Source organism: Sus scrofa, chromosome 12 (genome assembly GCF_054392235.1).
Source record: "Sus scrofa isolate SSC_HxYL_T2T_F1_AM1 chromosome 12, Sscrofa_HxYL_maternal_Yorkshire_Landrace_v2.0, whole genome shotgun sequence".
Classification (NCBI taxonomy): Eukaryota; Metazoa; Chordata; class Mammalia; order Artiodactyla; family Suidae; genus Sus; species Sus scrofa.
The window spans coordinates 23855289-23961788 of record NC_139394.1 but is presented as its reverse complement, the minus strand read 5'-3'; the positions used below and the strand labels follow the sequence as shown (position 1 = coordinate 23961788).

The following is a 106500-nucleotide window of genomic DNA, read 5'->3' as shown; positions in this document are numbered from 1 at the left end:
CCTAGCCTAGGAACCTCCATATGCCTCGGGTGCGGCCCTAAAAAGCCAAAAAAAAAAGAAGTGGAGACTTAAATTTTCATCATTTCAAGTTCAGAATCATTCAGATTAATGCGAAAATTTGTTAGGAGTTCCTGTCGTGGCTCAGTGGTTAACGAATCTGACTAGGAACCATGAGGGTTTGATCCCTGGCCTTGCTCAGTGAGTTAAGGATCTGGCGTTGCTGTGAGCTGTGGCGTAGGCCAGCGGCTACAGCTCTGATTAGACCCCCTAGCCTGGGAACCTCCATATGCCTCAGGTGCGGCCCCGGAAAAGACAAAAAAAAAAGTGAAAATGTGTTGGATTTGCTTAGAATGATAGATATTATTCCCCTCTGGCTTGGCTCATAAAGCCTGTAGAAGAAAAGGCATTCTTTTGGAAACAGCCCAAGGTAAAACCTCCCACCCTCCGATTTGACCCCTAGCCTGGAAACTTCCATATGCCACAGGTGTGGCCCTGAAAAGACAAAAATAAAGAACTCAGGAGTTCCCATTGTGGCTCAGCAGGTTAAGGACCCTGGCCTTGCTAGTCTAGTGAGTTAAGGATCCCAAAGCTGTGGTGTAGGTCACAGATGCAGCTCTAATCCAGTGTTGCCATGGCTGTGGTGTACCCCTCAACTGCAGCTCCAATGTGACACCTAACGTAGGAAATCTGGGTACAGCCATAAAAAAAAAAAAAAAAGTAGAGCTCAGCTCAGTCACTCTTCTTCACATCCTGGGCTTCTCATCTCATCCCTGCCTTATCCCCTTTCTACTTCTGAAAGACTTGGCTTTGTTTCTGGGCCTTGATTCTACAAATCATGAGTGATGATGGGACAGGTGGGAGAATAGGAGAGGCTATCCTGGGAGAGAAAAATACGTGTGAGAAGGTAACAGTTGAGCTTGGGGCGGGGAGTTTGGAAGATCTGGAAGGGAGCAAGAGAGTCTGGCAGCATCTATCTTATGTGAGAGCTTGACAGAGTTAAAGATTTCAAGAAGTTTCACTACATTGGGTGTCATCTCCTGGTGTCTGTTCCCTGCAGCTGCCACCTGCTCCAATGCCCTGATGTTGTGAAGAAACCAGCCATAGAGGAGTTCCTGTCGTGGCTCAGTGGAAACGAACCTGACTAGTCTCCATGAGGATCCAGGTTCGGATCCCTGGCCTCACTCAGTGGGATAAGGATCCCATGTTGCTGGCTGTAGTGGAGGCTGGTGGCTGCAGCTCTGATTTGTCCCCTACCCTGGGAACTTCCATATGCCCTAAAAAGACAAAAAAAAAAAAAAAAAAAAAAAGAAAGAAAGAAAGAAAGAAAAGAAAGAAACCAACAAGAGGGTCCTTCTGGATATGGAGCTGTTTCTTTGAATTGAAACACTGTATGTAGAAGTGACTGGGGCACAGCTTTAGACCTGTGAAGCTGTTTTGTTTTGTTTTCTCTTTTGGCTGCCTTGCGGCATATGGACTTCCCAGGCCAGGGATCCGATCCAAGCCTCAGTTGAAACCTACACCACAGCTGTGGCAACACTGGATCCTTAACCCACTGTGCTGGGCTGGGATCGAACCCACATCCCTGTGCTCTGGAGACACTACAGATTCTGTTGCACCACAGCAGGAACTCCCTGGTGAAACTCTTGCTGCATGTGGAACATGGGCTCTCTGTCTTCACCTTCAGCTTGTCCTCCACCCCATAAGCTCGTGGTGGGCCAGCACACCAAGAGATGCCCCCACGAATATTTGCTGCAAACTACGCAGTAGATCCAAGACAGCCAGAAGTGGACATAGCTGTGGAGGAAGGTCCTCTGGGCTGGAATCACCTTTGGGCCTGAATGGGGGGAACAGGGGACCAGAATGGGAATTCACCAGGGAAGCAAGGCTGGCTAGGGGAGTACCCAGAATCCCTTGTACAGCCTGTAGAAAAGGGACCCACCCAGGGCGGGGTCCTGCGTTTCTCAGCCAGAGCCGGGCTTTGGGGAGCCTGAATCATTTTTCAAATCTCACATTCACCCCAAGAGTAAGACACCTTCCTAGACTCTCAAAGGGTGGGGTAGGAGAGAGTGGGTGGTAAGGATGGCAGACCAAACTCAGATGCATCTGCTGGGTGCTTCTGCTCCTCCCCACGCCTACATCCACTCGATAACCCAAGGGAAGACTGAACTCCAGCGCAATCTATGCTTTCTCTGTCTCCTCTTGAGAAGGGGGAGAGGTGGTGTTTTTTTTTGGGTTTTTTTTGGTTTTTTTTGGTTTTTTTTGTTTTTTTTTTGTCTTTTTGCCATTTCTTGGGCCGCTCCCGTGGCATATGGAGGTTCCCAGGCTAGGGGTCCAATCGGAGCTGTAGCCGCTGGCCTATGCCAGAGCCACAGCAACGCAGGATCCAAGCCGAGTCTGCGACCTACATACACCACAGCTCACGGCCACACCAGATCCTTAACCCACTGAGCAAGGGCAGGGACCGAACCCGCAACCTCATAGTTCCTAGTCGGATTCGTTAACCACTGCGCCAGGACGGGAACTCCATTTTTTTTTTTTTTTTTTTTTTTTTTTACCTCTCTGTGAGTAGATGAGATAATGCATATAAAATGCCTGGGAGCTGCTTAACACTCAATATCTGTTAACAGCCACGGGCATTAATTATTATCGTTATTAGTGGCATTTGAGGAGGCTGAGAGCCTTTTGCCTTCCCAAAGGCAGAAGGAAGAACTTCAGGGGTTCCATCGAGGGGCTGGAGGCCCAGTGAGGGTTGGGCTGTAGGGAGCGGGGCGGGGAGGTTGCCGGAGGGTAGGGCTCGGGCGGGTGGAGGGAGCAGGTGGAGCTGGGTTAGTTGTTGGGCTCGTCCTGCCACCTAGTGGCTGCTCTGGGCGAGGCCACCCGGTTGTCCCTTCAGATCTGGGTGGTGGTGGGGCGAGGCTGGGCTAAAATATTCCTGAACATTTATCCCCGGCCCTCTTCTGCTGCCCGCTCTTGTAATGAATGCCCTGTCCCCTTGGGGACCCTGGCCCGTGACACATCCTCCGCATGGCCCTGGCCTGTAAGACAAGCCCCCTTTCTCCAGGTGGAGGAGGAGGAAGCCTTTGTTCTCTTGGCTCCCAGGCAGAGTGGGGGGAGCTGAGGCAGACACCCTGGGTGGGGGCACCCTCACACCCCACCCCCACCTCCACTGCCTTGCTGGCGCCTAATGGGACCCTCGCCCCAGGGGGATGCCAGGACCTCCTGGCACTGGGAGCCCAGACCTGTCTCAGTGTCTGCCTAGGGTTTTCATTTAATTCTATAAATATGTACTACTTGGTGCAGGCCCTGCCTGGCCGAGTTCTCCTGAGCTCTCCCATCCCAACCTTCTCTGGGGGATTTTGCCTTTTGTCTCCAGGATGCGTGCAAGGAAGCAGACACAGAGACCCGCAGCCCCAGGCCGGCTGGTGAAGGGCCCACTGGGGGCCCCGGAGTCAACGTGGCTGGCATCTGAGTCTCTCATCATCTCCCGCCCCCCATGAGGCGGTGCCCTCCCTCTGCGGAGGCTCCTGCAATGATGTCCTAGTTGCATCATGTCTGCCTCCTGCTTCAAAGGCAGTTGTGACTCTTTGGGGACGGGGCTGACCCTGGGTGAGGGGCTTCAGGAGGGCGGCCGGGAGCCACAGGAAGGAGTCCCCTCTTGGGCTGGGAATCCTGGGTCTGGCACCCACAGGCCCCTTGCTTCTGCCCTGCTGCCCTGCCCTCCCCACCCCCAGCGCCCACTTCTCTCTCTCAGGGCCTTGCAGCCTCAGCTGCACCAGGCCTGGATTGCATCATTCTTGGCTTTGTTCGCAGAGCAGCAGGTGGAGGAGTGGGGCCTGCTGCCCACCGCCCCCCTTCCCTCTCATCTCCTTCTACACCCTCCTGGGTAACCCTCCTCCTTACCCGGGGAGTTGTCCGCCTTACCCGGTGGCTCTCAGCTCTCCTCCCACCTTCTCCTGCTCCCCAGGGAGCCCGGAAGGCGACAGAAGCAAAGAGAAGGAGGCTGGGGAGGCAGGGATTGGCACCAGGCTGGAAACCGCCCTTCATTCTGTTCTGCACCCAGCTAAAGGCAGGTGCTGCCCTCAAAAGCAGCACCTGGTTGTCACCAGCAAAGTCAGAAACGGTCACCTGCTGAACTAAAGGTAATAATAATCAGCGTAAGAGGAAATCATTCAGCTTCTTTATGGAAGGTATTTAACTTGTATTGATGATTTCGGTATGTGCCCATTAGAGGACCAAGCGCTTAACACTCGCATCTCATTTAATCTTTCATCAGCCCCTGGAGGGGGTGCTGTTATGCCTCCTGGTTTCCCCTGATGAGGAAGCTGGAGCTCAGAGAGGTGAGAATACCTGCCCACAGAGCTACTAAATTTCGGCAGACCTGCGGCTTGGAGCTTAGCCTGTCCTCCTCCAGTGTAACTCAAAGCTTTTCAGTGAGATGGAAAATCTGATGCCGGCTCGACTTGGACATTTTTTACCGTCTGAAAAGAGATTTTTGCCCAAGACACTCATCAAGAGATAAGACTGTCCTCCCCCCCCTCCCTTTTTTTTCCCCAGCAATGGAAGCCTGTGGAAGTTCCGAGGCCTGGGATTGAACCCAAGCCACAGTAGTGTGACAGCACTAGACCCTTTAACTGCTAAGCCACCAGGGAACTCCAAGGCTGTCTTCTTTTAATCTTATGAAGGAGATAAAAGAAGACATACATCCAATGACCTGAGCTGGGCCCTGTCCCTGCCCCACTGCTGCCCCTTGGAGGTAAAGCTGTGGCTGAAGGTTCTGACCCATGTCCAGTGTAGAAACAGAAATCAGAGTAGGAGCTTATCAGAGATCCGGGCTGCCAGGGAAGAGGGAGGACTGGGGTGGTTGCACATGTGGACCCTGCAGGCTGGGGTAAAGATGCTGGGCAGTACCACCCCTTCTGTTCACTGGGATTCTCTGCTTATGAAGCTTCCTGTAGTGCTCAGGGTGCATTGATAAAATAGTTTTGGGGTCTAGCAATCTAGCCACCATGACTTTGGCTAGTAGGAGTCTACTCCTCAGGGCCAGATCAGCATCTTTGGGGACAGACAATTCTCGACCCTGCAAAGCCCCAGGCCAGACCTTAGCCCTGGGCAAGCAGCAGCTGATTCAGAGACCAGAATGGGTGGCCACTGTCACTGGGCCACCTCCTCTTCCTCGTTTTCACTTCCAGTGGCTGCTTCAGCCCGGAAAGAAAACCAGAGGGAAAGCAACTGGGAAGAATGGAGCCTGCCTTCCGTAGCCCTGGGCCCAGCTCCACCAGGGCTTGGGAGAGACCGGGTCAGGGGGACCGTGCTTGCTGGCTAGCATTCTTCTCTGTCTCCTGTCTCTTTAGCCCAGGACAGATTCCATCTGAAGGGACAAAGGGCCTCATTGACCCCATAGCCTTGTGACCCCACCCAAGTCTGTCGCTCCCCTCCCTGGGCAGCCAGCAGGGCACCCAGTTGGGTAGCAGACCGGGGCCACGAGGCCGCTGAGAGGCCATGGCAGGGAAGCCAAGAGAGGCCGCAGCCAGCTGGGCGGGGAAGACTGGGAGTGTGTGGGCAGCGCCCAACAGATCCCTGAGGGGAGGGGTGGCCGAGACTGCTGGCTGCAGTCCCAGGAGCAGAGCAGCACATACTCTGCAGGGCCAAAGCACGGGAGGGCTGGGGGGTCCAACCTCAGCCCCAAACTGGGCTGCCTGGGAGCTTGGGGCCCTCCCGGCCTGCATTCCTGCCTTCCTCCCCCTAGCATGCTCCCCACCCCCAGCCTATAAAGCCCCCTTTGTCTGGACCTGCTGAGGATCTTAACTCTCCCCATCTCAGCTTCCAGCCCCCTGCCCCCTCACCCTCGGGTCCCCTTGGTGGTGGCTAGGGCGCCATAAGGAGGGTCCCCTTCATGCCGCCTGGGCACAGGCCCAGGGGGTTTGTGCAGCCAGCCTGATGCCCCCACCCCACTGCCCGCCTCAGGGCAGGTTAATTCCCAGCCTTGTCCACTCCGGGTCTACACACTCCCGCCCTGGGCAGCATGCCTGCCTCTCACGTGCCTGCTCATGTGGTAGCCCCCTTGGTTTGGCCCTGCCCTGAAAGGCGCAGGACGGGGGTGGGGGTGGGGTGGTGGGATGAGGGGTGTGGGGGGGCCTGGTGGGTGGTCAGGAGCCACTCCTGATGGGGGAGGGAATATCAGTGGGGGAGGCAGTCTTTTCGCCCCCTTCCTGGCCTTCACCAGAGTTGGTGGCTCCACTGCCCACAGGTCGGGTTCCCAGCTGGTATTGGAGCTTCAGATGACCCTTCTCTGTCACTGGACAAACAGTTCAGCTCCTCCTCCTACTTGGCACATGCCCCGGGCATGGCACACGGTGGGCGACAGGAATCTCCATTCCTGCTCTCCACACCCACCCAAGGGCGTCGGGGAGACATTCGAAGAGAGGCTGGATGAAGAGAGGCTGGATCCCGGCGGCGGGGAGTGGCCCCTCCCTCCCCAGCTCCTGTCCTCATCGGGTCACAGGGCTCAGACTCCTGATCACGGGGTGGGGTCTCCCTGGGGTCCAGGCTCTGTGGGTATCTCTGGCGGGCTCTCAGGTGATCACAGCCGTCTGAGTCATGGGGTCAGCTCTGTCACCAAGCTGCTGCGTGACCTTGGGCGGGCCTCCTCTATGGTCCCCATAAAAAAAGGGCTGGGGCCCCTTCTGACTCTGATCACCTCAGAAGCGAGGAGAGGGGCTGCCCCGAGAGTGGATCTTCTCTGGACTAGCAGTGCCCCCAGGACAGGTGGAAGAGGGGGTGCTGGCAGGATGTGCCCCCTGGGATGTGTGAGGAGTGTGTGTGCATTGTATGTGTGTGATTGAGAGAGAGAGAGAGAGAGAGAGGGAGAGTGTGTGTGTGTGTGTGTATGTGTGTGTGTGAGCGCGCGCGGAGTCTCTACCCGCGGGTGGGGGAGGGAGGGAGGGGCGGGGCGGGGGCGGGGCCTGCGGGGCGGGGCGGGGCGGGGCGGGGCGGGGCGGGGGTCTGGGCGGCAGACACCAGGCGCTCCTCGAGCGCACGGGGGCGGCTGGGTGCTGCACCGACCCGGCGCATGGAGGAGCCGCCGCCCCCTGCGCCCCACCGGGCTGGTGCGGCGAGGACGGCATAGCAGTCGGCAGCATGGAGCAGGTCAGCGGGCGCCGGGCGCGGGTGCGTGTCTGCGAGGAGAGGGCGGGGGCGTGAGGACTGGATTGAGGGTGGGGGCGCCAAGAGGGAGGGGGACCGGCCATCGCGGGAGGGGTTGGGGCTCTGGAGCTCCGGGCGGGGCCGGCGCTCTGGAGAGGGAATAGGGCTGGTGTGACACAGAGCTGGTACGCGCGCGCACTCACACAGACATACACACACGCACACACACACACCCGAGTACTCCCCCACCAATGACACTTAGGGAGGTGCTTATCTAGGGCTCGCACGCTGTCTGTCTCCCCACCCCCACTCCCAAAGGAAAGCATTTAGAAGCCCCCCCCCTCCCCACTCAGTAAGGTCCTGGCCCCTTCCAGGATCCTAGCGGGCGCTGCATAATGAAGGAGTGGCAGAAGGTGGGGGTGGCTCTCTGAGGCCATACAACCCGGGACCCTCCAGACCCCCCCTGGTGGGACCTCAAGCTACAACTCCCCCCTCCCCCCACACATCAAGGGGCTTCTCCCAGCCAGGCTTCCCCTCCACTCCCAGTTACAGCAGCTGCAGCAGCTGCTGCCACCATTTCGTGGCAGTGAAAATATGGGGTGGGCTGGGCAGCTTCTCCACGTGCCCCCCAAATACAGACCTGCAGCTCCAGCCAGGCGCCCAGGGGCTGTCTTTCTTTCACACAGCCTCCATGCAGGCACGGGTGGGGGGGTGTCAGGGTGATGGCCCCCTCATGTTAGAGCTCCTCACTCCCTCCACAGAGCTTAGCAAATCCTGGACAAGGTGGGGTCTGTCCCGTTGGGGGGAGGGACTCTATCCCGACTTGTAGCCACTAAGAGGGCCAGTGTCCTGATGTGGGCTGGTGTGAGGGGGCTGCCTTGCTCCCTTCCTAATCCGGATTTGGTGAGAGGTCTTGGGGTGGGTGCACTGAGCTTGTCCACATTCCCAGGTTCTGCCTAAAGCAGTGGCCTGGGGCCCTGGGATCTGAGACCCCTGCCCTTTGCGGCGGAGGGCTTCTTGGGTTGCCTGTGACTGTGGTGAGGAGGGGTGTGGGGAGGGGTAGAGGGTGAGGAGTCAGGGGCTTGGGTGATCCTAATTTTGGGGGGTTGGAGAGGGGCTCTGAGGAGGCGTGAGGGTTCTGGGCATCTTCCTAGGCTGGACCTGATGTGTGGGGAGGGCTGTGGGCTGGTCTAGTCTCCAGACCTGCTGGGCATCTTGGCTGTTAATTTAAATGGCCAGTGGCAGCTCCCTGGAGCATCAAGCCTGGCAGGGGGAAAGGGATTCCATTTGTCATTCTTTGCTGTTGTCATTACAGACTCTATCCTCAACTTCACTCTGAGCACAAAAAAGTGGGGGTTGGGGGGGACAAGACTAAATGCCACTGAATGGCTCACGTTAAAATAGTTAAATATGGAGTTCCCGTCGTGGCGCAGTGGTTAACGAATCCGACTAGGAACCATGAGGTTGCGGGTTCGATCCCTGCCCTTGCTCAGTGGGTCAAGGATCCGGCGTTGCCGTGAGCTGTGGTGGTAGGTTGCAGACTCGGCTCGGATCCCGCGTTGCTGTGGCTCTGGTGTAGGCTGGCAGCTACAGCTCCGATTCGACCCCTAGCCTGGGAACCTCCATATGCCGCGGGAGCAGCCCAAGAAATGACAAAAAAAAAAAAAAAAATTACCATAAAAATAGTTAAATGTACGTTATGTGAATTTCATCTCCGTTAAAAAAAAAAAAAAAAAGAAAGAGGGGCAGAGCTGGGGACATCACTACTTTCTGCCTAGACGATTCTAAATGCATCTCACTGGGCCTGCAGCTCGGCCTGGGTTGCTCCTCCATCAGCCTCTTGTACTTCTTCTGGGGCTCCGGGGCTTTCCCCTTTCCCAGGGGCAGAGCCTGGCTCCCCTGTGCCCTGGCATCATCGTGGAAGGGAGGACAGAGCTTGGAGGAGAGTCAGGACATGGGCCTCCTGCCCCAGCCCCATCAGAGGATGCTGGGAGCCCTTGCACATCCGTCCTTTCTGGGCTGCTGTGAAATCCCTGCCAGCTGTGCTGAGCGGTGCCTTTCCAGGTCCTTTCCCTGTGTCCTAAGCTACCTCTGCCGAGAAGCCCAGCAGCCAGCCTGTCCCCTGGGCGTGCGCGCGACACTCCCACCCCTGCCACCCCACCAGGGGACTCTGATGATCAGCACAACCTCGGAGGGGCCCGCGCTGATGCCACCAGCCCCGAGGTTGTGTGGTTGTGTCAGGTGTCACCAGCTTTCTGGATGTGCCGGAAGCATGGTGTGTATGAGGTGCTTCTGAAACCAGAGCTGCTCTCCCCACGCCAGGGGAAGCTCCTATTTTAAGTTTCCCATGTGCCGAGCCCTCTTGTGAAGCAAAGAATCCTTTTATAGTGCAGGGACCGCCCTGATGGGTCTGTTTGGTATGCCTGGATTTTGGCATGTAGGGTTTCCTTAAAGGGGAGCACGCCTGGAATCTCTTGCAGGGGCTGGAATGGCCGGGTGGGGTGGGTGCCAGGGCCGAGGGGCTTGCTCCCCTGTGGTCAGTGCCCTGCCCCTCTTTTCTCTCCAGTGAAGTCCCCTCCCCGCGTCCCCCCCTCCCAGGCTTGGCTCAAGGCCAGACAGAGGAGAGGGGAACAGCTGCCGGGGATTTCCAGAGCTTCCAGGGGGAGGTGGGCGCCACCCCTCTGCTCCTCCTTCTGCCCCTCCCCTCCAACCCTCTCCTCCCTCCTTCTCTTCCCTGCTTCTGTGTTCCCTTCCAATCTCCTCCGGTCCTTTTAACTCCTCTCCTCACCCCCACCCTCCTGAAGGGCAGGGTGACAGGGAGGAGAGGGGAGCAGCCCCTTCTCCGTGCATGGGTGCATGTGCATGTGTGCGCGCGTGCGGGGTAGGGGCGTGGGGGGGGGGTGCAGGCAGGGCAGGTGGAGCTGGGAAGGCTCTGAGTGCTTGTGGCAGAAGCAGGGCTGCAGGCCATTCGCTGACAGAATTTCAAAGCCCTCACGCAGAACCATGGAATTTAGCATCCTGGAGCTCCGAGGGACTACCTGGCTTAGCTCCTCCCAGATCACAGACAGAGTAAAAGCTCATTTACATAGAGAGGCTTATGGTATGGTCATGGAGAGTCAATGAAAGAATGTTTGTAAAGGAGTTCCTGTGGTGGCGCAGTGGTTAACGAATCCGACTAGGAACCATGAGGTTGCGGGTTCGATCCCTGCCCTTGCTCAGTGGGTTAAGGATCCGGCGTTGCCGTGAGCTGTGGTGTAGGTCGCAGACTCGGCCCGGATCCTGAGTTGCTGATGGCATAGGCTGGCACCTACAGCTTCGATTGGGTCATATGCCATGGGAGCGGCCCTAGAAAAGCCAAAAAGCCAAAAAAAAAAAAAAAGAATGTTTGTATAGACCATGGCACGTATTAGGTGCTCAACACATTTTGATTCCTTGCAATCTCCATCTTGCTGTTTTCAAGCCCCTGCTAGGTGATGTCACCGTCCTTGTTAAGTCATCTGTTAACCTTGCACACACGCTCCCACATGCATAGTCCCAGCCACCGGGTCGGCAGTTGCCTGGTGTCACACAGTGGAGAGCCTGCGGGGCTGACACCCCAGCCCACGTCGTCCTCTTCCTCTTCCCAACCTGTGGCACAGGTTTCCCAGCATGATTCCCCTGAAGGACTGCTGAGAACGCCAGGGCCCAGGCATCTCTCATCACCCCCCTGTCCTGACCCTGGGGTTTCGCTGGGTGTGGCTGCCTTGCCCTGCTGCCAGCCCAGAGAAGCTGCGGCCTCTCCGTCCACCCCCACGTCAGCTGTCCAGAGGGTGCCAGGCTGGGGCCCCAGCTGTTGTGCAGGTTGCCAGTGCCTCTGGCTCTAGCCTGGCCAGGGGGCTGTAGCCTCCCCCTCCACCTCCCTGTCGAGGGGTGTTCAGGTGGCATTCCTCTCATCCAGGATTCCTCAGGAACCTGGCAGCAGGGATGAGGGTGGAGATGGGCAGTCTGGAGTGGACAGTTGCCCCAGCCTGCATCATTCAAGAAGCTGACAAGGGGAGCTCCTTTCGTGGCTCAGCGGTTAAGGAACCCAAACTAGGATCCATGAAGATGTGGGTTCGATCCCTGGCCTCGCTCAGTGGGTTAAGGATCTGGAGTTGCCGTGAGCTGTGGTGTAGATTGCAGACACGACTCAGATATGATGTCACTGAGGCTGTGACGTAGGCTGGCAGCTGTAGCTCCAGTTCGACCCCTGTCCTGGGAACCTCCATATGCCGCAAGTGCGGCCCTAAAAAAAAAGCAAAAAAAGAAGAAGAAGGTGACAAGGTGCGAGGTCCCCTCTATGGGATGCTTGGGGCTCTGTCAGAGCTGGGCCCCACCCCCTCCCCAGCTCTCCGCCTTCAGGTCCTGCCTGTGGGGGGCCTTCAAGGTCTAAGCCAAACATTACCTCACAAGGCCCCTGCCTCCTCCCCTCCTTATCCTGCTTTGCTCAACGCCCTGCTTGTAGCCCCCCCACAGCACCATCCCAGCCATCCTCTGCTGTGCTTGTCGCTTGTCCCTATATGCGCTCTTTGCTGACAAGGACCCGATCTGGTTCATTCTCCACTACCCCACACCACCGCAGCTTGCATGTAGTTAGCACTCAGTAAATGGCTTTTGACCTGACTGAACTGGACTCCCACCTGCCTTGGAGATGAAAATTTGTGGGTGTGGGTTGCTTTGAGGGGACAAGCCGAGGACCTGGAGGCTGAAAGCCAGAGTCAGGAGAACAGATCAGGTCTGTCCTCAGCCCTTCCCTCCAAGGGGTGCCCTCCTAATCTTCTCCACCAGGGGGTGCTCTTTCCCCTTCTGCAGAAGGGCCAGAAGCTGTGGCCAGATTAAGGCCACCCGCTCTACAAGCCGCCTTCCATCCATTGCTTTGACTCCATTATCAAATGCAGTAGGAGGCTGGCGGCAGACAGGGAGAAGGCCTACTGTTTTCATCTAACAGAGGGTGAGACCGAGGTTCAGAGAATGTACTTTTCCTCAAAGACATTTAGCCACCACGTGGGCAGGATGGGAACTTGAACCCAGATCTTTGGACTTTTGGTTCAGGGTTCTTTGATGACACCATACGACCCCTTGCCAGCTGCTGGGCCAGGCTCAATCTTGACTCTGAACTGCTCTGGTCTGGAGACTCCCTGACCTCCCCACGCTCCCCTCCCAGCCTCACCTGGCTCTGGGGAAGGTGGGTTCTTCCTCAGGCACCGACTCTGGGTTCGTTTTCCTCTACCCCATTCTTCCTCCCCTCGGGCCCTCTCTCCCCTGGCTCCTGCTCCTCCACCCAAAAGTCTGCTCCAGTGTCCCCCACCCAAATGGAACCATGCCTCACCGACTCACCTGTGCTGCCCGGCCATCTCTTCCTGCTCATTCTGTCAGTGGCCCAATTCCGTTTCACCACCCTAGGTGCTCTTCCTCACCGCACAGTCTGGCCCCCGCCCCAGCCATCCCCTGCTCTACGCAGTGCCACTTCCTCCCGCTCTGTCCTCTCAGTCGTCCTGGCTGCCTCGTCCCCCCCACACACCCCGAAAGATGGGTGCTCCTCGGGTCCTTCTCACATCTGGTCTCCTCGCTGCGCTGTCCCTGGAGAATCTGAACGACACTCCAGATCCGCCGATGACTTCCAACGCCAGGTCTCTAGTTCTAGACTATTTTTTCTTTTCTTCTTTTTAGGGCCACACCCGAGGCATATGGAAGTTCCCGGGCTAGGAGTCGAATCCGAGCCGTAGCTGCCGGCCTACACCACAGCCATAGCAACTTGGGATTTGAACTGCGTCTGTGACCTACACCACAGCTCATGGCCACACTGGATCCTTAACCCACTGAGTGAGGCCAGGGATCGAACCCTCATCCTCATGGGTACTAGTCAAATTCTTAACCCTTGGAGCCACAATGGGAACTCCTAGCTCAGGACTCTTTTCGGGGAGATGCACCCAGGGTTTAATTTGCCAATCACAACTCCATTGGCCACACAGCCTGCTGGTTAGGTATGTGGACTCTGGAGCCCAACTGCCTGGGCTCATATCCTGCATGGCCTTGGGTAAGATACTCAAGCTCTCTGGGCCTCATTTTCCTCTGTGGAGGCACCAGTTCAATTCCTAGCCCAGCACAGTGGGTTAAGAATCCAGCATTGTTGGAGTTCCCATAGTGGCTCAGCAGTAATGAACCCAAGTAGGATCCAAGAGGATGCAGGTTCGATCCCTGGACTTACTTAGTGAGTTAAGGATCCGGCATTGCCATGAGCTTTGGTGTAGGTTGTCGATGAGGCTTGGCTCTGGTGTTGCTGTGGCTGTGGCACAGGCTGGAAGCTACAGCTCAGATTGGACCCCTAGCCTGGAGACCTCCATAGGTGCAGCCTAAAAAAGCAAAAAAAAAAATTAAAAATTAAAAAAAAAGAATCCAGCATTGCTGTAGCCGTGGCACAGTTCCACTCAAATTCAGCCCCTGGCACAGGAACTTCCATATGCTGTGGGTGAGGCTGAAAAAGAAAAATAAATACATAAAATGAGGAGTTCCCATCGTGGCGCAGTGGTTAACGAATCCGACTAGGAACCATGAGGTTGCGGGTTCGATCCCTGCCCTTGCTCAGTGGGTTAACGATCCGGCGTTGCCGTGAGCTGTGGTGTAGGTTGCAGACGCGGCTCGGATCCCGAGTTGCTGTAGCTCTGGCGTAGGCTGGTGGCTACAGCTCCGATTCGACCCCTAGCCTGGGAATCTCCATATGCCGAGGGAGCGGCCCAAGAAATAGCAACAACAACAACAAAAAGACAAAAGACAAAAAAAAAAAAATAAATAAAATAAAATAAAATGAGAATATTATAACATCTATTTCATAGCTCCTTTGTAAGGCCAAAGTGGAATAACATATACAAAGAATTACTTAACCCAGTATCTGGCATGTCATGCAAATACTCCAGAAACGTTGAAGTTGTTCTAAAATCTTCCATCTCCTTCCTCCAACCCCCGGTTGGTCCCTAAGATCTGGGAGCCTCTAATAATTGGTACCCCTGACCCCTGTGTGACCCCCTCCCCCACTCCTGGCTGCCCTCTCCCCACCCCTTTCTTGTCTCCATTGTGCCACGGTGGCCCTGGCACATCTCCGCTTAAATCCCTGCGCTGGGCCAGGCTAGACTCTCCACGGTGACTTTCCCACCCGCATTTCCTTCCTCATCCCTCCACGCTTCCTGCCACGTACCTTCCGCTGGGCTCCAGCCACAGGGCTAGAGTCTGCTCTCTCCTGCCTCCCCACCTTTGTCCATGATAGTCTTCCTCCCTGGAGTGCCCTCCCCCCGCCCCGCATTGCCTACCCCACTTCACCCCATCCAGGAAGCCCTTGAAAGTTCATAGCCACCTGCTCCTGGAAGCCTTCATCTGTTTCTCCAGTCTTCTGTGGCTCCTTTTCTGGAATCTCAAGCTAGAATCAGGATTGGTAAGACCAGGACCCCCGAAGGCAAGGAGCTAAGCCTATATCTTCATACCCCCAAGGGGCAACTCCACTTTCCCACCACAGTAAGCATTTGTGAATGAAGGAAGGTGATTGGGCTGGGAGAGAACTTTCTTTTTATTTTGTTTCTGGTTTTTAGAATGAGAAAGTTATTGTTAGCACATGGACAAAATTCCTCCTGATAAAAAAAAGGATAACTGGGAGTTCCCACTGTGGTGCAGCGGAAACGAATCCGACTAGGAAGTATGAGGTTGTGGGTTCGATCCCTGGCCTTGCTCAGTGGGTCGAGGATCTGGCGTTGCCGTGAGCTGTGGTGTCGGTCACAGACGTGGCTCAGATCTGGCGTTGCTGTGGCTGTGGTGTAGGCTGGCAGCTGTTGCTCTGATTAGACCCTTAGCCTGGGAACCTCCATATGCCATGGGTGCAGCCCTAAAAAGCAAAAAAAAAAAGGGGGGGGTAGCAATAACTTACTTCGCACTGAGGGTGGGAGAAGTTTAGAAAGAGGGGGCGTATTAAGAGGTTGTTCAGGAGTTCCCATTGTGGCTCAGCGGTTAGTGAACCAGTCTAGCATCCATGAGGACTAGGTTTGACCCCTGGCCTCACTCAGTGGGTTAAGGATCTGGCGTTGCCGTGGGCTGTGGTGTAGGTCAAAGACTCAGCTTAGATCCCGTGTGGCTGTGGCTGTGGTGTAGGCCGGCAGCTTCAGCTCCGTTTGGGCCCCTAGCCTGGGAACCTCCGTATGCCAGTCTACAAAGACAAAAAGACACAAAAGGGGGGGCCTTCATTGAGGGACCCCCTCCATCCCACGTTGGGCTTTACTGCCTCTAAAGCCCAGAGAAAGAGGGCGTCAGGAATCGTGTGAATTTGGGGGTGGATGGTGGCATGCAGGGAGTGAGACCCAGCTGTCAGAGGGGATGGGAAGCCAGGACAGAAAGAAAGGATGAAAGAGGTGCTGGAGAAGATGGAGTGGGGAGGGCCGGCACAGGATGGAAGTGCAGGTCAAGGTGCAGGAAGAGGTGGGAAGGGCAGCGGGGTGGGGGGAAGAGCGCACTTTCTGGGAAGTGGGAGAGGGTGGGGGAGGTGGGTGCAGTGCATTGTGAGGGAGGAATTGCCTGCCGGCCAGTGTGAGCTCATTTCCTCTCACCGCCTCCTGCAGTGTCTGAGGGCATCAGGCGCTGGAAAAAGTGAGCCAGGGGCACCCCAGAGGCCACCACCCGCCTCCCCTCCTCCCCAGCCTTGGTCCAGTCTGGATCTCCGATGCCATCACTCCCCCTCCCCTACACAGACCACCCATTTGTCCTGAAAGGAAAGGACCCCAAAGCCAGGGTGGCCAGGGTGGCAGCAAGCCTTGGACGGTTGGAGCTGCAGGGCAGAAAGAGTCCGAGCAACGCAGCTGAAGGTTAAGCAAGAAAATACAGACAGTATGACGGATTACAATTAGACGGCAGGAAGGACTTCTCAGAAGTGGGATGTAATTCTGGCTGCACCTGACCTTGATGAGGAGAGGTGGGGAAGGAAGAGGAGTCATTAACTGCCCCTTCATCATTACAAAAGCATCTCTTTCCATTGACCCCCCCCCCCAGGAATGTAAAATAAATTTAATAGGGAGTTCCCTCTGTGGCTCAGCAGGTGAGGAATGTGTCTAGTGTCCCTGAGGATGTGGATTCGCTCTGTGGCATAGGCTGACAGCTGCAGCTCTGATCTCCCCATAGCCTGGGAACGTCCATATGCCACAGGTGCAGCCGTAAAAATAAAATAAACGTATGATTTAAAAACAAGTCAATATCTTCTTCAGGCTTACAGGACTAGGGATGGCCTAGCTGGTGTCTGGGCCACAGCAGCCCCCTACAGGGCCTAAGTCCCTGATTGTCATGGGGTGAGGGGGTCCAGGGCTTGGGGCTGATTTGTTCTCAGCAGTCAGGGGGGTGGTAAAGCACATAGATTTTATGAGGCTCATTGCCCCAGAGGAGGGGGGCCATTCCAATAGGCAGAGGTGGCCTTCTCACTTTCACTGCCTGCCTTCCCCTAATCCTATTCCTATTGATCTGTGGCTTCTGCCTTCCCTTCTTCACAATCTGGGTGAAAGAATGCAGGAGACCTTTAAAATGACAAGAAGGCATGGAAAGAGGCAAGCATAGGCTTTCCCCCTATAGAAAATAGGAGGTAGTAAGGATGTCAGTTAGAGAGCAAAAGAACTTGGCAGCAGAAACTAAAGACTGAGGGACAGTCCCTTCCCAGACCATCAGGGGATGGGCTGCAGGGCTCTTGCTTGGGGGCAGGGAACTGAGAATCTGACTCAGGACCCCGGTGGGTCTTCGGGTCCAGCTCAGAGCGAAGCCGAGAAGGGAAGCTGGAGGGTCTCTGCTCAGAATGTCATCCATTGCAGAGGGGGTCTGTGGACTGTCTAGAGGCCTGAGCCACACTGGGGGTCCGAAGGGCTGGATCACCTGCTTCTCTAGTACAGCCCCCATTTCCCTGCCTGCATGGGATCCTGGGCTGAGACTGCCTCGGAGGGGCGTCCTAGGTTGAGGGGCATGGAGCCCCTGAAGGTCCCCCCCCCCGCCCCGCCCCATTCCCTCCCCGGTGGGTATAACCATCACTGTCCTTGTCTCAACCCCCGTGAGTCTCTGGATGGAAGGCTCCCTAAGTCTTTTCTCTTTCCCATTCTTCCAACGTCCCTTCTCTTCATCTTCGTCTCTGATTTCCTCTGCCATTCTCTACCCTGTCTCTGTCTTGTCTGCCTCTCTCATGCTTTCTGTGTCTCTCTGTTCATTTCTGACTGGCTGTGTTTCTCTCCGCCTCCCTTTCCCTTCCTTCCTCCCTCTCTTGGTGCTAGTTCTGGGTTCTGTGCCCTTGTCCTCTTTCCTTGGCCGCTCGGATAACCGTCCACCTAGGCCAGACCCCTGGAGGCCGGCCCAAACTGTCACCCCGAGACCACCTCTCTTCCGTTGGCCGTGTTGCGCCTTCCAGCTCCCCTGCCAGCGTGGGTCCCAGCTTCAGCCCTTTGTACCAGTCGGCTACCCCGGCGAGAGGCAGAGGGTGCGCCCCGTCGGGAACTCAGGGGGCGGGGCGAAGAGACGCCCCACCCCCTCTGCGCTCGGCCCCGCCCCTCCCGGGTCCCGGCCGGCGCCCCTAGCAGTGCCCTGGCCGCAGAGACGCCGCTGCCGCCCGATGAATGGAGTCGCCTTCTGCCTGGTCGGGATCCCGCCCCGCCCGGAGCCCCGGCCCCCTCAGGTGAGGGCACTGAGCCAGGGGAGGGGGCGGATCCAGGCGCTGCCGGGGAGCTGACAGCAGGGCTGGGGTCGCGGCGCCCCCGTTCGGAGGGCACAGCCTGGGGTGCTCAACGCGGACACCGCGGGCACGGCTGCCGGCAACATCTTCTGGTGGCCGGGGAGAGGGCCGGAGCCGGAGCTGCCCTGGGCAGGGGGCGCGGGAAGGAGGAAGGTAGGCAGGGGGCCGAGATGGCGCACGGGACTGCCAGGGCTGGGGGCACCGACCGGAGCGGCGGTGCCAGGCCCCGGGTGGCCAGGCAGCGGGGGCGGGAGGCCCGCGCCTTTTGTCCGGGTTTTTCAGGCGGGGCGCCTGCCGCCGTTTCCTCTGCCCGAGTTTTCGTTTTCCGTTGGCGAGGCCCCGGCACAGCTGGAGGGAGAGGGAGTGGGGGAGGGGGTTCCCGGAGCGGGATGTCCTTGGCCACTGTGGCCGGACACCCCCTCCCTGCGTCACCCTCTCCCCAGGCCTGGCCCGACCCTCACAACGAGCTGCCCGGAGCGGGCCCGCCGCCCCCTAGGTCCTGGGGAAGAGAAGCAGGCCTGGGACCCCCGGGTCCTGCCGGCGCGGCTGCCCTCTCCTCTGCCCCCTCGGACTGGCTGTGGGTGGGTCTGGGCGCGGGGTGCCAGGGGTATTACTCAGCGCTGGGCTGCTTTGCTTGGGTTCTTTCATCTGCCAGCTGCTGAGGCTGGGAGGGGCCAGCAAGGGCCCCCGGGCCCCACTGGGGCCAGCCCTCTACCTCCGAGCCTGCTGGAGCACCCCAACAGTGATTTCCCCTTTCCAAGTGGAAGGGTTGAACACCGACAGCCCAGTGGTTTTCTGAGCTTAGGAGAGAAGGTCCCTGGGGTCCAGGTTGGGATCAAGCCTGGACTGAGGCCTCTTCCTCTTTTGACAGGGCGGGGGGATTTAGGGACATCCCTCCACAACCCTCCCCTCGGAGTTGGAGGTGGGGTCTGGGGCTTTGCAAACTCAGACTGGTGTGTTTCTCAGGAGCTGGAAGTATGCAGCGTTCTCCCTCCGACTCTCCCTCCACCTTTCAGCCAAAGTCTTTCCTAATTACAAACTTGAATTTCAGGATGGACAGGGGATGGAAGTGGAGGTCATTATCCTTGAATCCCTTGGGTCCCCCCACCACACACACACACACACACACACACACACACACCAACACACACACACACCAACACATACTTCATCTCCTCGGATCTCCACCTCCAGCCCCACCCTGTGGCCCCACTGTGGGTGGAGGGCCTTTGATTCCTTGGGGTTCTCCTTCTCTGCCAGGACAACAGCCCCATTCCCCAAAGTGGCCGCTTTCCCTGAGATGTTCTCATTGGCATGCGATCTGAATCTCCATTACATAACCAGTCATTTTGCCTCCAAACACAGCCCGCAGGCCCCCAGCCTCTTCTTCCACTTGCTCACAAGGTGGTTGGGTCCACCCAAGGTTGCTGGGAGCTCCAAGTTCCCACATGGGAGGCCCCACCCTCCCCTTGGGAATGATGAAAGTGGTAAATCCTTCCATGCTGGATTTGAGGGTCTCAAAATCCCTGGGTGGGTAGTCGTGTCTGAGACCACACAGTGATAGTGCCCGGTCTAGAACCCACGTCTTCTGATGGGAGACATAGCACAAGATGAAGCTCGGGGGGGGGGAGCATTATTAGGAAAGTGGCTTTGGAACACCGTGGGGCAGGCATTTGAGGATCCCAGCTCAAACAGAGAGGGACTGGACCCTGGGAATAGGTTTTATGTTTGGGCAGCTTGGATGGGAACCTCTGTACCCCCACATCAGGCCAACCCTGAGCTCATGGCAAGGGGAGCAGGAGGCCCAGGGGTGCAGCATTTTTGGCACCGAGTGGGTGATGAGGGAGGGTGCTGGGTACAGAAGAGGGCCGCACAGGTGTGGGCAGAGGCATTTATTGCTTCATCCTTTGTCACAGGGGTACTTTGAAGGACTTCATGATATATCAGGTTAAAAGAGAGTCTACAGAGGAGAATGAGGGATTGCAGTTAGCCATTTGGGAGAACTTTTTGGAAGAGGCTTATAAGCTGCAACTAGCCTGGAGCATCTGGCAGGGAAGTTTTCTCCAGTATAGTGAGTTAGGAGATTGCTGTGATGTTGGATTCCAGTGTAGAAATCTGGAGATCCTTCAAATGGACTTTGAGTGCCAACTTAAAAAGAAATGTTTTGGGGAGTTCCCGTCGTGGCACAGCAGAAACGAATCTGACTAGGAACCATGAGGTTGCAGGTTCCATCCCTGGCCTCACTCAGTGGGTTAAGGATCCAGTGTTGCCATGAGCTGTGGTGTAGGTTGCAGATGCGGCTTAGATCTGGTGTTGCTGTGGCTGTGGTGTAGGCCGGCAGCTACAGCTCTGATTAGACCCCTAGCCTAGGAACTCCCATATGCCTCCGGTGTGGCCCTACAAAGCCCTCCCCCCAAAAAAATTGTTTTGGAGTTCCCATTGTGGCTCAGTGGGTTAAGGACCCAATGTTGTCTCTGAGGATGTGGGTTTGATCCCTGGCTTTGCCCAGTGGGTTAAGGATCTGGCATTGTCATAAGCTGTGGCATAGGTCGCAGATATGGCTCAGATTGTGGTGTAGGCCCCGGCTGTGGCTCCGATTTGACCCCTGGCCCAGGAACTTCCATGTGGTATGGGTGCAGCCATAAAAAGGAAAAAGAAGAAGAAGAAGAAAAAAAAAATAGTCTAGCTGATAGCTAAGACATAGCAATTACTCTGGGCAAGGATTTACTTAAGTTACCTCATTAATTAATTTATTTTTTTCAAGCGTATATTTTATTTATTTATTTATTTGGCTGCACCCACAGCATGTGGAAGTTCCCCAAGCCAGGGATCCAGCCTGCACCATAGCAGTGACCCAAGCCACAGCAATAGCAATGCCGGATCCTTAACTGCACCAGGAACTCCTTAAGTTACGTCATGTAATCCTCACAAAACCACCATGATGTAGGTGCTGCTATTGTCCCCATTTCACAGTTGAGGACACTGAGGCACAGAGAGCCAATAGCCTGGCCAAAATCACATTAGTAACAAGTGGCAGAGGAGTTCCATTGTGGCTCAGTGGTACCGAACCCAACTAGTATCCATGAGGATGCAGGTTCAATCCCTGGCTTCACTCAGTGGGTTAAAGGATCCGGTGTTGCCATGAGCTGTGGTGTAGGTCACAGACTCATCTCAGATCTGGTGTTGCTGTGGCTGTGGTGTAGGCCAGCAGCTGCAGCTTCAATTTGACCCCTAGCCTGGGACCCTCCATATGCCATGGGTGCGGCCCTTAAAAAAAAAAAAAAAAGTGGCAGAGCCAGGGTAGGAACCCAGCAGTCTGGCTCAAGTCTGTAGTCTCGCCCCATTACCCTGCTTCTCATGACCTGCCTTGTCTGCTGTCACTCCCACCTTGAATCCGGGGATCCATCTTGGACACCGGCCAAGATCAAGGTCAACCTTCTGCTGGATGGGAGCTTGGTTGCTTGTCTTTCCGCTCGGACAGGGATGGGGACAAGAAGCCTCAGGGTGGTGAAGCCCCAGGTGTCCATCTGTCTTTGGTGGGTGGGGAATCAACTTGTTTACTCCTCCAGCCTGCCCATCCCACCCAGTGCCAGCCCATCCCACCCAGTGCCAACCCACCGCACTTGGGCCATGGCTTGGTTCATGGGTGTTTTCCTTCCAAAGGGGCATCAGGCCTGCTCTGTTGGCTGCAGGGGTTCAAAGGTGAGATATTGGCTTGGTCAGGGATTTGGACAAAGCCTGGTTTTAATTATCCTGCTCTCTCTCCCTCCCCAGAGAGAGTCATGAATAGGGCCTGTGGGAGCTGGCTCTGCCTTCCCCCTAGCACCCTCCACCCCCTTCAAACAAGCCGCCTTTAGATCCAGGCCCCTTGTTTCATGTGAAATTATGCCAGCTCGTCAGCAGGGCAGTGCCAGTCAGCACCAGGCAGGCATCTTCTTGTCACTGCTTCAACGGGACAGCAGGCGGGGATGGCCTCGGGACTGGACTCTGGGGCGAGGTGAAAGCTCTGTGGTGGTGGAGCGTATTCATCACCTGCCAGAGTGAGTCAGGACCAGAGCAGTCAGCTTGTCCAAGAGCGGGGAAACTGAGGCCAGAGAGTGCCCAAGGTCAGAGAGCCCGGGAGTGGTGGACATGAAGCAGGGGGCGTGGTGGTTCTGACCCCCCTGGGTTCCCAGGCCATGCCTTTCCCCACACAGTTCTGTCCTGGGTGTCCCCGCTCCAGGGCAGGGTTCTGAGGCTAGGCCGGGGGAGGGGAAGGGGGGGAGCAGGGATGAGTGGACAATGTGTCCTGTTCATCTCTGTGTCCCAGTGGCCAGCACAGTGCCTGGCACAGAGTGGCCCTCTCTAAATGTTAGCGAAGTGCAGGCCAGGGAGCAGCCCCTCCCCTGGCCTCCCAGGGTGCCCTGCGCCCAGCTCTGCCCTGGCTTTGTGATGCCTGGTCTACACGCCAGGCTCCCCTGCTGGATTGGACTCATTTGATGGCAAGAAAAGTAAGCATTGCAACTACTTCCATAGAGCCTGCCACTGGGTACATTATCACCATACCATCTGACAGATGAAACTGGCACAAAGAATTATGTGGCTTCCTAAGGTCACACAACTAGTAGGTGGCAGAGCTAAGGAACTGACTGTGCTTATTCCAAGCAGCCGCAGAGGTATTGTGTTTATCTTGGTATCCACAGAGCCTGGTATGCAGTCAGTACTCAGAATGTTTGTTGACTGACTGACTGACTGACTGACTGACTGACAGTGTATGGGAAAAAACCACAGAATTCTGTAATCTAATCCCTTGGAAGTAGCTGGGGTCTTGGGAAGGTAACCTAGAGCTGCATCATTGTGTTATCTGTGCCAGGAGTGACTGAGTCAGACCTAGAGAGGAGGAGTTCCCTGGTGGCTCAGCAGGTTGGTGGTTGTCACTGCTGTGGTGCAAGTTGCTGTGTGACTTGGGTTCTATCCCTGGCCCCAGAACTTTTACGTTAAAGACAAAGAAACAGGAGTTCCCATCATGGCTCTCAGTGGTTAACGAAGTGACTAGTATCCATGAGGACACGGGTTTGATCCCTGGCTTTGCTCAGTGGGTTAAGGATCTGGCGTTGCCATGAGCTGTGGTATGGGTCGCAGATGCTGCTCAAGTCCTGCGTTGCTGTGGCTGTGATGTAGGCCAGCAGCTGTAGCTCCGATTGGACCCCTAGCCTGGGAACTTCCATATGCCACAGGTGCAGCCCTAAAAAGACAAAAGACAAAAAAAAAAAAAAAAAAAGACAAAGAAACAAACAAAAACTCACCCAAAATCTAGAGAGGCAAGGAAAGCTCGCCTACACCCTGTATCATCATCCTCCAAGGCTTAACAGGGCTGGTAGGGCCCCCAGCTTGTTGGCTTCTCTCTTGCTCTCCCTCCCTCTCTCTCCCAGTTCCAAGGGGGCAGTGCGACACCTTGAGCAGGTGGGAAAAGACTACAGGTTGGACTGAAGCTGTCTGTTCCTTTTGCATCTCTCTGGCCCTGAGATGTTCAGCCCCGTACCTCCCCTTGGTGGAAGGTTCTGTGCCTTTCAAGTTAGAGGGTGGACGGAGTATCCGGTTTGGGACAGGGCCTCTTATAGGTACCTGTTCTCCACCTCTCCCAGGAAGGGGTGTTGGGTGTCCAGGCACCTCTAGTCCTAAACCTGAGGCCCAAGGTCACCTCCTGAAACCTCCTCCCACCTGTGTGTCCCTAGGCAGGTGATCCCTTCCCCTCTTACTCCCTCTGCTCCCCATTGGCTAGTTTGAAGGAGCATCAATCTGTCCCTGTCCCCAGCCGCACTTCATGTGCTGACAAAGGCTGGTGGGAGCCAACTAGGAAAAAAAGAAGACTCCACGTGAGGGGTGTGGTCTGCCCTCTAATATAAGCAGGAACCCGTGGGAGATGAGAGGACAGGGCCTGGCACGGCCCCTGGTGCTTGGGGAGGAACCATGGGGTGTCTGGGCTCTGCCTTCAGCCTGAGGAGGTTCAAGTTTCAGCTTTATCCCTTATTCACTCCGTGATCTTGGCCAAGTTGCTTAGTTGTTTTTGGCCTCAGTTTTAGCCCTGAAATAATCCCTCAAAATTGTTGAGAGGATTAAATGAGGTAATACAGATAAAGAGGCTGACATTTGATAATCTCAACTATTAGCAGCAACTATTATTAAACAGACAGTACTCAATGGATGGAGGTGAGAACAACACATTTTGGGCTCAATAAAGAGAATCCTTGGAGTTCTCTTGTGGCAAGAGTGGGTTGAGGATCCAGGGTTGTCACTGTAGTGGCCTGGATCACTCCTGTGGCACGGGTTCCATCCCTGACCCAGGAACTTCCACATGCCCCAGGCACGGCCCCCAAAACCCAAAAAATTAAATGAAAGAATCCTTTATGTTTGGAGTAATCTGAAGAGGAAATGAGCCGTCGCTAGAAGTAATGAGGCCCCTGTCAGTGGAGGGGAGCAAGCAAAGGCTGGACTAGAGGGAATTCAGGCATTGATTGAAGGGTTGACACAGAAAACCTTAAGGACCTTGCTTTGGAATCAGCACCGTATGGTAGGAAATTAGAGGAGCAGATGAGACCTGGTTCCCACTGTTGGGAATTAGGAAGAGGAGTGAGAGTGGCTGTATGGTTTGGGCTATGAGGATCCTCTGGGGAGAGGGAGTCCTGAGAGGCTGCCTGGAGGAGGCCTGGAAGGATGAGTATGGGTCTGATGGGTGGGAGAAGTGGAGAGGCCATTGCAGGCCCGGGAAGGGCTTGGTGGGAGTTCCCATCGTGGCACAATGGTTAACGAATCTGACTAGAGGTTGAGGGTTCGATCCCTGGCCTTGCTCAGTGGGTTAAGGATCTGATGATGCCGTGAGCTGTGGTGTAGGTTGCAGATGCGGCTTGGATCCCGAGTTGCTGTGGTTCTGCTGTAGGCTGTTGGCTACAGCTCCAATTCGACCCTTAGCCTGGGAACCTCCATATGGCGCCAGAGTGGCCCTAAAAAAGGCAAAAAGACAAAAAAAAAAAAAAAAAAAAAAAAAAGAAAGAAAAGACAAAAAAAAAGGAAGGGCTTGGTGGCTGAGGGGCAGTGAGGTGCCTGGACTGCTGGCTCTGAAGTCAGCCCAAGGCTGCATCCACATCCTGGCTGCCCCAAAGGGTGGGGAGTATGGTGGGGGTGGGGAACTGGTAGCTCCCTGACCCCCCGCCTCCACCCCCAGACCCTCCTGGATGAGGGGCCAGGGCTACTCCCTGTGGCAAAGAGCCAGGGCCTGTAAGGAACGGAACTGGGGAAAGAAAGACTGCTTATGCCCCGTACATTTGGGGGCGTCCGGGGGTCGGGGGAACAGTGGGGCCTTTGTCCCCAGCCACCGGGAATCTGGCCGAGCCGCCAGCCCTGGGTCTGGCTGGGCCCTCGGCAGGCAAGTCCTCTTTGAAGTGACCCTTTCAAAGCACAGTCTGAATCCCTGGGAGGAGAGAACTTGGGGCGGGGTGTGGGGATGACTGAGCCCCGAAAGCCAAGGGTGGAAAGAGACCTAGGGCCGGCCCCTTCGGGCCAGGCGAGCTGGCAGGAGGTGTGTGGGCGGGAGGAATGCAGCCAGGCTCAGAGGACATGGGGGAGCTGTGTGGGAGGACCACCACTCGGGGGGGGGGGGGGGGGTTGCCCAGCAGGGGTGACTGTAGGCCTGGTTTCCAACCATGCCTAGCTTGGATTCTGTCTGGGCTCCTAAATCTGCGGCTTCTTCCTTTTTAGTTTCCTCAAAGAGGAGTTTCCCGTTGTGGCTCAGTGGTAACGAACCTGACTAGTATCCAAGAGGATGAGGGTTCGATCCTTGGCCTTGCTCAGTAGGTTAAGGATCCGGCGTGGCTGTGAGCTGTGGTATAGTCAGACTTGGCTGGGATCTGCTGTGGCTGTGGCTGTGGTGTAGGCCGGCGGCTACAGTTTCAATTTTACCCCTAGCCTGGGAACCTCCCATATACTGTGGGTGTGGCCCTAAAAAAAAAAAAAAAGAAAGAAAGAAAGAAAAAAAATTAATTTCCTTAGAGTGTGAGAGCTCCTTAGAGAACCTCAGTGTAGATACAGGACTTCAAGCCCTCGTAGGAGGGAGGAGTTGAGAACCAGGCTCTCCGGAGAGCCCCCGAAAGGCTGGAAGGAAAGGCTGCAGTGCAGAACCCTACCTTCCACCACGGAGCTCCCCTCACTCTCAGTGCTGAGGAAACTGTTCTCCACAAAAGCAAGGCATCGGGGAGAGAGGCCCCTGGGAGAGGGAACATCTCTTTCATTTTAGGTGGATGGATATGAGAGGCCACCCTCTCTCCTGCTCCAAGGGAAACTGAGGCCCAGAGAAAGGCAAGACAGAGAGGCTAGAAGCAGAGGCAAAAAGGATAGGTACAGAGTTCCCATTGGGGTGCAGTGAAAACGAATCTGATTAGGAACCATGAGGTTGTGGGTTCTATCCCTGGCCTTGCTCAGTGGGTTAAGGATCTGGCATTGCCGTGAGCTGTGGTATAGGTCGCAGACACAGCTCGGATCTGGCGTTGCTGTGGCTGTGGCTGTGGTGTAGGCTGGCAGCTGTAGCTCCAATGAGACCCCTAGCCTGGGAACCTCCATGTGCTGTGGGAGTGGCCCTAAAAAGACAAAAGACAAAAAAAAAAAAAAAAAAAAAAAAAGACAGGCCAGGCACAAGCGGGAGGAAGGAAGAACAAATGAACTTATTGACTTAGAAAACAAACTTTGTGGAGGTGGAGGGCAGACCAAAGCAGACAGGTGGAGGGCGCGAGGGACGGACTGGGGGCTTGGGGTTGAGTAAGTGCACTGAAGTATGTGGAATGACTGGGCAGCAGGGACGAGTCTAGCACAAGGAACTCTACCCAGTGTTCTGTGATAATCTATATGGGAAAAGAATCTAAAAAAGAATGGATGTGTGTGTGTGTATAACTGATCACTTTGTTGTGGAGTAGAAATTGTCACAACATTAGAAATCAACTGTACGTCAATAAAACCTTTAAAAACGGGAGTTCCCATTGTGACTTGGTGGGTTAAGAACCTGGCTAGTATCCATGAGGATTCGGGTTCGAACCCTGGCCTCGCGAGGTGGGTTAAGGATCTGGCGTTGCTGTGGCTGTGATGTAGGCCAGCAGCTGCAGCTCCAATTCGACCCCTAGCACGGGAACTTCCATGTGCCACGGGTGCGGCCCTAAAAGGCAAACTAAAGGATAAAAAAGTGGGAGGAAGAGGAAGGATGGATGCCAGGTGAGAAGGGGGTTCAGGTTGCCGAGTTCTGACCCAAAGGTAGTAGAGACATGCCCATGGTCTCTTCAGCTCTGACCTGCTGTGACTCCATGATGGGGGGAAAGCAAGGGGCAGGTTTCTTTTGGATTTTTTGGGCTGAGCTTTGAATCCCTGTCTCCTCCGGCCTCATGGCATTCTCTCTACTTGGGAAGATTCTTCTAAATCTCCCTATCCTCTTCTAAGGGTGGGGCCCCTAGTTGCTCCGCAAGAGAAGGGGAGGAGGGAGCTGAGTGTCCCAGGTTGTGATGGGGGACTGTGGGCGGTTCTAGTACTTTCCCTATCATGCACCGGCATCTGCCAAGCTTAGCCTTCATTAGCTCTAATGAAGCCTTGGCACCGTGCCCCCCTCCGCCCGGCAGCACCTGGTGCGGGTGAAGGCTGCGGGGGCAGCCGAGGCTGGACCTAGAACCCAGGAGGGGGTGGGGTGTCTCTAAGAGGGGAGAGTGGGAGTCAGGAAATGGGGGTCACACAGCAAGGCTGGGACTGCTGATGGGATGAGAAACAGGGCCCCCTCCTTTCCCACTGGGACCTTGTCCTTCTCTGGTGGCTCCCAGATGCTTAGATCCCCACAGGGTGAGGGAGAGCATTATCTGAGACTGGGTGTGGCCCAGGGTGCTGAGGACATTCCCAGGCCTGGCTTGCAGGAGAGTGTCCCTTTCCGTAATTTCAGCCTGGGGCAGGAGAAGGCTCCAACTCCAGAAACTCGCGGCTCCATGCCTGGGAAAATCAGGCAGCGGCTAGATCTTCATGCAAACTGGATTTTGTTCATTTGGTGCCCGTCTCCTGTGTGCCCTCTCTCTTCCAGTTGCTCTCTGTGGGTCTTGGGACCTGGATGAATACGACATAGCCCTGTTCTCAAGGGGGTTCCTTGTCTGCTTTTCTCCCCGCCCAAAACCTCCATTCAGATTTTATAGGGGGCTCTGATGGGGGGCCCATCGCAGCTCAGTGGTAATGAACCCGACTAGTATCCATGAGGACGAGGGTTCAATCCCTGACCCTGCTCAGTGGGTTAAGGATCCCGAGATGCTGTGGCTGTGGTGTAGGCCAGCATCAGTAGTTCCAATTCAACTCTTAGCCTGGGAACTTCCATATGCCACAGGTGTGGCCTTAAAAAAAAAAAAAGATTTTATGGGGGGTTCTGAGATGTGCAGCTAGCCTATCCGCCAGTCCAGAACACCCCTTGCCACCTCTCCACAAATATTACATAAAAACAATCCTGATCTAACTGAGGAGGCAGACTCACAACAGATACAAATGAATATCTTCACTGTGGCATCATGTGAGTGTGAACGTTGTCATAAAAGTGGTCACAGGGTTTAAAGATGGAAATGGTGTCACTGGGTAGAATTGCTGTACAACTTGGTTCAAAACCAGTTTGTGGAATGATTAATCTCCTTTCTCTCAATTCCTGTTTCTAAACCTATTGCTAAGTTGAGGATTCTTTAGAAGAAGTTCAAACTTCTTTTGATGGATTTTCAAGGACCATCATGAAGTGGTTGTGTATTTACTGATACAAGAACCAAGACCCTGAGAGGGTGAATTACTCCACCAAAGGTCACGCAGCATCCGAGTTTAAGTCTGATGTGGGCAACATGATTTTGTCCTGCTTCTCCATGGTTCTGCTTGCACGGGGATTCTCCCTGTGCCTGCTTGGAGTTTGGGTTTGCTCATGAGTGGTATGGAAGACCCCAGGTTCCCCAAGGAACTTGACTTGCTCCCATAGATGGTGTGGAGCCACCAAAGGGGGTCAGGAAGTGGCGGCAGTAGACCAGGTGAGGGATGATGAGGGTTGACCGTGGAATTGGAGATGGACAGGACAGGATCGGAGTGGGAAGTATCACCCTCTTCCCCTTCCCAGGAACCTGCCATATCCCATCTCTTTGCTTTGTCTGATATATCCTCTCCTGCCTTCTGTTTCACAAACTCCTATTTATCTGTCAATGCCCAGTTCAAATATCTTTCTCTATAAATCTACCACCTAGCTTCCCCACCACCATCCTAAACTGCCAATTCCTCAAATATATGGGAATTTCATCTTCTGGGCACTAGACTAGACTTTAAGTCCCATGAGGGTAGGAACTTTGTCTTTTTTTTTTTTTTTTTTTCTATTTTAGGGCTGCACCCACAGCACATGGAGGTTCCCAGGCTAGGTGTTGATTCGGGGCTGTGACCTACACCACAGCTCACAGCAGCTCGTGATCCTTAACCCACTGAGCGAGGCCAGGGATCAAACCCTCATCCTCATGGATCCTAGTCAGGTTTGTTAACCACTGAGCCATGAAGGGAACTCCAGGAACTTTGTCTTGTTCACTGCTCTATCTCCAGCTTCTAGACTAGGCCAAGCTGAACGGCTGTTGTTGACTGATTAACTGAAACTTCCCACAGCACTTTGCACTGCATTGTGAGAACTGCATAATAATAACAGTAGGAGTATTGGTTTCGACTAACATTTATGGAACATTTCAGTGCCAGGCTCTGCTGTGCTGAGCACTTTATACACACTCTCTCTTTAATCTGCACAACAGTCTCATGGAGAATAGATTGTCTCTTTTATAAAAGCAGAAACAGAAGCTCAGAGAGGTTAGGAACTAGCCCAAGGATACACAGCTAGGAAATGGGATCAAGTTGGGATTCAAAACCAAGTTCTTCAGAATCCTGTTTAGGAGTGTTTAAACACTATGCTTTGCAGCCTTTTAAATTTGTCTCATCTTTGCCTCCTCATAAAATCAGGAACTGTTTTATTAATTTAAAAAGATCTTTTTTTTGGAGTTCCTGTCATGGCACAGCAGAAACAAATCCGACTAGGAACCGTGAGGTTTCGGGTTCGATCTCTGGCCTCATTCAATGGGTTAAGGATCCGGTGACGTATGTTGCAGATGCAGCTTGGATCTGGTGTTGCTGTGGCTGTGGTGTAGGCCAGCAGCTATAGCTCTGATTTGACCCCTAGCCTGGGAGCCTTCATATGCTGTGGGTGCAGCCCTAAAAAGACAAAAAACAAAAATAAAATTTAAAGTTTTTTGTTTTTTTTTAAGATCTTTTGTGGACTACTGAACTAAGATTTGTTGAACAATTCCCATGTGCCAGGCACTCTCACAGAGTCCTCTCAAGGACCCCATTTACAGCTGAGGAAACTGAGGCTTGGAGAGGGAAGGGCTGGACTGGGATCACACAGCTGGCGCCTGGTCTTAGGTCTCTTTGACTGCTCACCCTCCCTGACACCTACTCAATAGTTCCAGAAAGAAAGAAAGAGGAGCCGGGCTCTGAGGTTGACGGACTTGTTTGGGGGCACACGAGGGGCTGGAATGGGCCACTGAATGGGTCTCCTGCCCCCAGCCCAGTGTGTTTCCTCACTTCCTGAGGAGGAAAGGAGTCCAGAGGCAGGGATGGGTCTGTTGTAATTTCCTAAATGTCCAGCTGCCTGTGAGACAGATGAGCTCCAGAGGAGAGGCTGACCTGGCGCTGGGGTGGGCAGGGATGGCGTCCCAGCAAAAGAGCCCTACCGGGGCCTTGACAGAAGAGGGTGAGAGGCCTTCAAAGGATGGATACACACATTAGTGTGACCTCAGCCACTGGGTGACCCGAAGGTTTGGGAACCTCTGCTGCCCGCCGCGAGGAAGCGGGCGTGGGCAGGGGCCCGGCAGGGTGCTAACGCCCATTCGGCACACCTTCCCAGAAGGGCAGAAACCCGCCAATCAGATAGGCCAGCTGCTGTCTATTTGCATGTCATCTGCATGGCCACACCTCTTCACTCCTGCCACTCAGCCTCCACGCCCAAGTGTGCCTCCTTGGCCCGCCGCCCCATTTCAGGACCCTGTGCAGGGCTGGCGGGCCTGAGAGCGCTGGGGCGGGGGCTGCGGGGCGTGAAGGGCCGACCCTGGGGCTGGCGTAGTTCGCATACTTGGCGTTACTCAAGTCTGGCTGGCCCGAGGCTGCCGCCTTTCCGCGCTCCTCCCTCCCACCACTCCTCTTTCCTCCTCTTCTCCCTCCTCCCTTTGTCTCCACCTCCACCTTCTATCTCGGCCCATTTTCCTGAAAACTAGGGGTGGCAGGAGGAAACTGAGGCCTGGAGAGGGGGCGTGTCTTTCAGCCGGGCCTCCAGGGAAAAACTGGTAGTAACGAGGCATGTAATGAGGTGGCTGAGGGCCTGGGCTCTGCCGGCAGAAAGACCTGGGCTTGAATCAGGGCCGCTGCTAGTGGTGGCACCCTGGCAACGTCCTTAGCTTGCAGTTCGGGAAGTTTTTCAGAAACAGTCAAGCCGAGACCTGGAGGATAAGGAATCAGTTAAGGGAAGATGGAGGAAGGAGAGAGACAGATGTTATAATCCAGGGAGAGGGAACTGTGGATATGATGGGCCAGCCCTGAGTGGACAAGGGCTTGACCAACTGGGGGAAGGGATAGAAGACCCTGCAGAGGAGATGCAGCAGCTCCCCTTTTCTCCCTACCTCTTACTCTCTTATTCTGGTAACCTCACTTTCTGAATCTGGTTCCCATTGAGGAAGAGTGGGGGGAGGATACCAAAAAATGGACAAGGATCTGAAGCTGCTTCTGCCCCAGGTAGATGCTTCATCCCCATCTCCTGGGGATGGGGTTCTGCCAACCATTTGCTTCTCTGAGGAGAGGCCCCTTCATTCCCCTACATTCAGAAGCAGCATGCCGAGCACCTACTTTGTGCCAGGAGCCCTGCCAGGAGCTGGGGATTTGACTACCAGACATGGTCTCAGCCCTTCCAGATCTCACCACTCCAAGGGGGAGATGTTGGTCAAAATAAGCTCATAAATATATAGACACCATCTCAAGAGAGCTGTGAGAGGGTGCACAGAGACCTGACCTGGTCTGGGGACCAGAGGAGGTGTCTCTGGCAAGTGACTTTTTTGCTGAGAACAGCAGGGTGGGTAGGAGTTAATCAGGGTGTGGGTTGGTGAGGCAGGGAGGGAGCTGGGGAAGAGAGAAACAGCATGTGCAAAGGGCCTGAGGCTGGAAGGGTGCCTGGTCCTCAAAGGAACTGGAAGGAGGCCAGGGTAACCAGAGCATAAAGGAAGGAGCGGGGTGGTGGGCGTGGAACACAGAGGCATGTCCCTCAGGGCCTGGTGGTCATATTAAAACAATTAGTCTGGACCATGAGGGGCCAGAGAAGTGATGGGAGCTTGGAGCAGAGTGTCCACTATGGTGGACATGGTGAAGCGGGTGGACTCAGGGGACGTTTGGGAAGCAGAGCCTACTCTCTGATGGGTGGGATGAAGGGCTGGGGCCATTAACACCCCCCCCCATTAATTGGTTCTCGGAATGCTTTCCCAGCAACTTTTTCAGGCTGCTATCCCTAGCTTCATTTTATAGCTGAAGAAATGAGAAAGCCTGTGTGACCTTGAGGTCACACAGCCAGAAAGACGCGAGGGCCAATACCACTGGCAAGTGTCACCCTTTCTCCAGATCAGCCTTCTCTATGCTGGGCCGGGGGTCTCTCTCTCACCAGCCTCCTATCCCCCCACCTCCCCACCCCCACAGGTGCCCAATGAGTTTGCTCAGAACTCCTTCCCTAGCACCAGACTGGGTGGGGGGCCCAGAAAGCCAAGGTGGTGTGTGCGTGTGGGTCACACTTGTCCCAAGAGGCTGCTCTGCTGCTAAATGAGGTAATGCATGAGAAGCATACCTGGAACATAGTAAGGATGCAACAATTATTAATTTCTGCTGTGGCTGCTACTGTGTCCCCAAATGCAGAGCCAGGCACATGGTGAGGGGGAGGTTCTGGGCAGAAGGCGATGCCGTCTGTCTTCTTGTGACCACACAGCCCAGCCCAGAATCCATTCCAGCTCCCTCATAGGCAGAAGCCCAGGGGAGGTTGTTTGTCCCTGAGGAGCCACCATCCCCTCCATCCTTCCAGCTGCCTCTGGGGCATCATAGGCTGGATTAGGGAGAAGTTCAACTCTTAGGCTGGGTGATGGACTGAACTGGTCAGGTTGAGCAGGGCCTGGGGTGAGGGGGTGGTGGTTTCAGGGGTGGAGCTGAGAACCTCTCCCTGCAAGGGAGCCCCATATGCCCTTGAGGGAACTTTCCCGAATCTGTTGAGACCTGCCCGGGGAGGGGATGTGGTCTTGGCTTGACTAGGACTGAGTGTGCCCCTGAAAGAAACCAGTGAGCGCACCTGTCAGCTCTGCCCAGGTGGTCAGACAATACGAAAAACTTCCAGAGAGGGGTGTGGGGGCCCGGAGGAAGAGCCACGCCGAATTCTCCCCCAGTCTCCTCTGATGTGAGCTGTTCAGATATGATGATTTTGGGGAAGAGTCACTGCAGGCACAGTGACTGCCCCTAACACAACCTTGTCTGAAAAAGGGCTCTGGCCTCTGTCTCCAGCACTTCTTGACCAACCAACAAAGAGAGATCCTTCTTAAGATCCCACAGTCGTTCTGTCCTTCTGCAGAAGACCCTCTTCCTCTGTGGGCAATAGGGCCTGGAGAATGCAGTGGGGGAGGCAGAGTGGAGGAGATGAGGGCACCCTGCCATCTCTGGGCTGTGAGGGAGGTAAGTGACAGACCTGGGCCAGCAGGGGGCTCTGCCGCACGCTGGACCTGCCTGCGTCTCTGGCAAGACAGTGCCTCCTTCAGCGTGTTGGCATGCTTTTCTTGGTGTGTGCATGAGAGAGCGTGCAAGAGCAAGGACTGGCCTCCGTGTGCACACCCTTGTGTGTGTGTATATGTTACAGGTGGTATGTAAGCATATGTGGGCTTGGAAAAGACATGCGTGCCATGGGCTATTGGGCCTCGGCAGGGGGGTCAGGAACCCCACCCTTAGCCTGGCTTTTGCTAGGAAAACTTCCAGGGTCCCGACACCTTGGCATGCAGCATCTCAAGAGATTGTGTGCCCATCAGTCCAGCCTCCGAGAGATGGTAGATCCTCAATGCCAAGGACCTACTGCGTGTGAGGTTCAGAATCCCCTGGCAGTTTGAGAGCTCCCCCTGTGTGGGGACTACTAGGGCCCCAAAGATGAGCCAGGGGCTCAGAGAAGTCACAATGGAGAGGGGTTCGATGAACAAGGTCCTCCAAGCAGGAGGTCCCCAGCTGTCCTGGGCAACCTCTGTGGGCAGCGCCTGCTCCTGGGCCCCATTGGAAGACCCATTCATATGTTCCATCTTCCTTCAATAATATTTGTTTTCTCACTTGATTTCGGACTTTGCCGTTCTTTCTTATGTGTGTGTGTGGTAAAATATGCATAACTTAAAATTTAACATTTTTAGGGGGTCCTCTTGTGGTACAGCGGGTTAAGGATCCAGCGTTGTCACTGAAGTGGCTGAGGTCGATGCTGTGGTACAGGTTTGATCTGTGGCCTGGGAATTGCACATGCCGTGGACACAGCCAAAAAAAAAAAAAAAAAGTCTATCATTTTTAAATGTACATTTCAACCGTTTCATCTTTTTTTTTTTTTTTTTCTTGCTTTTTAGGGCCACACTCAAGGCACATGGAGGTTCCCAGGCTAGGGGTCAAATTGGAGCTGTAGCCACTGGCCTACACCACAGCCACAGCAATGCCAGATCCAAGCCCGGTCTGTGACCTACACCACAGCCCACAGCAACGTCGGATCCTTACTCACTGAGTGAGGCAACCCCAGATCCTTAACCCACCGATCAAGGCCAGGGATTGAACCCACATCCTCATGGATCCTAGTCGGGTTCGTTAACCACTGAACCATGACAGGAACTCCTGTTTCATCTTTCCAAACTGAAACTCTATACCCACTAACCAATAACTCACATTCCCTTTCCCCTAGCCCTTGGCAGCTACCATTCTATTTCCTGACTCTACGAATCTAGGTGTCTCCTATAAGTAGAATCATACAATATTTGTCCTTTTGTGTGTGGCTTATTTCACTCAGCATCGTGTCTTCAAGATTCATCCATGTTGTAACATGTGTCAGAATTTCCTGGTTTCTTAAGACAATAAAGTTCCATTGTACGTATATACCATGGTTTGTTAATCCATTTTTCTGTCAGTGGCCATTTGGGTTGTTTCCATAGTTTGACTCTCATGAATAATGCTGCTGTGAACCTCACTATATGAATAGCTGTTTGAGTCCCTGCTCTCACTTCTTTTAGGTACGTGGCCAGAGGTGGAATTTGCTGGATCCTACTGTAATTCTACATTTAATTTTTTGAGCAGCCACCACATCGTTTTCACCATTTTGCATCCCTACCAGCAAGGCACAAGGGTTCCAATTTCTCCATAATCTTGCCACCAGCAAATCTTTATTTATTTATTTATTTATTTTGCTTTTGGGGGCTGCTCTTGCAGCATATGGAGGTTCCCAGGCTAGGGGTCCAATTGGAGCTACAGCTGCCGGCCACAGCACGAGATCCGAGCAGTGTCTGCGACCTACACCACAGCTCCCAGCAACTCGGGATCCTTAACCCACTGATCGAGGCCGGAACCCACAACCTCATGGTTCCTAATCGGATTTGTTTTCCCTGCACCACAACGGGAACTCCATCAGCAAATAATTTTTGAGAGTCCTACTGGCACGACAAAGACATGTCTGAAAATTCAGTTGCCCTTGCTCTTAGGAAGCTCTCTGTCTAATGGAGGAGGCTCAGGCCAGGCCTTTGAGCAGTCTCCAGTCTGAGGGGAAAGACACAGGCCATGACCTCTGAAAGATCTTGGACTAATAGGGGGCACAACAGCCACCATCCTGCTCTCAGGGAGCCCTTTTTTTTTTTTTTTTTTTAAAGGGCCGCACCCGTGGCATATGGAGGTTCCCAGGCTAAGGATCAAATTGGAGCTATAGCTGCCGGCCTACACCACAGCCGCAGCAACGCTCCAGGAGCCCAATCTGATGGAGGAGGCATAGCTTCTTCCTTTTGGGGAGCCTCCAGACAGGCTCAGAGACCAGAATGGATACGTGGAGGGCCTGCACTGAGACAGTTGAGGGGCTGCTGAGTGGAGTAAATCAGGGGGTTAGAGAGGGCTTGTGGTGGGCCCTGTCCCACGCCGGCCACGGTTGCCTGGGCGATGGCCCCACTGTTTACTTTGTGGCTGGCTCCAGACTTACCCTTTTCTGCAAGTGCTCATTTCCCACCATGAGGAAAGAGACTCATCTGAATTCCCCCTCCCTTGGGCGTCCCTGAGGAGGGACCTGGCTCTCCTGCTGGGAGGAGGCCTTGCCAGCCTGGCACCTTTGTCACCATGTCCCTCGTCTGCCCCAGGCTCCATCCTGGGGGGAGGTGTCTCATGTCACCTACCCCTTCCCCCCTCCCAAAGCGCTTACAGACAAGGCTCTGGGCCTGTCAAAGTCCTGCTAGGTGAGGGGGGCTCCTGGTGAGTCCTTCCTGCTTGGGGGACCAGCAGTGGGAGGTGGTGGTGATGCCCATGAGAGCAGGTTCATGGCTTTGTGCCGACCTCCTTGACTGCGTGTGTCTTTGTGTCCTGGTGGCTGAGTTTGTCTGCAGGCTGAATGAGCATGTGTTTGGGTGTGCGAGAGTGTGAATAACCCAAAGACAATGAAACCATCTTGCATTGACCTGGAGGGCATGCTGCTAAGTGAAATAAGGCAGAGAGAGAAAGACAAATACCGTATGTATGATCTCACTTATATGTGGAATCTGAAAAAAAAACACCCAAACCCCAAGTTCACAGAGAACAGATTGGTGGCTGTCAGAAGTTGGGGGTGGGTGAAACGAGTGAAAGGAGTCGGAAGATGTGAACTTTCTATTTTTTAATTTTTTTAAAATTTTTATTATAGTTGATTTAGAATGTTCTGTCAATTTCTGCTGTACAGTAAAGTGGCCCAGTTATACATACATACATACATATATATACACACACATTCTTTTTTTTTTTTTTTTTTGTCTTTCTTTTTTAGGGCCGCACCCATGGCGTATGGAGGTTCCCAGGCCAGGAGTCGAATCGGAGCTGCAGCTGCCGGCCTACACCACAGCCACAGCAGTGCAGGATACGAGCCACATCTGCGACCTACACCACAGCTCATGGCAACGCTGGATCCCCAATCTACTGGGCGAGGCCAGGGATCAAACCCGCAACCTCATGGTTCCTAGTCAGATTCGTTAACCACTGCGCTGGGACGGGAACTCCTGTTTTATTCTTTTTTATGGCTGAGTAGTATTCCATTGTGCATATGTACCACATCTTCTTAATCCATTCATCTGTCGATGGACATTTAGGTTGTTTCCATGTCCTGGCTATTGTGAGTAGTGCTGCAATGAATATAGGAGTGCATGTATCTTTTTCTTGTCTGGATGTATGCCCAGGGGTGGGATTGCTGGATCATATGGTAGTTCTATATTTAGTTTTCTGAGGTACCACCATACTGTTTTCCATAGTGGTTGTACCAATTTACGTTCCCACCAACAGTGTAGCAGGGGTCCAAAAGGTGCAAGCTTTAAATTATAAAATAAATAAGTCCTGCGGATGTCGTGTACAGCTCAGCAACTATAGTTAATCACAGAGTATTGCATATTTAAAAGTTGCTAAGAGGGTAGACCTTGGAGTTCCCGCTGTGGCGCAGTGGGATTGGCAGTGTCTCTGGAGTGCTGGGATGCAGGTTCTATCCCTGGCCCAGCCCAGTGGGTGAAGGATCCAGCAGTGGCATAGGTTGCAGCTACAGCTTGGATCTGATCCCTGGTCTGGGAACTCTATATGCCATGGGACGACCAAAAAACAAAACAAAAACAAAAACAAAAACAGCAAAAGAGGGTAGATCTTAAAAGTCCTCACCACAAGAAAAAAACTCCATAACTAAGCATGGTGACAGATGTTTAGCTGGACTCATTGTGGTGATCATTTTCCAAACATGTGTGAACATCCAATCATTGTGCTGTGCACCTGAAACTATTATAATAGTATATGTCAATTATGCCTCAATACAGGTTTTTTTCAAAGAAAAAGAAAAACAGGAGTTCCCATCGTGGTGCAGCAGAAACGAATCCTACTAGGAGCCATGAGGATGCGGGTTCGATCCCTGGCCTCACTCAGTGGGTTGAGGATCCGGCGCTGCCGTGAGCCGTGGTGTGGGTCACAGACGTGGCTTGGATCCCGCGTTGCTCTGGCTCTGGTGCAGGCCAGAGGCTGTAGCTCCGATTCGACCCCTAGCCTGGGAACCTCCATGTGCCGTGGGGGTGCAGCCCTAAAAAAAAAAAGAAAAAGAAAAACAAAGACTTTCATTCATTGAAGTCTTACGAAGCGTTCAGGACTTTACTTAATTCTTCCAACATCCTATGAGGAGGAACTTAGGGTAGTTCCCATTTTACTGGTGAGGAACCGAGAAGGTTAAATAACTCACCCAAATTCTCACAGCCAAACAGTGGTAGAGATAAGGACTCAGACCCAGAGGTCCTGAATTCCAGAGGATTCCAGGGCCCATGCGCTAACTCCTGTGCAACACTGTCACTGAAAAACCAGGGGATTCTGGAGATCCCACTCTGGCTCAGCAGAACCCACTAGTATCCATGAGGTTGTGGGTTGGATCCCTGGCCTCGCTCAGTGGGTTAAGGATTCAGCGGTGCCGTAAGCTGTCATGTAGCTTGCAGATGTGGCGCGGATCCCACATTGCTGTGGCTATGGCATACGCTGATGCGTCCCTTAGCTTGGCCCTATAAAGCAACCCCCCCAAAAAACCCCAAAAACAAAAAACTAGGGGATTCTGTGCAGCTTAGGATCATGTGGCTCTGTCTTTGAAATGACCATGGGTGTTCTGGAATCCCGAGGGCTTCCTCCTTCCTTTTTCTCTCCCCCTCCCCTCCCCCAGCCTTCCTTGGCTATGGCCCAGTTTCCAGGCAGAAGGGGGGGTGTCACAACACCCCAACGCAGCAGCAAGACTGGCCCTGGATGGGGAGAGCACGGGGTCTGGAGAGACCCTCTGAACCACCCCTTGCACACAGGCCGGACCGAGTATGGGGTCCCCAGGCTGCCAGTGATGTGGGCTTGTCTACACACTGAGGGTGTTGGGGAGACGGGCTTGCCTGGCCGGCTCGTCAGCCTGGCCTGTTGGGGCACGTCGGGACTGCACACAAGTGGTGCTGGGAAGCAGGCCTCCCAGTGGGGCAGAAGGGTGGAGGAGGGCCGAGGGGGTGGCTGCCCTTGAGCAAGGAGACTGGGGCAGGGGTCAGCGGCGCAGGCGTGGGCGGGGCGGGCATGCCTTGGGTATCGCATTGCCGGCATGCCTGGGATGGACGGGCTGGCAGAGGATTTGCTCCGTCTGTGTGTGAGGCCGAGGGGCGGTTATGGGTCCCAGTTTGGTGGTGTGTGATGGGTGTGTGGAACCATTCGGAGCTTTAGATTCTCTTGGGGCGGGGCAGGGGGGACACATTGTTTGTCCTGTTGGTTGGAGCCTACAATCTGGGAGGAGACACTCAGCAAACTGGAGGAAGGAAAAGTAGGCGAATTGACCCCGAAGCCCCTCTCACTCACTTCCTGAACCACACGCCTTTCGGTGGTATCAGTTTCCCTCCTTCTCACATCACCCAACCCTTGGGCCCCAAGAGGTGCTCCTGTTCCCCAGATCCCCGTGGTCAGGCGGGCCCCTCACGCTTCGGCTCCTCCAGCCCATCCCACTCTCTGGTTTAAAGGCTAACCTGGGAGGCCCCTAACCCCACCTGCAAACTGTCCCCGAATAGAGAGAAGAGGCCTCAAACCCCTGACACAGGGACCGCTTTGGTATGTGTAAGGGGGGGGGTCTCCCTTGGTCGGGGGCGGGGGGTAAGGCAGCTGGCTTGGGCCTGAATCTGGAACCTGGAGACCCCTAAAGATTTCAGGAGCTAGGACAACACTAGTAGAACTACCCTGAGGGTCAGGTCTTATCCTCTAAGGTGTCCAGCCCCTGGCCAGGCACCTGGCCCACAGCAGGCACCCAAGATGTGGCTGTTGAATAGATAAATGCGATGATAATGGAAAGAGATCTGAGTTAAGGGTTAGAAACCTGGGATGGTCCCAGTTTAGTCCCAAGTGAGCCTCGAACCAGTCACATGTCTTTGAGCCTCAGTTTCTGCATCTGAAAAATGGGTGTAAAAGCAATCTCAAACATCTGATTTTTTTTTTTTTTTTTTTTTGTCTTTTCGCCAATTCTTGGGCCGCTCTCGCAGCATATGTAGGTTCCCAGGCTAGGGGTCGAATCGGAGCTTTAGCCACTGGCCTGTGCCAGAGCCACAGCAACTCGGGATCCGAGCCGCTTCTGCAACCTACACCCACTGGCCTGTGCCAGAGCCACAGCAACTCGGGATCCGAGCCGCTTCTGCAACCTACACCGCAGCTCACAGCAACGCCGGATCATTAACCACTAAGCAAGAGCAGGGATCGAACCCTCAACCTCATGGTTTCTAGTTGGATTCGTTAACCACTGCGCCACGACGGGAACTCCTCAAATATCTGATTCTTAGGGTAAGTCCAATGAGACCAAGTGAAAGTGCTTTGACGCAGTAAAGAATGATGATCTCATTTGGAGAGAGAAAGACTGGATGCCCTCCCTTTGGGGGTGTAGCCCCCAAGCCCTCCCCAGGGACCTTCGGGGAAGATCTGATTGAATGGATTTTGCAAGCTGGTCAAAGTAGAGGATGATGGGAGGGACGACTTAGCCGGGGTAATTCCTGACTTGGGGGGAGGAAGCTGGGGGGAGGGTGTAGGGAGGAGGACTCACACCAGGCAGGAAGCCTTGGAATAGAATCTCAGCTACGCCTGGTATTTCCCAGCCCTTGGCCCCCTCCCCCACCGCACTCTGGGGCCCACCCCACATTCCTTTCCCAAAGGAAATGGGGGAGGGGGCTGAGAGGCTCCCTAGGCCTGGAAGAGCATTTGTTCCAACCAGGCCCTACTGGGTGTACTCAGCTCCTGACCTCTCTGTAGAGGAGGCTGGGGTGGATGGGGCTGGGGTGGGGAAGGTGGGGGTTTGTGTTGGAGGAGGCTGTTTCCTAATTGGGGGGGCCTAGTTGCTCCTGCCAGGTTAAGAGGGCAGGAGATGGGCATCATATATGGCTTATCGTTTCCCAGGTCTCTGCAGCCCTGGACACAGAAACCCCCATGCTGCTTTCCCACCTCGCCTCTCCCTGCAGCCCTCAGAACCCTCAGCAGTCTCCTGGGAGGGAGGTGGGTTCCTGATCCAGACACACAGCAGCACCTGTTGGCCATGCGAGCCTCCATGGGGCGTGAGAGGAGAGAGTGGGTCCATTTCCTCAGAACCTGGGATTGAACTCGCGGCAAGAGGAAAGGAAGTTAGGCAGCTGGCCCCTTGCTGGGAAAGCAGGTCAGACTCTGAGTCAGGACATCCCTGTGGTCACTGCTCTCCATTTGGGGCGGCCGAGTCTGACACGGCTGAGGACATCTTGGTGATGCTTCCAGCTGGTCTGAGGACCCGGTCTTGGGAGAGCAGGACAAGGGCAGAGGTGGTCCTGGATCCAGGGTCCTTGGGTTTTCCAGTGATGGGAGGGCAGGTGCTGATGGAGAGGCCAGGAGTCCTGGTCCCCGTGACTGTGGTCCTTTCTCCCTGCTCTGCCCAGAGCCCTCCTGACTCAGCGCTGGTGGCAGCCTCGCTCTTCCCTTCCCGTCCCGGCTTCCGCCAGGGTGGGGGTGGGGGTCCAGCTTCTGCGCAGGGGGCCCAGCGAGCAGCAAACAGGAAACGGGAGAACAAAACCGCTCCCTGGCCCCCCACACGCCTCACCCTCACCCTTCCTCCTCCCTCCCTCGCTCCTGCCCACTCCCATGGTCCTCTGTTCCTCCTTCTACGCCTTGGTTTTCCCTCTCTCCGTGCCCCTCGGCCTCTCTCCTCTACCTCCCACGGATCCTCCGTCCTGGCCTGTCCTTGCTGGGGACAGCAGGTGACAGGATCAGGGAGGGAAGGGGGACCTGACTCTTCTACCTGGTTGTCCCTTCTGGCGGCCACCCCCTCAAGGGCCCAAGCCTTTGACTCGTCCTCCCCTGACCCTTGGATTTGGGAGTGGAGTTGGCCTGGATCTGCCCCTCCTGCCCCTGGCCTCGCTGCCCTGGATGCTGGCTAGAATTCTGGTATAAGATCCAAAGTTGGAATGAGGGGCTCTGGCCTTGGAGTCCCGTTGCGGCCATAACAAGCGGGGTGCTTCTGCCATTCCCTTCTCTGAAAACAGGGTCAGGGCAGTGGCCCCGGGCCCCGGGAGTGGCTGTGGAGGGAAGCACACCACTTGGGAACCACCACCGTCAAGTGGGAGAGAAATGGCGATGGTGCTGACACACCTATGAGCCCCACCCGGGAAGGGGCCTGGGAAGAGGGAGAGCCAGGAAGGGGAGGGCAGGGTCTGCCATCATGGACTGGGGCTTCCTGTCTGACTCACATGCTGGGGCGAGGTGGGCGCCAGCTTGGAGCCCATTGTGGACTTGGTGGTGGCCCTTCTGGGTAGAGCCAGTGGTCCGGGGGTGCTGGGGGAGGGGGTTGGTTACATGTTCCCACGAGGGGTGTGGGAAGGGTATAGCATGACTCTAGTGTGGGTATTATGAGAGACTGCTGCCCTCTGTGCAGGACAGTGTGTGTGTGTGTGTGTGTGAGAGGGAGAGACCAGAGGGGATATGGCGGCAACGCAAGGAGCAGGAGCACTAGGCAGTGTGTGTGTTTTCTATCTGCCCCCATGCCATTTGTGGGTGTCTCTGTGTCCTGTGTGTGAAATGTATGGCTGGGTATGTGGGGGGCCTGCTGTGCTTTCAGGGGCACCTGCTTGCACATGTGTCTCTGTGAGGTGTGGGGGCTCTTGTATTCATGGGAGGGAGTCCAAAGTGTGTGTGCATCCAGAAGGGTGGCCACGTGCAAATGTGTATGTGCGGGGAAGAGTGTTTCTGTGGGGTATGTGGACAGAGGAAGAGGGAGTGAGAGTGTGTGGTGGTGGGGGGCGTGGGGTGTATGGATGTGTGTGTGCTGCCGGTCTGTAAGAGTAGGGAGGGTGTGCATTTACACGGGTGCCCTGGAACGTGTATTTTCTCTGGGGCGCAGGAAGCTGGATGAGCTTTGGCCTGGAAAGAGTGCACCGTGCGCGGGCGGGTGCAGTGAGTTTTGTGTGAGTTCGGGGGGTGGGGGGGCCCTGCCCGCCTGTACGGGGTGTGCAGTTGTGACTGCGGGGGCGCTGTGCAGGGCCTCTGGTGTGTGGGTGTGTGAGTATGTGGGATGGGGCGGCCGCGCACAGGGGCCGCCCCGGAGGGGGAGGCGTCTGCCCTGTGCGACTCGCCGGCGTGTCCGGGCTCGGGCGCCTTCGGCCGGGAGGCGCGGGAGGCGCGGAGTCGCTGCAGCCGTCCTGCCGCCGTCCGCGCGGGCCGTCCGTCCCCTCGGGGCCCCCGGGCCCCGGGCCCGCGGCTCCGGGGGGCGGGCGGGGACCCTCGGGGTCCGCCCGCCGCCCCGGGGGCCGAGGACGCCGCCCGCCGGGCGCCGAGGAGCGGCCGCTGGCCCCCGCGCGGCGCGCCCGGCTCCGGAAGCCCGGCCCTCGGCGCGCTGGGGCCGGGGCGGCGGCCGGGCCCCGGGGCCCCCGCCGGCCGCGGCGCTGGTGGGCAGCGCCGTGTGGCGCGTGGAGCGCGCGGGGGCCGGGGGCTGGCGCTGGGAGCGCGCCGTCGGCGTGGACTGCAGCGCCCCGGAGCCGCGCTGCCTCTGGCTGCCCTGCCTCGGCCACAGCGACCGCCGAGCGCCCGGGCCGCGCCCGGCCAGGGTGAGCCCCGCGGGGCCAGAGGGGTCGGGGGCAGGGTCAGGGGCAGGGCCCTGGGTAGGCCTCGCCGGAATGGGTGGGACCCGGTTACCTACTCCCTGTGATCCTTGAGGTGTGTGCGTCCGGTGTTCCGGGACCGATGCCCCGGAGTAGGGAATGAGTGAGGAGCGGAAGAGATGCAGGTGAGGGCGTCAGGGTTCTGGCTGAGAGCTTTTCCACGGGTGCTGGATGGCACACACACCTCCTCCCCCCCCCCCCCGCCCTGGTCTGGGTGGTGGCCTCCAGTGGGCTTGAGCCTCTTGGCTTACAGGCGATGGAAAGATGGAAGGGACCAGGGTTGTTTGAAGAGATGCAGGGCATGGAATCCTGGAGAGTTTGGGCCGGCACTGGATCTGGGTCAGAGGCAGACAGGGGTACCACTAATGGAGCAGGCGGGGCGTCACTCTGCCCTCCCTGTAGGGGACCTGGGCACAGGGACCCACAAGGGTTTTCAAGAGGGTCAGGGAGGCTGAGGAGGCAGCCTGGGCCCCAGCAGGTAGTGAGTGATCTCAGGATGAGGACTGACAGGGCTGGAGAGGGGGTGGGGATAGAGTTTCTGATGTCCGGGATGGACCAGGCTGGTAGGGTGTGAGTCACAGTGGGCACCATGCCCAGCATGAATGCCATGCTCCCTGCAGTGACCTCTTTATGCTCCTGGGGAGGGGAGGAGCAGGACTCCTGGGTTCTAGTTCCTGGTGTTGCCAACCCACCATGTGTCCAGCTCCATCTCCTTTGTGGCTCTGGGGGCATCTGTCCTTTTCCCACCATCACTTAGTATTTTTGGATGTCTCTTTCTTTCTTTCTTTTCTTTTTTTTTTTTTTTTTTTGTCTTTTTCTAGGGCCGCACCCATGGCACATGGAGATTCCCGGGCTAGGGGTCTATTGGGAGTTGTAGCTACGCCAGAGCCAGAGCAATGAGGGATCCGAGCCACATTTGCGACCTACACCACAGCTCATGGCAACGCCGGATTCTTAACCCACTGAGCGAGGCCAGGGATCGAACCTGCAACCTCATGGTTCCTAGTTGGATTTGTTAACCACTGAGCCACGACAGGAACTCCTGGATGTCTCTTTCTTTCCTCATATGAGGGTGGGAGCGTTTGGAAATAGACCTGGGCCAGAGAGCATTAATCAGTGACACCCCTGTGTCCCCCAAGCCTCTCTCTCCCGCCTTGTCTCTGTGCTGACCTCACACCCAGGGGATGTGTGTGAACTGTACCCCTTCCCCATCTCCTCGCCTTCCATTCCATTGCTGGCTCCTTCTCTGTTTCTGCATCTATTACCTCCCTCCCCGTCAAGATGAGACTGAGAACCAGTGTGGTCCAGGATCTGAGGGGAGCAGAGGAGAAGAAATCCATGCATATATAATAGCGTGAAGGATTGAGGCTAAACCCAGGGAAGAACTTCCCACAGGGGCGCTGCCAAATCTGGCCACTGGTGGGGGCTGCGGTGTCTCCTGTTCAGGCAGGGGTGTGGTCGCTGTGGCAGGGGGATTACCACACTGACATTCTCAGGAGCCTAGTTGGCAGGGATGGGGGGAGGGAGGCTGGAAGGAAGGAAAAGAGGAAAGGGAGAGGCAGAGATAAGGGAGGGGGCGCCGGTGGTGCCTGGGTGAGGAGGGGACCTGTGAGGGAAAGGCATGCCCACTGCCCTGGATTGCAGGCCCCCCTTCCCTCAGGAGTGGCACCCCCAGGCAGCTGGCAGTTCCAGGCAGGATGTGTGCTGGGGGAGGGGTGGGGGGCGTGCGGGGACCTGTCCCAGCCACTTCTCGTCACTGGGGCAGCTGGTGGCTTAAACCTTAATCCAGGACACCAGCAAAACAATAGGCCCTGCAAACAGCCTCAGCCTAGAGCCCGGGTGGAGGGCATGCAGGGGAGGCAGCCCACGCCGGGGAGAAGCAGGGCTTCTGGTAGGAGGGGGCAGTGGAGGGTCCCCGGAGGCCCTCTTCTCTCCCTGATCAGTTCCTTGCCAGGTCAGCAGAGATAGGAAATCCAGGGGATTTCAGACCTCAGCAGAATTCCCAGAGAATTTTCTCCTCTGGACTCCTCAGACCCCCATGAGGCCATGGGGCCTGGCGGGAGCACCCAGACTGTAGCCACAAGCGGAGGGAGCTGAGGGGCCATCGCTGGACCTCTGGTTAAGGCCTCCTGGACTGAGGGGTCGTCCAACTTTTGTTGGGACCCCTGTGAGGACAGAGAGCTCACAACCTCGCCTGAGAAGCTTTCCAGATGCATGTGGTTAGAATGGTCTCTGGGGCCAGAGTCTCACCCGGCCTCCCTGGATCTTCTACCTGGCTGTGTCCTCTCAGAATGTATGAAGCAAGCCTATTGCCTCTGTCACATTTTTCTTTAAGCTTCTGAGATTTAAGGCTATCTTCTCCCCAAACCTCCCAGCCCATGCAGCCCAGCCTTCCAGGCCACGCACAAATCCCTAGCTTAGGGCTGGGCACAGGATCCGCTCCTGCCAGATGTGTGAACAGGAGGGTGGGCGGATGCTTGCAGGACCATCTTCTGTCTTCAGATCAGTACATTTAAGGGGCAGCTTTGTGCTGGGGAAGCAGGGGGAACTTTCAGGTGAAATGGGAGCTCCTCACCCCAGAACAGCTGGGCTACTTCCCTCTGCACCCAGCCGCATCTTTCTCCCTGCAGCGGAAGGCTCCAGCCTGGTGCCAAGGAGGCCTGAGGGGGTAAGGCTGTTTCGGGGTGGGGGTGGATTCTTGCCCTCTGAGGGGTTTGGATGAGGGATATTCCATAGGTTAGGCTGCCTGAGATTGGGGTGGAGCCCCCGAAAGAGCCCTTCTGGCTTTTCACTAGGCAGCCTGCCTTTGGCGCCCATCTCCTCCAATCTCCCCAGGCACCCATCTCTCTGACACCCTCCTGTCACCCACTTTCCCTCTCTGTGTCCGAGCAGGGCATCTGAAGGGAATCCCCTCAGGCACTATCCTCCTCTTCTCCCTCTCGCCCAGAAACAGACCTGTGTGCTCTGGAACCCTTGTCTTCCGACACCCTCGGCCCTGTCGTCTTGGGGAATCTCAAGTATTCCGGGCGGGTGGGTCGGCCAGAGGGCAGCGGAGTGTCCCCTGCCTCCCCTCGGTTCCCCCCTCAGTTCCAGTGAACCAGCCAGGCCCCTGGGCTGTGTCCTGAGCCACAGTCCCTTCGGTTGTCTGATGTCCGGTCCACTCCCTTGTGGTTCTTCGTCCCCCATCTGTTCCCACTGCTGCCTCCAAAGGATGCATGTGTGTGTTAGCCCGATAGGTGTGTGCTTGGTGCGCATGTCTGTGTGTCTGTGCACCTTTGCATGTAAGTGTGCTTGTCCATGTGTTTGTGGTGGGTTCTGTCTGCGTGGGTGTGTATAGAGGTGCCGGTGTCTGCCTACGTGTGTGTGTTTCAGGTTGTGCAGCAGACAGGGATGAGTGTAGATGGCAGCAGACCGTGTCCATGAGCACTGGCTGAATTGAGCTCAACAAGCACCTGGTTCACTGCACAGTTATTTCCCTGGACACAAAAATGTCAGGAGGAGGAGATTCCGTTGTGGCTCAGTGGTTAACGAATCCGACTAGGAACCATGAGGTTGCGGGTTCAATCCCTGGCCTCGCTCAGTGGGTTAAGGATCCGGCGTTGCCATGAGCTGTGGTGTAGGTCACAGATGCAGCTCGGATCCCATGTTGTTGTGGCTCTGGTGTAGACCGGTGGCTACAGCTCCGATGAGACCCCTAGCCTGGGAACTCCATATGCCGCAGGAGCGGCCCTAGAAAAGGTAAAAAGACAAACAAAACACAAAGATGTCAGGAGGGGATTGAGGAAAGAAAGAAGGCTGATGACGAGGGAGTTCCCATTATGGCGCAGCAGAAACGAATCAATCCGACTAGTATCCGTGAGGATGCTGGTTTGATCCCTGGCCTCACTCAGTGGGTTGGGGATCCAGCGTTGCTGTGCAGAGGCGGCTCGGATCCGTGTTGCTGTGGCTCTGGCGAAGGCCGGCAGCTGCAGCTCCAATTCAGCCGCTAGCCTGGGAACCTCCAGAAAAAAAAAAAGAAGGCTGATGAGGGTGGGAGAGATAGGAGGGGAGAAGGGGGGGTCAGGGGCACAGGAGGGTCTGTGGGTTCCAGGAGTCCCTCTCGGGTTCCTCTGGGCTGGTATGCACACTGGCCTCTCACCCTTGCTCCCTGTGCTCCCGCAGCTGCCACTGGGCCCCAGAGATGGCTGCTCTCCTGGGCGCCCCCTCCCCTGGCAGGGCCCGAGGACGCTGCTGCTGCACAAAAGCCTCCAGGACGGTTTTGGCTTCACGCTGCGCCATTTCATCGTGTACCCGCCTGAGTCCGCCGTGCACTGCAGCCTGAAGGTACCGCCCTGTGCCTCTGCCCGCCTGGCCTGAGGGAGCTTGGGGGGGGGTCCCTCTGTATTGTGCCCTCCATAGTGCCGCTGTGGCCTGGGGAAGAGGGTCACAGAGAGGCAGGGGCAGCCCTTATGGGTAAGCCCCCTGCCTGTTCTGGGCTCAGCCTTCTCAGGAAAAGGATGGCTCAGGACAAGGAGCTAGAGGTGGGGGAGCCAGGATGCTCACCCACAGCCTGGACTCTCAGCCTCTGGAAGGTGAACAACCTCTCAGAGAGGTGGAGTTCTGGGGCCCCCTTGTCCACTGGCCACTTCTGAGCTGGGTGGATTGCACCCCCTGCCAAAGCCTGAGCTCTTGGGGTGGGGTCTGTCCCTCGCACACCTGGCCTCAGCCGCGTGCCCGGGGTGGCGGGGGGGAGGGGGGCCCTTGGGCTGGGCTGAAGAGCTGGGCTCCAGTCCGGGTACAACCCCTAACTCGCTGTGGATCTTGGGTGGTGTAACCCTCTCCGGGCTCCGCTTCTTCTGCTGTCCCCTGAGGGCATTTATCTCTTTGAGCCCTGAGAATCCTTCCAGCCCTAATGTTCACATCAAGTTCTTGAGTCCAGGAACTAAGGCTGCTCAGGCTAAGCCAAGGGGTGGCCTGGGTGGCAGGGGGGGGGGGGGAATGGGCCCCTGACAGTGAAGCAGGCATGTGTGCAGGAAGGCAGGAGGGGGGCCCAGGCAGGAACCAGGGCTCCCCAGGAGGGCCAGCTTCCCCCCTCTCCCAGCAGGAGGGGAGAGAGTTGTCTTGGAGTCCATGAACCTGTCTCTCCCCTCCCCCAGGGCTGGGACCAGCCTGCACAGCTGTTGAGGGACTCTCCCTCGGGGAGCTTAGTCCCAGCTGCCTGAAGACCAAGGCATTGGATTTCTCTGCCTGTGTCTGTGTGCCTGCACGTGTCTCTTTGTATGCACACGTGCGTGCATGGTATGCTAGTCATGTGCATGCAGGCGTGTACCTCTTGACATGTGCATCGAGGTGTCTGTATAGGATATGCTGCACGTGTCTGTGTCACTGTGCAGCTCTCACCCCTGTGTGCCCGAGTCTGGGGGCCCCTGCATAAACTCTTCCCATTGGCTGCTTAAGGGTCTAAGTGGAGGTTGACAGTGTGGGGGAGGGGCGCGGCCGCACCTCCATGCCCAAGCCCCCCAACCCCCGACCCCAGTTCCCTGGAACCTCTGGTCCTTCCTTCCCACCTTCCTTCAGGGGATCCTGCTGAGGGTGACTCTGCAGCAGCAGCCTGAGAGGTCTGGCTGGGGAGGGGACCTGTTTCAGAGAGACCTCCGTCACACGGGGCGCTGGAAGACCCCAGGGCAGGGCAAGCCAGGGACGGGCTCCATCCCTTTCCGGAACATGCCCAGGGCTGGGAGCCTGCAGGGACCTCACCCGTCTAAATGCATCCATCTGCCTCTGCCACCCGCTCACTGTGCTGTCAGCTCACATCAGCGGGCACGCTCCCTGCACAGGAGGGCAGGGGCAGAGGGACTGCTCTCCAGCAGAGCCCAGCGGCCTTCCTGTCCTGGCTGGGCCGCCCAAGCCTCCTGGGTTCTGGCCCTGGCTCCTCTCCTGTCTCTGAGTGGTCCTGGAAAAGTCACGGCCTGTCATCTGTAAAACGGCTAGATCATCCATGGAAAAGATTAGTCTGAATGACCCCAAAGGTCCGAGGCAGCTCTCAACCACCACATCCTGCTGGCCCGTCCTGTCTGACTTCTCTTGTCCTTGCTCCTCTCTCCTCCCCACGTCTAGTGCCCTTCCCCCCACTCAGCAGGATGATCCCAGAGGCCTCCCCATTGGGTCTCCTCGATTCTATTAGCCCTGCACCTAGATGCCAGAAGTATTTTCACATCTACTCTCTCCCACTCGAGAAGCTTTGCTGGCTCCCTCTCTCTCTCCTTTCAACCTGAGAACTTTAGTCTGACTCCCATCACTTGCTAGTGTGGAGTGTCTTTCACCTTCAGCTCAGCTGATCGAGTCCTATTTCTGCCACGGAGTGCCTGCACATGCCAGTCGCCTCACCCAGAATGCCGTCTCCCAGCCGTCCTCACACTTGCCCTAAAACCCTCTCCCCCAGGGGTTCCTGTTGTGGCTCAGTGGAAACAAACCCAACTAGTATCCAGGAGGATGCGGGTTTGATCCCTGGCCTCCCTCAGTGGGTTAAAAGATCTAGCATTGCCGTGAGCTGTGGTGTAGGTCGCAGACGAGGCTCAGATCTGGCATTGCTGTGGCTGTGGCGTAGGCCAGCAGCTGTAGCTCTGATTCGACCCCTAGCCTGGGAACGTCCATATGCTGCAGGTACAGCCCTAAAAAAAAGCAAAAAAAAAATCTTCCCGCAGAGGGACACTAATCAGGCCTTCCCTCCCATTCTCTAAGAGCTGATAGCCGTTGTTTACACTTGTCACGCCTGCTTATCAGTGTCTGCCTGGGTCCTGTCTGCCTGTTAGTGTTTGGTCCCTCCTCTGTCTGGCTTTGAGCTCCCCAAGGGATGGGTGATGGGTCCCCCCCTTGGATGGGGGGCTTTCGGATGGCGGAGACGCTGATGCAATAGGAGCAGCAGGTGTAAGAGAGGGCTTCTGCTACTGGGGGAGATTGCCTGGGACGTGACCTCCCTGAGGACAGCCCTCTGCCCCCTCTGGCTGCTGGGCTCGTTGAAGGATGATAAGAGGGGAGGCTGCTGGGCAGGGAGCATTGAGGGGCCCGCCCAGGTGGAGCCGGGCCTCCCCCTGTGCTGCTGAGGGCCCACACCCGCCTCTGTCCCCCCCACAGGAGGAAGAAAATGGAGGCCGAGGAGGAGGTAAGGAGTGGCCGGGGGCCGGGGACTGGTCCTCCAGCCTGTGTCTCTCCCTGTCCCCCAAGGCAGCCTGGATTCTGCTGCGCCCCCACCCTTGACTGCCATTCCTGCCTTTGCTCATTGGACATCTGCTCTCGCTCTTTCTCCTCCCTTTTCTCACATGTATCTCCCTTCGGGCCTGTCCATTCTGTGCTGGGGGTGGCGTTCTGGGGAGCAGATGGGTCTCTGAGCCCCGGTCCCCGCCCTGGAGTTCCTCCCAGCCTTGACTGAGGCAGAGGCAGGGCCCACAGGGCCCTGGGAGCTGGAAGTAGAGTGCTGCTATCAGGGGTTTTCCTTGGGGACAGAGACACTGGGGTTCTCAGGGCATAGGGAGGAGCCCTGAGGTCTTTCTCTTTTCAGATATGAGCCTTAGTCCCCTGGCTGTCACCCTGGCCCTCCAAATGGCCCCTTACCGGCACCCAGGCTCCCTGGGGTATTCAAAGGCAGAACCCCTTAAACAGGCAGACTTCCTTCTCTGCCACCGGGGCTTCTGCTGAACAACCACGGGGACACTGTCCTCCTGAGTCCCGGTGGCAGAGGCCTGCGGTGGGGAAGGAGCCCGCTGACCTAGAGCAGGCCCGTTTCTCTGATGGGACAGTTAGTGGCAGAGGATATTGCTGAGGCATAACGTGATGTCCTCTGGGGATGAGTCCCTGTCCCGGGATCCTCAGGCCTCTGCTTGAAGCCCCCGACCCTGGGGAGCGGGGTGGGGTGGGAGATGCGGGTGTTGGCTGTGAGTTTCAGCACCTCGCCCGGCTCTCCCTGGTCTGGGTGTGGACATTCTCTGTGCATGCAGGTGGCTCTCCCTGCTGTGTATCTCTTATGACACCCTTCCTTTGTCTTATGATGGGCGTGTGTGTGTGTGTGTGTGTGTGTGTGTGTGTGTGCGCGCGCGCGCGCGCCCGCGTGCGCATGCACGTGTCTGTCTGTCCCACTGGACATTGAGTGTGGGAAGGGCAAGGGCCACGTCTGTCCACCCTTTGTCATCTACTTTCTTTTTCTGAGTAAGATTTGTATTTTTTCTATTACAGTTGATTTACAATGTTCTTTCAATTTCTGCTGTACAGCAGAGTGACCCAGTCATATATACATATGCATACATTCTTTTTCTCACATTATTTCCATCACGTTATCATCTACTTTCTAGCACAGTGTTGGGATGAAAGAGCCATTTAAGGAGTGACTCTGTGTGTCTCTAGAGGCGTTCATTCTCCCAGCAGTGTGTCCTGTGGTCTGATCCTGTGCATCCGTGTCCCTGTGGATGTGTGGGTCTGTGTTTGTGTCCATGTGAGTATGGTCATTCTCTGAGTGTGTGTCCCCTGTGTGTGTAGCTGTGCATGGGTGTGACCTTCAGCCGCCACCCCCAGCTAACCTGGCTGCTGCTCACCAGGACCCTCCCCCCGGCACCGCCTGGAGCCCATGGACACCATCTTTGTCAAGAATGTGAAGGACGATGGCCCTGCCCATAGGGCGGGGCTTCGCACAGGTGAGCTGTCCCAGTTACCTGGCTCATCCGCACCCCTCTGGGTCTCTTCTCCCCACCCTCCGGCCAGGAGGGAGTTCTGGGATCCAGGTGTTGGGGAGGTTCCTGTCCCCCATTGTCACCCATATGTGGTTCAGGGGCTCTCAGATGGGGCCATGGACACCCTTTGGCCTGCTCACCTGGGGCCCTGCCCCTTGTCCCCAGGTGACCGACTGGTGAAAGTGAATGGGGAGAGCGTCATTGGGAAGACCTACTCCCAGGTCATAGCTCTGATCCAGAATAGGTGAGCGCCCTGCCTCTCTTCTCCCATAAGCCACCCCCCCCGCCCACTCCCCCCCCACCTCCTTGGCCCTGGTGGTGCCCTGGCGACCAGGATCCCTGTTCTCCCAGACCCTGTTGCCTCAGCCTGGCCTGACCCCCTGCCCTGTCTCTGTAGCGATGATACTCTGGAACTCTCCATCATGCCCAAGGACGAGGACATCCTCCAGCTGGTGAGTCCCGCCCTGCTGTCTGAGGTGAAGGACCCTGGGTGCCGGGGGCAGGATACATCCCTTCTCCTTGGGCCTCCCTTCTGCGCCGGTCCCTCTGGGAGGCAGAGCAGAGAGTGTAGGGGGCAGCCCCAGCCTGGCACTGCCTGATTGAGCTTGTCAGACCCGAACCCGGGGCTGGGACTGCTTGTTGCTTCATTCAAGGCCGAACTGTGCGCGAGAGGGGGAGGCGCTGGCCTTGGCCGGCAGGATTCCTGCCAGGGTATCTGGAAGGAGGGTGGCCCAGCGGGCCCTGCCACACTGGCACGTTCCTGTGGCTCCTGTGAGATGCCTGTTCCCCGCCCCCCTCCCTGCCTGGGCCCAGGGAGCATGCCTCCTGTAGATGGGTCCCCCCCACACACACACACACCACACTTCACCCCACTGTCGTATGCTTCCATTCACACACCATACCCTGCAACTCTTGATACATAAGTAGAACACACTAGAAACACAGCCACACAACACAGCCCCACCCTTCATTTAGCACGCTGTACACCACGGTGGTAACGTACACTCCACGCCAGACACTCCCCACCAGGCACTTGTCACGGTACACACCACCCCGCAGTACTGCCCACAGGCACCCAGGACCTCACATGAAACCTCACAGCCCATCACACATGCCTCGACGTCTCAGATCCCCACGACACCACACCGAGTGGGTCGCAGCACACACCCTCGAACTTCTCACCACAGCACAAACACTCATGACAGCCCAAGTGCTTCCTGTCGTCCCAACACGTATGCCCACAAACATCACAGCCTGCCTCATCCCAACACGGGCGTGCGTGCCCACCCGTGTCACAACAACCCACACTTACGCAATCACGACGCGCAGTGCAAATGCCTAGAACTCGGCCTTCAGCCCACAGTGCAGGTACAGACGTGGCCCGCAGCAGCCCTGCACTCACAGGTGGACCCGTTTACTCTGCACTCTCTGTGCGCATGCCCACAGGCAGACACATACACGCACACGCACACACGTGCACGTGCGGCCTCTCTCTCTGTTCCCCCCCATCTCTGACCCAGAGCCCAGGGCAGTCCTCTCTGCCCAGTTCCCTAGTCTTAGGAGTGCCAGCCAGATGCCAGCTTGCTTGCCCCCAAGGTCACTGCCCCCCAGGAGAGGGCTGAGGGCCAAGCCTGGGAGGCCCTGGGAGCTGCCGGGCTGGCTTCTGCCCTGGATGTGCTCTCATAACTGCTGGTAATCACAGTGCCATGCTTGGCACTCTGCCTTGCTGGGAACCTCCACCCTGGTGACCTCCATTATCCCCTGGTCCTTCCTGGGGAGGGGGCGGCAGGCAGGGGCCCCAGAGAGGTGGATGGCTCTCCCCAAGTCTCAAAGACCCCGCCTGCACACCCTTTCCCAGACTGAGGGAGGCACGCTGGGGCGGGGGCGGGTGACAGGGCGGGACCTAGGGCGTCGCTCTCTCCCTTCGGAGGGGGGTAGGGTGGGGCTGCAGCCTTGAGCGCGGGCTGCCCCGACTCGGGTGGGCAGGCAGCCCCAGATGTCAGCATCTGGGGGCCTGCGCTGGCCCCCCCCCTCCCCGGCTGGCCAGAGGGTGGGGCCCAGGCATTCCTGTGGTTGGGAGCCAAGGCTGGAGGCCAATGGGGCCGCGGCAGCTGCTGACGCCACCGCCGACGCGGCGAGGCCCCTCCACACCCATCCACCCCTCCCTCCTCCTCCCGCCAGCGAGAGAGAGCCGGTGGGGGCCGAGGGCAGCCGCAGGGAGGGAGGGCAGACCAGGGGTTCGGAGGCCAGGGCCGGCACCGGGGTCAGTGGGGCTTCGCGGAGGGCGGGGGGCGGGTGGAGGCGGGGCCGGGATGCTGCCGCCACCACCGTGATGCGGGGAGTCGGGGGAGCCGGCAGGATGGCAGGAGGGAGAGGTATGTGAGTGGCGCTGGCCGGGGCGTGTGGGTCGGAAGGGGGCTGAGTACGGGGGTGTGGTTTAGCGCATCCTCATCACATGATGTGCCTGAGACTGGAGGTGTAGTTATTTGTGTGTGTTTGTCTCATTGTGTTTCTGTGTGTGTGTGTGAGTGTGTCTCTGGGTGTGTATTTTCCTGTGTCTCCTTGCGATGTGTGTTTGGTTTCCCCTCCCTCTGTGATACTTCCCCCTGAGCTAGGCCCCCCAGGCCACCCATCAAGGGCCAGGCTAGGCCAGGGCCACAAGGCCACTGTCCCTGGGGGCTGCCTCCTTTTTTGGCCCGGCCTGGGCGCCGGGTCTGTCAGTCCTCAGCAATGCAGCGTCAGCCTCAGCTCCCAGTGCCAAATTCCAGGCCTGGGGTGGCAGAAGGTGGCCCAAGGCTCCTCAGTCGGCCCGGCCCCTCCCCCAAGCCTGGCCCAGAGGAGCGGGAGGCGGGCAAGTCCCTCTTCACCAGAGTGGCCCCAGCTGTGCCCCCCCCCCGCCCCCCCCCGCCTCCACCCACCCCAGCCCACCCCACCTGGGTCACACCCCTTAGGCGGCTTCCTTCCCTGTCATCTGCCACCTGACTGGTCTCTGATGGGGTCTCCCAGCTCCGCCCGAGTGTCTTTGGGCACCGGTGGGCATGAGGAAGCAGGGAGGCAGCTGAGGCCAGCGTGGGGGGAGGACCCCAGAAAACAGATGTCGGAATATTTGTGGCTAAAGGCAGTCCTTGTCATAAGTCTTAGAAAATTCCTGGCTCTTTCCTGAGTGAGTGTGTGACTCTGTGTGTGTGTGTGAAGACTCTCAAAGCCTGCTTATTTCTTTGTCTCCCTCCCGGTTCTCTTTCACCTCCCCTCTCAGGGCCCCCCTTCTGTCCCCTTCTCTGGGGGGTCTTGACTTCCCAGGGCTGCTGCAGCCCTGCCTCTGGGGCCTGTTCAGCCCCGCTCACCTGCTTCTGTGTCCCCGGCCAGGCCTACTCCCAGGACGCCTACCTGAAGGGGAACGAGCCATATTCTGGAGAGGCCCGAAGCATCCCAGAGCCACCCCCGATCTGCTACCCCCGAAAGACCTACGCCCCACCAGCCCGGGTCTCCACCTGGGCCACTATGGTGCCTGAGCCACTCTCAGCCCTGCCCAGTGACCCCCGGAGTCCTGCTGCCTGGAGTGACCCGGGGCCCCGCATCCCATCTGCCACCCGCACCCGTCTGGACAGCCCTTCCTTGGGGATGAGCCAGCCCCGACCCAGCCCTGGTGCCTTCCCCCGCCTCCCTTCGGAGCCCCGGACGCCTCGTGCCTTCCCGGAGCCTGGCAGCCGGGCGCCTCCCAGCAGACTGGAGTGCCAGCAGGCTTTGTCACACTGGCTGTCGAACCAGGTACCCCGCAGGGCGGGGGAGAGACGGTGCCCTGCCATGCCTCCTCGGGCTCGCAGTGCCTCCCAGGACCGGCTGGAGGATGTGACTGCCCACCGCCCGTGGCCCTGCTCCACCTCCCAGGGTGCCTTGAGCCAGCTGGGCCAGGAGGGCTGGCACCGCGCTCGCTCGGATGACTACCTGAGCCGGGCCACCCGCTCAGCCGAGGCGCTGGGGCCAGGGGCACTGGTGTCACCCCGCTTGGAGCGCTGCGGCTGGGCTTCCCAGCGTCCATCTGCCCGCACCCCCGCCTGCCCACCCAGGGACCTGCCCGGGCCCCAGGCCCCACCCCCGCCTGGCCTGCAGGGCCTGGACGATATCGGGTACATCGGGTACCGGAGCTACAGCCCATCATTCCAGCGCCGGACTGGCCTCCTGCATGCACTGTCCTTCCGGGACTCACCCTTTGGGGGGCTGCCCACCTTCAACTTGGCCCAGTCCCCGGCCCCGTTCCCACCGGAGGCCTCTGAACCACCAAGGGCCGTCCGGCCAGAGCCCAGCCCCCGGGCCCTGGAGCCTCCCGTCGAGGATCGCCGTGACGAAGTGGTCCTGAGGCAGAAGCCGCCGACGGGCCGCAAGGTCCAGCTGCCCCCTGCAAGACAGATGAACCTTGGGTTTGGTGACGAGTCCCCAGAGCCAGAGGCCAGTGGGCGAGGGGAACGCCTGGGCAGGAAGGTGGCCCCTTTGGCCGCTACCGAAGACTCTTTGGCTTCCATTCCCTTCATTGGTGAGTGACAGTGCGGGTGGCTGTCTTGGGAGACTTGGGTTTCTGTGCCTGGTTGTACTCCACCCACCCACCGCTGTGGGTGGAATTCTGGGTGGGGTACTGATGGGATCAGCTCGTTTCTTTGTCCGTTCATCTGTCCATCCATCCATCCATCCTGCTGTCTCCCTCCATCCTTCCATTCGTTTACCTTCCAACCTTCTTTCCATCCCCCTGACTTCCCCTCTCCCTCCTTCCCCCCTTTCCTTCCATGCTTCCCTCCCTCCTTCCTTTCATCCTTCCTTCCATCCTTCCATTCTTTCTTCTTCTATCCTTTCTTTGTTCTTTTCACCCTTTGTTCTTTCCATCCACCCTCCATCCCTCCATCCCTCCCAGATTTGTGTCACGCCCTGTGCTAGGCTCCATGCTCTCCTGGAGTGTGAGGTCCAACCGTGGGGACAGACAATCAGACAAGAACAGTCCAGTTGGGAGCTCCCATCCCTGCTCAGCAGTAATGAACCCGACTATTATCCATGAGGATTCGGGTTCGATCCCTGGCCTCACTCAGTGGGTTAAGGATCCGGCGTTGCCATGAGCTGTGGCGTAGGTTGCAGACGCGGCTCGGATCCTGCGTTGCTGTGGCTGTGGTGTAGGCTGGCAGTTGCAGCCCCAATTGGACCCTTAGCCTGGGAACCTCCATGTGCCACATGTGCAGCCGTAAAAAGCAAGGAAAAACAAAAAAAAAAAAAACAAAAAACAGTGCAGTTGGATGGGTGCGTGATAGGCATACAGGCAGCTCTACAAGACAGAAGGGCTACAGCCAGACTGGGGCGTGGTGGCCAAGGAGAGAATCTTGGAGGAAGATTTCGGCTACAACTTGAAGAGTTAATCAGAGGAAGAATATTCAGGAAGAGAGGATAGACTATGCAAAGACCCTGGCGTGAGAGGTGGGATGCCCTTCCAGGTCACGGGGAAGGTCTGGAGGGGCCTTGTCAGTCGCTGGCGGGTTTGGGCTTTATTCTGAGAGCAGAGGGAACACTGACAGTGTGCTGCCTTGAGATGAGATGTTGGGTAACGGAGAGATGAGAGAGTGGCGAGGTGGGAGCTTCCCGGGTTTCTGGCCTCGCTGGAGGGTGGTGCCCTGACTCCAAACTGGGGAAGAGAGGGAGCGAGGCAGGAAAAGTTTCCGGTTTGCTGAATAAGAGGCGCTCATGAGGGAGCAGGATGCGCTGGGCTGGGTCTGGGGGCTTGGGAGGAAGGCTGGGGTGCAAGATCTTGGGACTGGGAGCCGGGAGCCCAGAGATGGTAACGAGCTGAGAGTAGTGAGCTCACCCTCGGGCAGCCAAGGGAGTGAAGGAGAAGAGGCCTGGCCAGGAGGGGAGGCACAGCCCTGGCCTCCCCCAGGCAGCCTCAGACGAACAGGGCAGGCCCAGCCTTTTGTCTTAGTCAGCACCAGATCTGAGGGCACGAGGTAGTCTACAGTTTCAGGGGACTTCCAGTCTGAGGCGGAGACGAGGCACTCACCAGCTGATGGGGGAGATGGTCCTTTTAACCTCAAGAAGCTCCCAGTCTGGGAGTTCCTGTTGTGGCCCAGCTGAAATGAATCTGACTAATATCCATGAGGATGTGGGTTCCATCCCTGGCCTCGCTCAGGGGGTTAAGGATCTGGCAGTGCCATGAGCTGTGGTATAGGTCACAGACACAGCTTGGATCCCACGTGGCTGTGGCTGTGGCGTAGGCTGGCAGCTACAGCTCTGGTTAGACCCCTAGCCTGGGAACTTCCTTGTGCTGTGGGTGTGGCCCTAAAAAGCAAAAAAAATAAAAAAATAAAATAAAAATTTAAAAAAGAAGCTCCGAGGAGTTCCCATTGCAGTGCAGCAGAAATGAATCCCACTAGGAACTATGAGGTTGTGGGTTCGATCCCTGGCCTCGCTTGGTGGGTTGAGGGTCCGGTGTTGCTGTGGCTCTGGCGTAGGCTGGCAGCTGTAGCTCCCATTAGATCCCTAGCCTGGGAACTTCCATATGTCGTGGGTGCAGCCCTCAAAAGACAAAAGACAAAAAACGAGGAGTTCCTGTCGTGGCATAGTGGTTAACGAATCTGACTAGGAACCATGAGGTTGCAGGTTCGGTCCCTGCCCTTGCTCAGTGGGTTAACGATCCGGCGTTGCCGTGAGCTGTGGTGTAGGTTGCAGATACGGCTCAGATCCCGCGTTGCTGTGGCTCTGGCATAGACTGGCAGCTACAGCTCCGATTCGACCCTTAGCCTGGGAACCTCCATATGCCGCAGGAGCGGCCCAAGAAATGGCAAAAAGACAAAAAAAAAAAAAAAAAAAAAAAAGGCAAAACAAAACAAAAAAACTCCCGGTCTGATGGGAGAAGCACAGTCCATGGCCTCAGAGAGCCTTCAGTCTGGTGGGGCCCTCAGGAGCCAGGTCTAGGGTGGGTGGCTCCAACCCCACTCCTGGGTGCCCTCAAGTGTGATGGGGCTCAGCTTCCATGTGGGTTTGGTGGGTCGGTTCCCTGCAGGGCCTTGGAGGGCTTTTGGAGCCTCAGGACTGTGGTTCCTCGGATGTGAACGTGGGGCTGGGGGGTAGCAGACAGGTTCAACCTTCTGGTGCCTTCACCCACCACTCCCTCTGCTCTCGCAGACGAGCCCACCAGCCCCAGCATCGACCTCCAAGCCAAGCATGTCCCTGCTTCTGCTGTGGTCTCCAGCGCCATGAACTCAGCCCCCGTCCTGGGCACCAGCCCATCCTCCCCAACCTTCACCTTTGCCCTCGGCCGCCATTACTCCCAGGACTGCAGTGAGTGCTTCCCGCAACCCCAGCCCCACCCCGATCCCTTGCTGCCTGGTCCGCTGGGTCCCTGCTGGGCCCGCTGCCTGATGTCTGGCCTCTTCCGCCTGGCTTCTGCTCCTCCTGGGGCCCCGGGGGGAGAGTCCCCTCCCGGCCCTGCCTGGATGGGAGGGCTCCTGGGAAGCCCCCTGCCTGCTGCCCCGCTGACCCTGGGACCCCCTGTGGCTGGCTTCGCAGGCAGCATCAAGGCCGGCCGCCGCTCCTCCTACCTGCTGGCCATCACCACGGAGCGCTCCAAGTCCTGCGACGACGGGCTCAACACCTTCCGGGACGAGGGCCGGGCTCTGCGGTGAGCAAGGGGGCCGTGGCGGGGCTCCCGGCCCTGGGGTCCTCCACACACGGGGGCAGCATGCTTCCTCCCCCCCAGGGCCTTTGAGCCTTGGGGGCGCCGGGGAGGCCCTGGCTGGGCTTCCCGCACCCCTCACCCTCGGTCCTCACTCCCCAGGCGCCTGCCGAACCGCGTACCCAGCCTGCGGATGCTTCGAAGCTTCTTCACTGATGGGGTGAGTGGTACGTGTGTGCAGGCGAGGGGGTCAGAGAGCTAAGGAGGGGCCCGGCCTTGGCCTTGGACGTGGCCTGTGACTTCTATGATCTGAAATGGGCCGTTCCAGCTCATCTTCCCCTTTCTCCCTTGGGTCATCCCCACACTCCCCGAATGTCAACCAGGTGACCCACCTTCTTCCCCGGGCTCTGTCATCACCTAGAGACACTGAGCCCTCCCTCCCAGGGCCTTTGCACTGTCCTGCCTCTGCCCCCCACCGTCTTCCATGACCCTGCCATAGCCACCTGACCCACTTTTTCACTTTCTTCAGATTTCTTAGGACTCCCCTGAAATTTCAGCCTTTATTTCTTCTTCTTCTTTTTTTTTTTTTTTTTTTGTTGTCTTTTCTAGGGCTGCACCCGCGGCATATGGAGGTTCCCAGGCTAGGGGTCTAATTGGAGCTTGTAGCTGCCGGCCTACGCCAGAGCCACAGCAATGAGGGATCCGAGCTGTGTCTGCGACCTACACCACAGCTCATGGCAACGCTGGATCCTTAACCCAGTGAGCAAGGCCAGGGATCGAACCCACAACCTCATGGTTCCTAGTCAGATTCCTTAACCACTGAGCCACGACGGGAACTCCCTACTTCTTTTTTTTTTTTTTTTCCCTTTTTGTTTTTTTTAGGAGCTGCATCCTGGGCATGGAGGTTCCCAGGCTAGGAGTCGAATCAGAGCTACAGCAGCCGGCCTACTCCACTGCCATAGCAACGAGGGATCCGGGCCACATCTGTGACCTACACCACAGCTTCCAGCAACACCAGATCCTTAACCCACTGAGTGAGGCCAGGGATTGAACCTGCGTCCTCATGGATACTAGTCGGGCTCATTTCTGCTGAGCCACAACGGGAACTCCTCCTTCTTCTTCTTCTTCTTTTTTGTAATGTTTTATTGAAATATAGTTAATTAGGGAGTTCCCGTTGTGGCGCAGTGGTTAATGAATCCGACTAGGAACCATGAGGTTGAGGGTTCGGTCCCTGCCCTTGCTCAGTGGGTTAACGATCCGGCCGGCGTTGCAGTGAGCTGTGGTGTAGGTTGTAGACGGGGCTCAGATCCCGTGTTGCTGTGGCTCTGGCGTAGGCTGGCAGCTACAGCTCTGATTCGACCCCTAGCCTGGGAACCTCCATATGCCACGGGAGCGGCCCAAGAAATGGCAAAAAGACCAAAAAAAATGAAATATAGTTAATTTACAAGATTGTGATAATTTCTGCTGTACAACAAAGTGACCCAATCACACACATACACACATCCATTCTCTCTCGGATTCTTTTCTCACATAGATGATCACAGAATACTGGGTAGCGTTCTCTGTGCTGCACAGAAGGTCCCTGTTGACTAGTCGTTGCATGTACCTCTGTTCCACATACCTTTACTCCTGACATTTCATGCCACCGTCACCACTTTGCTTTCGCCTTGCACTTCTCGTATTATACAACGTATGTATCCATTTCCTTTCTTACGTGTCTCCCCATGAGACCGTAAGCCCTGGAGCTCCCGTCGTGGCTCAGCAGTTAGCGAACCCGACTAGCATCTATGAAGACACAGGTTTGATCCCTGGCCTCCCTCAGTGGGTTAAGGATCTGGCGTTGCTGTGAGCTGTGGTGTAAGTCACAGACGAGACTCAGAGCCTACATTGTTGTGGCTGTGGTGTAGGCCGGTGGCTACAGCTCCGATTCGACCCCTATCCTGGGAACCTCCATATGCCGCGGGTGTGGCCCTAAAAAGACACCCCCCCCAAAAAATAGAATGTAAGCTCCATAAGGGCAGGGATTTCATTTGTTTGTTCACTGCCTGACCCCTCTGGGTATCTGGACAGGGCCCTCACTGGGGAGTATTTGCATCGTGTCTTCAGGGGACTGGGGATGCCCTGGAAAGGGAGGGGCCAGGGTTGAGAGTGATGGAGAGGCCCAAGCTTCTAGCCTCAGGACCTGGGGAGACACGGGATTGGTTCTGATTATTGGACGGGCTGGAAAAGGCATCTTGATGTCAAACCCTCAGTATCTTTGGTTCATTTAACCCCTGATGACACTGTCACCTGGCTTATTCCTCATCACTTCCTCTGCTTATTTAACTCTCCCCTGACCTGTCACCTCTACTGCTGCAGTCCTGCTGATACGATCACTTCCTCTGTTTAACTCCTTGTGGACATGACTCCCTGCTCCACCGACTCGGGCTTTGTTGATGTTCCCACTTCCCGTGTTGGTGTAACTCCATGCAGGCACGATCACTTCCTCTGTTTCCTTAATTCCTTCAAGTCTCTAAAGTGACACGTGGTGAGGCATGTGGCCTGCAGGTCACAGCCTTTCCTCCTTTCTGGCTTCCCCATCACACACATCTCCTGACCTCAACACAAGTGATTCAGAGAGGGCAAGCAAGGCCCAGGAGGCCACACAGCACAGCAGAGCCCCGTGGCAAAGGCACACGCCAGGCCCGTGTGTCTGCGAGTGGTCCATGGGATTTCTGAGATGCTGGCACTGTGGGAGCCACCCTAAATTGCCCTCTGTTGTCTCTCTGCAGTCCTTGGACAGCTGGGGTACTTCTGAAGATGCTGATGCTCCTTCCAAGCGACACTCCACCTCTGACCTCTCAGATGCCCCCTTCAGCGATATCAGGAGAGAAGGCTGGTTGTATTATAAGCAGGTCCTCACCAAGAAGGGGAAGGTAAGATGGCTGGAGGAATGAGCTGGAGGTGGACGGAAGCTGGCTCCAGCAGAATTCTCCAGATTTCCCTTCGCCCATCCCACAGCCTCTGGAGCTGAGGAGAACCAGCTGAGGTGGCAGCATGAGGGCCAGAGGTTAGATGCTAGAAGCAACTTCCTGGGGGACCTAAAGAACGGATGAAAAAGAATTAACTAGAGAGGCGGTCTTTGCTCTGGGCTGGATCTGATGACATTGCGCTTGGAATTCTGACAGCGCCATCGCATGGCTGATTCCTGGCTGGCAGATCACTCCCAGCATGACCACTGGGGCTCATGGACAATGAGAGAGCAAGGCCAGGGTGATTCTTTTAGCGGGGGCTGAGGCCCCTAAAGAAAGCAGAGGTCAGCCTTTTTCAAGGCCAGAAAAGGTTTTAGTCTTTTTTGAGGAAGTTCCTGTGCCAGGGATCGAACCTGAGCCACAGCAGTTGACAGCTGCAGATTCTTAACCACTTGGCCACCAGGGAACTCCAAGGTTCCAGTCATTCTGCCAAGGGCAACTAAAAGCCCCTGAAGCCTTTTCCATTAGCTTCATTGTGAGTGAATTAGGGCGAGAGTGAGGCCAGAAGACCATCTAAGGGCGGCCACGAAGATCCAGATGAGAGATGAAGGGGGCTCGGGTGGGGCAGGGAGATTAGCAGCATCCCAAGGGGAGAAGGCAGGGCCCCCTGGGCCCACGGAGTATGAATCTCCAGATCTAGACAGCACCCTGGGCCTCGGAAGAGTGGGGAGGAGGGAGCCCGGCTGCCGCCGTCCCTCCCAGCAGCCCAGGCAAAGCAGAGCAGAGCAGTTACCGTGAGCCTGGGCTGGGCTCTTGTCTGTGCCATGACTCCAGGGAGCTCGGGCGGCTCGCCTGTCTATGACTCAGTTTCCTCGTCTGTAAATGGAGCTAATCATAACCCTGCATCACACTCCCTGGCTCAGGATTAAATGCCATCTCAGCAAAAGAGTCTACCCGGTGCCTGGCCCCAGGGAGCTGCTCTTCTGCTTATCTCTCTTATTTGAATTTTCTACCCTGCCTTCCAGGGGTCTTGGACCTGGAAAGAACATAAGCTTTAAAGTCAGACAGACTTAGATTGTCTGCCCAGCCACTTATCAAGGATAAGGCTTTGGGCAACCCCCTTGACTTCTTTTTTCTCTTTTCTCGTCCTCTTTCTTTCTTTCTTTCTTCGTTTCTTTATTTTTTTCATATTTGGCCACCCTGCGGCATATGGAGTTCCTGGACCAGGGATCAGATCCGAGCTGCAGTCGCGACCTAAGCCGAGGCTACAGCAACGCCAGATCCTTAACCCACTGTGCTGGGCCGGGAATCGAACCTGAGTGCCAGCGCTTCCAAAATGCTGCCGATCCCCTGGCACCACAGCGGGAGCTCCACCCCCTTAACTTCTAAGCCTCACTTTTCTGATCTGTTAAGATGGGGCCGGTGTGAGGGTGAAGTGGGGTGTGGAATCCAGGCAGGGTTTGTGCCCGTCTGTGCTCTCGTCCAGCCCGCGGATAGTGACCAATGGCCTGCCCGGCTCCAGTTCTCCGATGAGGTTGCAGGGATTCAGTGGTGAGGGAGCCAGGCCAGTCCTGCCCTGCTGGGGTTCATGCTGAGCAGAGAAAGCACATCTTACATAACAGTTACCAGTTATGATAGGGGAGTTCAGGGGAGCATATGACCCTGACCTCAGCAGGGTAGGGGGGTGTCTGGAAGGGTGTGTGGGGATCCACAGAGCAGGGAGGGAGGGCAGTCTGGGAGAAAGGTGGGAGTGGGTGCTGGGCAGCTGGGAGCCAGGGGCAGGAGAAAAAAGCGAGGTGAGGAATCGGGCGGCCGAGCAGCCCATCACTCAGGCTAAGCCTTTGCGGGGATTTAAAGTCTCAGGGGTGGGAGGTGAGCCCAGGAGGGAACTGTTACATCTGTGAGAGGAGGAGACGGTGCCATTGCTGTTGTCCAGGTGAGCCAGGTGGGTGGGGCCTGATCAGGTTGTGGCATGGGGGCTCCAGAGGAGGGTACAATTTAGCGAGATTTAAGGGGAGGGCAAGCCTGGGCTCGCTGATGGCTGGGCCATGAGGGAGGGTGGAGGAGGCAGTGCTGGTTCCTGGGGTCCCAGCTTGGGCTGTGGGGACGGTGAATGATGGGACCCTCCCCTGAGCCACAGGGCACTGGAGGGGCAGGTTTGGGGAGAGGAAGCCAAGAGGTTCCTTGGGGGCCTTGTGGAGTCTGAGGCCCCTGGGACTCATCCTGGTGGAGGTGTCCTGGCGACAAAGGCTCCAAGGGAGGCCCACCTGGGGAGGGCATTTGTCTATCAGTGTGGACGCACCTGCAGCCATGGGTGTGGGGACACAGCTGGGCCTCAGGAGGAAGTGCGGGATGGAGACCAGGGAGGAGGAGCCAGGTGTGGACAGACCCTTCCAACGCAAGGCTTGAGCCCCTCCGAGGGCCTGGGGAGAACTCCTGACTCCTGCCTGCCTTGTAGCCTGTCCCCCAGCTCTGGGCAGCCTGTGGCAGCCCAGCCACAGTGTCCTGGGCAAGGAGAGGAGAGGACCTTCCACTCCCATCCTAGTCCCTTGTGGCCAGGGAGTCAGGAGATGGAGCCTGAGGTCAGCTTCAGGCCCTGGGTCTGTCCAGGGTCCTGATCACCAGCCAAATGTATGCTCCAGCGAGTCCAGCCTCCTCCACCCTCCAGCCCCCAGCCTCTTTCAGAGACCACTGACTGTCAGGCAGAGGACGGGCTGGGTGGGTGTGACACGTCCCTGCAGCCACAGACCCAGCCTTTGAGCTGGATGTGACCTCGATCACCTGTTTTACCAGCAGGCCTTAGTGAGGCGGTGGGGGAGGGGGCCTGACTTGTCCAAGGTCACCTCGCTGGTTCAGTCTCAAAGTGGCACCCTCCTCACCACCTCAGGCTGACACTAAGCTTGTCTCCTGCTCTGAATGTCCTTGTCCTGTGTCCGGCAGATCTAAGGTGATGGGCAAAGGTTCATGGCCAGACCTGGAGTGTTCACCTGCCAGCCCTGAAGTTTCCTCATCTGATTGGCTTTGAGAACAGAGGCTCTTGCTGGGTGTGGCATAGGAAGGGGGCCATGAGCCTGAAGAAAGGAGCCCCGACTTTGATGGGGAAGATCCTGCAGGGTGCTCCAAGGATGATTGATTCATTGATTCAGTAAATATTGATGAGTGAATATTGATACGTGAACCAGCATGGCTCCAGGCTCTGGAGTATGGAGCTGAGAGGGCAGTCGAGCTCCCTGCCCCAGGAATTTTCCACCTACTGGAGAAAGCCTCCTACAGCCAGGACCCCGAGATTGCAGTGAGCACTCAGGGAAGATGAACAGGGTGATGTGGTTGCCTTTGAGCTGGGAGGAAGGGGGGAGCTGCCGTGACAGGGAAAAGTGCTTAGAGATGGCCTTGCTGAGGAGGTGATTTTTTTTTTTCAATTAAAAAAATTTTTATTGGAATTCCTGTCGTGGTGCAGTGGTTAACGAATCCAACTGGGAACCATGAGGTTTCAGGTTTGATCCCTGGCTTTGCTCAGTGGGTTAAGGATCTGGCGTTGCCATGAGCTGTGGTGTAGGTCACAGACACGGCTCAGATCCTGCGTTGCTGTGGCTCTGGTGTAGGCTGGTGGCTACAGCTCCGATTAGACCCCTAGCCTGGGAACCTCCATGTGCTGCGGGATGGGCTCAAGGAAAGGCAAAAAGACAAAAAAAAAAAAAAAAAAAAGAAAAAATTTATTTAATTTTAATTTTATTTTTATGTTTTGTTTTTTAGGGCCACACCTGTGGCATATGGACGTTCCCAGGCTAGGGGTCAAATCATAGCTGTAGCTGCCGGCCTACACCACAGCCACAGCAATGTGGGATCCAAGCCGTATATGTGACCTACACCACAGCTGACAGCAATGCTGGATCCTTAATCCACTGGGTGAGGCCAGGGATCGAACCCTCGTCCTCATGGATACTAGTTGGGTTCATAACCTGCTGAGCCACAACGAGAACTCCAGGAGGTGACATTGATGACAGTTGAGCTCAAACCTTAAGGGTGAGAAGAAGGCAGCCACATGAAGAAGCGAGAGCAGGGGCTCTGGGCAGAAGGCACAGCAAATGTGAAGACCCCGGGGAGAGGAAGGGCTTGGCTCATTCACTGGCAAAGCTCCCTGTGGCTCGCTCACCATTGTGAGAAAGAGGAAGAGAAGGTGGTTAGGAGAGGGAGGGACCCGATCAAAAAAGACCCTAGATTTGATTCCAGGGGTAATGGGAAGCCATGAGAGGTGCTAAGCCGGAGAGAGACAGAATCTCGTGGATATTTCTCTCTCTCTCTCTTTTTTGTCTTTTTAGGGCTGTTCTCATGGCATGTGGCAGTTCCCAGGCTAGGGGTTGAATTGGAGCTGTAGCTGCCGTCTATGCCACAGCCACAGCAACACAGGATCTGAGTCTCGTCTGCCACCTACACCACTGCTCATGGCAATGCCGATCCTTAACCCACTGGGCGAAACCAGGGATCGAACCTGCGTCCTCATGGATGCTAGTCAGATTCATTTCTGATGATCCATGACGGGAATGCCTTGTATGCATTTTCAAATGCTTGCTGCAGCCGCTGCGTGGAGAATGGCTTGCAGACGGGAGAGTGGAACCTGGGGAGGTTTGTGCAGTTATCCAGGCAAGAGGTGCTGATGGTGTGGACAAGACGGTGGCAGGAAAGAGGGAGTCAAGTAATATTTTGGGAGCAGAGCAGTTGCGGCTTCCTGATGGATTGCATGTCTAGGATGAGGAACAGAGAGGAGTCAAGGGAAACTGGGTGGATGTATCGAGCTGGAAAAGATAAGGGTGGAGGTGGAGAACAGGTCTGATGGGGAAAGTCAAGTGCCACATGGTGAGCAAAGAGCATCTGCAATGCCCGTGGGACAGGCAGGTGGGGACACTGAGCAGACAGCGGGAGGTACCAGAGAGGCTGGGCCGGGGGTATATCTGGCCATCACTATCAGCAGACAGACAGGCTTCAAAGCCACAGGCATGGACAGCATCGTGGGAGAGGTATGCAGAGGGAGGAGGGCTCAGGACAAAGTTCTGGACCTCCCCCCTCTTTCAGGGAAGGGACTCAAGCTCAGCTCTGTTGACATTTTGGGCCAGATGACTCTTTGCTGAGGGATTGTCCTGGGCATCTGGCATGCTTAGCAGCCTCCTTGCCCTCTCCCCAGCTAAACAACCGAAAGTGTCTCTAGGCAAATATCCCCTGGTGGCACTTCGCCCTAGTTGAGAACCGCTAGTGCAGAGGATGTTGGGAGTGGGGGGAACCAGGGAAGTCACCAGCGGAATTAGGAGGAAAACCAACGACCATAGGGTTCTGGATGCCAAGAGGGAAGGAGTGACTGCAGGCAAGAGGCTGTGCCAAGGACTGAGAAGGGCCCAGAAGCCACCACTGACTTTAGCAGCATGGGGACTGGGTGCCCTGACGAGCAGCTTCCTGGGAAGGGGTTGCTAAGTTATCCTGAGTGAGAGGCCAGAGAGAGGGGAGAGCAAGTGTGGTTGGCAATTTTTTTTATTTTTTTGATTTTTAGGGTTGCACCCGAAACATATAAATGTTTCCAGGCTAGGGGTCCAATCGGAGCTACAGCCACTGGCCTACACCACAGCTCATGGCAACGCCAGATCCTTAACCCACTGAGCGAGGCCAGGGATCAAACCTGCAACCTCATGGTTCCTAGTCAGATTCGTTTGCTGCGCCATGAAGGGAAGCCCTGGTTGGCAATCCTTGATTAGTTTTGCCATGAAGGGGAGCAATAAGTAGGTGGACCGGTGATGGCTTAGAAGGATTTTACTTAATGTAAGGTGGATCATGTTTGGTGATGGTGGTGGTAGGGTGGGGGGCTGTTTGCCCTTTGGAGCCCCCCCTGCCGGTTGTCTGGGGCATTGCCGACCCCAGAGGAGTATCGATGCCAGCATTTAAATATGTTAGCATTTTATTTATTTATTTATCTGGCTGTGACTGTGGCATGTGGGAGTTCTCAGGCCAGGGATCAAACCTGTGCTACAGCAAGGATCCAGTCTGCCGTGGTGACAAAGCCAGATCCTTAATCTTCAACTGGGGAACTCCTCAATATGCTAGCTAGCATTTACAGAGAAGGTTGGGGACCCTCTGGGGGCATCGAGAGCGCCGGGTAGAGGTGTCCAGGCAGGTGAGGGCTGAGAGACTGGGGGGACCGTGGAGGCTGCCCCAGGTGCCTGCAGGAGTGGAGCAGGGGGCTCCTGGCGGGCAATGGGTGGGGTCCCCACTGCTGTCCCCTGTCGGCAGCTTCTAGGCCCCCCCTGGGGCCCTGGGGGCGGGGAGGGCAGGCCTGGCCTCTCACCCCTCCCCTCCCCTCTCTCCCCCCTCCCCTGTCTCCCTGCAGAAAGCGGGCGGCGGCCTGCGCCAGTGGAAGCGGGTGTACGCCGCGCTGCGGGCGCGCTCCCTCTCGCTGAGCAAGGAGCGGCGGGAGCCCGGGCCGGCGGCGGCGGCGGGGGCGGCGGCGGCCGTCGCAGGTGAGGACGAGGCGGCGCCCGTCTGCATCGGCTCCTGCCTGGTGGACATCTCCTACAGCGAGACCAAGAGGAGGCACGTGTTCCGGCTGACCACCGCTGACTTCTGTGAATATCTCTTTCAGGCTGAGGACCGGGATGACATGCTGGGCTGGATCAGAGCGATCCGGGAGAACAGCAGGGCCGAGGGCGAGGTGAGGGCCGGGCCGGCCCCAGCCGGGCCGGGGAGGGCGGGCGCAGGCCCCGGGCGCCCTTCACCTGCCGGGCTTCTCCCTTCGCTGCTCTGAGCCTCAGTCCCATATTGTGTGAGATGGGGTAACCGGGGGACACTGGACAACCGTGCCCACCTAGGGTTTGGTGTGAAGGGAGGATGCGTGGGACAGTGGCTCACAGAGGACTTGGCATCCTCAGGGTTTCATGACTGGCAGGAACCAGAATAGCTGGGGGAATGATAATTATTATTCTCATGTTGTTATGTCTGCCTTGGGCAGGCTCTGGCCCAGAGGTCAGCTCCAAGCCAAGCTCAGGCTCTTCTTGCTGGAGGTTCCAGAGTCAGGGGTCTCCTGTGCAGCGTATTACAGAATGAGGTGCCCCCGGGCCAGAACCGTGGCTGGCGCCTCTGACAGAGCTGGCCTGTCTGCAGGGGCACAAACACATTGACCTTGGGAGCAGGCCAAGAGGATTGGCCTTTGGCAGCGGGCAGCGGGGGCTGAGCCAAGGGCTTTGGCAGAGACTTCAGGAAATTTTTCAATGGCGCCCCCTCCTGGGCAGCCACAGCTGCACACCAGGGGCCTGGGCTGGGGTTTCTGCCTCTGCTCACCCCCTCTGCCAGGTGCCCCCCACAAAGGTACTTTCACACACCTGCACAGAGTTATGTAGGGGTCTTGAGCTTGGGGGCTGGTCTCCCCCAAGAGGATGGTAGGCTTGGGCCCTGGTCCAGATGTGCACCTGCTCTGGCCACGGGGACAGGGGTGCTAGGGCATGCTGAGGACACGAGGTCTCATTGAGCCAGGCCCTGCTCCTCAGTACATTGTTTCTCCTCACTGCTGGGCTGAAAGTACCTGGCACCTGGAGCCCTTTTCTAGGGGGACTGGCTGTGCTGTCTCCAACAGGGCACGATCGGGGCTGGGGAGGTCCCAAGTCACCTTCATTATTGCAAGAGCTGCCCCTCTTGGGTACCTCATCTGTCCCTTGCCAGGACCACCATCAGTGCTATGTGCAGAATTCTGCAGCCCAACCCTGAGGTTGCCATGTTATCTCCCCCTGTTACTGCCCAGGAGACTGAGGCTCAGAGAGGCTAAGCGGATTACCCAAGGTCACACAGCTGGTGAGGGGTTGCTCGGGAGTCCAGCCCTGGTGTTTCTTGCTCCAGGGTCTGTATCCTCCAGCTGGCAGATGGAGGAGAGGGGAGGCGAGGCCGAGGCAGGGGCCAGGGAGAAGCCCTGGGTGGGCTGGCCATAGGCACTGATGGGGTCTGCTTTCTCTTCCCTTCTCCTCCAGGACCCCGGCTGTGCCAACCAAGCTCTGATCAGCAAGAAGCTTAATGATTACCGCAAAGTGAGGTGAGGCCCAGCCTTCATGGAGCAGCCCTGGCCGTGGGGTGGGGGACACCCTGGGCAGAGGTCATCTTCCTGGCTCACCTCCAGGCCGGAGGGCCACCCCCGAAACGCCCTCTGCTGGAGGCCAGGAGGGTGGCAGGGGCGTTAAGGCCTCCAGTCCCCCGAAGGGCATGCAGGGGTGGCCTCAGGGCTGGAGGGGAAGTCTGAAGTGGTGGGAGGCCAGGGCAGGGGGCATGCTGGTCACCCCCCCATGAAGACCTCTCCTCTCCCCTCTTCCTACACAGCCATAGCTCTGGGCCCAAAGCCGATGCCTCCCCAAAAGGCTCTCGTGGCCTGGGGGGCCTCAAGTCTGAGTTCCTCAAACAGAGTACGGCACGAGGCCTCAGGACTCAGGACCAGCCTGCAGGGAGCAAGGGTAGGAAGGCGGCTGCTGAGGGGGTGGCGTGCACGCATGTGTGTAGGAGGGTGGGGGGTCAGCCTGTGGGTCTACATGGGAGCGGAGGGCGTGTGTGTGTGTGTGTGTGTTGGGCTGTGTGTGGGTCTGTGGCTGTGCATCTCGGTTATCCTTGTGTGTCTGTCTGTGTGTGTACACCTGTGAGGGTCTGGGGGCTCTCTGAGCCTCAGGGCTGGAAGGGCCTGGAACTTGATGTCTTTCTTTCTGTGACATCCGGGTGGTCCTTCAGTCTCTGCTTGTGCCCCTTCGGGAGAAGGAAGCTCATCCTCTCTGCAGGCAGCCTTTTTCATCTTCACACAATTTTTTTGCCTTTTTTTAGGGCCACACCCATAGTATATGGAAGTTCCCAGGCTAGGGGTTGAGTCAGAGCTATAGCCTGTGTCCTCATGGATACTGGTCCCGCTGAGTCACAACAGGAACTCCCATCATCGCACATGTTTGGCTCTTAGAACGTTCTTCCTTTGGTTGAACTAGAATCTATGGCCGCCACCTTGTTAAAAAGGGGTCCACACAGAAGTCCTGACTTTACTCTGAAGCCACTTCTTTGGGGCCACACAAAAGTCCTGACTCTACTCTGAGGCCTCTTTTCTCCAGGGTAAATACCCTCCCCTCTTTGGCCTTCTCTGTTGGGGTGTAATTTCCCATCAGCCCTCAGCATCCCAGTTGCTTCTCTCACAGGGTCCCCGTGTGTCCAGTGTGGGAATGCGAAGGGGGTGTGTGTGTGAGCAAGTGCGGTTGCTGCCCCTCCCAGGGCCCCCAGCTCACCCCGGCTCTCTCTGCCTCTCCCAACCCCAGATGACAGTGCCGCCACCCCCAAAACCCCCTGGGGCATCAACATCATCAAGAAGAACAAGAAGGCAGCGCCCAGGGCATTTGGGGTCCGGCTGGAGGAGTGCCAGCCAGCCACGGAGAACCAGGTGGGTTCCAGCACACTCCAGAGCCAGCAGGGAAGTGGGGCGAACGAGGCAGCGAGGCACTTTGGAACCCGCTCTGCACCTCGTTTTGCTGCCACAGTTGGGCACACGGCCCAGGGAGGGAGCCGCAGAGCTGAGACAGAGCCCAGAATCCCTGACGCCCAGCTGGTGCTCCTCAGACTATGGCCAGGCTTTCGTGCTATTTCCAGCCCCCAGACTGGAGGTGGCGAAGGCCTTTGTACCCGTGCCCGTGGGTTCTGCCTTGCACTGCTCCTAGCTTGCCCTCCCCACCTCCTCTGGCCCATTGGTGGAGAATGTTGGCTTTTTTTTTTTCATATGTTGAAGCATATATAGTTGCTGTACAATATTGTATCAGTTGCAGGTATTCAGTACAATGATTCACAATTGTTAAAGGTTATACTCTGTAGGAGTTCCCGTCGTGGCTCAGCGGAAGTGAACCCAACTAGTGTCCATGAGGATGTGGGTTCAAATCCTGGCTTTGCTCAGTGGGTCAGGGATCCCACGCTGCCATGAGCTGTGGTGTAGGTCGCAGACACGGCTCAGATCCTGTGTTGCTGTGCCTGTGCTATAGGCCGGCAGCTATAGCTCCGATTGGACCCCTAGCCTGGGAACCTCCATATGCCACAGATGTGGCCCTAGAAAGATTAAAAAAAAGTTATGCTACTCCATAGTCTTTAAAAAATATTGTCTGTTTCCTGTGTTGTACTATATATAAATGTATTTTTGGCTGCCCTCCCTAGCATATGTAGTTCCCAGGCCAGGGATCAGAGCTGAGCCACAGTTGCAGCCTATGCTGTCAGCTGCGGCAGTGCCAGGTTCTGAACCCACTCTGCTGGGCAGGGGATTGAACCTGCATCTCAGGGCTCCGGAAAGAATGGAATTGGTGAATTTCATTATGCCACCAGTTCCGTTGCATCATAGTGGAAACTCCTGTACAGTATATTCTTTTTTTTTTTTTTTTTTTGTCTTATTGCTATTTCTTTGGGCCGCTCCCACGGCATATGGAGGTTCCCAGGCTAGGGGTCCAATCGGAGCTGTAGCTGCCAGCCTACACCAGAGCCACAGCAACTCGGGATCCGAGCCGCGTCTGCAACCTACACCACAGCTCACGGCAACGCCAGATCGTTAACCCACTGAGCAAGGGCAGGGACCGAACCCACAACGTCATGGTTCCTAGTCGGATTCGTTAACCACTGCGCCACGATGGGAACTCCCCAGTATATTCTTATAGCTTCTTTTATACCTAATAGTTTATACCCCTTACTCCCCTCCACCTGTATTGCCCCTCCCCGCTTCCCTCTCCCCACTGGTAACCGCTAGTTTGTTCTCTAGATCTGTGAGTCTGTTTCTTTTTTTTCTTTTTTCTTTTTTTTTGCCTTTTTGCTTTTTCTAGGGCCACTCCCACGGCATATGGAGGTTCCCAGGCTAGGGGTCAAATCGGAGCTGTAGCCACCGGCCTGCGCCAGAGCCACCAGAGCATCTGCAACCTACACCACAGCTCACAGCAACGCCAGATCCTTAACCCACTGAGCAAGGCCAGGGATCGAACCCACAACCTCGTGGTTCTTAGTCGGATTCATTAACCCCTGTGCCACGACAGGAACTCTTTTTTTGTTATATTAACTAGTTTGTTTTATTTTTTTAGATTTCACATGTAAGTGATATCACACAGTATTTGTCTTTCTCCGACTTATTTCACTTAGCATAATGCCCTCCAAGTGCATCCATGTTGCTACAAATGGCGAAATTTTATTCTTTTTCATGACCAAGTACTATTCCATTGTCTATACACTACATCTTTATCCATTCATCTGTTAATGGGCGCTTAGTTTGCTTCCATATCTTGGCAACCATAAATAATGCTGCTATGAACATTGGGGCACATGTATCTTTTTGAATTGGTGTTTCTGGTTTTCTCAGATACATACACAGGAGTGGAATTGCTGGGTCGGATGATAGCTCTAGCCTCAGTTTTTTGAGAAACCTCCATACTGTTTTCCACAGTGGCTGTGCCAATTTACCTTCCCACCAGCAGTGTATGAGGGTTCTGTTTTGTCCACATCCTCGCCAACACTTGCTTTTTGTGGTCTTTTTGATGATAGCCATTCTGACAGGTGTGAGGTGGTATCTCATTATGTTTTTTTTGTTTGTTTTTTGGCCACACGGGCAACACGTGGAAGTTCCCTGCGTCAGGGATTGAACCCTCACCGCAGTTGTGACCTGCATTGCAGTTGCAACCTGCGCCACAGCTGCAGCAAGGCAAATCCTTAACCCCCGTGCCACAAGGGAACTTGCTCGTTATGGTTTTGATTTGTATGCCGTGGTGATTAGTGATTGAGCAGCTCTCCATGTGCCTGTTGGCCACCTGCGTTTCCTCCTAGGGAAAAAGTCTATTCACTTCTTCCGCTCATTTTTCAATCGGGTTGTCTGTATTTCTGATGTTGGGTTGTAGGAGATCTTTGTATATGTTGGCTGTTAACCCCTTATTGGTCATATCGCATGCAAATTATTTTCTCCCGAGAAAGCTGTTCTTACCCTCCCTAACACCCCAGCCTTGCTGTGTCCCCAGCGTGTCCCCCTGATCGTGGCTGCGTGCTGTCGTATCGTGGAGGCACGGGGGCTGGAGTCCACGGGCATTTACCGAGTGCCAGGCAATAATGCAGTGGTGTCCAGCCTGCAGGAGCAGCTCAACCGTGGCCCCGGTGACATCAACCTGCAGGACGAGGTGAGTCTGTGGAAGGGGGGCCACTGTGGTGCGTGTGTCTGTTGTGTCATTGTGCTCTGTGATGTGCCCAGCACTGGACCAGGGCACCACAGTGGACAAGACAGGACTTGCCTCTGAAGGCCAGCCCGAGGATGGGCATCGCCCCAGCTGCCGCCCAGCAGGTGGATGCGTTCATGGCCTGGGAGCCTGGAGGCAGAGGCTGGAGGCTGACAGAGTTTTGGGCCTCGAGGATGAGTCAAGTTCACAAAAAGCCAGTGAAAGCCAGGAAAGGGCACTCCAGGCAGAGGGAACAGCCTGAGGGAAGGCGGGGGCCCAGAGCTTTGCCAGCAGTCACCACGCCTTCTCTGGAAAGGGCCAGGTGGCAAGTATTGCAGCCTTTGGTTACCACGCGGTCTTTTGCAAACACTCCTCCTCCTTCTTCTCTTCCTTCTCATTTTTCTTTCCTTCCTTCCTCTGTCCGTTCTTTTTTTTCTTCCTTCCCTCCTTCCTGTCTGTCTGTCTGTCTGTCTTTTTCCTTCCTTCCTTCCTTCCTTCCTTCCTTCCTTCCTTCCTTCCTTCTTTCTTTCTGTCTCTCTCTCTCTCTTTCTTTCTTTTTAAGGCTGCACCCATGGCATATGGAGGTTCCCAGGCTAGGGGCTGAATTGGAGCTGCAGCTGCCGGCCTACACCACCGTTCACGGCAACGCCAGATCCTTAACCCATTGAGTGGGGACCAGGGGTTGAACCCATGTCCTCATGGATACTAGTTGGGTTCTTAACCCACTGAGCCACCACAGGAACTCCTCGTCCTTGTTTTTCCTCACAATCCTTTAAAAATGTAAAAACCAGTCTTAGCTCAAGGGCCACAGGAAAACAAGTTGTTGGCCATGGTTTGCAGACTCCTGGTTAGAAGAAGAGGAGTATGTAGTGTTTGCTGAAGTGGCTGCAGCTCGGGAAGAGAAAGGGCCGATCAGATGAGACCAGACCAACTCGTGAACGGATCTGACAATCACACTTCAGAGTTTGCAGCAGGTTATAATGACTATAAATGGAATATAACCTTTCACAGCTGTGAATCACTGTGGTGTACACTTGAGACTTATAATACTACACATCAGCTATGTCTCAATTAAAAAGAGAAGTGTTGGTGTTTCTGCTGTTGTGCAGTGGATTAAGAATCCAACTACGGTGGCACTGATTGCTACAGAGGTGTGGGTTTGATCCTTAGCCTGGCAAAGTGGGTTAAAGGATCTGGCACTGCCACATCTGTGGCATAGGGAGCAGCTGTGGCTCAGATTCAGTCTCTGGCCTGGGAACTTCCATATGCCTCTAGTGCAGCCAATTATTAAAAGGGGGCTGGGACTTCCTGTTGTGGCTCAGCGGTAATGAATCTGACTGGAATCCATGAGGACACAGGTTCGATCCCTGGCCTTGCTCAATGGGTTAAGGATCAGCGTTGTCATGAGCTGTGATCTTGCTCGAATCTGGTGTTGCTGTGGCCGTGGTGTAGGCTGGCAGCTGCAGCTCTGATTCGAGCCCTAGCCTGGGAACTTCCATGCTGCGGGTGTAGCCCTAAAAAGACAAAAAAAAAAAAAAAAAAAAAAACCAAAAAAAAAAAACCACCAGGAGTTCTCATCTTGGCTCATCGGGTTAAGGACCCAATGTTATCTCTATGAGAATGTGGGTTTGGTTCCTGGCCTTGCTCAGTGAGTTTAGAATCCAGCGTTGCTGCAAGCTGTGGCATAGGTTGCAGTTACAGCTCTGATCCGGTGTTCCAGTGGCTGTGGCGTATCCCTTAGTTGCGGCTCTGATTCAACCCCTGGCCCAGGAACTTCCATATGCTGCAAGTGTGGCCATAAAAGAGACAGAGAGAGAGAGAAGTGTTTAAGTCAGGAAAAAAATTACTTCGAGGAGCTCTAGTTAAAGTAGAGCAAGCACTGTCCATCCAATCTTTCCTACTGATTAAGCCTAAAAATCCTGGGCAGGATATATGAATACCATCAATAACTCTGAAGAATGGATACAGCAGACCAAAGAGGTCAAGGCCATGAATGCCGCATTCCAAGGAAGATCAAGGCCATCTAATGGAAACTCCCAAACTGTCTTTCCTGTCTAAGAATGTTTCTGCACTTTTTTTTTTTTTTTGGTCTTTCTGTCTTTTTTAGGGCTGCACCTGCGGCACATGGGGGTTCCCAGGCTAGGGGTCCAATAGGAGATGTGGCCTCCGGCCTACATCAGAGCCACAGCAACTTGGGATCCAAGCCGCGTCTGTGACCTACGCCACAGCTCATGGCAACGCCGGATCCTTAACCCACTGGGCAAGGCCAGGGATCGAACTCACATCCTTGTGAATGCTAGTTGGGTTCGTTAACTGCTGAGCCACAACGGAAACTCCTGATTCTGCACTTTCATTGCAACTCATGCTCTTCTGCTCTCATGGAGAGAGATGTTCATGTCTGCAACCCATGTTTCCCTATTTTCTCTAGAATTCTGCTCTGTCAGTCATCTCCCCTTTCTCTTTTGCTGTGAACTGAATTGCGTCCTTCCAGAATTCATGCGTGGGAAGCCCTAATTCCCAGGATGACTGTGTTTGGAGAGGGCCTTGTAGGAGGTGATTAAGGTTAAATGCAGTCGTAACGTCGGGGCCCTGATACAACAGGGTTAGTGTCCCTTGTAAGAGGAGGCCCCAGAGAGCTCCCTCCCTCCTTCTGCTTTGTGAGGACACAGCAAGAACCAGGGTTGCCTGCAAACCAGGAAGAGAGCGCCCCACCAAAAACCGAATGTGCTAACACCTTGATCTTAGATTTCCCAGCCTCCGGGGTTTTAAGAAAATAAATAAAGCTGGGGCAAATATCCAAATAAATATTTCCGTTTTTAAAAAAGTTTGCAAGAGTTCCTATTGTGGCTCAGTGGTAACAAACCCGACTAGTATCCATGAGGATGTGGGTTTCATCCCTGGCCTTGCTCAGTGGGTTAAGGATCTGGTGTTGCCATGAGCTGCGATAAGCGTCGCAGACACGGCTCGGATCCCGTGTTGCTGTGGCTGTGGGGTAGGCCGGCAGCTGCAGCTCTGATTGGACCCCTAGCCTGGGAACTTGCATATGCTGCAGGTACGGCCCTAAAAAGAAAAATACATACCCACTTGCATACGTACATACATACGTAAACTTTGCAGCAGGGTCAGTGTTTCCCAGAATCCTGAGGTTCCCCAGAGAGGCTGTGGGAGGCCAGGGGCAGGTCAGGACCCCCCACCCCCATCCTTGTTTGAACCTAGTGTTGCGTGCTTTGCTCTGTCTGCTTTTTTACGTCGATTTTTTTCCTGTTGAGCTTTCACATGTGATTTTACTTGACAAAAAAGACTCTGCTGGAAAAGATGTTTTGGAAAACCATGAGCCCAGGCAGTGAAGTCCCCTGAGTCACATACTCTGAAGCTGTATGTGAAGTCATAAGACAGTTTTCCTGCCCTTGGGAAAAGATTGGGAGACAAGTACGTGTGAAACAGCGGACAAGAGAAAAGGCTGATTCTCCTCAAGGACCAGGCTGTGTGATGAGGAAGGAGGGGTTGCTGGGGGCTGGAGCAGCGGTGACCTTGAAATGTTTGAATCTTTGAAGGATGAATAAGGAAGGCAGTCCAGGCAGGGGGTGCCGGCATTTTCCAGAATCCCAGAGAAAGGTCTGGGTGTCAGAATGGACCCACCTCCTAAGCTTGGGGGAGGGTGAGGCCCAGGGCAGGAGACAGAGGGCTTTTGATGGCTTCATTAAAGCCTTTGACCTTGAGCCAATGGACAATAGGGAGCCTTTGATGGTTCTTCAGCTGGGGAGGCATAAATGAGAGTGGGGTTTGAGAAAGTAGTGCTTTAGCTTTTGCCTAATGGGTATGAACCAGGGAGGCCCAGAGCAGGGCATCCTCGGTGGAAGAAATTACCAACATATTGGAAGTGGGAGGGGTCAGGAGGACCGGCCGGGGGTGGGGGTGGGGGGGAGCGGATAAGGAGGATGGGAGCAGTTCTAGGACTTGGCTGCCAAAGGGGCTGGAAGAGCCAAAAGGTTGAGCTGCAAGCTGGTATCTGTCCCTGGCAGACCCTGGGGAATAGGGCAGGAGGGGGAGGACGTGTCAGGCAGCGGCCCTGTTGGATTCTGGGTGGCAGTAAGTCACCCACATGGGTTAACTGAGGCTGATGCATAATCAGGCTCTAGATGGAGGGTGGACTGGGGGGTGGGCTTAGGGTCACTCTAGGGCACAGAGGTGAGAGGATGGAGGGAGCTGCTGTTTGGGGAGAGGGTGGGCCCCTGGAGACTGCAGGGGCCAGGCTCTGAGTGGGGCAGAGGAAAGGGGAGCCCAGGCGAGGCTCAGGTTGGGGGGCAGATAGGACAGAGCAGAGGATGGGTCAAGAAGGGCAGGGCAAGGCCTTGGGTTTGGCGGCTGGGAGATGAGAAAAGCCCACGAATCAGGGCCAGGAGGTGATGGAGGGAGGTGGGCAGGAGTGCACTGGGTGGGGTGGGGGTGCATATCAGCTGGGCCCCAGCCAGGGAGGGGGGACCACGGTGGGGGCGTGCATTGGGTGTGTGGCTTTGTTTTAGACATGGGTTGAGACATGTCGTGAGGAGTGCTGGAAATTAAGAGCTGTGTGCTGGGTAAACCTATCTCCTATTGAGCCTGTGGATGGCCCGACATTAAGCTGTGGACCCACTGAAGTGAGTGTATATATCTCTGAGGTGTGTGTCTTTGTGTATCATGCTGCTTTCTGGGCATGAGTTGTTCTGAGCCCTTCCTATCAAGGCTGTCATCTTTGACTCTGTGAAGGTTGATGGTGCCCCCTGGTGGACAGAAAAGACAATGAGCTGGCTCTTCATTCCTAGACCAGAGTTTCTCAACCTTGACACTTTGGGCAGAATAATTCTTTGCTGTGGGAGGCTGTCCTGTGCCCTGAAGGAAGTTTCGGACGTCCCTGGCTTCTATCCACTCGATGCCCGTGGCACCCCCCACTCCCCAGCTGTGAAAACTGAAATGGTTCCAGACGTTGCCAGACGTGGGTGGAGGCAGAGTGGCTCTGGCTGAGAACTCATGATTTTGACCACTGAAGTGCTGGGCTAATAGGGCTGCTAGGGGATAGGATCGCGGTGCAGCCTAAGACAGACGGGATCCCTGCCCCCATGTGGCTTACAGTTCCGCCAGGGAAATCGACAGGAATGAGGAAACGAATGCATACGGTGATGATCGATTGTGGTAGGTGTCGAGGAAGGAGAGACCAGTCAGGGCTGTGATCCAGGTGACAGGAGGTGGGGATGGCGGCCGCCTTAGCTGCCACGGTCAGGGGTCAGATGAGGGAAGGTCTCTCTGAAGAAGCTGGAGGTGGGGAGCCAGTCCTGTGAAGGGCAGGGGATGGGAGGTCCAGTGGAGGGAACTCGTAAGTGCAAAGGGCCTGAGGCAGGAAGGCGCCAGGCATGAACAGGCGCCATGCGGTGGATAAGGAGGGGAGTCCGAGGAGGACTTCCCTAGACGGGGAGCACTGGCAAGCAGGAATTGGCACCAGCAGGCCCAGTGGGGGTCTAATGGGCAGGCTCGTGTGGGGCTGGGTTTTGCTCACTTTGCCCCGCCCCCCATAGTGCCTGCACCAGGCAAGATACCTGCTTCTTTCTCTGGATGGGCCAGGGGATCGGGGGGCTAGGACCTGGCTGGGGACTCTGTTCTGCTGTCCCCTGATGAGTGTTCTTAGCCCAGAGATCCCTGGTCTGGGCATAGCTTGGTGTGAGTGGATCCCAGCGAGGGCCTGGGCTGTAGGACTGAACCAACTTGGAGGTGTGGACACCCGGGCGGGGCCTTGCTGGCTCTGAACCTGAGGGCCGGGGGTGGGGAGTGGATCTGGGCGCCTGGGCAGGTCCTGCCTGTGGCCTGACATCTTCATCCCCTCCCCAGCGCTGGCAAGACCTCAACGTGATCAGCAGCCTGCTCAAGTCCTTCTTCCGAAAACTACCTGAGCCGCTGTTCACCGATGGTGAGTAGGGGCTGGACGTGGAGGATGCGGGGAGGGGGGGATACCTGTCTGTGCTGCCTCCTGACCACCTCTACCCCGGGTGTGCTGGCGTTCCTTTGGAGGGGTTTGTTTTATTTCATTTTTCCTTATTTACTTTTTTGCTTTTTAGGGCCGCACCCACGGCATATGGAGGTTCCCAGGCTAGGGGTCAAAATGGAGCTGCAGCTGCTGGCCTACACCACAGCCACAGCAACGCGGGATCTGAACAGCATCTGCGACCTATACCACAGCTCACGGCAATACTGGATCCTTAACCCACTGAGTGAGGCCAGGGATCGAACCTGCATCCTCATCATGGATGCTAGTCAGATTCGTTTCTGCTCAGCCACGATGAGAACTCCTGGAGGTTTTTGTTTTACTGCAAAAGAAACACGTGCTTGTAAAAAACTTAGTACAGATAAGAATAAACGCAAAGGTCCTTGTCATTCTCCCATTCCCTGTCCCCAGATCTTAGCTTAACACTCTCTGAGCATTTACTGTGTGTCCAGCACTACTTCCTACAACTCCACGAGGTAGGTACTATTACTTCCTCAGGGAGGAGTCTGAAGCACAAAGGCCCAGTGACTTCCCCAAGGTCGCAGAGGCTGTAAGTGTCTGGGCCAGGATACAGCCTCAAGCATCTGGCTCCAGAGCCCAGCTCTTGACCATTCACTGAGCTGCTTAGTAATAGTACGTTGTGGAGTTCCCCTGTGGTGCAACAGGTTAGGGGTCTGGCGTCGTCACTGCAGCGGCTTGGGTTGCAGCTGTGGCTCAGGTTCGACCCCCAGCCCGGGAACTTCCACGTGCCGTGGGCGCAGCCAAAAAAAAAAAAAGAATCGTATGATGTGTTTCCTTGCAGACCCTCTTAAGCACATGACAAGGACACACATGTGTACACAGGGCTTGAGGTTGGATGGGTGCAATGTCGAGCTGGTAAACAAGCTGGGAAACGTCTCACACGTGCCTCTCAAGGGAAAAAAGCCGTGATGCGTAGCATTTTCCAGCTTCCATGGGAGAAATGCCCCACCCTGGCTTATGTCAAGCTCCTAATTTGCTGTCACCAACGTGAGTTGGGAAGAGAAACACAACCCTTTGTCAGGAGCCCGTGTGAGCGGCTCCCGCACACTGGGTGAGTGGTTCTTAACAGGAGGCTGGTAATTTTGACTTTCATGCACGTCCTCCAAAGAGCCCTACCTCATTCTTCTTTTAAATCAACCCACTAGTGTTTCATAGTCTGAATAGACTATCATTTGTCTAATCACTCCCCTCCTGTGGATTTTCAGGTTGTCTTCATATTGTTGCGATTTCAAAACATGGTGCAGTGGCTTCCCATTGTGGCTCAGTGGTAAAGACAACGACTAGTATCCATGAGGACTCAGGTTCGATCCCTGGCCTCGCTCAGTGGGTTAAGGATCTGGTGTTGCTGGGAGCTGTGGTGTAGGTCACAGACGTGGCTCAGATCCCTTGCTGCTATGGCTGTGGAGGGCCGGCAGCTGTAGCTCTGATTCGACCCCTAGCCTGGGAATCTCCATGTGCCCAGGATGCAGCTCCTAAAAAAAAAAAAAAAAAAAAAAAAAAAAAGTAGGGAGTTCCCGTCATGGCTCAGTGGTTAAGGAATCTGACTAGGAACCATGAGGTTGCAGGTTCAATCCCTGTCCTTGCTCAGTAGGTTAAGGATCCGGCATTGCCATGGGCTGTGGTGTAGGTCACAGACACAGCTCAGATCCAGTGCTGCTGTGGCTGGGCTGTGGTGTAGGCTGGCAGCTGCAGCTCCAATTTGGGGCCTAGCCTGGGAACTTCCATATGCCGTGGGTGTGTCCCTAAAAAAAAAAAAAATGTTACAACGGCTTTCCTTGAATATGTCCCTACACACCTGGACGGGTGCCCCGAGGTAGATTCCTAGACGTGAAATCACTGGGTCAAAGTTCTGGAAAACTTTTTTTTTTGCTTTTTTTAGGGCCGCACCCTTGGCATATGAAAGTTCCCAGGCTAGGGGTTGAATCAGAGCTGGAGCTGCCGGCCTGCACCACTGCTTGCAGCAATGCCAGATCCCACTTGCCTTCCCACTGAGCAAAGCCAGGGATTGAAGCAGCATCCTCATGGATGCTGTATTGGGTTCTTAACCTGCTGAGCCGGGGTCATTTCTGTCATCACTGGGGAGATTAACCATCTTTTCATTAGTTTATTGGCCTTTACTATTTCCTCTCTCATTTCTTGTTCAGACTGTGTGCCTGTTTTGCTGTTAGGTCGTTGGTCTTTTTTTCACATTGATTTGCAGGCGACAGGCTCTTTGTATATTGTGGATGTTAGCCTTTTGCAAATATGGTAATGAATCCTGCTAGTGTCCATGAGGACTCAGGTTCTATCCCCTGGCCTTGCTCAGTGGGTTAAGGATCTGGCTTTGCCGAAAGCTTCGGTGTAGGTCGTAGACACGGCTTGGACCCCGCATTGCTGTGGTTTGGCTAGTGCCAACGGCTGCAGCTCCAATTCGACCGCTAGCCCGGGAACCTCCCTTGGGTGTGGCCCTAAAAAGACCAAAAAAAAAGGAAAGAAAAAAGAAAACAGTTATTTTATGTGTCATCAGGCTGTTAGCCTTTAATGGATTCTGTTATCTCATGTTTAGGAAGAGTTTATGATTAAAGTATTTTCTTATTTTTCCTGATATTTTCATAGCTTTTCTTTGGGGCTCCGTAATGCAGTTAAATTTGTTTGTGTATTATGTGAGCCACAACTGAATTTATTTTCCCAACAAGACAGCTAATTGTCCCGGGGACATCATCACCGCCTCCATTCCTCCCCCACTGACTCGAAGAGCTGCCCTTATCACATTATGAAGATCTGTCTCCCTCCTTTCTGCCCTGGCCCTTCATCGGCTTTCCCTGTCAGGGCCACACTGCCTGAGCTGTGCCATCTTTTTAGTGTGTTGCAGTATCTAACAGGGCAAATTGCCCCCATCATTCTTCCTTTAAGAAATATTCTTGGTTGGAGTTCCTATCGTGGCTCAGTGGCAACAACCCAGCTAGTGTCCCTGAGGATGAGGGTTCGATCCCTGGCCTCGCTCAACGGGTTAAGGATCCAGCGATACCCTGAGCTGTGGTGTAGATCGAAGATGCAGCTCAGATCCCACATTGCTGGGGCTGTGACGTAGGGCGGCAGCTACAACTCCGATTCCATCCCTAGCCTGGGAACTTCCCTACACCATGGGTGTGGCCCTAAAAAAAAAAAATTCTTGGCTGTCTTTGAGCATCCAGTCATCCAGATCAATTTTAGGATAAACGTCCCATGTCTCATTTTTTTAAAGTTCCCTGTGGATTTCTTCTGAAGGGAGTTGAGGGAACCGTGTCACAGATGAGGAGGGGTATCTGGAGGTTGAGAGGCCCCTCCCTTTTCTCTTCTGACCTTGTGGTGCCCTTGTCCCGGAGGCTGGGGCCAGGGCCACCTGAGAGCGGTGGTGATGGGTTTGGTGGTGTGAACACAAGGCCACGGAGCCCTCCTCCCCCAAAGTGGAGCAGCCTGGGTGCAAAACGCTGGCCTCCCAGCAGGGCCTCCTCAGCCAGCGGGGCCTTCAGCTGGAAGCAGACCCCTCTAAAGAGCCCTCACTGTGTTCTAGACAAATACAACGACTTCATCGAGGCCAATCGAATCGAAGACTCGAGGGAGCGGATGAAGACGCTGCGGAAACTGGTAAGGAGGGAGCGATGCTGTCAGGCAAGAGGCAGACTCGACGGGGCGGGCAGCCCCGACCCCCAGGAGCCCAAGCCCCATGCCCCCATTCCCTCTGTGACCCGGGAAAGCCCTTCTCCACGCAGGGCCCACCACAGGGCCAGTTAGAAAGTGGATTCCAGACCCCCTGAGATACGGCAGTGGAGCCCCCTGGAGCGGGGTGGGGAGGCGGGAGCCCTCACAGCCCGGTCCCCTGTCCCTTTCTCCTGCCGCCCAGATCCGGGATCTCCCAGGACACTACTATGAGACCCTCAAATTCCTCGTGGGCCATCTGAAGACGATTGCCGACCACTCGGAGAAAAACAAGGTGGGTGGGGCCCCGGGGTGAAGTGCCGGGAAGGGGGGCCCCCCAGGGTCTCCTCAGCACAGTCTCAGCTCCTCCAGGTCCCGTTCATCTCAACCCCCTCTGGCCACGCCCTCATTCTGTCCCCACCCCTTCCGTCCATACTGGCCAGTGCTCCTCTCCCTGCAGAGACCTGTCCTGAGTTTCTGAGGGTCCTCCAGGGGCCAGAGTGCCTCAGCCCCCCTTCGTCTGTCGGAAACCTGTCCTGTCATCCGGCTCAGATCCCTTGTGTGGCATTTTCCGGAGCAAATCTCTGCTATCCTCTGATTCTGCAGGGAGGGGGAATGAGGGGGGCTCTGGGCTCTCTCCCAGTCCCAAGACACCCTCGGCACCTCCAGTGGGTCCTCAGCCTGGGATCTCCTGCTCCCAGCACCGTGTGGGTGTGCAGGTGGGGAACTGCCCGTGACTGCTGAGCCCCGGGCTGTGTGGGGCTGAAATCTGGCCCAATCTCTGCTTACCAGGCACCTCCGTGCCCAGAAAGGAGGCCTCCGGCCCCTAAACCAGGGACAGCTCAGAATGTGGTTAGGCTGGGGGCCTGAGGGGTCTGGAGGGAGGGAGGCCTGGGGGCTGGAGATCAGAGCTCACAGGGTGTTGACACCGAGCCACGTCCCTCCTCTGCCCAGATGGAGCCCCGGAACCTGGCCCTGGTCTTCGGGCCAACGCTGGTGAGGACATCCGAGGACAATATGGCAGACATGGTGACCCACATGCCTGACCGCTACAAGATTGTGGAGACGCTGATCCAGCACGTAAGTAGCCACCCTGGCCCGGGCCATGTCGGGCACCTCACTCCTGCTTGTCTGGGTGGATGTGCGGCTGGGCTGGTGGATGCCCTTCAGAAGCAGTAGGATCTGTTTCAAGACTGGATGGCAATGGGAGTTCCTATCGTGGCTCAGCGGAAACGAATCTGACTAGCATCCATGAGGATGCGGGTTCGATCCCTGGCCTCATTCAGTGTAACAATCTGGCATTGGCATGAGCTGTGGTGTACGTCACAGACATGGCTTGGATCCCAAGTGCTGTGGCTGTGGCATCGGCCAGCAGCTGTGGCTCTGATTAGACCCCCAGCCTGGGAACCTCCATATGCCGCGGGTGTGGCCCTAAAAAGACAAAAGAAAAAAAAAAAAGGACTGGATGGAAATGGATCCTGAATCCCTGTCTTTGGAACATCAGCAAAAATCAGGAGGCCCCTGGAGTTCCCATCATGGCTCAGTGGTTAACGATTCCGACTAGGAACCATGAGGTTGCAGGTTCGCTCCCTGGCCTTACTCAGTGGGTTAAGGATCCAGCGTTGCAGTGAGCTGTGGTGTGGGTTGCGGACGTGGCTCCGATCTGGTGTTGCTGTGGCTCTGGCATAGGCCAGCGGCTACAGCTCTGATTAGACCCCTAGCCTGGGAACCTCCATATGCTGTGGGAAGCAGCCCTAGAAAAGGCAAAAAGACCAAAAAAATAAGTAAATAAATAAATAAAATAAAATCAGGAGACCTCTGAGCTTCCAAGATGCCCGTGAGGGTCAGAGGGAGGAGGAGCATCAGGGAAGGGTGCTGCTGGGTTGGAGGGAAGGTGGAACGAATGCGGGGGTGCCTTCAGAAGGTGGCCCCCACGAGAGGAGTCCTGGCAGAAACTGCAAACAGATGCAGAGATGGGGGCAGAGCTCGGTCCTGCAGGCCCACTGAGACTTCGGGTAGACAACAGTGATGCCCAGGGTAGGGGAGGCAGATGGGGCAGGAACCTGCACTCCTGCTCAACCTGTCTTGGGCTGGCCATCTTCCTTGTCGTGGCTACTGGGAGGCTCCAAGAGTGGGTTATCTCTAAGGATTCTTTCTGTCCACCACCGAACAAGAACCCAGAGCAGCCAGCAGAGGGCGCAGGAGGCCTTGGTTTTCCAGCGCCAAATCCAGGCCAGCACCGCCCCCTTCTGGGGCATTCCGGGGGATGTTTTTATGAATCATAGATTTTCCATTTCCAGACCTTGGTGTGGCCTGCGGTCTAGCCCACAAAAAATGGAACCAGAACTCTCCTGCCAGGAGAAATAAGATTGGCAGCGGTCAGAGCAAGGGAAACCGCAGCCTCCCCCACCTCAGGCATGTTAGGGAAGGGAAACCAGATCATGTCAACTCCCGTTTTACAGATGAAGAAACTGGGGCTCCGAGAGGCAAAGTGATTGGCCCAAGGTCACTCAGCTAATAAGTAGCAGCTCCAGGATTTTAGGCCCAGGCCTGTCTGACCAAAGCTTTACTCCCCAACCGACGGGGAGGGCCGACTCCTGGGTCTGTCCTGGCATTGGCTCTGGAGCGAGGGAGGTTGGTCAGAGTCAGCCAGGTGAGGCTGTAGGTAGATTGCATCACGCGGGCTGGCTTTGTCTGCTCGTTTTCTTTCTTCACCGCACGGTCAGGGCTCTGGGCCATAGCAAGGTGCTTCAAAGCCTCTTCTCACCCTCACTCTAGGACTGCCAGCCTGGAGGCCCACTCTAGAGTTGTCCAGGAAACTGGGCCTGCTGGGCAGGGTCGGGGGGTCCTGATGAGGCCTTGGTCTGGGGAAGCTTATCTCCCCTGGAAAAGTTCAGCTTCCCACGTTAACAGGGAGACGCTGGATCCCCCATGAGTGTAAGCCTTAGGGGTCGGGGGAAGAGAAGACCAGCCCTCTGGCTCCTACCAAAGTCCCAGGAAGCCTGAGGCCTGTGGTCAGCTGGGAGGTCAGGAAGGGCAGCCTTCAGGAGAAGGGAGGCGCAGCGTCCACTTACCGTCCCCTAGGCCCCTGGGGTAGTCCCCAGCCAACAGCAGCCCCTTCTTTGGATGGGGCTGGGGAAGGTGGGACACATCAGTCTCCTTTGTAGGTGTCACTCCAGTACCCAGTCTAGTTCCTGGGACATAGCGAACACTCAGTGTTTATTAAATGAATGAATGAATGGCTTTTTTTTTTTTTTTTTTTTTGTCTCTTTAGGGCCGCAGCATATGGGGGTTCCCAGGCTAGGGAGCTAATCAGAGCTGTAGCTTCCGGCCTATACCACAGCCACAGCAATGCCAGATCCAAGCCACATCTGCAATCTACACTGCAGCTCACAGCCATGCCAGATCCTTAACCCACTGAGCGAGGCCTGGGTTTGAACCTGGGTCCTCATGGATACTAGTCAGATTTGTTTCCGCTGAGCCACAACGGGAGCTCCCTGAATTGCTCTTGTGGTTTTGCCAGTGTGGGCCTTCCCGCTGAGGGATTCATTCCTGGGAACTAACCGAGCCTGGCAACCCTCCATTCTCTGCCTCCTTGGCATTAGAGCGTAATCAGCCCTGGGTGATTGCCAAAGGAATGAGCTGCCCGCTCTGTAAGCCCACTGAGCCTGCCCTCCCAGGTTGGCCAGGGTCTGTTTAGCCCAGAGGCTCTAGAGCCAGGGATCGGTATTGTCACACGCCCAGACAGGGCGGGACTTGTGGCAGAGACCGCTTTGGCTCTGAGCCCCTGGCCAGTCAGCTGACCAGTCAGTTGGAGTTGGTGGGTCACATGACCCCCTGCTGGGAATTTCTGCTGCAACTGTCCCCTGGCCCCTCTACCCAGGGCTTCTGTCTTTGGTGGAACTCTCAGGCAGCAGAGCCAGAAGGGCTTAAGGCATCAGATCAGACCTTGCATTGTACAGAGGGTGGAAACTGAGGCTGAAGAGATGTGATGACCTCCCCAGGGTCGCACAGCAGGATAACGGCAGAGTGGAGACAAGCAAACTTACCCAGTGGCAAGGCACCAACCAGCTCATACCCATGTTTACTAAGTCAATTGGAACCCAAACAAAGACCATGCCAAGGCATTTGTTCATTTATTCACTCAGCAAACGTGGTGATTCCTACTCTATGTACAGTGGGATTACACAACCCGCCACTGGGGCTTTGCGGCCAGATCATTCCTCTTTGTAGGGGGCCGTCCTGAGTATTGTAGCATGCTTAGCAGCATCTCTTGGCCAGATGCCAAGAGCATCCCTCCATTTGTGACAGTTGAAAATGTCTCCCCGGTGGTCCAGTGGTTAGGACGGGGCGCTTTCACCTCTGCGGCCCAGGTTCGATCCCTGGTCTGGGAACTGAGATCCCACATCAAGTGGCTGCATGCTGGCAGCAAAAAATAAGAAAGGAAGGAAAGATGGAAGGAAGGGAGGGAGGGAGGGAAGAAAATATGTCCAGACATTGCCTGGGAGGGTGAGGCAAGAAATAGCCCTAGTGGGGAACCGGTGGCGCAGAGGCTGAGCGCGCTGCCTCTGGAACCCGCCTGCCTGAGGTCGAACCCCGGGTCTGCTCCTTACATGTTGTGTGGCCTTGGACAAGTTACTTACTCTTTTGGTGCCTCCATTTCCTCACCTGTAAAGTGGGGGTGATGATTGGGTTACCTCCGCGTGTTACCGTGAGGGTAATGTGGGTTATTATCCTTAAAGCACTTTAAATGGTGCCTGGTAAGTAGGGAGTGTTATATAAGAATTTGCTCTCATCATCGCCAGTGTCAAAATTCCATGCCAGCGGCAGTGCAGGTGCCAGGAACACAGAGGAATGGAACTCGGGCCCTGCACTGAAGGAACGCTGCCTGATGAAGGCATCTCTTCTTCCCACCCTGGGCTGTTGCCCACGAAGCCCCCTGGCAGGACCCAACCCAGGCCTGGGTGTAGGGCTGGGACCTTAGTCGGGAGTTTTTGAAAGACCGGAAGGCAGAGAAGGGAGAAGGAGCATCCAGGCAGAGGGAACAGCATGTGCAAAGGAAGGCAGGCATGGAGTTCCCATCGTGGCTCAGCAGTTAACGAACCTGACTAGTATCCGTGAGGACACAGGTTCCATCCCTGGCCTCACTCAGTGGGTTAAGGATCCGGCATTGCCATGAGCTGAGCTATAGGTCGCAGACACGGCTCGGATCCCATGTTGCTGGACTGTGGCTGTGGCTGTGGCTGGCAGCCACAGCTCCAGTTCAACCCCTAGCCTGGGAACTTCCATATGCTGTGGGCGTGGCCCTGAAAAGACACACACACACACACACACACACACACACACACACGCTGGCGTGATGAGCTAGTGTGAATTCTTCCAGAAAACCCTGGGCGTGGCCCTGAAAAGACACACACACACACACACACACACACACACACACACACACACACACGCTGGCGTGATGAGCTAGTGTGAATTCTTCCAGAAAACCCTGGGCCACCCAGACGCTTCCTGTAGATTTCCAGGTTCCCAGAGCACTTACAGGTGCCTGCAAACCCGAGTTAGAGGCTAGTTCTTTAGGGTTCTCTCTCATCAGCCTGTCTCCAGGGACTGCACCTTCTCATAATAATAGCTAGTATTTATTATACACTAATGTGTCGTATCAGATGTTTTACCTACAGGATTTATTTCTTTAGTTTTCTTTTAAAGTTAAGATGTAATTGACCTAATACTGTGTTAGTTTCATGCATACAACCTAATGGTACAATGTTTGTAGCGATTGTGACATGATCAGTACAAGTCTAGGTCCATCACCATACATCGTTACAATTTTTTTTCTTGTGATGAAACCTTTTTTTTTTTTTTTTTTTCCTTTTTTGACCACACCCGAGCATGTGGAAGTTTCCGGGCCAGGGATCACATCAGAGCCACGGCTGCGACCTACGCCGCAGCTGTGGCAACGCCAGATCCTTAACCCGCTGTGCCACAGCAGGAACCCCACGTGATGAAAACTTTTAAGATCTGCTCTCTTAGCAACTTTCAGATATACAGAATAGTCTTATTGGCTATAGTCACAGAGATGGACATTACATTTCCAGGATTTATTTTATGACCGGAAATTCGAACCTTTTGACTACCTTAACCCATTTCAGCCACCCTCCCCCCCCACCTCTGACAACCACCAGTCTGTCTGTATCTAGGAACTCAGATTTTTTTTTTTTTAACTCCACATATACGTGAGATCTTGCAGTATTTGTCTTTCACTGTCTGGTTCCACTTACAGCGTAATGCCCTCAAGTTCCACCCAGGTTGTTGCAAATGGCAAGATTTCCCTTTTTCTAATCTTTATTTATTTATTTTCTTGGCCGTGCCCGCAGCATGCAGAAGTTGCTGGGCCAGGGGTTGAACTCATGTCCAGCAGTGAGCCGAGCCACAGCAGTGAAGTTGCTGCATCCTTAACTGCTAGGCCACCAGGGAACTCCCCCCTTCTTTTCATATATATCTCACATTTTCTTTATCCATTTATCCACCAGGGGATGCTTAGGTTGCTTCCATGTCTTAGTTATGGTTAAATAATGCTGCAGTGAACCTGGGGGCACATATATGTTTTCAAGTTAGTGGTTTTGTTTCCTTCAGACAAATACCCAGAAGTGGATTTGCTGGATCCTCTGGTCGTTCTGTTTGATTTTTTGAGAAGCCTCCGTAGAGTTTTCTGTAGTGGCTGTACAGTTTACATTCCCACCAACAGTGCATGAAGGCTCCCTTTTCTCCACATCCTTGCCAACACCTGTTATTTCTTGTCTTTTAGATAACAGCTATCCAGTATTTTATTTTTAAATTTTTATTTACTTATTTTTTTTTAATGGCCGAACCTGCGGCATATAGAAGTTCTTGGGCTAGGGTTCACATCGGAGCTGCAGCTATGGGCCTACACCATAGCTACAGCCACGCCAGATCTGAGCCTCATCTGTGACCTGCACTGCACCTCAAGACAATGCCAATCCTTAACCTCGGTGAGCGAGGCCAGGGATCAAACCCACCTCCTCAGGGACAGCGGTCTGATTCTTAGCCCACTGAGCCACCACGGCAACTTCCCAGTATTTTATTTTAAACCTCACCACAGCTCTAGAAGTAGATTCTCATATATTATGCCCATTTTATTTATTTATTTATTTTTTTGTCTTTTTTGCCGTTTTCTTGGGCTGCTCCCGCGACATATGGAGGTTCCCAGGCTAGGGGTCCTATTGGAGCTGTAGCTGCTGGCCTACGCCAGAGCCACAGCAATGCGGGATCCAAGCCATGTCTGTGACCTACACCACAGCTCACGGCAAAGCCAGATCCCGAACCCACTGAGCAAGGGCAGGGATCAAATCCACAACCTCATGGTTTCTAGTAGGATTCGTTAACCACTGAGCCACGACGGGAACTCCTGCCCATTTTAAAGACAAGCAAATACACTTAGGTAATTTACGTGAGGTGAGCTTGAGCCCAAGGCGACTAACTCCAGAGCTTGCATTTCTCCCTTATCCTGTCTCACTCTTTTCTCTTCGATCTCTTTCTTATTCCTCTTCCGTGCTGCTTATTTGAGTTAATCATATGCATGATTTTGGTGAACAATAACTGAGGTTCGTGGCACAGGGTCATAATCAACATTGCAGGTCTCCTTGTCTCCACACTTCATTCCTGACCCCGATCTGCCTGCCCCCCAATAATTACCCGCCTAATAGATTAATGCGTCTTTTCAATCCACCTTCTATATGCTAATTTTATTTTTTATGTTTGTTTGTTTATTTGTTTTTTGATGCACCCATGGCACGTGGAAATTCCCAGGCTAGTGATGGAACCCGAGCCACAGCAGTAACCAGAGCCATGGCAGTGGCAACACCTGATCCTTAACTCCTGAGCCACCAGGGAACTCCCATCCTTCCTTCTTAGAGCTTGTCGCCCTATCCTGGATTCATTTCCTCACGTGCTCATGTAACTCAGTTAAAAGAGTCTTTGTGTAGCAAACTTTCTGATGTCTTAGCTTTATTTCACACTCAAATTTAAATGAGAATTTAGCAGGGTATAAGATTCGAGGAGTTCCCATCATGGCACAGCAGAAACGAATCCGAGTAGGAACCATGAGGTTGCGGGTTCGATCCCTGGCCTTGCTTATTGGGTTAAGGAACCGGCATTGCCGTGCCTGTGGCGTAGGCCAGCAGCTACTGATCCGATTAGACCCCTCCAATTAGCCCCTAGACATCCATATGCCATGGATGCAGCCCTAAAAAAAAATAAATAAATAAAATAAAATAAAATAAAATAAAATTCTAAACACATTGAAAGTATCACTTCCTTATCCTCTTGTGTCTGTTGCTGCTGAAAGTTCTAGTCAAAGCTGATACTTGGAAGCATCACCTGTAAGCATTACTGTTCAACTATAAGCAGTCTGTGTTTGTGTTTCAGAAAACTTTTAGAATTTTAGCGTCAAGATTTTCAGATTTCACAAAATAATGTTTGAATGGGATTTTTCACTTATTTTCTTTTCTGTTTGGCATTTATGAGAAAACCCTTGACTGCCCCTCAGGGACCCTCCTAACATCTCCCTCTGGCACTTGCCTTTTCTGGGGGCGAAAAGGGTACCACTCCTGTGTCAGTGTAGAGCCACAGGGCTGGCCTTTTCCCTGCAGTGAACCTGGCCAGCACTAGATGGCGCTGCTGTCCCCTTCTGGTTTGTATTAGGGAGCCCGCCTTGGCGATGCTCTCGGACTGTCAGCGAAAGACAGGCAAAGAGAAGCTCTCCCTGAGCCAGTCACCCACCTGTTCCTGTGTCCTCTCCCACTCCGGGCTGTGTTTCCTTTCGACACTGGAGTCCAGACTTTTCCATCAGGTGCCTGAGCAGGTTGTCTGAACTGAGCAGGTGGGGAGCCTGTATCTCCCCATCTTCGCTCAGCTCCTTCCCACGCTGATGCCATCACTTCCTTTTGTCTCCTCCGCAGTCAGACTGGTTCTTCAGTGACAACGAGGACAAGGGAGAGAGAGTGAGTATTGCAGAGGGCCTGTGGGGTGGGGTCTGGCCTGAAGTGGGCCCTCGTCCCAGGTGGGTGGGGTGAAGGTCTCTGCCGTGACGACATCCCCAAGTCTGATGGAGGAGACAAAGGCTTTGTCCTCGGGAGCCTCCAGTCTGATGGGGACAAAATTTTCGCCTTCATGAGCCCCCAGTCTGATGGGGGAGATAAAAGATTTGTCCTAAAGAAACTGAGTCCAGTAGCAGCGGCAGACTCCAGCCTCCAGTCTTACGTGGAAGATAGAGGTTTTAGGAAGGTCCAGTCTGATGGGGGAGATACAGCTCCTGCCCTCAGCCGAGCGCGGGCCTTTGGGGTTCAATCGAGGTGTTGGAAAAGGCACCAGACAGTCTAATGGGGGGCACGTAGGACCTGCCCTCAAGAGTGCCTGACTGATGAGCGACACAGTCCCTGCCCCGCTGAGCCCCAGTCTGACAGAGGGAACATGAGCCCTGTCTTTGGGACTCCCCGTTCCGTGGGGGTGCTGACTGACACTCCTTCTGTTCACAGACCCCTGTGGACGACAAGGAGCCCCAGTCAGTGCCAAACATCGAGTACCTCCTGCCTAACATTGGCAGGACAGTGCCCCCTGGGGACCCAGGTTCAGGTGAGTGGAGGGGCCTGGGGGAGGGCAGAGAGGGGGTGGGATCCCAGACACCTGGCCAGACGCCCAGCTTCCCCGCTTCTGTCCCTGTGGGTCCCCCCTGGACTGGGTGGGCTGTGGTGGGGGCTTCTGCCTCTCTGGGGAGGCCCGGCCTGTGTCGCGCCCCCTCCTCATCTGTGCAGCCGCCCCACCCCCGGGCCGGGCAGGTGCCTTGTTCGCCCTCCTTCACTGGTCTCTTTGCCGAGCCTTTGATTTCTCATGGGCTTTGTGTCCTGGGCACATTCCTCTTTTTAATTTTTCTTTCTTTTCTCCTCGCACCCCTCTACCCGCCTCCCTCTTCTCCCTGTGCTCTGCCCCCGTCCCCTGGATTCTGCCCCTTCTCTTCTCCCCCTTCCCTCCTCCAGCGGACCTGTTGGAGATTTAAAGGGTACAGTGTGGCATCGCGGCCGCGGTCACTAACAGTGGCGGGTGATTAGAAGAAGGCTGGGCAGGCAGAACCGTCCGGGGCTCTGAGGACCTGGCCCTGATGCACTAGTCACCCCTGCTTGATAACAACGCACCCCGACCCCACTCCTGGCGAAAAACCTTTTCTCAGGAGGGAGGCGCTTGCCAAGTCCGATCCCCCTTGCCAGGAAGTCTGGGCACTGCCTGGCTGTCCTCCCACTGTCCCCCACACTCTGTGGCTTTCTTCTGTCCCAAGCTCGGCCACTTCGGGCTGGTAGTGGGACCCGGCCTTTTCAGATACCAGGGATGTTCCCGCAGAGGCCTCCGTACACCAGGAGCTCCTGCCTCAGCCGCCTCCAAGTGCTGGTTCTTCCTGCTTCCGAAACCAGAGCCCCTGGGCCCTCAGCCCCTAGGTCCTGCTCCCAGGCCTCTGGCCCTATTAGAGGGGAGTAGCCCAAGGACCAAAGAACAGCCAGTCCCTGCTTGTCTCCAGCCACTAACTCCTCCCACTCAGTGGGTGACCCGCCCTTAGTATTCTGATCGCTTCTGTCTGTGACAGAGGCATGCTGCAGCACCCTGAGTTTGCAAGAGGCAGTATGGGGAGAGGGCCAAAGGACAACAGGGAGTGTAGATGACAGAAAGGAGCCCCCCGTCTCTTCTAATCACCTGCTGCCACTCTCCTGCCTGCCCCGTGTGTGTTGCTGTGTGGTCAGTCCATCTGCTCTTCTCACCGTGGGCGGGGGCAGGGGCGGGGGCAGAGGGCTGGGTGGTGGTAGCTGGGGAGGAGGCATCTAACTTGCTTGCCCGAGAGTGTGGATTAACCGCACCTGCCCGCTGCCCCATCAGACCCCAGGAGATCCTCGGGTCGGCCTCCCCAGTCCTGGAGACAACACTGCCAGGACTTGTCTCTGGTTCTTCTGGTTCTTTCTGTACCCCAACAATATTAAGAGAGTGGGAGCCACCTCTCTTCATAACTCTGATTAAAAACAGAGGCCTACGGAGTTTCCGTTGTGGCTCAGCAGGTTAAGAATCCAACTAGAATCCATGAGGATGTGGGTTCGATCCCTGGCCTTGTTTAGGGGGTCAAGGATCCGGCATTGCTGCAAGCTGTGGCATAGGTCACAGATGCAGCTCAGATCTGGCACTGCTATGGCTGCCAGTGTAGGCTGGTGGCTGCAGCTCTGATTCAACCCCTAGCCTGGGAACCTCTATATATAAAAAGAAAAACAAGCAAGAAACAAACCAGTAGAGGTCTTTCCCCATAAGAGCAGACTGACCCTGATTCTGGAGGTTGAACCTCTCCAGGCTGTAACCACCAGCGCTCTCTACCTCCTGCCCCACCCACTCCCTGTCTGTCCCTGTATGCCATCCTTCACCTGGGCCCTCTGCCCTCTCACGCCCTGGAAGTGGGGGAATGGGGGTGGATATTGGGCACCCACTTGTCTTTTCACTGTGTGGTCTCCATTTCTCCAGAGCACCTGTGGTTTGCTGTGTTTTGTTATTGTGGTTTCCATGGACTGCATCTGATATTTGGCATTTTTCTCTCCAGTGCTTCAGAGTAACAGGGACAGGAGGGGAGGGGAGAGAAACTAGGCCAAAGCAAAGCCCCCACCTTGTCCTTAATCCTGGGCCAATGAGGGTCCGTGGCCAGCAGCCTGACGTCACTTCCTGTCTCAAAAGGAAGTGGCGATGGACATCCTTCTCTGCTCCGTCCCTGTCCCACAGGAAATGCCCTCAGAGGGCCATCACTCTCCCAGGACCTGGGGCGATCTCAGGTGTCTGAACTCCCTGGTTTCTGAAGCCTTTGAGGAGAGGGAATTGTGTTCACAGGACTCAGCCTTCCCTCGCCCAATCCAACTTTCATTTTTCTTTCATTTCTTACCAACAGATTCCACCACCTGTAGTTCAGCCAAGTCCAAGGTAAGTGCCATGGCAACTTGGAAAGTTATACCCTTGTAGGAGCCGGCCCACTTTGCTTTTTGGTCAAGGGAATTGGGAGAATGTGATTGGCTCCTTGAGGAAGACTGATAGTCACGGGGAAGGAAAGTAGGAAATACCACCTTGGACACGAGGTAGACTGAGAAGTCGCTGACCTTGGCAGTGCTTGGGGAGGTAGCTGGTGTGGTAGAAGATCTAGTTTGGGAGTTAGGTGGCCTGGAGGCAGTGTCATCCAGTGGTTAGAAGTACAGAAAGGAGGAGTTCCCATCATGGTGCAGCGGAAATGAATCCAACTAGGAACCATGAGGTTGTGGGTTCGATCTCTGGCCTTGCTCAGTGGGTTAAGGATCTGGCGTTGCCATGAGCTGTGGTGTAGGTCACAGACGCACATCAGATCCTGCGTCACTGTGGCTGTGGTGTAGGCTGGCAGCTGCAGCTCTGATTAGACCCTTAGCCTGGGAACCTCTATATGCCATGGGTGCAGCCCTGAGAAGACAAAAAAAAAAAAAAAAGAGGTACAGAAAGGAGTTCCCATCATGGTGAAGTGGAAACGAATCTGACTAGGAACCATGAGGTTTCAGGTTTGATCCTTGGCGTTGCTCAGTGGATTAAGGATTTGGCGTTGCTGTGGCTGTGGTGTAGGCTCGCAGCTGTAGCTCTGATTCAACCCATAGCCTGGGGACCTCCATGTACCGCAGGTGCAGCCCTAAAAAAAACCAAAAAAAAAAAAAAAACACCCAAAAGATGAAGTACAGACAGTCCTGGGCTTACGTCCTGGCTCTGTCACTTAGTACCTTTGGGACATTGGGCAAGTTTCCTAACCTCTTTCTGATCCTCAGCTTCCTCATATTATTTACGGGCATAGGGATTATATTGGGTTAACAACAAATATGGCTGAGATATGATTATTTTTTAAGGTCTTTGCAGAGCCCAAAGCCCACAGAAGGAAGGAAATTATAATAAGGAAAATCCGTGAAATTGAAAATGATTGAGAAAATCAGGGAAGCCCAAGCCTGTTCTTTAGACCAGCTTGTCGCCTGCTCCAGAGCCTGCCCTCTGAGGCAGAACCAGTAGGGCCAGAACAAGATGCTGACCTCAGGCGGGCCCTGCCCAACTGTTAGGTTAGAGCTTGAAGACCAGGGATGTGTCTTCATCAGCTCTGGCTGCCACAACAAGATACCGTAGACTGGGTGGCTTAACAACAGAAGTTTATTTTCTCACAGTTCTGGAGGCTCCAAGTCCAAGATCAAGGTGTCAGCACGGTCCGTTTCTGGTGAGAGCTTTCTTCCTGGCTTGTAGATGGCCGCCTTCGCACTGTGTCCTCAGAGAGAAAGTGAGCAAGGGAGAAAGGGCGAGCTCTCTGGTGTCTCATCTTATGAGGGCACTAATGCCACCCTAAGGGCCCCACCCTCATGACCTCATCTAAACTGAATTACCTCCAAGGGCCCCAAATACTATCACACTGGGGGGTTAGGAATTTAACATATGAATTTGATGTGTGTGTGGGGGGAAGAGTTCTCTCCATAGTAGTGGGTGAAATTAGTTCAATGTTGGCTGATCAAATGGGCTCATTTCTGGGAATTCCTGTCATGGCGCAGTGAAAATGAATCTGACTAGGGACCGTGAAGTTGCGGGTTCGATCCCTGGCCTTGCTTAGTGGGTTAAGGATCCAGCATTGCCGTGAGCTGTAGGTTGCAGACGTGGCTCGGATCTGGGCTTGCGGTGGCTATGGTGTAGGCCAGCAGCTGTAGCTCTGATCTGACCCCTAGCCTGGGAACTGCCCCATATGCCAAGAATGCGGCCCTAAAAAGCAAAACAAAGGGGGGGGCGGGTAGGGGCTCCTTTTGGTCTGGATCTCTATGCACTGGTCAAGTACCAGTGAGACCAGTGTGCCTGACACCAAGCAGGTGCTCATAATGTGTCAGATGGAAGCACTGGACAGCAAGAAAGAAGGCTGCTCTAGTTTGGTGCAGGGGTTCCCTGTAACCCCTCCTTAGAGCCTCTGCCTGCACACCCTCTAGTGACGGGGAGCTCACTCTACCTCAAGACTGCTGTGGCAGGGAGCAGGTTCATCATAGTGACCCGAATCTAGCTCCTTGTCCCCTCCACCCCCTGCTCCTGCTTAGCCACGTGGTGTCCTGTAGCCTCTCCTGGACTGACCCCTTGACCTTGAGGTGACCCCTGCATTCCCTGGAAGTGACCATTCTGACCTCACTGCTTCTATAACTAGCCAGCATGAGAGGTCATTTGATCAGATGAGTCAGAGAGCAAAGGCCAGGAAAGAAATCGGCCTTGGCTGCCATGGGCCTCAGGTTGGTCACAGCAGTGCTGTGTGTCACACAGCTGCAGCCCTCTGGAGTCGCACAGGGTGGGCACCCAGGGCCCAGGAGCCACACACCTGTGAACCCTGAATCCCCAACGGATTCCAGCTTTATCAGAACTGAGCGATAGGAGAGTGTGTAGGGTGCAGAGGCAGCATCTCTGGGTCTCCAGATTCCAGCAGGCAGACCTCGTTTTCTCATACTTCCCTTCATTGTACTTCACAGATACTGCTTTTTTTTTTTTTTTTTTTGGTTTTTAGGGCCGCATCCATGGCATTGGAAGTTTCTCAGGCTAGAGGTCTAATTGGAGCTGTAACCACTGGCCTACATCACAGCCACAGCAATGTGGGATCCAAGCTGCATATGAGACCTACACCACAGCTCACGGCAACACCGGATCCTTAACCCACTGAGCGAGGTCAGGGATCGAACCTGCGTCCTCATGGATGCTAGTCAGATTTGTTTCTGCTGAGCTGTGATGGAAATTCTGCTTTTTTTTCTCTTTTAACAAAATGAAGGTTTGTGGCAACCCTATGTTGAGTGAATCTGTCAGCACCATTTTTCCAAGAGCATTTGCTCACTTTGTGTCTCTGTGTCACATGTGATAATTCTTGTGACATGCCAGGCTTTTTTTTTCATTATATTTGTTTTGTTTTTGTTTTTTTGTCTTTTTGCCATTTTTTGGGCCGCTCCCGCGGCATATGGAGGTTCCCAGGCTAGGGGTCCAATCGGAGCTGTAGCCGCCGGCCTACACCACAGCCACAGCAACGCGGGATCCGAGCCGCGTCTGCAACCTACGCCACAGCTCACGGCAACGCCGGATCGTTAACCCACTGAGCAAGGCCAGGGATCGAACCCGCAACCTCATGGTTCCTAGTTGGATTCGTCAACCACTGCGCCATGACGGGAACGCCTTTCATTATATTTGTGATGGTGATCTGGGATCGGTGATCTTTGATGTTACTATTGCAAAAAGATTACAACTCTCTGAAGGCTCAGATGATGGTTAGCCTTTTTTAGCAATAAAGGTTTTTTTTTAAGTTAGTGTACATTTTTTAGACATAATGCTAGTGCACGCCAATAGGCTACGGTGTATACATAAGTTTTATATGCTCTGGGAAACCGAAAATTCATGAGACTCATTTTATTGCGGTGTTAGCTTCACTTCTGTAGCCTGGAATCCAGCCTGCACTATCTCTGAGGTATTCCTATATTACACTGCAGCTGAAACAGGAGGTAGCCTGTGAGAAGGGATGGAAGGACCCAACATTTCTCTTGGAAGATGCGGGTTCAATCCCTGGCCTTGCTCAGTGTGTTAGGGATCTGGCATTGCTGTGGCTGTGGCTTAGATCAGCAGCTGCAGCTCCAGTTGGACCCCTGGCCTGGCAACCTCCATATGCTGCAGGTGCAGTCTTAAAAAAAAAAAAGGAGGGATGAAGGGCAGGTCATTCCAGCCCAGTAGGGGACCAGTCCTGGCATCGGCTTCTACAGGGATCCTTGTGCTCAGGGGACTCCATTCACCCATTTGTTCATTCATTTAACATTTCTCTCTCTCTCTCTTTTTTTTTGGGAGGGGGGCTTTTTTAAGGTCACACCAACATATGGAAGGTCCCAGGCTAGAGGTGGAACGGGAGCTGCAGCTGCCGGCCTACGCCACAGCCACAGCAATACGGGATCCAAGTCATGTCTATATCAGGTTTTTAACCCACTGAGCCACAAAGGGGATCTCCTCATTTAACATTTCGTGAGCACTGTGCTAGGAGTCATGGATGCAAACACACATAAGCCACTGCCCTTGCTCTCAAGGAACTCAGGGTCCGATATGCATGCTGTGGAAACAAAGCCATTCTGATGTGAGAGGAACTGGCGTATGTGCATTTTCCAAGGCCTATGAGAACAGAAAAGGGATTTCCCAGCTCAGCCAAAGGGAAGGCTGGGTGGGAGGTTGCTGTGCAGGAGTTGCCCAGTTGGAGTTGGGCCTAGTAGGGAGAGTAAGAGCTCATCCCTAAATGAAGGTGGGGAGGGGCTGAAAACAGAGCCCTGGAACGATGCTTCTTAGTGGGTAAAAGGGGAAAGAAGAGCTTCCCAAGAGACAGAAGGGAGCCCAGAAAGGGAGGATTAAAAACCGGTTGGGGGCTCCCGTTGTGGCTCAGCAATAACAAACCTGACGAGTCTCCAGAGGACGTGGGTTCCATCCCTAGCCTCACTCAGCAGGTTTAGGACCTGGCATTGCTATGAGCTGTGGTGTACGTTGCAGACATGGCTTGGATCCCATGTTGCTGTGGCTGTGGTGTAGGCCGGCAGCTGTAGCTCTGATTTGGCCCCTAGCCTGGGAACATCCATATGCTGTGGGTGTGGCCCTAAAATAAATAAAATAAACAGGTTGGGAGTTCCCGACGTGGCTCAGTGGTAATGAACTCAGTATCCATGAGGATTCCGGTTCAACCCCTGGACTTGCTCAGTGGGTTAAGGACCTGGCATTGCGGCGTAGAGCAGTGTCTAGAGCTCAGATTCGATCCCTAGCCTGGGAACTTCCCTATGTTGCAGATGCGACCCTAAAAAGACCAAAAAATAAAAAATATATGTATATATATATAAACCATGTTGGAGGATGGGCAGCTTGGGCTCTGCTGGGGGATCATGGAAGGCTGGGACCAAAAAACATCCAAGTTGCTTAGCAGTGAGAACAGTGGCAGAAAGTTGCCCACCTCCGGGTCGTAAATCACAACTTGGAGGCAGTTTCAATCCAAACCATCAGATTGTGCAGGATTTTTTTAGCCGCTTTGGCAGCAGAGCTGGTGGTTAGATTGGTCTAGGGTTGGGGATTGTCCAGATGGGGCGCTGGTGGCATGGCCAAAATGCAGACATGTGGTGGGAAGTGACGTGAACTTGGGCAGGTTGCCTTGGAGAGGTGTGTATCTGCTGCGTTGGTGGAAAGGCAGGTTTCCCAGGTGAGAGTGAGTGGGGAGGGAGGGAAGAGCTGTGGTTCCAGAAAGGTCCCTGCCGACTTTGGTATTACAACCGCAGGATAGTACATGTGAAATGGGTTCAGACTGGCAAATGTCATTCGCTGTTGAGAGCCTATTAGTACCAGAGCTGTGTCTAAGAGGATTTATGTTGCACTGGATGCAAGTTGGAGCGAGGTGAGAAACCAGCCTCCAGCTCACAGGCAAGAGCTGAGAGTCTGGATTACGACCTGGAGGAGGGGCCGAGCCGGAGGCTTCAGGTTGAGGGGGGCGCAGAGGGCTTGTCTTTAGAGGGGATAGTGATGCTTCCAAGAGGAAGAGTGGACATGTGCCTATGGAGGTGCAGGGCTTGGCTTGGACCTGTTGAGATTGGTGTGGGGCGCGTGGCGGGGGCGCGTGGCGGGGGCGGGGTGGCGCTGAGGCTCCCCGGGCGCCTCCGGCACACTGACCTGTCTCCCGCCTCCCGCACAGGGCTCGTGGGCCCCCAAGAAGGAGCCGTACGCCCGGGAGATGCTGGCGATCTCCTTCATCTCGGCGGTCAACCGCAAGCGGAAGAAGCGGCGGGAGGCGCGGGGGCTGGGCAGCAGCACGGACGACGACTCGGAGCAGGAGGCGCACAAGCCCGAGGAAGGGGCGCCGGCACCGGGGGCTCAGGACCGGCCGAAGGGGCAGCTGCCGGGCGCCGCCCTCCCCGAGGCCCCCGGGCGCCTCAGCCCCCCGGCGGCGCCGGAGGAGCGGCCGGCCGCGGACACGCGCTCCATCGTCTCGGGCTACTCCACCCTGTCCACCATGGACCGCAGCGTTTGCTCGGGCGCGGAGGGCCGGCGGCCGGGCGCGGGGGACGAGGCGGACGACGAGCGCAGCGAGCTGAGCCACGTGGAGACGGACACGGAGGGCGGCGCGGGGCCCGGGGGACGCCCGGCGCGCCGGCCCTCGTTCAGCTCGCACCATCTGATGCCCGGCGACACCCTGGCGCGGCGCCGCCTGGCCCGGAGCCGCGCGGACGGCGAGGGCGCGGCCGCGGGGCTGCCGGGCTCGGCCTCGTCCAGCAGCCAGGAGTCGCTGCGCCCCCCGGCGGCCGTGGCGGCGGCGGCGGCGGCGGCGCTGGGCTCTCGGCCCTCGCGCCTCGAGGCGCTGCGGCTGCGCCTCCGCGGCACCGCCGATGACATGCTGGCCGTGCGGCTGCGGCGGCCGCTGTCGCCCGAGACGCGGCGGCGCCGGAGCAGCTGGCGCCGCCACACGGTGGTGGTGCAGAGCCCGCTGACCGACCTCAACTTCAACGAGTGGAAGGAGCTGGGCGGAGGGGGCCCCCCGGAGCCCGCGGGCCCGCGGGCGCACAGTGACAACAAGGACTCGGGCCTCAGCAGCCTGGAGTCCACCAAGGCGCGGGCCCCGTCGTCCGCCGCCTCGCTGCCGCCCGCGCCCGGGGACCCGGGGAGCCTGCAGAGCCAGCCCCCGCGCCGCTCGGCCGCCTCCCGCCTCCATCAGTGTCTGTGAGCCTTTCTCTCCCCCGCACCTTCCCAGCACCGTTCAACCCACCCCAAGCCCCTTGGTTTCCCAGGAGTCGCCTCTGCTCGCACCCCCTTTCGGTTGCCGGTGGGTGCATGGGGTGCAAGTGAGAGGCGCTGAGACCTCGTCTCCAGTTTGTGCGCTGCAGTTGGTATGGGGTGGGCAGAGGGGAAGGCCGGGGCTGGACACAGAGTGTAAGTGGGAGGGAGGGGGGCTCCCGGAGTGACGGCACGGGGGACAGATCGGCTGCTAGGGGTCTCACGTCCGTCCCTTAGATAAGTGACAGACAAGCCCTTCTGAGCCTTTGCGGCTGCACTTAGGGACCCCTGGCGGCCAATGAAGTGTGGATCGGGAACCCCTAAGTCTCAGACTAAAGAAAAGACACTGGGTGATGCTGGCTCTTCACCTCCCCCCGCCCCCCCCCATTAGCTCCTAGCTGCCAGCTAAGGTGGGGGGTTGTGTATGTGTGTCTGGGGAGGGGGGTGGGGGGGGAGGGGTGGTGTGTGCGAATGTGTGTAGTCACTGTCCAAAAGTGTTTCCAGTAGCAACTTCTGCCACTCCTGCCCTCTTCCAGCCCCGCCCCCGCCAGGACTCCCCTGCCTTTGGTGCCCAGGGATCCTACCAGCAAACCCCTGCCCCCTTGTCAGAGCCAGAGAAGGGGGTTGAGGCCGCTCCACAGAGGAAGCTCAGAGACTCTCCCCAGGGTTGCTCCCCACACCAGCCTTTTTCCATCTCTAAATCACCCCCCTTCCAAACGCTGTGACCATGGGGAGCTGCCTATTCCCCAGATAGTTTGGGGAGGGGCCAGGGTCCCCCCTGCTAGACCTCTCCTGCCTGTCTCTTTGTTCTTCCAGCTGTGCCTGCTCCTTCGGGCACACAGACCCCATTTTCTTCCCTTTAAGAGGGAACGTAGTAAAACATCCCTGGTGTTTCTCTCTTTCTCTCTCTCTCACACACACACACACCCCTGATTTACTGATCTGAGCTGGGCTGTTCCTTCAGGAAGGGCTGGACCCAGCCCCTCTTCTTCCCATGCATTGTAAATAGTCCTCAGATCACAGGCCTCCCCCCACACACCCTCACTCATTCCAGGGAAGCCCAAGTGGGCTTGTGAACCCACTGCCACGTCTATCAGTCCTCTTGTTTTATGCAAAGATTTGCTGTAAAGTAGATTTCTCTGGCCCGCCCTCCCCCACCCTTTATTGTAAATATTGTCTCTAAATGTGTAACATATTATAAAGAATTTATAAGGATTTTTAAAGATGTTTTGCTCATTTAAAAAAAAAAGTGTTGTAACAGTGTTGGATAAGCCTCCGCCCCACGTGCGCATGTCTCCTTTCACTGTGTCCTCGACACACTTCTCTAGGCGACAACTAAGATTTCCTGCTTCTGAAAAGTCCTGTCTGAAAAAATATAGTCTCTATCTTGGAAATAAACGGCCTTCCTGGAGGCATGAGTCAGCGTCTCACTTGTTCTGGAGGGAGGAGAGGGCCAGGGTGGGGCTGGGATCGGGGAAGAGGGGGTCCCTGGCTCATGGAGGAGGGCAGGGGGCGCTGGACCGTGTGGTGGCAGAATGGAAGCAAACCTCTGCTCCCTGGTAGCTTGTAGGTGTCCTGGGAGACCGGCCTGAGCGATGACTTGGGCTCCGCATGCAGGACGGAAGGGCGCTGCCCCTCATTGCTGCGGAAGCTGTTCCTGCATCTGCTCTCTTTTCCTGCATCTTCCTTCCTTCTCAGGCCTTCCCGGATTCGGAATGGTCCAGAGAGGTTGCTTGGCAGAGAGAAGGCTTGGGCAAAGCCCAGGCCACTGATGGCATCCATCCTGGCCAGCTGTCCTCATAGGCACTCCAGACCAGACAATATCCCAGCTGGACAGTATGGGTTTTGCCTGTTGTTTTATTCGCACAGGTCAGCCTGCAACCTGGGATGGACTTTCTTCCATGTCATGTCTCTGGAGTTGTCCCTGCCAGCTTCCAGGCCACCTCCGATGAGCCTGGTAGCCATCTGTAGGGAAAGCAGGTGACAGCCGTCAAAGAGAACCTAGGGAGGAGCCCTGGAGCTGGGAAGAGCTTAGTGGCTCCTGAATCCCTTCCTTCCTCCAACTGTGCCCACAGATTGGTTTTGTTTGGCAAATGAGCTAAGAGCTAAGTGTTATTGTGGGCTCACAGAAACCCCAAGGGCTTTATGTGCCCTAAATTAATCCTCCAGCAGTCTTTTTTTTTTTTTTTTGCTTTTTAGGGCCGCACCAGTGGCTTATGGAAATTCCCAGACTAAGGATTGAATCAGGGCTGCTGCTGCAGCCGCCTACACCACAGCCACAGCAATGGGGGATTCGAGCCGTGTCTATGAACTACACCACAGCTCACGGCAACGCTGGATCCTTAACCCACTGCACGGGGCCAGGGATCGAACCTGCGTCCTCATGGATACTAGTCAGATTTGTTTCCCTTGTGTCACAATGGGAACTCCGAGTCTTTTGAGCTCTGGCCATGACACTGTTATGTCCATTTTATATATGAGGAAACTAAGGCACCCAGAGGTGATATACTTGTCCAAGGTCACACAGCTCGTAGGTGGTGAAGCCAGGCTACATCTAAGACTAGAGAAAAGA

General features: G+C 55.5%; 1 protein-coding gene across 1 annotated transcript; it reads left to right on the top strand.

Moving 5' to 3' along the window:
• Positions 1–43265: 43265 nt before the first annotated feature.
• Positions 43266–105339, top strand: ARHGAP23 (Rho GTPase activating protein 23). Its single transcript, XM_084984509.1, is given in 25 exon segments — positions 43266–43367; positions 43369–43812; positions 48028–48189; positions 50980–51007; positions 52434–52529; positions 52731–52809; positions 52963–53017; positions 55932–57096; positions 59721–59876; positions 60105–60216; positions 60373–60430; positions 62982–63125; positions 69532–69852; positions 71159–71220; positions 71502–71632; positions 72467–72588; positions 75176–75331; positions 81227–81305; positions 84934–85007; positions 85264–85353; positions 86013–86138; positions 94043–94084; positions 94619–94715; positions 97045–97076; positions 102853–105339. Coding segments are annotated over 25 exon segments (4944 nt in total). The 5' UTR covers positions 43266–43280; the 3' UTR covers positions 103879–105339.
• Positions 105340–106500: the final 1161 nt, after the last annotated feature.